General features: G+C 43.3%; 8 protein-coding genes across 8 annotated transcripts; 4 read left to right on the forward strand and 4 right to left on the reverse strand.

Annotated features, from left to right (window-relative positions):
* Positions 1 to 4,745: 4,745 nt before the first annotated feature.
* ankrd24 (ankyrin repeat domain 24) lies at positions 4,746 to 16,343 on the forward strand (the record flags this gene model as incomplete). Its single annotated transcript, XM_084547624.1, has 22 exons — positions 4,746 to 4,781; positions 6,352 to 6,482; positions 6,588 to 6,676; positions 6,772 to 6,836; positions 6,968 to 7,025; positions 7,221 to 7,291; positions 7,437 to 7,543; positions 8,111 to 8,283; positions 8,886 to 8,908; positions 9,151 to 9,243; positions 9,396 to 9,515; positions 9,609 to 9,728; positions 10,525 to 10,654; positions 10,820 to 10,998; positions 11,979 to 12,142; positions 12,757 to 13,538; positions 13,622 to 13,938; positions 14,025 to 14,258; positions 15,065 to 15,241; positions 15,321 to 15,485; positions 15,585 to 15,650; positions 15,968 to 16,343. 22 exons carry the CDS (start codon positions 4,746 to 4,748, stop codon positions 16,028 to 16,030), a joined length of 3,363 nt encoding a protein of 1,120 aa, XP_084403750.1. The 3' UTR covers positions 16,031 to 16,343.
* Positions 16,344 to 16,658: 315 nt separating this feature from the next.
* On the reverse strand, positions 16,659 to 30,715 carry shc2 (SHC (Src homology 2 domain containing) transforming protein 2). The gene is made up of 13 exons (XM_084548499.1): positions 29,725 to 30,715; positions 26,605 to 26,675; positions 23,643 to 23,703; positions 23,294 to 23,413; positions 22,883 to 22,936; positions 22,637 to 22,688; positions 22,220 to 22,346; positions 21,331 to 21,511; positions 20,008 to 20,101; positions 19,077 to 19,256; positions 18,641 to 18,987; positions 18,362 to 18,513; positions 16,659 to 18,264 (listed from the first exon to the last, which is right to left on the reverse strand). The coding sequence occupies exons 1-12, from the start codon at positions 30,493 to 30,495 to the stop codon at positions 18,385 to 18,387; spliced, it is 2,187 nt and encodes a 728-aa protein (XP_084404625.1). The 5' UTR covers positions 30,496 to 30,715; the 3' UTR covers positions 16,659 to 18,264; positions 18,362 to 18,384.
* A 3,229-nt stretch (positions 30,716 to 33,944) lies between these two features.
* On the forward strand, positions 33,945 to 36,349 carry cks2 (CDC28 protein kinase regulatory subunit 2). The gene is made up of 3 exons (XM_084547682.1): positions 33,945 to 34,273; positions 34,732 to 34,859; positions 35,765 to 36,349. Exons 1-3 carry the CDS (start codon positions 34,215 to 34,217, stop codon positions 35,806 to 35,808), a joined length of 231 nt encoding a protein of 76 aa, XP_084403808.1. The 5' UTR covers positions 33,945 to 34,214; the 3' UTR covers positions 35,809 to 36,349.
* A 37-nt stretch (positions 36,350 to 36,386) lies between these two features.
* Positions 36,387 to 38,396, reverse strand: cimap1d (CIMAP1 family member D; the record flags this gene model as incomplete). The annotated part of the gene is made up of 4 exons (XM_084547681.1): positions 36,387 to 36,881; positions 37,066 to 37,179; positions 37,523 to 37,633; positions 38,357 to 38,396. 4 exons carry the CDS (start codon positions 38,394 to 38,396, stop codon positions 36,394 to 36,396), a joined length of 753 nt encoding a protein of 250 aa, XP_084403807.1. The 3' UTR covers positions 36,387 to 36,393.
* Positions 38,397 to 40,131: 1,735 nt separating this feature from the next.
* On the reverse strand, positions 40,132 to 80,168 carry cpamd8 (C3 and PZP like alpha-2-macroglobulin domain containing 8). Its single transcript, XM_084548254.1, has 44 exons — positions 79,394 to 80,168; positions 77,293 to 77,444; positions 76,794 to 76,816; positions 76,036 to 76,201; positions 75,651 to 75,703; positions 75,190 to 75,207; positions 74,712 to 74,766; positions 74,407 to 74,520; positions 73,616 to 73,700; positions 73,368 to 73,476; positions 72,969 to 73,196; positions 72,698 to 72,868; positions 72,468 to 72,596; positions 72,117 to 72,315; positions 71,820 to 71,995; positions 70,159 to 70,308; positions 69,895 to 70,056; positions 69,651 to 69,793; positions 68,902 to 68,964; positions 67,767 to 67,998; positions 65,832 to 65,985; positions 63,608 to 63,738; positions 63,428 to 63,479; positions 62,980 to 63,278; positions 62,289 to 62,357; positions 62,036 to 62,192; positions 61,763 to 61,939; positions 60,520 to 60,601; positions 56,175 to 56,331; positions 55,546 to 55,620; positions 53,699 to 53,864; positions 52,792 to 52,878; positions 52,487 to 52,623; positions 52,181 to 52,336; positions 51,373 to 51,435; positions 49,925 to 50,199; positions 49,757 to 49,844; positions 47,287 to 47,361; positions 47,026 to 47,131; positions 46,722 to 46,832; positions 46,422 to 46,634; positions 44,312 to 44,383; positions 42,121 to 42,322; positions 40,132 to 41,170 (listed from the first exon to the last, which is right to left on the reverse strand). Coding segments are annotated over exons 1-44 (5,619 nt in total). The 5' UTR covers positions 79,480 to 80,168; the 3' UTR covers positions 40,132 to 41,169.
* A 137-nt stretch (positions 80,169 to 80,305) lies between these two features.
* sac3d1 (SAC3 domain containing 1) lies at positions 80,306 to 88,837 on the reverse strand. Its single transcript, XM_084549004.1, has 12 exons — positions 88,753 to 88,837; positions 88,322 to 88,371; positions 87,220 to 87,281; positions 86,872 to 86,998; positions 86,452 to 86,562; positions 86,251 to 86,354; positions 85,901 to 86,059; positions 85,165 to 85,306; positions 84,491 to 84,632; positions 82,170 to 82,644; positions 81,423 to 81,705; positions 80,306 to 81,268 (listed from the first exon to the last, which is right to left on the reverse strand). The coding sequence occupies exons 1-12, from the start codon at positions 88,815 to 88,817 to the stop codon at positions 80,802 to 80,804; spliced, it is 2,187 nt and encodes a 728-aa protein (XP_084405130.1). The 5' UTR covers positions 88,818 to 88,837; the 3' UTR covers positions 80,306 to 80,801.
* A 6,981-nt stretch (positions 88,838 to 95,818) lies between these two features.
* Positions 95,819 to 97,359, forward strand: foxe3 (forkhead box E3; the record flags this gene model as incomplete). The annotated part of the gene is made up of 1 exon (XM_084549065.1): positions 95,819 to 97,359. One exon carries the CDS (start codon positions 95,819 to 95,821, stop codon positions 97,070 to 97,072), a length of 1,254 nt encoding a protein of 417 aa, XP_084405191.1. The 3' UTR covers positions 97,073 to 97,359.
* A 4,693-nt stretch (positions 97,360 to 102,052) lies between these two features.
* Positions 102,053 to 104,542, forward strand: foxd2 (forkhead box D2). Its single transcript, XM_084547708.1, has one exon. The coding sequence runs from the start codon at positions 102,512 to 102,514 to the stop codon at positions 103,613 to 103,615; it is 1,104 nt and encodes a 367-aa protein (XP_084403834.1). The 5' UTR covers positions 102,053 to 102,511; the 3' UTR covers positions 103,616 to 104,542.
* Positions 104,543 to 143,682: the final 39,140 nt, after the last annotated feature.

Here is a 143,682-nt window from a genome sequence, read left to right on the forward strand (position 1 = left end):
CAAAATTCGTGTGCTTTTACATTCACTCATGTGTCATTAAACTGCACCGACAGCTGGGCTTTACGCACTCCCTTTTGTTTTACGCAGGGAGCAATAACGTCTGGCATCTGGACTTTGCCCAGAGGCTGCAATTACATTTCACACCCGTGCAATAAAGTCCAACCTTAACATGTTGATATAAAAGTACAGACAGAGACTGGAAGAGAAAATGAAATGGTAATCGAAATCTAAGAGTAGGCGAATTCAAATACCTTAAGAACTTCTCTTTAGCAATTCAGTCAACATAAAAAAAGGGTTACAACAAGTTTAGATTTGACACACAGTCCGTAATCCGTAAACGCAAGGCGAAAATAAACTTCTCCTGGTAATTATTACCAAAATACGCTGGGTTTAAATACCAGAGAGCGCTGCGCTCCGAAAGCACAAATCACTTACCAAGCCAGTTCAGTCCTTCAGCCACTTTGGATGCTTTATCCCGTGTTTCTTCATGTGACAATAATGACGATAAAACGCCGCAATTAAGTGACAAAACCATCCGCTTTTAGCGCTTTTTTTATTCCACAAAAGGACAAGAGAAACGAAAAAGGGCCGTCTCTCTACCGCAAAACAAGAGCGCTGAAATCCACCAGAGTAGTTCCTCCAACGACTGACGGCAAATGTGCGAGTGAAGAGAGCGACTCTCGCTCCGAGACAAACTCAACCGAGCGATTAAAGGGGAGGCGCTTCGTTCCCAGAGGACTATCCTCCCGTTCCCTTTCGCAGTCAGCCGACCGTTCATTCATCGAAATATCTGCACATCACACAGGCTGCTGCAACAAGAGATGCTTTCTCTTTCACGGTCCCAACAGATGTAATGTAAGGGGGGGGGAAGGAGAGAAGATCAGCTCGCACGAAAGAGGTACATTATTTATTCACATGACATCACTGGAGGATTTTCACGTTTTAGCTTCAGTTATGGTTTTTTTTTTAAAAAAAATGATTTTGCCTTCATGGGGAAACCCCTCAAAGAGCAGCTAACTGCAAGCGCCTGAAGAGTGAATAATCTGCTTCATTGCAAATGGTGGAATAGGGAAATCCCTTCATTATCTGGGCAGCATGAACATTGGTGTAGTTTCCACAAAACAAAAAAGTAGTCTTCTTATCACACAGACAAAATGAGAGAAGCACTGAGGCCTGTCCCATCTGACCCAAAAAAAGAAATCAAGCTCTTTGTTTTCAGTTTCATCCGCTTTGCTTGATCCATTTTTGTTCTCTCTGTGTTCCACCCTCCCACAGATGTCACATTATCTAACGTCCGGGCTGATAAATGGGATTGTGTGCCGCAGTTGATATAAGGCCCATCTAAGTCTGTGAAAAGACCGTAAAAGCTTCTTTTTTTTTACGACACTCATGAGCTCACTTTCTCCCAGGGGCGGGAGACTGGATGAGGTCATCAAGACAGAATCCACCCCCCACCACTAGCCCCACAACCATCAACAAGACCTTCAGGGTTTCCCCCCATCCCACCTGCCTGGTCTGTCTGCACTGGAGTTCCCCAAGCACTGGGTCAAGGCTTGAATGAACGCCAAGGGGTGGGAGGGGGCTGTATCTGATGTCTCATAGAATTAAAGTTCATATATGGTGAGGATCAATCATGTGGGAGCAAGATCAATATGTTGTGTGAACGGTCTATTCTTATGGGAATTAAATCCATTTCTTCATTAAACTGATAGAGATCTTGTTCAGACAACATGTAGTTTTTTTCCTCTAAAGAAGCTGTTCCCTATATCAAATAAGATGCAATCTTTTTCCCCACATGAGAAACTCATTTAAACCATCCTTCAGTGCTCGCTACCCTTCCTGTATTTTTCTATACTTTCCATTTTCCTCCCTCTACCCTTTCTCTGTCATTCTTTCCTACCTTTGCATTTTTATGTCTTGTCTCATCACCAGTAATCTTTCTTCTCTTTCCCCTCTCCTCCATCACACAGCCCCCCTTTTTCATCTGTACACCAGTCTTGTCTTCTATATGGAAGACAAGACTGAGCCTGCAAGACACACTGAGGCGGAAGAGGGACACTGTGACATGGAAATATCGGGATTAGATAATGAGACAGATCAACAGGCAGACAGACTGTCAGGTATAGAATCACTGAGTTTTCTTCATGGAAAACAAACACAGTTGCATAAAAGCCAAAGATTTAATTGAATTAAAAAAAGAAAAAAGACTAACAAGGCATTGTGGAATTTTCTCAGAAATTTAATAAGCCTGCCTCATTATAAAGAGCTAAATATGGATATGACATTTACTCTCGCCTTCACTCAGATGTTGCTCTATCATTGTCGCTTATGAAATCAGGATAGGTATAAAAAGAAGCTGTCTTTTTTTGTCTAGTGTGCCGTCAACGGCTGTGGACATTCACGTACGCATTGACACGCTTAAAGGAAGGTAATCATTCAAAGCCATGAATTTAATCAAGACCCTTTGGGTTGAATCAAGAGGCTGGAATAAAGACATGGCAGGCATGGATGTAGAATAATTGATTTCCAGTTTCCATTGTCTAGCTTGCATTGACTGCCCTCATTTGGTGGCTTGTGAGTATTGCAACAGATGGTGCATTGAACTTCAAGGTTGTTGAGAACGGCTTAACTGGCAGACATTCACTACCAAGAAGTTTGCAATGTAAATAAAACTTGAACAAATATTAGAGTTGTTAAGTCCGGGGCCCCACTGGAGACAAGTTATGGTTGTAATATGGAGAGACTTATAGCACCACCGGTACCACCTATAGGAGAAATGTGATCATTTCATTGTTTCCTATGTCTTCACCAATCTAACATGCTAGTTGCCAAGGTTGGAAATAGGAGCATGCACATTTTAAAAAGAAAAGGGTTTCGAGGCAATTAAGTAATTTTTTTTTAATTAAGAAAATGTTTTTGTAGTGCAATAAAATCATATTACATTATGTTTTTAGCTTAAACTGTAGTTTCCCTGGCAAAACATGATGCATCTTCCCTTGCTAATTTTAAAACAGTGCAGTTTTACAGAATGCCCAGTTAGATGGTGACAAGTTTGTGTTGAACATTTGTGTTGTCTGTGCGGAGTGAAGAAGTGTAGGTTACTTGTGCCCTGTGCCTCTGGGCCATCCAAGGCTGCACTTCAGGGGTACCAACAGTCATTTGCCATTATGAATCTGATTAAGGACACATAAGTGCTGCCTAGTACTGTACCGAGGGTTCACTAAGCGTGCATTGCCTCATCTTTAATGAAGTTTGTTCCAGTAGTCCTTATCTCTCACAAACATGCACACAAGTCAGACTGTGCATTTACGTCGCAAACAGTTATTGATGTCCTTTGTTGCAGTAACCCTTTTTGTTTTAAGGATATCACATAGTGTAACTTTCTTAGTTTGTGTAGATTCTTGACACTGACACTTGACATGAACTCACAGGGTCTTTGATATGTTTTCAGAGGTTTGATTTAGTGTCATTTGGGGTAAACAGTGTGGGTAGCCTACTTTATATCAAAGAATCTCAAACATTCAATGCTGAAGCAAAAAAGTGCTTCACCCATTCCCAGTCTAGGTCATTATTGGGGAAGTAACATTTAGGTGAACCTTGCATTTAACTATTTTCAATTTTCACTCACCTCACACTTTGTTTACAGGACAAAGGTGTGCACTTCCGGGTTGAGCTCTTCCGGCGATGTCATTGGTGAAAGTCAACCTTGACGTTTCTGTGATTGGCTAGAATGTCTAAACTAAGGAACTTTACCACCACGCGTTTGGAGTGTGGTCAAAGAGAAGAAAACAATTTCGACAAAATGACAATTTTAAATATTCTTCTACAGTTTACCACTGTCTCTTACTGTTAATCACAAAGTCACATCTTTACTCCTCGCCACGCATATGGCGTTTTTAAAAAAGCTCCTCGACATATCGAGCTGCACGCGACAGACACAGTATGTCGTCAATCATCGCCAATCAAACGCTGATCCGGCGTTTTGCGCATTGCTGATTGGTTGATTTACGATGAGGGCGGGCGCATTTTCGCGAGGGCAGCAGTGACTCCAGTATTTTGCCGTGAGCAGCAGATGGGACAGAAGAAACCCCCACCTGGGACGGGACAGTGCTCCACAGGTAGGCTGCATGTTTCTCCATCGGGTCATTGCACAGTTGTGTGTTAAATGCTACTACACCAGTGCTTATCATAGCTAGGTGTTGGTACATTCCTAAAATGTTAGTGCACCTGTACTACCATGTTGTTGTGACTAGGTTGCTCTATGCTCTGAATGCTGGTTCCATTCATATATCCACCCACATATCATGTGTTTGTTTCATGTGAATATGTTACATGTATGCTTTATCCAGACGCATATATGAACCCATCTGTTTGCCTCTGATTTTCTCTCCTCCCCCTCTCCCTTCCTTCCTTTCTGTATCACTTCCCTTTTTCTTCTGTCTCACTACCTGGTCAACCTCAGGCTGGGCCCCCCCATATGAGCTGGCTTCTGCTCAAGGTTTCTTCCTATTAAAAGGGAGTTATTTGTTGCCTCTGTTGCCTTAGTGCTTGGGCATTTCAGACTCTACATTCAGTATAACCTCCAGAGACATTTTTGATTGTTTTTCATGCTATGTAAATGAAATTTAATGAACCTACTGTTGATAAATCATCAAGTCATTTAAGGCCATTGATTAAGACTCTTAACTGTGTTTCTTGATTACCTTGTTTGTTGCAGTGCTCTTGTTGACACAGAGGTTACCATCATGAAAAGTCTGAAAGCAAAGTTTAAAAAGAATGAGGTAAGACCCATCTATCATTAGACATGCTGATCTTAACAGGTGGATGTAGTTTAAAGGAGTACACCTGAGTTATTTTGCCTTTAACCTAATATCACAGTGCCCGGCTGCTCTGAATTAAATAGTCATTAATGCAGGTCCCAGGCTGCTTTCTGTGTGTGTGAATGGGGGGAGCTGGGATTTAGTGTCACCAAGCAGCAGCAGGAGAGCAGGGCCGTCTACAGACTGCTGCTATAACAGAGATCTCAGGTAGCCTTCAATTATTCACACGTACACACACACATGCACACAGAGTCACACACAAAGAATTCCTACTTTCCTGCTGTCATCCAAAAGGATGCTGCTGTGAGTATAAACCTTTGTGTTTATAAGAACTGATACAGGGAAATATAGCAGTGTTGGTTTTTCACACTGATATAAACTAATAAACCAGCAAACTTTTGATCTCAAGGCAGCCTTCATGATGTGGTCTGTAGAAATATATAGATAGATAGATAGCTAGATAGATAGATAGATGGATTTGTTTTACTTAATTTGTATGTCTCAATGTATCCCTCCTGTCCCGTTCGTGACCATCCAAACCTGCAGAGCAGGGTGCAGCTTATCAAGCTTTTTTTTCTCCTCTTTGTGCTGAGTCCTCACTTCACACAGGCCTCGCTCAGTAGCTGCAGAGAAACAGATCTATGACGCTGCCGGGGGGGGGTACTGTACAGGACTTGACAAAAACTAATGGAGAGGAGAAGGGAGCCTCTATAGAGAATAAGTCCGCAGAGAAATTATTAGGTTAGAGAAAGGAGGACAGTGAGGATCGGAGGGAGGTGGTGGTGAGGTGCGGTGGACAGACCCGCTATGTCTCTGCTAGCAGCTGGAACAGGACGAGAGGATGCTGTTTTGATTGCAGAGAGGGGACACTGCGCTGAGGGATTTTGTGAGGACAGTGAATAGCTGTTTGACTGCGTGCGTGTGTGTTTATGTGTGACGAAGTGTTCCGCTTCACTGGAGGTATGGTTTGATGACTGCATAAATTCTCTGGTATGTATAGTTGCTCTGACCTTTAAATGATGTCTCACAGAAACTTATCTTACCCTTTAAATTAGCCCGGGTCTGCTTGGTATGTAGCCAGGCAGCAGTGTGTGTTGTCAGTCAGGACTTTGTACAGTATATTGTAGCTGTAGTTGAGTGTGATGCCCGGCTAGCCGAATGGATCCTCAGCAGCCTGTTTTTAGCCTGATGAAACGGTTCTGTCCGTGTCTCAGCCTGCTGCCTCTGCCAGTAGGTATCCTTTCTCCTATCCCATAATTATATAAGTAGGAAATAAACTAGAATATAATATGGATTCTGATATAATATGTTTTGCAAGTAATGTAATATCTGTATTAAAACTGGTTTGCCGTATGCTCTTAATGTTCAGGCAAGAAAATCATGTTTCATGGGGACAATCAATGATTTTTGTTCATTATATTGCTCAGCCGTCTGTTTCTTTATGTCAAGAGATATGCAGAGTGGTGTCAGTTTTCATGAGACAGTGGTGATCTGGTGGGTAGTGACCTGTTCTCTGGCTCGGCCCCCTCAGAGTCAGGACTGGAGCAAGAGCGATGAGAGGCTCCTGCAGGCTGTGGAGCAGAATGAACTGGACAAAGTCTCCGCCCTCGTTGTCAAAAAAGGTGTCTGCCCCACCAAGCTGGACGCTGAGGGCAAGTCGGCGTAAGTTGGGCACCTAATTTTAATTTTATACTGCTGGAAGAAATCAGGCATGTAAATATAAACCTGTTCTGCTTTCTCATTCTCTAACATCATGTCTTCTGGCAGGTTTCACCTCTGTGCAACCAGAGGTCGACTAGACTGCCTTGAGGTGATCATCTCTCACGGAGCAGACGTCAATATCACTGATGGGGCTGGTAAGGTATTTTAAAAATAAATTCTCCTGTAAGCCAAGAATTAGTGTCAAAGTGTCATGGCTTGTTTCTAAATGTTTATAACTGACTGACTCCAGGCTTCAGCGCTCTTCATCTTGCAGCCAAAAATGGCCAGCCGGAGTGTTTGAAGAGACTGCTACAGGTAAAACAGAGTAGCAGTTAATACATCAATTCTGTAAGCCATGAATAAAATTTGGAAAACATATATTTTTTTAAGAACGTACTAATTACAAATGGGATTTTTTTTGCTGTCATGTTGGTTTCCTTTATCAGGAGAGAATGGCTGTAGATTGCACCGACGGCATCGGTAGGACACCTCTTCACCATGCAGGTAACAGTTACAGCACAATAAAATGACAACAACAGTCTACATATAGCAAGCTCAGCAAATAGATGCCATTGAATATAATTTAGGCAGTAAACTAAGTAGACCAAAAGTATGTAAAAGTTTAAAAATTCAGTTGATTGAATGTGAGACACATGGCGTTTAAGTCCTGATAACCATGATTCTGATTACACCCCACAGCGGTCAGTGGCTGCTTGTCCTGCACTGAGACCTTGTGGGACTTCAAAGCTAATCTGGACATCCAGGACAGTGTAAGCTCGGGGACTGTAGCTATAAACAGCTTGTTGGTTTTCAGTGATTCATTTGTCCTTTGCTGCTGCAAGTACAATGGACAACATTATTAATTCAAGTGTACAACACATTGTCACCTCACCGTGTTTGGATGATTCGTATCAGGACGGGGCCACTCCTTTGATCCTAGCAGCACAGATGAGCAGAGTGGAGCTGTGTGTCTTTCTGATGGGTCGAGGTGCCAATGCAAACATACAGGACAACCAAGGAAGGTACTGAATTGTTGCTGGTAATCTCCAAGAGATGTTCTCTGCTGTCCTATGCCCATTTCATTGTGGAAGACAAGGAATGAAACAGACTTTTTAGCTAAAGTAAAACTAAATAAATCTCTTCCTAATTATTCTCACAGAAGTCTGGGTCAGGATTCTCATAGAAACACTCCTGTAGTTTGGAGTACTAAGGAGAGATTTAGAGGGATAGATGTCAGGACATCCAGTTGGGAGAATCAGCTTTCAGTTTGGCCTTAGAGAGATGCTTGGATGTGTTTACTGGAGAACTGTCCTCTAGTTAACATTCACAAGAGGAAAACACATACTTTCTTGTAGCTGCATCAGACATCATGCATTAAACATTTCACTGGGATCTTCTTCATTTTGTATAAAGTGTCCTGCAATTTATTCCAAAACACAAATTAAAAGTCCTGCATATACATTTTGTTTGTAATTACTGAGATGCCTAAGTGAGTTGTGTTTGCACACACCCATGTTGCTCTTACTTTCTTGTATAAGTAATCTGTGGCTGTGTAGTTGGCTGACTTTACATTGTGCCTGCCGTCACAGGTCTGCATTGATGGCGGCCTGTGAGAGCGACAGCGTTGAGACCGTAGCCGCCCTGCTGAGAGGCGGCGCCAACACACAGCTGGAGGACTCCCTTGGACACAAAGCTACCGACTACAGCGCAACCACCGGCAACCAGCGCATCATTCAGATGTTGCAGGATGGAGTACCTCCAGGTACAGCATGCAGTCTCTTTTTCTTGCCTTTGCTTTGAGATCTTTCTAACTGGCACAGCTCTGTTGACCTTTCTGTGTGATCAAATTATTATATATCCATAGTTAATTCTGTTAAATCCTGACTGAACCAGCTTTAGATGACACTATTTTTCATATTAGTATATGAAAGCATAGTGTATTTCTTCTGTGCCGCTCCCCCAGGAAGTGGCTGTAGCAGAAGGAAGTGGATCAGGAGGACAGCTGGGTGTGATTGTAAAGTGGGGTTTTAAAAAAAAAAAACTGAGCCAAAGGCTTGTTCTACTTTTATCTCCCAACAAAGACTTGATATATGAAAAACAGATGTGTGGCTGGTCACGAAAGATGAAGCAGAGGATTTGGTGTTCATGTGATGCCTGACCAGAAAAGTTTAGACTCTGTAATTATAAAGTTTGTTGAATTTGCAACAAGATACGTGAATGACTAAAAGCTCATTAAATAGCAAATGGGAAGGATATTGCATGTACTTTATGTCTACGTACTGTATTCAGAGCTTCAGGTTGTCTGCTGAACCTCTTTGCTGAAGAGGTGTTTTACGTTGTGCCTCTTTCTCTATGCGTACGCAGCGTCTGAGGGCACGGGCGAGGAGGTAATGCATAGCTGTGTGTTGCATCACTCCCTCCATCAATGAGCTCATGGTCCGCGTTGGCCGATCATATTGTGCATGTTTTCCAATATGAGGTCATTGTTTTTGTGTCCTGCTTTCTCTTTGTTGGCTTTCTTTCCCCTTTGTTGCTGACCCTCTGTCTTATCTTAGTTTCCTCCATTTTCCTTTTTAAGTTGAGCTTGATCTCTGCTTGTCTGTGACCCCCCCCTCCCATCCACATGTAGCCTGCACAAATCCCCTCTGGCGCCTCATCAGTGCAAGGGGGGACTACCCCCCGCAAAAGGAAAGCTCCTCCGCCGCCCCGCTCCCATCTTCAGGTACTGCAAGAAGCATGTACAGTATCTGTACCTCAAACATGAAGCAATATCTGAGCTGTGGAAATCTAAGAGTGATTTTATTGTATTGCATTGAAAGCTTAACATGACACTATCATCTCTTTAACGCCAATTTAATTTCTCTCATCTCAAAGATCCAGGGTTTGTCCGCCTCTCCACTGCCTCAAAGTCCAGCTCCTCCTGCCCAGTCCCCTGAGCCCCAGCAGTCCCAGTCTCCCTCTCCCCAGCCTCCAGAATCCCAACAATCCACCCAGGTTATCACTTTTAGTTCTGGTTTTTTGTTCAGTGGTAGTGGCTGTTTTCCCTTTACGTGACTTGAATGTATTTTTTGTGGTTATCCTTTTAAGGCAGAAGATGAGGAGGTGTTCGAGGAGATCCGACGACTGCGTCTGGAGAGAGGCCGTCTGCTCCAGAAGATCAAAACCTTGGAGCAGCAGCAGCAGAGTGCCCTGTCCGCTATGGAGGAGGTACTAAACTATTCTCACTACTGTGTCTGCCTGCATTGGGTTCATTTATTCAGATTTAACTCTATTGCTATAGTTCTGTGTGAATACTAGGGGTTGCACAATTTCAGAATGTTTTTCTAAGTCGACTGTTACGCGATGAAAGTCAAGTCAACACCGACCAGTTGCTGATGACGTCGCTAATAAAAACAAAGTAATGCTTAGCAACAATGAAATCCATATTCTTGACCTGAGTACATACGCTGAAAACAGACACCTCATGTGCTACATGTGTGCTGCTGATACGTATAGCCTGTATAAAAACAGGCTGCAAATCAGCACCATCAGTAGAATTTAATAGTACTCCACGGCGTGATGTAAGATGGGATAGTGTAGCTGAGTTAAAAAAAAAGAAATATTTCTCTGAAGCCTTCTCCATGTGCTGCAGTTAAATGTCTAATATCTTCCACCAAATTGTTGATTTGCAGCCTCCTTCTCTCTGTTAGCGCAGGACGTTTGGTGAAGTTGTTAGCATTAGCGGATGCTTTTGCAGATGAGTGTGTAATGCAGTAGTACTTTCACGGTAGTATGGGTTTCATCTTTAATGAAGTATTTCCACACACTTTATGAACCACTGCTAGTTTGCTGCAGTGATCCACTGGGCTCCTCACCTGTCTTCTCTGAGGCGTCCCTGTAAATTGTCACGTGATCTGTGACTAGTCAACATGATGCTTAAAGCGCATGGCTCTGCAGTGTTTTCTTTCTAAGACTAAGGTACTGCGACTTATAATCTATAGCTTAATGTGTGTCTGTGTACTAGTTGTCCAAATTAAAGCAGCGTCTAGAAGAAGCAGAGGCAGAGAGAGATAAGCTGCTTGAGGAGCTCAAGGGGGCCCATGGTATTGGAACCAGTGACTCTGACGACATGGACGAAATGTTTGACTTCCCAGGTATGCGAGCCATGTAATTGTGAACTTTCCCATTTTGCACAGAGCACGCTTGTACATCCATGCATATGTCCCCTGCGCTACCACTTTGACATTCCTTCCTCTGTCATGTCAGGGAGCGTGAGTGATTTATTTCCGTTCTGGTTTCTCCTGAACCTCTCCCTCTAGAAAAGCTGCTCTCCAAGCGCTCCAGAGCCTCCCCTGCTCAGGATGAAGCCACTTCTCAAACAGACACTGACGTAGCCAGCCCCTCTCCTGCCCATGCAGACCCAGGAACTGTTACTGAGCTGCGTAAACAAATAGAGGAACTTGCCTCACAGAATTCTGAACTGGTCCTTAAAGTGCAGGTAAGGTCAAACAACACAAATGCTCAAATATGCAGATAATGTATGAACTCCTACTCTCACACAGAACAGATACTCATTCATCAAATATGTGCCACATTAAAGCACACAGACTTCTACCTAGTCTCTCTCTCTCATACCCACACACAGTGTCCCAGGCTCCTTTAACAAGGTTATATTGATTGTGAAGTGATTATTAAATGGCTCCCCATCAGAGTAGGTCTGAGGGTCCCTGACGCAAGCGTTAGTCATGACCACTTAAACTTTAGGACTGTGCACTCTGGTGCACTAATGCACCGAGGCAGTTGTGTTCATACAGGTATAAATAGAACAGCATCAGATGCAGACACGAGGCATTTTGTAGACATTCCTGACTAACTGGGTCATGCCGGTTGAAGTAAGCAGGGCTCTTTAAAACTGAGGTTAGTTTGAAGTACTCTGTTTTGCTGTGTTTGTTCATTCACCACTCACTAGCACGGATCCGGGCCATGAGTTTCACATCTGCCCTGCTGTGTGTAAAGGGGTCAGACGGGGAAGAAGGAACTCTTAGGTCGAAATGAGAGCATAGAGATAGAGTCCATGATGTAGGACAGATGTAAGCTAGCAACAAAATCTCCTGCTGTTCTGTAACTCATAGTAGTAGTAGTTTTAAGCTTGTGAATACATTTATACATCATCTGATGTGTCTAGAGGAAATTGTCTTGTTTGCCAAATTAATCTGGGGTAATGTCACCAGTGTTATCTTTGTTTGTCATGTTACAAAAACAAAATACTAACTAGCAACAGGACATTCAGTCATTTATATTTGCACTTCACTCTACACTTGTCCACTCAGTCTGTCACCAAAATAGTTTGTTTACTCTGACGACATTACTCGGTGGTCACGTGAGATTTTATCAAATCTAGCAGAGTTGTCCGACAAACAGCACAAGGCACGTTACTGAAAAGCGTAGCCGCGATTATTTCACCTGCGTTGTGTGCAGATGCTGGAGATGTTTGAGAAGGACGACACAGACATGCAGGCCTCCAGTTCAGACTTTGTCCCCATAGTTCAGTATGAGACCCTGAGGAAGGAGTACGAAGCCCTGCAGGAGCGCTTCTCGCAAGCCCAAGCTTCGGACGAGGCCTCCAGCGTGGCAGAGGAGCCGTAAGATTCATTCCTTTTCAATTTAGTTGAGTAATCTGGAGTAACTGTTACAGTTCACCTACGAGTTGTGGATGGACGCAGTTGCTAAAATCAGTTCTACAACCTCTACTAGGGACATTTTTATTAGTGCTAAGTGTTACTGAGCATTACAAAAATCTGCAGCAATGCATCATGACTTTGCTGTTTATTGTTTTTCTTAAATAAATCACAAAATATGTGGTTATTAGGTTGCAATTTGGCAAACATATGCTGAATACTGTGAAGCTGAAGCTATTATCAAAGTGAAATGATGAATTATCTCCTGTTTTGGTAATTGATTATAATTATATTATAATGTGTATAATATGTTTATCAAACACAAACTCCTAAGAATAAGAAAATTGTTGTTTGGACGTAATTTAAAGACGTTATCTTTGGTTCTCCGGAGTCATGATTGTTCAGCTTTTTATGACGTCTTAGAACCTAATTACGATCATTAGGTGATGACATTTGTGTAATTTCATCCCTGCATAACATAATGAATGATCTGCCATGTATGGTGTTAGACATGCTTACTCTTACATAGGTTTCTTGAATTTTGTTGAGAAGTTTGCTTCATATTCCTTGTTTTGCAGAAGTGATGCCAAGTCTCAGGGAGGAGCTTCAGATGCAGAGAGTTCAGAAGCTGTGAAGGAGAAGCTGCGTGGGCTGGAGGAGCAGCTGGCCTCTGCCCAGTCTGAACTGGAGGAGCTAAAGGAGCAGATGCGCCTTGGGGTGCTTTCTGTGGAGTGTGGTGAAGGGGATATTGCTGCAGCAGGTGCTGGGGCTGGAGAGGAGGGTCCAAGCCAGGAGGCACGGCAGCTGAGAGCCAGGGTGACGGAGTTAGAGGAGGAGCTTGCTAAGAGGCAGGGCGAGGCTGGGGGTCAGAGCAGCCAGGACAGTGACACGATCAAACAGCTGACAGAGAAAGTAAAGGAACTTCAGGCTGCTCTGGCCCAGAAAGATTCCATGAACGAAGAAGGGGAGAAAGGAGACAAAAGAGGAGATTCGGAAACAGTGAAGAGCCTGCGTGAAAAAGTTGCTGAGTTGGAGGCAGCGCTGGCAGAGAGCAGGACATCCGGGAAAGAGGGAGGAGCAGCAGGAGATGGCGATCACGTCCGTCGCCTTCAGGAGCGTTTGGGTGAGCTAGAGGGAGAGCTGAGAAAGTGCGTGCCTCGATCTGAATTAGAGGAGGTACAGGTGGCTCTGGGCCTCCAGTGTGAGCAGCTTGCAAGGGAAAGGGCGGATGTGGCTAGAAGGCTCAACGATGCCCTCCTGGAGCTGGAGAGACTCAGGCCCCCTCTACGTGGTGATGATGAGGAGGAAGAAGAGGAGGAGGAAGAGCATTCTGAGAGCTCAGAGCCCTCAGTCATATCAGGTGTGCAGTTTTTCTGAGTATAAAAGCATTGTGTTTAGTTGACAGTTATCATGTTGTGATGGATCATGCCTCTGTCCAATCAGATCACTCCAGACGCACCTTGGCGGCAGTGAGAGAAGAACTGGAGGTGGCCAGGCAGGAAGCAGCCCAGGCTCTGGACTGCCTGTGTGCAGAGCGGGAGGGCCGAGCACAGGACGCCCTGGAGCTGAAAGACGCTGTGCCTCTTTCAAAACATAAGGAGGCACTGTCTGCAGTGTCAGAGCAGCTAGCTCAGACACTGCAGGAGCTCCAAGAGGAGAAGACCCTTCGGGGCCACGCTGAGGAGCAGGCTGCCAAACTAGAAGCCAAACTGCAGGACAAGCAGGACGCCATATCCAAAGAGGAACATGAGAAAATCAAGGTCTTTGTCATTTAGGAGCATGTTTTGTAGGTTTCCTTTAAACATTTGGCACTGAACCAAACTGATCTGAGCTCCTTGTCTCACAGGCAGAGCTCCAGGCCGCCCTGCAGGCCAGCAAGAGCAGTGCAGCAGCAGCTCAGGACGCTCTGACCGAGAAGGAGATGGAGCTGAGAGAGCTCAAGTCCCAGAAGGCCGCGGAACAGGGTCTGATCTCTAAGGAGGACCACGAGGCCCTGCGGCTGTCTTTGCAGGCTGAGATCAACGCCACCACGGCCCGTTTCAATGACCTCACTCGAAAACACGAGAAGACCTGCACTGAGGTGTGTGTGCGTCTTCACAAGTGGTGTGTGTGTGTGTGCGCGCGCGAGTTTGTTTGTCTGCCTTCAATCTTTTCTAATCCCATTAAAGCCAAATTAGATGTTATTGTGTCTGCCACAAAGTGAGCTGTGTTCCATGAAGGCCTCTTTCCTGCATCTACATTATTCATACAGTGTGTCTATTACTTTCCCTCATCAGTACCCCTTTCTGTTCCAGTGACTCCACTGTACATGTGCCTACTGATGTACCGAGGCAGTGTTGTATTTGAACTATAGTTTGTTGATGACACTCAAAATGTCATTTTCCTTCAGCCTGTGCTATGATATTCAGATGTAAAGTCAATACTCTGCACTTGATGAACTGGGTAACTGTATCTCCGATGCAGGATTGCAAACATAAAGGTCATTCAGGGGCCTTGTTTTCACGTGGAGAATGCTATCTTAAAATTGTCTCCTGCTGAGAGTAGAAGGTGTTTCAACATCACTAAATCAGAACATATGACGTGGTATAGCATACGCTGTTGCTTTGGAAATGCCGTGTCCATGAATGGAGGTACAGTGCTGTCATTAGTGTATTTGGCTGACTGACATTCAAAAGAAGGCGCCGACTGAATCCAAAACGAGTGAGGGATGTTTGCTTCTCCTGCTAGCGTGTATTTCTGTTTGTATGGACAACACCTTTACTGTGTGCCTTCAGTACTTGCCTTTGGTTCGACCTCCACTTCTGTAAAGCAGAAAGAATGTAAATTGGGGATATTGTGAAGCATAGACTGGATTTTTATAGTGCGGCACGTGGTTTTACTGTCTAGGTGTTCCAGGTGCAGAGGGAGGCGCTGTTTAACAAGAGCGAGCGGCAGGTCGCGGAGTCCCAGCTGGCCACGGTGCAGCAGCAGCTCGCGGAACTGAAGGCCCAGTCCAGCCACATCCAGGAGCTGCACAAGGGCATCCAGGAATCCCAGGGCCTGGTCAGGGAGAAGGACCGCAAGGTGAGAGAGCTCATGGACAGTTCTGACAATTGCCGATAAAGATTCACAAACTGATGCGTTGGGATGCTTGCGTGTACAGATAACAGAGCTGTCAAAGGAGGTGTTCCGGCTGAAAGAAGCCCTGGGAGCTCTCTCGCCTCCCCTCGGTATCACGTCCTCCTCCTCCTCATCCAGCCATCAAGGTAATCCTGGACAGCAAATGGCACTGCAGAACAGGATTGGAATACTCACCCAGCAGCTCCAGGTGAGGAAGAAACTGACAGTAGGGACATACGGCATGATGAGAGAAATCACTATAGATCCTGGATTTTAACATGATAGTAATATTGTCTTTTTTTTGCAGGATTGGGAGAGGAAGCACAAACAGGTGGTGACTGTATACCGTTCCCATTTACTGGCAGCTGTACAGGTCAGATGAAGCACACACAAATATACACATTAACGAAAATTAAAAATGGCTATAGGATATTCCCGTTTGCTCCAGGTCACACCACAGCAGTTACTGTAGAAGCAGACCACTATGGTTGACTATTTCCTGGGTTTTGTGAGTCAATGTTCCAGGTCAAGCCCCCCCGTTACTTAACTGATCACATCAATATGTCTGATTTATAGGTGCTCCTTTCATTTTTTGGAGCACTGTATGAAGTGGCATTAAGCAGTAAGGCTGCTTAGCTACATCCCACCGCTGCTTATGAGTGTTGCGCGTCTGTTCTTTTTTCCAAACAGGGTCGTATGGATGAGGAGGTGCAGCATTTGCTCCTTCAGATCCTGAGTATGACGGCGCAGTGACTCTTTACTACTCTGCAAGTCTCTCTCCACCTCCAGTCCAGCAGCCTGTGGGACCAGCATCATAAAGACTGCGTCTAGAAAGCCAAATAAAAATGGTCTGTGGTCAGACGCACAGCAGCTGCATGCTAACACAACATAGTAACCTAAACAAAAAGCCTTGAGGCTTGACCGATAACAGAGCAGTGAAAAACCAGAACGTGGAGTGCCTTCATTATCAGGGGTTTATGATAGCTGAGTGAATGTGGATAGGGCGTAGTTATTTAGACGGTAGAATCGGGTGCACTGACTGTGTGAAAAGCCTATTGATTTTATACAATATTGTCATAATAAAATAGAAAAACAACTGCCCTGCTGTTGAGCCTGTTCTTTTTAAACTTGATACGGCGGACTGAATACAACATGGAATAGGTTTCTAAATCCGCAGCCACTACAATGTCCCTCATCTATTTTTGGTTGATGGAAGCCTCAAGTCTTAAATTGGCTGTAGCATGTGAGCACGGGACGCCGGACAGCTGGGAATTACTGTGGACCTGCTACAGATATTAAGACTCACACACGACAAAACACCATCTGAACTGTAGCCTATTTTTGATTAATTTTATTGATAAAAAGCCATTACAGTTAATCACAGAAGATTCAAGAAATTCCTGAGAAAGCAAAGGGGGAGATGTTAAAAGAATCATTTGGACCTCACCAAAAGCATTTTTACCTCATTTATCTGTGCAGTTGTGAGGCTGATGCTAAGGTCAGTGGAGGGCCAGATCAGAGATATGTTGCAAAGAGCGTACAACTTGCAAGGGTTAAAGCACTGCAATTTTCCAGTGGGCGAAAAAGTGGGAGGACAAACACACGAGAATTGAAATGTATAAACGTTGATGTGGGATAAGGACAATCAATAATGTGATGCATTTCCCTGAGCCGGGACAAATAAAGGATTTATTTTCAAGTCTAAATCCCCTCTTTAACATCAATCACTGCAGAGGGGCGCCGACTATGGCTTACTTCTAAGAAAAAGAAAACATTTGAGGGCATTCTTCTGATGGACGCACACGAAGACAATCAAGACGGCTAGAAAACAGCATTAATCGGCATTCACCCCAAAGCAAGAGCAGCTTACGATACTGTTCACAAGTATAAGAGCTTAATCATCCTGAAGTTTGTTCATTTATTCATTGGCATAGCAAGAAAACTAGTCTTTCGCAATAGGAGCATAAATGCACATATATACACTCTGACACAAACGCCTGTCAGTGTAGTTATTAAGGCACTGAAGTTTGAGGGGCTGGGGGGGAAACAGGCATGGATATACTGAGTTGTTTGAATGCAGACGTGACAAGAGATGTCTTATTCACCGGAGTACAGTCCGACCAGTAGTGTTCGCAGGCTTATACACGTAACTTCATCAAATTATAAACAGCCCTTACAGACACAACACAAACCACCGATATCTATGGTAAACGTGATCACATTCAAGACAATGTATGTAATGTACGACTGTCTATATGAAGATATAGTGTGCCTGCGTGATTTTTGTTATTTCTTTTTTTTCAAATGAGTTTCGATGCTCGCAATGTCACGTAGAAGGCAAATCAGGCTCGTACTGATTTGTGTTCAGAGTGCATCCTTCTCAGATATGCAGACCTGTGAACAGGTAACAACAGTCTTTACATTCCAGTGAGACAGACATGGATATTCTTGCACTTTGTTGCACTCAATATGGGAGCTGACATCTCTTTTGTTTTTTCACCAGAAGCTCACTGGCAGCTTGTGTTCTGTGATGTCCATTACCGGATGGGTGAAGTACCCATGACTAACTGGTCGTGCAAGTCGCTGATTACTGGAAGCACTTTACTGTAACAGGGAGATTTCTTGACTGTGCATCACATCCTTTTGTGATTTCCTGAGGTCGGGTCCTCTTCCAAACAGTTTTGACCTTGGTTGGTGATCATCCAGCTCTGGAACAGGACACACCGTGCATTCTGGTTGGTTTGTTAGCTTAATAGCTGAATGCTGAGGAGTTTGTGACAGATGAGGGATGTTTTGGTTTTATCCAAGAAGCCGACGGGCTGAGACAGTACAAGGTGATGTCAGATACTTCACTTCCTTAGCAGAAATGTCAGTGGAAAGAAAGTGTCAACGATATATTCTCTCCTCCAGATGAAGCATCCTCTCAGAAAAAAATTATTTTGGATTCAATTTTTATGTGGGTTGCATGGGCACATATGATTTTGGCTCTGAAATATTGAAGAGAAAGACGTAATTAATGTATATTAATAGTGATGCTCACATTTGCAGCAAAATTCTTACGTACAACATACTTTGCGTGCTTACCTTCCCATGCAAGGCCGGGTGACTCACTGTTTCCTCCTGACTACCTGTTTGAGGTGGAGCTCACTTTCTGCTGCCACGATTGGCAACTCATTCTTCAGGTGGTATGAGATAAGGTGGCTTATGCTCTCAAATAACATGTCTTTGGTCCGGACCTTAATGGAGAGAAAACAAGTGTCCTGTCATGTGTGCTGATGTTTGAAAAGAAATAAAGAAATTATCTTAAAAGCTGAAGTCTGTTTTTGGCTTTATATCATCTAATGAGTGGTTAGACAGACTTACCACTCCCTCAGGGTCCACTAGCAGTAAGTGTTTGGGCAGGCCACAGTGCATGCCTGTTAGCACATACTGCCCTGGGTTGGTGGTGCTCTCTCGGACGAGGAAATCTCCGTCTCGGACCAGGAGTTTCTCTGCGTCTCGACGGCTCATCCGGCTGTGATACCACGCCTCCCTACGGAGCTGCTCCTCATTTGGGGCCACCGGAGCTCTGCGTCGCGGAGGGCTGGGCCATTGGTCCTCTAACACCCGAACACCTTCCCAACTGACCTGAGCCCCAGAGCCTCCGGATACGCCGGACCCACCAGCTCCACCACAGGCCTCATGGAGCTTCAGGGCATCCTCAAAGGGTCCTAAGGAAAAGTGTTTCACAAATACAAATGTAGTTATTCTAAATTCAGTACATCTATCAGAACATGTCACATTAAATCTCAAGACTTACTCATGTCAAAGAGGTCCTTTTTGGGACTGTCGGGCACCCTGGCCCCTCTGTGTCCATCAGGACCCTGCGCGAGTGATTCCAGGTTCTCCAGACTCTGGGTGTTGACGTACTGATGCTCCTCATAGTCCCTGCTGCCTGGTGGCTGACCGTCAGCACACAGGTAACCATCTGATGTCAGGCCTGAAGAAGACAGAGGTGCTTGTAACAAATCATTTTTGTGTCTTTATTGGTATAACTGGAGAGAGACGTGGGGTGAGAGGGAGGGGATGACTTGAGGACTATAGTCTCAGTATATGCCAGTATATGAGCACCCCAATAGCTCACCTGGTTGTGTGGGTGCCCCAGCATTGAAACAGTAAATGGTCATAGTGGTTACTTCATCAGTAAAGCATATGTGTCATGCATCATTTTTAGATAACTATGGCATCTAATTTCTATATAAAAATATTTTTTATACTGCAGAACCCAGAGGATACTCATATTAGAGATGAACCATGAAGGATATGTTTTTAATCTGAAAGTCTGTCCTCATTATACATCTCAAGAATCCTAAATCTATTAATGTGTTCATGAGAAGGGGCTAAACACAGAACTTCTGCCTGTGCTAGGGGGTAAATTCATCTCATTCAGGCTGCAAAGTGTACAGATAGCCAGACTTGTAACACAACAACATGGAAAACTCATCCAGGCACACTACCAACAAAAATCCTGTATATAATTATATAGATTTAATTAGTATAAATTATCTCCTTCTTTCATCTCAGCCTTTGCCTGAATTAAAGTAATGCAATCTCCTAAAGCAGCTTACTGGCATTTCAAACAATGAACAGCAAACAATTTCTCCATCAGATAAAGTTGTGTAAAAGGTTATTAGGCCTTTTTTTTTTTTTTTCTAGCTGTTATAGCTGTTTGCTGCCACAAGGTGTCTCACCTGAGCTGCAGGGCGCCTCGGTGTCCCAGTGGAGCTCATAACACAGCTGGCCAGGGGGGTAAGATGCTTGCTCCCTCCTTGCTGGTGAGCCTGTCTGCTAACACACAAACACACCAGAAGAACACACCGTAAATAGGTTTGCGTCTCTGTACCTGGATGGAGAACTCGCAAGCTCTCTCGAGCCTGCATAATGCAGTTTTGAAGCACTCTATTTGAAACATTAGCTACAGCATGTCACCATATTGTACACATGCTGCAAGGAAAGGACAAAGGGTTATTTTCGCCCAAGAAGCCAAAGCTCTTTATGAAATCATATCTGTCTTCGTCAATTATGGGGCAGGCGCATCAGGAGGACCGATATGGGGTATATTTTTGTGCGTTAATTCGATGTAAACAATATGGGGATCGAGCAGCAAAACATATCAGTCACCGGGTTTATGGGGGGAGATGTCAGAGAGCCTGAGTCTGGCTGTCATTCTGTGGTAAGCGTTAATCACACGGCACGTGATAATGGCCAGATGTAAGTTTAATTATATCTGAGATAACATCAGACTGTGATGGAGTACATCATGCTTACATATTAGGGAGCACTGGCTATGTGAAGGATGGTGCTGACAGAAAAGAAGAAGAACTATCAGTACAGCCAAGCGTAAATACAAACCCCAGCTGAAAGCATAGAACTAGCATCTGCAAAATATTCTTAAAAGATCAAATGCGCAATACCATATTGGGAATTACATTATTATCGTGTTAATGTTGATATACCGATAGGCCTACTGCTATAGCTTTTTCTACTTTGTGCAAAGTTTGTTTGTTTAGTTCCATGGTGCCAGTGTAGAAGTTGGGTACCTCCAGTTGATCACAAATCTAAGAGTTGGAAATTCATCCATTAATCTGTTTTAGGTTTTATGGAATTTACTCTAATTTGATCTCTGATTGCTTTGGGAAGTATTGAATACTTTCACCACCTCCTGCCCAGGTGACTGCTTCCTTGTAATGGGACACAGGACAAAAGGTAAGACATGTAATACTGTTGTGAGGTGAGTAAATAACAAAGTGAATGCAAAACTTAATAAAGCGCGCATTAATTCTAAAGCTGATGCAAGATCCAGGAATATCCAGGAGTCCGGTGTATGCAACCAATCCAAGAACTAAATAACATGCAACAAAAAGGCAAGGTACACACAAGAACTGATGAGTTGACTATCAGTACTCTGAGAACTGACTGGGAAACAACACACGGGTGAAACTAATGAGGAAGGAGCCCACAGTCACACAGGTGGGAAGCAAACAAAGACAGGAAGTGAAAAGAAGCGCACTTACCTGAGCTGATGTCTTGCTTTGTGGCTGGGTGTGAATGTGGCCCAGGAGGGCACTACTCTGCCTGAGTCTGGAGTCCACCACTCCCCCGACAGGAGGCTCCTTCCCTGGGATGCTGTTGTAGTAATCGTGCTCAGAGAAGTCCTCATCCTCTCCCCACATGGGCTCTTCTGTCCTCACTGACCTGGAGAGAGAAACAGCATCTGCGTAAGTGAAATGCAGATTATTCTGCAGATATTTATGTTGATAAGTCTCATTTCAATATTCATTTCATAATTATATTGATAATGTTATTAATCACAAGCAAAGGACAGATGGGTTCTCAAATAGATCTGGGCTGATCAAATGGCATCTCCACATCCTAACGGGATCTATATAAATCAAGGAAAGATGTATACAGATCTCTAGAGTTGCTGATGCTGGCAGGAAGAACATTTGAAACCAGAATAGAAAATATTAATAGTCTTGAAGTTCATCTGACATCGCTGAGACAACATCTGATGTTCAGTAATCTATTGGGAAGAAGATCTGTGTATTAACAATATGATGAGATAAAGACAAACTATTACATGTCCTGCCAATAAATAACAATGAAATCGGAGAATTGAGCACTAGATCATGTGCTCCTTCATGTAGGATGCTTATGCTTATACTGTCTGGAATTTGAATGTTCAACCCTAACCCTAACCCTGTGTGGGTTTTCTCCATTAACCGCAATCCAAAAACATGCATGTTAGGTTAATTGGAGAGTCTATCTCATGTATCAAGACATATAGTATAATATATGGCATATGTATGCTGTGAATTATTACGGTGGGGACTGTAACAAAAACTCCTGGGAGGTTTTTCAACTTTGCGAATAAGTTGTTATTTTGACGGGACGTCCTGTTACCTCTCCACAGGCGCCATGGTTTTAGGAGGACTGTGTAGATACTGTTTGAACTGCAGCTCAAAGGCTTGGCCGATGGTACTGATGACACTCTGGGCTAAACCGTCTGAGCACTCCAGGATATGACAAGCTGAAGGAAACAGAAAAGAGACGCAGAGAGTTAAAGACATTCTCACCAGCCGCCACGTTAAGGGTTCATTTTTTTATTGTCCATTAAACCTTGCACCAACATGTGTTAAAATAAAATCTGGCAGATTTTATAATGTCTACTGGTCTGCATGAGTATTTTGTTTCTAAATGGTATGTAGAATAGATATGCTTTTCATTACAAACATCGTTTACTTATGAACAACACATGGGAGCGATGTTTGATGCGGCTTTCGAATGCTAAGGCAGAAAGAGAAGTTTCTGAGTACATACCTCTCTGATTCACTGGGTCTTTGGCCACATACGCAACGTAATCAGGTGTGTCCTGTAGCACACGGGAGAGAAAATTTAATTTGACCAGACATTAGACGTATATAACTAAATCAAAGCCCTCGTTGATTTTTAGGTCATGAGATTGGAAACCAATAAAAGTCAATTGAGTTAGATGCGTGCAGATGGCCAGGATGTCCAATACAACAACAATTTAATGAAGAGTGGGGAGTAAAATGCTGAACTCACTGTGTCTCCCCCAGAGGCAAACGAGATGGACTGCATAGGATGGTGGGCTATCACCTGAAAAAGAGAAGTAGATTATTTTTACTTTATCAATTAATGTGTATATATATAATATGACGTAAATGTAAGAAAAAATGAGCCAAAATTTGATAAAGTAATATTAACCCCCATAATGTATTTTCAGATGAGGTGGATACTTCAGTAAAATTATTTCATAGGTAATTTAACAATTAATGATGCACTTTGATGATAAATCATAAATTCTTCACATATATTATAAATGAAATGTAACCAGATGACAACTTGAAATGCAAAACATTATTGTATACGAGCAGTAGGGATTAACATTTGATTGGGTTATTTCAAATTCACTCTAATCCTAAAGCCGCCTATGGTAATTAAACATCATCTGACCTGTCTCGTGGTAGGGATGAGTAGACCAAGGCCATCTATAGAAATATTGACCGCGATGCTCATGCCTGCAAATCGCAGGTTACTCTTCCCCATGACTGACTGGAGGGCTTTGTTCAGGGCCTGCATAAAAAAAAAAAAAAGATTACAATCATAGAGTTTTGACTTTGGAGAAGGACCTGCACAGAGCAATAGAGCGTTTGCTACATATACTGGCAGTCATAAATGCTGTACTTCCCTCATTTCTACCCATACAGTACTGGAGCAGAGTCCAAAATATTTCAGGTTAAAAATACTATTGATTACTTGTCAAAGGTATAATATATGATAGGATTGTAAATTTAGAACGAACCTTCTTCCTCCAAGCCCCCTTTCCACCTGGCACAGCTTCACACAGCCTGTTGATGGCTTCCCTAATTAGGAAAAAGAAGAAAGGTTACAGGTCAGACTAAAGAGGGACACTGGTCACCAGCTGTTTATTATCTAGAAATCACATGGATGGATCACGTCTGTGTAATGTTCACAAGTGTTTGGTGGCACACGAAACTGCTGATCACAGTAATGGAACAACCTGAGGTTATTCATCAACAGAAGCTTTTTGTTCCCTTCCCCTGGCAAAGGTCACAGGTCGCGGACGCATTAGAGTTCAAAGGTCAAGAAAAATGTTTCCAGCTGGTCTGTTCAAAGCGTACTACTAATCTAGCTTTGCCATTGATGTTCATGGAAGAAGACAACAATGCTGATCATAAGACAATGCTTATATAACTAATAATAAGAAAAACTGAGTATTTGTGAAGTTCCTTTAGGGCATTAGTATTCACATTTATTTTGCAAGGTGCAATTCTCTCCACAGATTTGTTACAACGTTGAAATGAAGCCGCTATAACTCCTGGGAATGGCCGCCTAATGGGCATTTAAAGCCTCCATCCCCTGTGTGTTTCTGATGGAGGGAGTGAGGCATAATGTGGATTTGAGGCTGCAGCTCTCTCTTTCTCTGCCAGGGGACGGTGGGGACAGCAATCAAGAACCCAGCTGCCCCTATCAAGTGGCTCGTAAATATTTAAAAAGCAGCGTCCCGGGCCCCATCTCGAGTAAAGGTCTTCTAAGGGATTTTTGAAAAACACAATGTTGGAATGACTCATGTCGATGAGAGGGCAGAGAAAGGAAGAGGAGGAGGAGGAGGAGGAGGAGGAGAGCGATGGGCTGTTGTTGTTTTTGTCTGCAGTCTTGGTATCTTCGCTGCGATAAAATGCCAGGCCCCATTATCACTAGTGTTGTTGATACTGCGCGACCTGGAGAGCACTGCTGCAGGAAGCACCTTCCTTGAATCCAGGAGCTGAAGTACATTTTTTAATATTCTGCTTAATGTTTTGTTGTGGTCTTCCAGAACTAAATTAAGTTGTGTACAAGTCAGGAAGCTGAAAGAAAGGCCCGTTGTGGGTGGAGGTATGAGCGCTGACTCGACATGCTGCTTTTGAATGCCCTCCAGCTACCGTTCACACAGAGTAAATATCACGTAAACTTTGCTAGACTAGGTCAAATTAAAGGAAGGAATAAAGAAACAAAGGCATCATGCTGTTAGCATCAGGGATAAACTGGCTGACCGCTTTGACCTTACGGCGAATAAACTGCCTCCTAAAAAAGGCCACAGTGAGTTTGACAGAGGGTGAGCGCGCCGAAAACTGACTGTAATGTCAACAACCGCAAGGACCCAAACACAAAAGACATTAATCATCGCTATAACAATCACGGCTAAAGTGATGCCATGCAATCAGCCAGAAGTAGCTTATTCTCTGCACGGTTCCTCCCTTTTCTAACGTCTTGTTTGTTTTGTTTTGAACACCCCTCCCTCCCCCCTCGGCCTCCTCCTCGAGAAGTTACAGCCGCAGACATTATCCAACAGGGCGCGTTCATGGGGGACCACTGCAGCTTTCCACAGTCATTAGCGAACATCATCAATAATAGATCTCCCTCTCTATCACTCCATCTCTTCTGCCTCCCCCCCTCCCGCACTTAAGCCCTGGATGCACGGTGGGCTCAGATTACTGCCGATCGATTGTGGACGAGAGAGAGAGAGGGGAGGGTGAGACACAGAAGAGAAAGAAGGGAGACAGGGAAGGAAGGAGGGAGTCTACGTCTCCCATGAGGTCAGAACCTTGGTGTTGTAGCAATAACATCACATGTTCGGCTTATAACACAAAGAAACTGACATAGTAAGACCCTGAGGTGTAGTTATATATATTGGGACAGTTCGTGCCACTGAACACAGTAGCTCTGTTTGTCTCTTAACAGACACACACACTATATTGTTGACTAATCCAAAACCTTTGGCTTCGACTAATACTTTGTACACCTGGCATTACCATTAGTTGACATTCCTCACTGCAAAATGTTAGATGGGTTTTGATGAAATAAACTACTAGATATCGTTGCTCTTTCTTCATGTTCCCAAAGTGTTTGCCACAGCTACGAGTGTAACTCTGTTTATTATCACCAATAGCTGCATTCACAGGGACCCTGTGTTAGCTTCAGCTTATAGTAGTATTTTGAGACTCATTTTTGGAAACTTTGGCTGAGCTAAATAAGGAAAAGCCTATTAGGTCCCGACATTGTACACTTCAAACATAGCTGTCACCATCTGATACACAACATTACAGCTCCAGGGCTCCCAGAAAAGAAACGACACGACAGCAAACAATAGCGGAAGCAGACGAGAGAAAGAGCAAACAAGGCACGCGGCACAAAAACCACACACATTAACACGTCACAAACGTACTGTATTCTTGTCAAATAAGTCACAATCACCATAAAACAAGTGATCGCAGAGCTGAGCGGCTTCTGGCAGACTGTTTAAGTACTGACAGAGCTGCCTCGCGTCGTCAGACAGGCTGTTCCATTGATTTGTGGCTGATACAGAGAAAGCTGATTGCCCAAATGCAGCAAATGGTATAGTCCAATCTCGTATAAAGCATATTCTGGAGGATCTAATAGAATTTACTGAACCAGTGTAAACAAAGTCACATAACGCCGGAAGCACCAGACCGTTCAAAATTGTATGAAGCTGCCATGATCGTGAAAGTAATCCAAAAATCTCATTAAAGCTCATAAAATTGTATCTCTCCAGTAAAGGAGCAACAGTGGATTTATGTCTAGAGTTTTTAGAGTTTGCTTGTATAGGTCTGGTGAAGCAGTTAAAAGATTTAAGACTTTAGGTCTGAAGGCTGAGTTGGTACGATAGTGCCTGATACTTCAGTTAATACTATGCATCTTGGATGGGATTCCCCTGACTCAACAACACCAGTAGGGATGCTTACCTCGTCACCTGAGTCCGCGTGTTGAAGTCCAGGGAGCGCATTGACTTCAACACCTCAATGCAGCCCATGTACTACAAAGAAAAGCAAATCAAAGAATCATTAAAAAGACCTAGTTCTGCAAAATAACTACAGACAGATAAAGTCAAGATTTTAGTCAGATTGTAGTTTTACAATAACCTTATGTGCAGTAAGAACCATGATTGACTTTCACTGTTTCAAGAACGAAAACAAATAAATGTGATCTTGCAAACTGTCTTTAAACAAAAAATTGTACAATATGTAATCTTCTATTGGTAAACACAACTATTTCCAACAATAATATAGATCAAATCCTCACACAGATCAGAGGTCCCAGCTGAGCAGCTTCCTAATGGCTGTCAGGTTGGGGTGCTAATGGCACCTTGACTAGATTAGCAGCACTAAGAGCTTCAAATCACGTACAAACTGCAGCATCTTAGCCCTTTGGGGGGATGCTAAGGGTGTGAGTGCGTTTGTGCATACAATCGATGCGTGCATGCATGTGAAGGATCGGCCTGTAGTGCTCATTTGCATATCTACAAGGTTTTCATGAAAAGATGTCGAGGTGAGTAATTGTGTTTACCTTCTGTAACGAGTCAGTCAGTCAATAATCGATCCAGGGACAACTACAAACTTGCTGTCATTTTCACATTTGTAGTGTGTAAATTGGTAATAATCTGGTCCCGGATCCGGGTCTATAAAAATCTGTATCTGCTTTTGTCTTCAGTGAGACTACCTTGTGTCTCATAAGACCTCATTTCAAATTCCATACGCTATTTTTATGTATAGTGCAATATTTAAATTAACCCATTAATTAAACGTTTTAGGTCCAACTTGATTTACATTCTATGTATCCCACAATAAGGCTGAGTCAATATCATGTTCAGTGTTGTTTACCAGAGAGAGAGAGAGAGAGAGAGAGAGAGAGAGGGACCTTTGAGTCTGAGAACTTAATAAGCTTTCTAACAAGATTTGGAGATGAGGGAAGTCTTCCATCAGGAAATTTGTCCCTCTTTTTTCCCCTTCCCTCTCTCTGCCAATGCTTCCATTGTCACACACTGATCCGTTGATGCAACCCATCCCCTTTTCTATCATAATATCTGCTCTCTTGTCCTTTTGGCCAAGCCTTGAGCACACAGTTCCTGTGACTACAGGAACTCTCACTTTCCAAGAAACATTCCCCGCAAATTGAATAACACTGGAATCCCTTTTCAAACTCCGTTGTGTCCTGGCTGTCGTCTTTGAGATTAAGCATTGCAGTTTCAGGGTTTATCACTAGAGAAAATGCCTGTGCGTCCATTCATCTATTTTATCCCTGAGGCTTGGACAAAACAAGAATCATGTTGTGTAAAGATGGATGGAGGATTTTTATTTTATTTTTTTCTATTTAAGAGCTGCATGTCCTGTCATGTTTGTCATTTATATTGGGAGTAATTGCCTCTTACTGCAGTTAACTCTGGATCAACAGCAACACACAATCACATTAAATATATTTATAATTCGATGGGAACATACTTTGTACAGTAAGGAAGGGTTATGATGGCTTTCTGGTTTTAATATAGCTCTAAAAATGATGGCTGCTTTGGCAGCTGCAGTGCTTTGGCAGATGGTTGCCGCACTGTCCAGGCGATGGCAGATGCAGACAGAGGGAAAGTGCAAAAGCATTAATAAGGATCATATCTGTGTCCTTCCCACCAGCAGAGGTGTGTGCATCACTGAGAGCAGAGCAGAAACAGAGGGAGAGCTGTTCACAACGGTGCTTAAAAACGGCACAGCGCAGCAGAAATCTACTGTCACTCTGACACTAACACATGCAGTAAGTACTCCTCCCTGCACAGATTCGCCACCAGAGTGCACGCGCAGTTCCTCTTCAGCAGCTGTGAAACGCATTTCAAACATTAGCTCGCACAGGTCATCTAAAATTAGAGCAGCGCGCTTTCAGATGACAACAATAAGCTGTTAAAAGCTTGGTCTGATCATTAACCGAGGTATCAATCACATATGAGAGGAGCACTTGTTCTTGAATCTTGGAAAGCCCTGCACGGCGTTGAGGGCTTATGTGTGCTCAACATTCGTATCCCTCTCGCACTGATCCAACCATCCTCTTCCACGTCACATGATTCCAATGACTGTGATTAAACTTAATTGAATATAGGAATGAATGGTGCCTCTGTAATGCCATTAGGAAGCGGGCTTGGGCCCCAGACTGCACTAATCAAGAGCCATGTCATTAGTTTGAGGAGGAGGAGGAGGAGGAGGAGGAGGAGGAGAGAACGGAGGGCCAGAGGGGAACAGTCATGGGGGATGTCTAAAGGGAGATCATTGACTTTGACGTCAAGCAGTCTGCTTCGGATGGTAACCCCTTGTAAACGCAAATGAAGATATCTCTTCAGATCACAGAATGTTCCATTTCACTGTTTAACCATTTTACTTTCTTTAAGTTCAATAAAAAACATGTTTGATAAACATTTAAAAGCTTAATTGGAGCATTCTTCAACAATGCTAACTATGATAAACATTTGTATTCATACGCAGAGTAACTGTACGTCACGACTGATCATTTGCTGCACACATGAATGTAAACAATCCCGAAACCATACAGCGAGCACCACTCCCTCATGCTTACAATCGCATAGGTTTCACGCTCTATAAATGCACTAGTATTTGTTTAAACTGTGGCACAGTGCATGCTACCCTCAGTAAACAGCGCCGCCGAACAACAATCCTTTGTACGTATAATTTCATTGTTTATCTCTCTCCGCCCTGACGCTTGTGTGTGTGCGATCCTGACGCAGTCCACCAACCAGCCACACCAAGCCACCTATCTGGATTAAATTATGTATTCCCCAGCCACAGCCACATGAGCTGCATAACAAACTGCCTGCTAGAGAGGTGTCCTTTTGTTTCACACCCAGATAGAGAAACCTTTAAATGCACTCATTAATATTCTGCGGTTCTCCGGTTCCTGTGTAAAGACACTTGGTAAATAATGAACAACAGAAAAAAGTTATTTCTTTTTGTGCAGAAAGGAATCTTGAATTAACTGCATGTTTTACGTCCTTTAACATTCATAAACAGAATGCATCACAGAAGGTGACTCACCCTGACAATATAAGAGGCTCCTTGTCCTGCAATCTTCTTGTCAGGGTGCAGCCAGCCTTGAGAGGGTTTGTGGATGAAGCTGCCCTTCTGGTTGAAGTCCTCTCCCCCCAGCCACATGACTTCACCCCTTGTTCTGCGGTTCATTCCTGATCTGGAGCCGCTGGAACCACCGGAGCTCATCATGACCTCTGTGGCCCCAAATCCGTGCAGCGCTGAACTGGAAGAATTTGCCGCTGCCACTGCTCGTTGCCCCCGAATAGCCTGCAGGGAACATGGGGTTACACACACAGGGTCACAGGAGTTAAGCACTGCTGCTAGGCTTGCCACCGGGCCACTGGCTGAGGTCGCACTGGGCCTGTGTGATGATGAAGAAGAGGAGACGGAGGCCTGGGAAGGAGCTGTTGCCGCCTTGCCCGAGTCCTTGCTAGAGCCGGAGCTGGAGCTGGAGCTGGAGTTGGACGGGCTCCGGCTGAGCAGAGAGTTGGAGAACTTCCACTGGGGCATCTTTGGGATGAGCATGCAGAAGGTTGTGGTGCCATCCTGCTCTCCATCCAAACAAGGGGAGTCAGCCAGGGCTGCAGCCCCAGCAGAGGAGGAGGACCTGGCATTGGGATCCAGAGGAGGCAAGGGAGGCAGAGGAAGGCTCGGGGTGGAGGAGGGGACCACTGAGGTGGCCACAACTTTGCCGGTCATGGCTAAACTCTGCATCAGGTCGTCAGAAGAGGTCACAGACTCGTTGCGAAAGCGGCCATACTTTGGCTTAAGGAGCATGCCCGGAGGAGCCGCCTGAAGCAGGAGCTGAGAGGGGGGATAACTGCCACAGGATGCAGGGGAGAGGGGAAAAGGGGAAGGGGAGGGGGAAAGGTGTAGTGGAAGTGGAGGAGAAAAATAGAGAGAAAATCTTCCGGGCGGAGTCCTATATCCTTGTCAAAGTCAACTGAACGCTGTCTGGTCCTCTCCCGTTCACACACAAGCACTGTCCCACGCTCATGCCGCTCCGCTCTCTGTCTGTGCCGGCCTGCTTCCTTTCACTGCCTTAGGCAAGCTCTCTCTCCCCCCTCTCTCTCTCTCTCTCTCTCTCCCTCTCCTCTCCTCTCCTCTCCTCTCCTCTCTCTCTCTCTCTCTCTCTCCTTGGATGATGTCATTGGACTATTAGCCCTGCCCTGCCCAGCTGCTCTCAGACTGTATTAGCTTAAATACATCTGCCTGAACCACCCAGAAACACACTCGCACTGCAGAGCACCTGTATTTCTGCATAAAGGAAATTCAGAACATCTGTGGCAGTGTACGATCATTTTGGCAAAATATAAAATGCTGCCAGTGCTGTTGGTAGATTAGGTTACATTGCATTTATAAGAATGTAAATATTGTATTTAAAATTACATCTTCTATTTTTTGTATACTGTTAACATAACAAAAAAGATAAAAACACGTAGAACACATGTAGAATATGAAATTACTATTTGGTTCCAACAAACACTGAACCTGACATAAAGTGGATGGCATGGATATGTATTTAGATCTCTGCTATCAGTGTATTTTGTGTTTTTATAAATCTGTTTTTGCATATTTGTCTAATTACATGAAGTACATTAATTAGAAATTGTACTAAAGCAAATACGATTCATCGCTATATGCTATATCGATGAACACTCACTTCCCTGTTCATTAGGTACACCGTTGAAAACAAATGTATTCTAATATAACAGTCCGGCACTAGATCTTACTTTCATGAAGCTTATGGTATTCAGCATTTGTTTTAAATCACTGAAAGAGCTACTGATTAACTTTTATTTTGGAGGCTGTAGTTTGTAATACTTTTGAATTGTATTGTGTTGTATCAACACATGTTTCTAGCTTTTTTAGTCACTGGGCTAAGATAAATAACAGAAATACTTTAGTCTTTCATTCAATTCAGTTTAACGGCACCACACACTACATCCTGTACATGTTTTAACATGAACTAAACAATACAGCAGTTATGAATGAAGATTTAGTGCAGGACTGCTATATTAGAGTGCATTCGTTTTCACTAGCATACCTAATGGTTTGGCCACCAGGTGCGCAAATTAGAATTATTAAGAAATTATTGTGAACGAACATGAGCAAATATCAGAATGAGGCTCATCCAATTAGCTAAAGTGAATTTTGGATCAGTCAATGAGTGTATGTATGTGTGTGTGTAATTCCATTTGTCCTGGTTAGACAACAACTTAACAAAGGAAACAATGCAGCCACACTCATCAGGGAGTACGTGTCTGAAAACATCCTCCCCGTCCCATCTGCCTGAATTCTCTTGCCATCTTCACTCCCACCCACTTCCCAAGAGAGCAATCAGCCATCTCAGCATGATCCTTTTAGCTCCTCACTTGCACCCTCCCTCGAGTATTTCCTTGTAACCCATCAAATTACGTCCACTGTCTTTTCTGTTTCTCTCCGGCTGTACAGTTGTGTCTTTCACAAAGGTAAAATCAGGTACAGGAAATAGGATTGTCATGGAAAGTGGATTAACTTTTTTTTGTTGTTGTTGTTATTTTGGGCAAAGCATGCACACAGGTAAGAGTAAAAAAAAAAAAAAAGACTTAAATTCAAAATAGACGGAAGAGTTAATGTCCAAAAACAAGCATCTGCAAATACGCATATTGTGAAATTACCCAGTAGTCTGTTAAGCAAACACTGCGGTAATGTACTGACTAAGTACTTTCACCTATACATAAAAAGAAAAGCTCATTGTGTTCCTGTCAAATAAGGCAAATTGTGCCATTTCAAACTAGTCATTAGTGCCATAATTAGTTAGGAAAGCCGTGTAATAGGTTTTCTTTGCAACAAAATGTGACTCTAGAACAGTAAGCAAAATATTACACAATTTATTCAGAATATACAATAGAATGTAATAGAATATAATAGAATATATATATATATATATACCGTACATACAAATCATCTACTACAGACACATTTGCAAGTTGAAAAAAGTGCATCAGTGACAGGAAACTTACCTAGGTCAGGCTCTGATGAATAAGGAGATGAAGGTAATATCCAGTGCAGGGAACTTTTAGTTACATTTGACAATGATAAAGCGACGCAGAAGCAGAACTATACTGTTCCACCAGTTTGCCAGATTACAATAAAACACTAAACCTCCATCAGAAATGCTTTGACAGCACCGCTGCCACCCCACCTTCCTCCTAACAGCCAATCCCTTCTTGTTTGTTTGCCTCAGAGTATAAAAAGTTACTGATAAACCAGATGTAATCGATGCATGTTGACAGATGCACCAGTAGCTGATCTTTCTCGGTATGCTCTGGCCCCCTTTCTCTGACAAAAGGCTGCACTGACACCATATGCAAAAGTAAAATAGATCATTTGATTTCTTCAAACTGAATTAATCAACAAATAAATGCAATGCCATCACTACAGCGTGGTCCAATAGTAACATTTGCATGACACCAGCAGATTATTTACAAACAACTGATGCTATGATGTAATTTTAATCACACAGTTATACACTGTATATGAAGAGTTAACACATTTACCTCCTGACTTTGGTACTTTGCATGTACAAGTGGAACAAATCGCGCTGTGAATACACCACCACTCATTAGCAGCTATTACCAGGACAACCGTGATTACAGTTTAGGACAACATATAGTAGCTGCTGCACAGGAAAATCTGACCATGGTTAAAATGTAGACAGATAGTTTATACTTAGAAATCATTGACTGAGAAAAGAAAGACGACATATGTAAAGCCCTGGAGAAAATATAACAGGTTGTGAAAGATGTATTTTTCTGTTTAAAGGCCTAGTGACTAAACACATTCACGTCAAATTACTGAAACGAAATATATATACAAATTTGTTTAATATGTTATTTATAAAAAAAATTCTCACACAATGTTGCAGTTATTATTAGAGATACTGTTTTGCCTTAGACATTTAGGTGAGATACTTTTCCATATTTTTTAAAATGTATTTTTTATTTCAGGAATAATTGCACCCAAACTCCAGCTCCCATGCTCCTAAGTGCGCACTACGTCACAAAGACAACAAAGAGTTCTCACTGAGTCCCTATTTTTGCCTTCACAAAACTCCTGGCGAGGGACGACAGACGTTTTGGGAAAAAAAAAAAAAACAACATCAAATAAATCTCTACTAATTATTTAAACTATATAAAAGAACTACAATGCGACATAATTGCTGAATGTGAGTGAAGAGTGAAATGCGCCCACTGTTGCAATCCGTGGTCGCTAACTGAAGAATTGTATTTTCGCTGCAGAGTGATCCATCTTCCCATACATAGACGATCCTGTTCAGTCCACGTGCTGCTGCATTGGCCAATCCCGTGCGTGCGGGTAGCCGTTGGGGTTTGAATCGTCGTCAGAAAACAGCGGCAGATGACAGCAGCAGCTTGTTGCGCTCGTAGATTTCGCTAGCTAACTGCACATTACCCAAAACACCTCTCAAGATTACCTGCTATCACCGTCAGAAAATGTCGAAAAAACAGATCTTCTACTCAGACAAGTACAACGACGACGAGTTCGAGTACAGGTATGTTGGATTTTGTCAACGTTTTCCGTTGTCCGTTATTTTGCGTTTAGTTGTTAGCCAACTCGGAAGAGTTTGACGTTTTCTCGCCGCGTTGCTAAACATAAAAATCTGCTGACAACTTCACCACGATACTGGTAGCGTTAATGATGGGGTTAATTTAATAAAATACAGCTGAGAGCATGTAATTTAACTTAGCTTTACATTAACGTAGCTTTAGTAACGATACTCAAGCAAAACAACCCCCGGCTAATAGCTACCCATGCTAACTGTTAAGATAACGCCAAGATGGGTGTGTTTAAACGTTGTGGGGATAACTTGTAACATTACTTTCAGCTAATATGGTTAACAACCTTCGTGCTTAGAAAATACATATAACATTTGTCATGTATGGTCGTACCTCTTTGTAGAGTATATTTCCTGGGTCATTCTTGACATGTCTGTGATTTACCTTCCCACAGACATGTTGTGCTTCCGAAGCAGCTGTCTAAACTGGTCCCCTCCTCCCACCTGATGACAGAAGATGAGTGGAGAGGACTCGGGGTGCAGCAGAGCCAGGGCTGGATTCACTACATGATCCACAAACCAGGTCAGTAACCACCATAGACCTGATGGACAGGTTCACACGCCCACATGTAGTAGAAACAGCCACTGGTTGCTCTCAATCATTCTTCCAATCCTTAGCTGTGAAGATGCCCTGTCTGGAAAAAAAATACACTAAATTGCCATTTTATTAGGTATACTAGTGAAAACAAATCCATTCTGAAATATGCACAAAAAGGTTGTGCAATTCAGTGTTTAAAAGCTGTCGATTCAACCGTGTTTTCACGCTGAAGGCTGTGGTTTGTAGTGTTCTCTCATATCTACACATGTTTCTGTTATTTTGACAACCCCGTTTTAGTCGGTGTTTAATTGAATCCAGTTTAACAGCACCACAAACTACATCCTCCAAAATGATCATACAGTTGACTCACTACATTTATAATGCTGTTTAAATGGAGTCGAGGACTAGGCTTTAGTGCAGGACTGATATATATACAAGAATGCGCTTGTTTTTACGAGCGTACCTAATGAACTGAACTGAAGTCTTCCAACTTACTTGCATCTAATTATTATTGTAGCTTCACTGTCACCAAATGCAACCCAGAAAGGAGGCAACATCCAGAGAAATCCAGCATTTTGAACTTAAAAAATAAAAAGACTGTTGAAGAATTTAGTTCAGCCCAACTATAGAGGGCATTTTTACACTGGAGGATTGTTTGCCATATCTTACATAGGAGTTCATTATGATAGGATCTCTTCAAGATCATCGTGGAGAATGACTTGTGACTGTGAATGTGAATAATTTATAGAGATAAACATAAAAACCGTCTGAGCCTATCCTTTAATGGCTGCTGGTGTGTAGATAGGCCACAGCTGCGTGGCTGACAGTATATACTGTATGGTATAACCAGATGATATTGACAGATACATCTTTCTTCTTTTACTCCCCAGAGCCACATATACTGCTTTTCAGAAGGCCTCTTCCAAAGGATTAAAGGGGAACCGTCTGTAAAATACCTGCTATTATCTTTACTGATTTGTGTTTATTGTCTTGACCTACATATATCTCTATGTATGTTATAAACTATTGTGTAGAAAACCTGTAGTTTATCTTTTTTTTTTTTTTTTTTTTTGCTGTTGTCGTTCTTTCATCCTCAATTTTTTAGAGGTAATGAGAGACAAAAGGCTTTGATTCCGCTGTGAATGATAACATAAATATGAAGGTGAACATTTGCCTGTCAGTTGTACACGTCTAACGCATTTTTTAAAAAATGTTTTAAGATCTTATTTTGTCAAGATTGGTTTATTTTGGTGGTCACATGAGCATATGGTTTTATTTTGCTCAAGCCCCCCATTTCCCTCAAGCTTTCTGTTTTTGAGCATTTCCTGTTCTTTAAACTTATATTTGTGTTAATGTGCATATATTATTTCTGTGTAACATACTTTTGCCACTGAGTTATAGTTGATTTTGACCAGTTCTTTGTTACTCAAAGAACAAATTAAAATACACTTCTAGATACATGTTTGTTTATGTGTTATTTCTCTCCCACATATGTTACGTTTCTTGGAGTGATTGATATTCAGTCGGAGACACTGACAACCAGTGGGGTGACAAATTCTGAGTGTCTGATCCCCAGGGAGTAGGATGGTGCCCGGGCCTTGTGAACTGTCACTTTCTCTGGATTGTAAGTTCCTGGACCTGGCTTCTGGGTGCCATCTCTGGGTAAGTTGTGACGCCCCAACATGGAAAACGCTGGTCGTCGGGGCAGATAAACACTAGGGTCTGTGCTATTGTAGCTGCAAGGCCCAGGCGTCTTGGCTAAATCCACAGATGGTCCCCCTGTGTTCAAACTGCCTGACATCGTGTAGCTTGCGCCGGCTGGCTTGTTTGGGACTTGAGGGCCTATGAGTGGAGGCAGACAGTACTTGTTTGGAGCAGGGACAGAGTCAGTGCTGCGGTAGTGTGTGCGTGAGCCCATGGTGTAGGACGGGGGTCTGCGCTGCAGGTTGCTTGGTGGGGCTTTCTCTGGGCTGTACGCACCAGGTCCAGGTGTGTGGTATAGCTCCTCTAGTGAAAAGAACATGACAACACCATATGGTGGAGTGTAATTTCAGTTGCAACAGCTGACTGGATTTACAGAAGGGTTTTCGAACATATCAGAGCCACAGGTTAGGCTGTTGTTTAACTCTACATTAAAAGAATGTGACTTGAAAATAAATATTTGCTTAAAATGAAGGAGGAATGAACGTACTCTGTGCTTTCATTCTACCCAATATTGAGTATGCAGGTGTGCCATCCCTTCCAAAGCGGGTGATTTTTGCGTCAATGTGATATTGAGGCCCTGGACTGGAGTCAGCGCAGTACACTGCAACAAAAGAAAACATTTATGATCACTTCTTCTGTATTTTCTTTGTCAGTTTGGTTCAATCATTTCCCAAAAAGACTGCAGAATTATGAAGTGGTGTCTCCCTCTAGTGGTTCTGTTTTGACATTACACCAGGCAGAATTAGCTGCTGTGATGGAAGATTAAAAAAAAAACAAAAAAAACACTGGAAACACGGTTTGCAATGTGTCTGCTTTAAGCAATGATCCACTTTATGTCTTTGAAATAAGAATTCTAACCAACACATGCAGTTACAAGAAGGATTATTGAAGTGTCGCTAATCCTCCTCATCTCGTAAGACAGTGGGAGAAAGAGACACGCTCACTATGATCACTCATGCGGCCATGGAAAGAGTAGGCCGGGCTAGCTGGCTTTGTGAAGTCATGACCAATAAATCCAATGGTGGGTGGAAGCCCATAGCGCCCAGGTCCTGGCCCTACAGAGACAAGAGAGAATGTTTCAAAGACGTAAGGCCTTACGTGCTCATTTACAACCTCTCATACACATTATGTGCCGTAAATTACTTTTACACAAATGTCATAAATATGCAGAATGGCGACTTTAAAGTGACAACTGTTTTCCTTCAACTCGTTGCTCTTGTGATTCATGAGGTTCTGAGCTATAGTAAGTATAATTTGCTACAGTCCCGCTGTATTTGTCAGCCAATCAACCTGGAGCTATTATCCTAAATGACAGCATCTGATTGCGGTCCACCAGGTCAGACAAACAACCACCAAGCAAAACAGGGCCGGAGGCAACAGCAAAACAGCATGAAAACACAGCACAGGGCAAAGGCATTACATCAGCGTACAAGTGTTCAGAGGCATGTGAACAAGCAGAGCGACCGGGAGCATTTTTTCACAGAGAGGAGCGAGTCCTGGCAGGTCTGCGCACCGAGAAAACCTCCACTCCTCAGCTCGTGTTAATGTTTTTTGAAATGTCAAATGACCAGCTGAAGCTTAATGTAAATGTAAGTCAACTTTATTGGGTCAGTATACACGCATTGAGCGGTGGGTAGTCATGCAAGGTGCCCAGGAGGCAGTTTCAGTGACACAGTAATAATAAACAGCTATATTTATGTCTTCACTCTGATTGTTTTATACAGACTTATACAACCATTATCATTTTGCAAAATTTCGTTGTCAGCTGATAGACTTACCTTTCTCTCTCCCTGCAATCGCTGGGTATTTTTTCTCCATTAGACTCTTTGCAGAAGTGATAGATACTTCAGGAATCCAACAGTGGACCCAGTAGCACAGGAATACATGCAGCATCATCAGTATTACCAAATGATAATTATGAATCATGAAGATAATAGCTTAGAATTCTTTTTTGCACCTTACCTAATGTAATCCACCTGTTCAGCTTGAAGGAAGACAAGGTTCATACTTGGAAATTCACTGATCACATGAGTGTGCAGCCCACTCCTTAATCCATGTCCATCTTGGAGGCCTTTCAGATGTCACAGTGCTTCATGTGGCTTCCAGTGAAACCCAGACCTGTATGATCCAGAATCAATCCCTATTTTCCACTGAAACAACCAGGAAACCTGAGACCTGCACACATCAAAGTGTCAACAGCAGAGCAGACTGTACCCTGCTGGGGTTTTACCTAGCTGCCCATTCGCCCCTTTGTCCAAAAGCCCCATCTGCGGACAGGTGAATAGCCCTTCCTCCACAGAGGCCGACGTATAGGTGCACTCAGCTGGCACTTAGGAACAATGTCATCACTCCAATTCGCCCTCGTGTAATGCTACCCCCACCCCCACAAACCATGAAACCAAGATCCCCCTCTCCCTCCTGACTCTTTTCACTCTTTCTGCTCATCACAGTGTGGAGACGTGATATCACTCCTCAGCTGCGCATGCAGTTGCCACAGAGACTGCTGTGGGTAGGTCCCCCGCGTTGCTGGCTTATTGTCACAACGGGAACAAAGTTTTTTTTCCATTTAAACTTGGATCACTGCTCAGAGCTCAGAGGCTGATGAGGATAACTTAGGACCACTTCTCCATACAGCACACTCTTGTCTACGTTTAACAAATGACAACACAGAAAGACTTCATATGATGAAATATGATGCACCACACTGCCTCGGCTCTGTTGTATAACATTTCCTCACGACGCATTCGTGCATGAAGCCCCAACACAGATGCAGGGAAGAACACCTGGAACGGACTGACAAGCTTCATACGGCCGGCCCTCATTGATCTAGCCATAAATCGTGAACATACAGCTGCAATATGCTGCTGGAAATGAGCAAGCCTCTGGCTTGTCATCTTCAACTTGAGGTCAAGCAGATTACTCATATGAGGTTACAGTTTAGCTCTCTTTGATCTTCTCTAATCCCAGTGATGATTTGTTGTTGGGATTTTAAAGGATTCATTTAAAGCCCAGAGCTGCCGGTCGCCGGGGGCCACAGTAACCGAGAGGGTCGACAAGTGACATGTGCAGTAAACAAACATTAAACTTTAACAGGCTCCCACTCTCTCCTCAGCTGCTGCTGCTGCTTTGGATACCTGAAGCTGTTGTCAGCAGTAACAGTAACACATGGTGCACATCCACATCCAAACATGCATATACTGTAGTTAAACACAAACTAGCGCACACATTCTAACATGCTTTGTGTTTCTAACACAGAGGCATGCCAGGGAGTCAGAGAGTCGGTTATCAAAGCAGAGGGCCCTCTGAAGCAGCAGGCTTATAATACAGCTCACCGCTGACAGGAAATGATCTCCAGACTTAACTAGCCTTTCAAAGGAAATGGAGCAACAACTGCTCTGCAGCTCCTCTGCTAGAGCAAGAGATACTGTGCTACATCTGTAGAGGTTGCACTGGAAACATGATCCAAAGTGTAAAAACAGTAGCACTCCACCTTTTTCTGCTTAATTTGCCACGGCATCGAAGCTTGACGCAACAAAACCAAAACTCTGGGTTGTATATAAATTTTATTCTCATTCATCTTGAAAGCCACAATATTTGAAATGAGTCTGGGTTACATTTAATCCAATTTGGTACATTTACACAAATTCAAAACTTCATTTTTTTTTTTTTTTTTGTTAACTTGATTGCTTCACAAATTAAAATTTAACAAAAAACAAAATAGCTTATGAACTGTACAATCAAATCTCAAGGTAAGGTAGGTAAGGTGAACCGTAGGTGATGTTGGTATCTTGGCAGAATAGTTTCAGAAACATTTGATCCGGGGCGTTCAGGTGGACCAGTGGTTGAAAGGCACACTTCCTGGAACAGTAAAGTCCTCAGTTTGAGTCAGCCAGAGGCCCCCTCACCCTCCTCATGTTTCCTGTCAATCTCTACTTTTTAATATAGACAAAAAAAAAAACTTAAAATGAAAAACATTTCAGCTTATGTTTCTGTAAAGCATGTGTTTAGCATGTGTCTTTTTCTTCCAGCATGATACCAGTAATGGAAATGCATCACACATTTCATTTCAATAATTGGGTTAAAGCTTGCTATGAGAGAAAAAAGAAGTAGACTGTAAGGGCGGGCGATGACTTAAAAAATAAAAATGATATGACCTCTAGCTACAAATAAATACCACAGATAGAAAATATAACAAAATATTTTGCTTAACGTCAGGTGTAATTACAAACATAAATACTTGATTATTTCTGCTAGTGATTATAAAGGCAGTACAGTGAATAACAAAGACGCTATGGTGCTTATGGCTGACTAGGAGTCTAGGGGAAGAAAAACCAAAGTCTGGAGGGGACTAGCTTAAAAACAATCACACACAGTCGCATCCAGGCCGCACGCAAACATATAAAGACATCCTTTACATTCATACCAGTCTAACACAAAGTCACACAAAGGCACGCACTCGTTCGTCCAGACCCCACCGACTCTTCCTTTCAGGTTGAGCTCAATTCCAAGTCTCTCTTTTCTTTCCATTCACTAGCATATTCACAAATAATGTACAATTTGGAGGAGGGCACGGCTTCTCTGTGAGAGTGTTTCTGTGGACGACAAGGAAACAGGACAGGATCATCTCAGACACCATCATAACACCTTTAAAGAGGAATTACCGTTTTTTACAACCTGGACCTTATTTCTGGCATAAGATACAATCGTTTACTCACCCATATAACTTTGGTGTCATTTGGAGTCATTCGGACGGTATTTAGATCCAGTGGAGCGCCGCGTATGTCCATATAGTGGGAGTGACTGGGGCACCGAAACAGAGCCTCTAAATAACGCATTATCTGCCGCGAAACTCGTTCATTTCACCAATATTTTGTTATGATACGCTAGTGCTATTCCCCGTTGAGTCCGGAGTTACCTGTAATCATCATCCGGGGTCTGTAGATTGACCTACTAACTTCTTACCTGGATGATGTCATCTCTGAGCGCCACGCACACCCGCGACGGTCGGCTTATTTACCTGTAATTTGAATATTTTTCCAAATCTGAGGCTGTGGACAACGACTTTGTTTATGATGGACATCCTTACTGTTTTGAGCCAGAGTATACGGATGAGGAGCTCGTTGAAAGGAGGATGCGGAGGCAGAGAGAGGAACAGCTGGCCAAAGAACAACAAACCGCTGCATGTCCGCGAATAGATAACAGGTAACTCCGGACTCAACAGAGTAGTGTATGATAACAAAATATTGGTAACATGGACGAGTTTCGCGGCAGATAACGCGTTATTTAGAGGCTGCGTTTCGGTGCCCCAGTCACTCCCATTACCCATTATATGGATATACACGGCGCTCCGCCGGATCTAAATATCTTCCGAACGACTCCAAATGACACCAAAGTTATATGGGTATACGATCGTATTTTATGCCAGAAATAAGGTCCAGGTTGTAAAAAACGGTAATTCCCCTTTAACTGAGCAATATAAACACGTTCTCAACAGTCAGATGTTCAAATAGACACAAAGAATCACCAGTGAAGCAGCTCATACCATCGCTCAGGGGTAGTTTTTGTGTCCAGCGTGGGTACTTGGGTTTCCACTGGTAGGAGCACCTTGTGCTCTACACCCCCGCCACCTCCAGGAAGGTCAGAACGGTCCCCTCCTTCTGCATCAGCCAGGAAAGGATCGGAATCTGGGTCGTATTCGTAGGAGTAGTAAGACACCTCCGCCATGGAGCCCTGCTCCTCTTCGCCTACGAAGATCGGGAAATAGAAATGGGCATGGGGAACAGTCAAACATGAATGCAGCACAGGCAACTGCAGTTTAAAGAAAAATACTGCAAACTAGTATTACACTGGTAATATATCAGCCAAGCAGACGACATCCCAGTGATGTGATACACATTCCTACCACTAGTTTTATTAGTATTAATAGCGCTACAGTGACATGCAGGTGGTAATGTGTCAACAAGCACAGCCATAATCCAACCAAGGCAGGGAAGAGGAGGACTGTTAGCAAGGAAGCAGGAAATGTAAGGATTCAGACTTTCAGAAATTGGTACAGGAAATATCTTATAAGAAAAAAAAGGAATTTAAAACCTCTTTAGAACTTGATATAGATGGTAGTTTTTGCTGAGCAACACAGAATGTAAAGAGAAGTTTTCTTTGTCTGTCAAGAAAGCTCCACATGGCACCTTTAATGCCTTGCAATAGCAGCTCACAGCCAGTAGGGGTCCCACCCTGCTTAAAAAGCGTTCTCGCACAACATGCTCCTTTACATTCACTCTTTTTTTTTTTTTTTTAAGCATGACGTTTTTATTAAATGCACATAAAAATAATATGTTAACATTCGACTCCTCAAGTGTGAAATTTAAAGATGACGTGACCAACGACCGTGCACACGCCGAGAAAAACACTGAACTCCACCGAAGCCTGCAGGCCTGCATGTATTCTCCACCATGTTGTCCTCTAAGTTCACTAATAAGACATGTCTGCACAGGGAAGCTAATTCCAGAGCTTCGGCTTCCTCCACTCTTCCAGTGGAAACTGCCAGTTCCTTGGCACAACTCACCTTCATCCATTACACTCGTGGTGCACTTAGAGGGCATGTCGTCAACATTCTAATGGTTTACAATGACAGTGTTTTTACAGTACTTATCCAATCTAATCACCTCGGGGGTTATCTTATGGCAGGTGAGTGTGCGTATGTGTGCGGGCACATATTTGCCTGTGTGAGCATGCATTAAGTGTGTGCGCATATATAGATATGTGTGTTGTGCGTGCGTGTGCGTAACAGCATTCCTGTGGTGAATGTGAAGCATTAGCTTTTGTACTAAGGAGTCCTTTGACTGAGAGCAGCCGCTACCGGGAGTTGAAGGCTGAGCAACAAGTCAGTGCAGGCTGTGCCACATCACACACAAACACACACACCTGTACGACACAGGTTCACATAGGTAGACTTTAATGTTAGAGCACGCGTGTAAAGCACACACGGCTCTGCGTGCTCGTGAATGACCGCAGAGCCTTTTTATGTTCTCATTGCCAAAAGTAACACAGCTATATCCTCCCTGCGCACACAGCCAAACATCCTATCAGGAATTCTCTGGCTCCCTCTCGGGAAGTGGCAGCTGATCTAGGCTCATGACAGAGCAACAATCAAGCCCGTAGTGTGAAACCTATCCGCCTATACATCACACCAACTGTAGACATGATGTGGTGGCGGGGGAATGTGCCGCCGACTACGTATCTGCTTTCTTCTTCTTATCCCTTTTACTTTTTGACCCTGCTTTCCCCGGCTTCTTTTTTTCTTCTTATACTACTGCTTTTTGCTTTTTTTCTTTCCATTTCCAGCTTCACAACCCCCGCCACAGCCTTTTCATCCCTTTGTCTTGCACTTTCTTCTGACGCACACTACCATCCTCCGCAAAAACCCCCCACAAATGCTCATTTTGCTTAAAATATCATTTGCAAATCACATCCGTTTGCACATGTTCATCAGGTGGCAATATGCCTTAATTCTTGACTATCTACATTCAGATTTAGAAAACACAGACGCACAGATTGACCTGTAATGGATGCAGAATCAAAAATGAAAGATGATGCATTCAGACAGAAGTAACCTGCTGCTGACTCTTGGAAATATGTGGTAAAAAGAAAAACCCGTCCAGATTAGATTAGATTAGATTGGAGATTGCAAAATTGTCTAAGGTATAAATCAGTAAAGGTGTGACAGATGTAGTTACCTGTGTGAACAGGCACTGAGGGTTGCTCAGTTTCCTGGCTCACTATTGGCTGCTTGTCCTGCGTGGTCCCCACTGGAAATACAAACACACACAGATCATTCACATGCATGTGGCTGCAATGGCAACAAAAAAAAAAAAATTGATTAGTGAATTCAACAGAGTTTCCGCGTTGCATAAACTAAATACTGCCCAGAAGCATTATCCACCCCACCGAGCAATGCTTCTTGGCAAACCAGTGATGTACGCTCCGTCTCAACAGAAGCCCGCACTCAAATTTATCTATTCAAAATTAGCAGCAGCCAAAGCAGGAGCCAGGAGGCCGTGTGTGGAAACAAATTATATCTTTTTCCTTTACAAAATGGGGAAACGGAGGAACAAATCTCCCCACCACCACCATACACAAACAAACAAGGTCTGCAGGCACTAAACAAAAATACAGTCCTTTTAATAATCTACTGCATTAACCACTTGGCACAAACTAAGGTCTTTTCCCACCAAAGTTTTGTCTATGCCTTTTCCCAATCTGCTCCACAACATGAAGGCTCCTTTGTTGTTGGGCTGTGCGTCGGAAAGGAATGTGACAAGGATTTCAAAGGCTGGACAAAAGCACTCTGTCATTTGGAGAGAGCCCTGTAATACAGCAGAGAGTGAGAGAGGGTGGGGGGGTTGCGATGGGGAGTTCTTCTCAGAAAACTCATCCAGTAATCAGCTCAACACCTGAACAGCTGTTTCCCCAGCTCAGATCATGGACACTTGCATGTGCACACAAACAGACCAACACACGCACAATGTACGATGATGCTCTCTTATTGAGTTACAACCAACTTGACTGTATGCGATAAGACACACCATGGCAACTGAGAACGCACGCACCTACACAGAGTAGGTTAAAAGGCATTTTATTGCTCTCAGTGACTGAGTATACATGAACATAATTTCTATGTTTTCTTCCCAACATTATTGACACCATTGAACTGAATGGATGAACATGACCAAGATCGTGACCACACCGATTCTTGGTTTGTTTTGAGCCTTTTGATCATCAAGGCATTCGAAAGTCAGCTGAACTTACAACGGGCTTGACCGATCAGGCATAACATTATATTATAATACTGTGTAGGTCTCCCTTGTGCGTCCAAAACAGTTCTGACTCGTTAAAGAATGGACTTCTAAGAGTGTCCTGTGGTGTCCTTTGGGTCCCATGGGTTGAGGGGAGGGGCCTCTGTGGATCATCCCAAAGATACTTGATCAGTTTGGGATCTAGGGAGTTTGGAGGCCAGGTCAACACCTTGTGCTGTTTTTCACGTTTTTTTGAATTGTTCCCAAACCGTTTTGTGTGTGTGCGTCTATGTCCTCCTGTCCATCCTGCTGGGGATGGCTGCTGCCATCAAGGAGTGTCATTGCTATGGGGTAGGGGTGCCTGGTCTGGTCTAGGTGGGTGGTACATGTCCAAGTAACATCCACAGGAATGCCAGGTCCAAAAGTTTCCCAGCAGAACATTGCATTGTTATTTATAATGTGATTTACTTCTCCTGGTCATAATGTTGTGGCATATCGGAGTATTTCCAAATGATCATGGGTTCAACACGGTTCAGAAATGCTTCACTGCCTTCAGAAGCCAAGGGAAACACTTTATTTTTGTAACTTTGTTGTCAGGTCTCCACTTTATGTTGCGGCCCTTGAGCCAGGTCATATCATGTGTTACAATTCCCTTACACCACTGCTCTAAATCACTATGAAATGTCTTTCCAGTCAAGGCAAATCTGGACGTTTATTCTGATATCTATTAGTAGCCATTACCGTCGATGTGAACGACCTCCCTAGTGGATGAAAAGATCATTTAAAGGATTATCTTATCTTATCTTATCTTGTTATTGAGCCTAAACTGCTATTGTGTTTCAGTCCATTGATTCAGCTCAACGTTGTTCTAATATTTGCCAATGTTTTATTTTATTTGCTTAACAAAGTTTTATGGAAGTCTGTTAAATTAAAGAGTTCAAATAAAAAACTAAAAAGAAACAGTTTTTTATGTGAGCTCTTCAATGCTTGTCTATATCCTGTTAAAGCTCTGACTGAACAACTGTGAGGTGTGTGATAAGAGAGCTCTTACATTGTGGGCACTGGGACAGTGGGACCTGCTTGATGCGTGTCCCGTTTCGACAAGCAAAGACCTCCATCTGACACTGGTTCTGGTAGAGCTGCCCGTCTGACCCACAGACAGGCTCCCCGTCGTAGCCGCAGTCCCTGTGGCACATGCAGCGCTCAAACTGCTCCTCCTCCAGACAGCCAAACACATTGTTGCACTGGTTCGCGTGCACAAAACCTGCAGACAAAAATGACCTTGTCAAGGGGAGCGGTGAGGTGCTGCAGGTGTCTGCAAAGCTTTAATGCCATTGCATGCATCTCTCACCTATCCACTGATTGGTTGAACTTTCCACCTCGTTGCAAGTAGGTCCATCACACAGCTCCCGGGCAAGCGGACTGCTCTCACTGACGTTGTAGAAGCGGGTGGCCTCAAAAGCTGCAGGACAAGTATAGACCCACACCGGCACGTTCACACATCCACACACACAAAACGATGATGACACTCAACATAACTAGATCATAAACTTTAAAAATTCCAATTTCCACAAAAAAAAAAAAAAAAAGAAGGCGCATCATAAATTGTAGAGCGTGGTTAAGAGCAGCACTTAAAATATTCATCAGAGGCACACCTGGTTCGTAGTAGTCATAGATTTTAACCGGAACAGGCGCTGTCTTGCCCACAATATATTCCCTGACAGCTTGGAAGGCCACACACGTCATACACTGGCTGGGAATCTAAGAAAGGACACCCAGAGACATGAACACAGATGAACAAATGCTTACAAACACACAGCACACGATGTGGAAGCAGTGCTGCAAGAAGGCATCCGTCCTTACTCCAGTATGCTTTCATACAAAACTGTGCAAAACTGAACTTGAATTAAGCTCACCTCATCAAAGTAAAACAGCACTTTCCTTCCGTCCACCTCATATCTCTTCAGACCCACTCTCTTGTCCATCAGCAGCTGTTGAGGAAGACAGTAATTAAGACAAAGACGCCACGGTTGTAACGATGCATAATCAATTCATAAAAACAGACTTTATTCACATGGCCCCCCTCACACATTTCACATACCTAGCAGAAGTAAAAGTTACGGTTGATGCTGATAAAAAAAATACAGTTCTTAAAACAGATGACTGGTATATTAAAATGCTAATTCAGGAACAAAAAAAACACACGGCTTGTTTAAAGCAGCGACACATCTGAATCCAGCCGTTGTAAATCACCACACATAGAAGTCATTAACATGAACATTAACAGTAATCAGCACCACAAAGGACTGGACAGCTCCACTTCACGCCAAGCAGGGCTCACTATTCAAAAAGAATTAAACATTATGAGATTGTTAAACATGTAAACAAAACCTAGGACTGGAATAACCCTGGGTTAATATGTCCTAATGTTCCTAAAAAGCCTTTTGAATGTGATATTTACTACAGGCAACCTCCTTTTTGCACGATCCTGGCCCTCAGCACATTAATGCTTTAACAGTTGTACTCCCATTTTCTGCTCGGACAGATCATGACTAATGTGTATTTAAAGGACTTATATTGTTCAGTGCCCTTAACACCCATTTGTCGGCCCACATGGTCTGCATTTCAATGTGCTCCGTGGGCAAGGACTGAAACGCAAACCATATGCACGCTACCGTGAAATGATGGCCCGCGTGTAAAATGTGCAAACACAGACGCGGCTGGGTTTGCGGAAACCAGCAAGCGTTCTTCTAGGAACTGCTATGATTTCGTGAACCTTGCACCACAAAGGATCACACGCACATGCATGACCATGCCTCATAAATAAGAGCGTACGAACGAGTAACAAGGACGCCGTTTACCGTGAATTTGTGGTGTGCATAGAAAGCCAGCAGTTAATTCCCCCCACCCCACGGGGGGATTTTTCATTCTGTCAAAGGTGGCAGCCTTTGGACAGCAGGGGTTTATGAGGTGCTCAGCCTGAGCTGGCGCCACCGAGACACGCGCACAGACACACAATACTCTCGCTCACACACACACACACCTAGTCTCTGTTTACAAAAAGCATTGTTTGTCTAAACTAAAAATTGCAATTGATTTCCCATAGCTCAAATGTTACACAGTGTTCTGGGTTGTTAAACAAAGCTCATTATATCGGGTGATAAGGGGCCATTGCTGTGGGAACTCCCAGTCGGTCACCGGACTAATCATTCATGACCACAGCATCCATGAAAGCAACTAGACATGACTGTAGAAGCCAAGCTTGCCACCATAAATTGAGGAATGTAAGTGGCAGTCGGGCAGCCAGCAGTAAAACTCCAAGGGAGGCCAGCAGGGGTGTAAACCGAGCTTGTTAGCCACCACAACTCGGGTCAGCCACAACTGATATACTCGCAGCAGTGTACGTGTATGTGTGCGTGTGCATGTTTAACGTCTCTCCAGGTAGCCGGTGAGGTGGCTCTTTTAGGGGTGGAAGCCTGCAGACTGAGGCCCTATAACTGCCTAGTAATGAGGGACAAGCTCCTGATGGCTGGCAGGGGAGCTGACCTGGATCCAGGCCTAAAACTTTGCCTCACTTTCTTTCACTCTGCATCCGTACAAACATTCCTCAATTCATCCACCCAACCAACCTCTGGTACTGCTTTAATCCAGTCCTCTCTGTCCTTTGTGAACTATCTAGGTTTTTTTTTTTTTTCTATGTGGTGTGCGACTAGTGGGCCCAGAGACGTCCTGGTGACCTCCAACCCTGAAGCACTTTAAGTCCACATGGCCTGAGCAGGATGGTGTTTCTCTCATCATACCCAAGAATACAAAACAAAAAAGGACCCCCGGCTTACGGTTTATTGCAACTACCATGACACAAACAAACACAAGGGGATACTTGAAATATTTTTCCAACCACACATGTGGACAACATGCAGCACTTAAAAGGCCTGCCTCCATTTTAAGTCGGGAGAACAGAACGTCAGGTAAACACTTGACTCCTTCCTGCGCCGACAAATATTTACATCAAAACACTTTCCACGGTAACACAGCAGTGCAATCCATGCTAAAAGAATGTGCGTGCGTGCTTGTGTTACTAGGCCGCATCCTGTGCGAGCGTGAATGTGTACATGCGAGCGCGGTGTTTGTAGAAGAGTCGGCAAAGGAAACAGGAGGAGTCAGATTAATTCCATGACATGCTGCGTTTTGTGAAATGGCCTCCAGATGTGCCTACATCTGTCTCTCTTTCCACCTGCTTTTCAGCTTAGCCACTTACCTGACTACTTGCATTCACTCACTGTGACCAACAACAATAGCCGATGAGTGCCTGGGTGCGTGCACTATTCTGAACAACACGCAAACTTCTGGCAAAGTGTGTGCACGCGCAATAGTGTGATTACATACCCTCTCTAGACTTTCAACGTCCGCTCGGAAACCAGAAATCATGGGAACTTCTATGACAGCCATGTTGGATGATCCTGAATGGAGCCACCTAGACAAACAGTTGGGGTCAGACAAATACTTGGTTTTGCTAGAAGCAGTTCTGCGCATATGCTCGCGGTTAAGGCCTACCTGGCGCAAACTTCTAGGGAGATGTGGACGTCCATTTTGTCCTGGTGGGCTGCCGGGTCGTCGTCATCGATGGGCGCCCGGCGCTTCCGGTTGAGCTCGGAGCGGTTGTCGGCCCGGCTACGGGAGCGCGAGGTAGAGTGGCGGGAGGAGGAGGAGGAGGAGGAGGAGGAAGAGGGGGACTGCAGGTGTCGCTCCTGAAAGGGCTCTTTCAGATCCACCTTGAGCTGGAAGGCTGGCTTGGATACCGGGTCAGGCACGTTATAAGACACATCAATCTGTAGACACATGAGCAGAAATTGGAGCCGTGAAAATCAGACCTGGAGTTGTCAAATTCAAGCGACCAAGTTAAGATCATGAGCAGGGTAAGACTTTAGGTTGTCATACATACATGCTAAATGCCTGCTAAATTGATTTGTGTTTTGTGATGTGGATTCCCTGAGTTGTAAGGTTATGTTAGTCATGCTCGCCACATAGTTCTAGCAATGGCACAGTCAGTCCTTTGGTTCAGTAGCTTCTGGATGGAAATCACACCAATTGAAATTCTGGTTTTAAGAGAATTGTCCAAATAGCTGGTAAAAGAAATATATACAACCTCCCACTCGCCTCTTCAGCCTGGGGACAACTCACCACTCTTTTTGATTTCTCAGAAGAACGCTACACATTTTGGATAAATCATGCGGTATGATTTGAGACCTTTGCATGTAACAATAATCCTGAGGCACAGGACATACACTCATCGCATACAGTACGCCTACAAACACCTACGCTGGCAGCACCCTTTGATTGCGCCGCTCTTGTATTTCATTAGAGCCCAGGTGCTGCTGGCCTGAGGGGCTGTCAGAGAGGCGTGTTGACGCACAAAGAGGTGTGGATGGAAGGAAAAGTAGAGAGGGAGAGAGAGTGAGAAGAAAGAAATTGTGTGTTTGTGTGAGTGAGCTGGAAGAGATCTCAGGCACCGGGCGGTTGACCGCAACATCCTCTGCTGCAGCTGGCTCTGCCTCACTCGAATCAACTCATATTTCACGTTCAGGTTTCCGAAAATGGGACTGTAAACATCTTTGATGGAACATGCTTCTTCATTTATACCTTGTTTGGTTTTAAAGCAGACAAATATTTAAACATGGGTGATAAGGAGAGAGGACAGAATATCATCCGTAAAGGATAAAAAGACTCCTATTGTTTACGAAAGGGGTTTTTCTTCGTGTGAGACGGGGTGGGGAGAGAAAACAGGAATCAACACAGTCCATAACAACTGGCTAAGTTGTAGCAGATTACTCCAAATTTCATGGTGGAATTTAAGCATTATGTCGTGAAGAATCTGCCAGCAATGGAGAGCTAGTTGCCGGCTGTGACCCACTAACGTTGGCATAACATTACAGTTCCATTTTCAAGCCATTTTTCCAGCCATTGCAAAGTGTGTTTGTGTGTGGTCGTGTGTGCTACAATACCTGCATGAGACAGCAGCCTTCTCCTTTAGCACTAACAAAAAGACCGGTGGGGATACTGGGGATCTGAAAAAGAGACAAGAGAAAGAAGAGAAACAAAGACATTCAGAGGGGGCAGGGAGAGGTGAATGAGTCATTTATCAAGTGAATGAATGCTGTAGACGGCTGCTCTGCCACTGGTGGTTCCCTGGCTACTAACCAGCCAGCCTTAATTGCCCCCAATTAAGCTGACACCACTAATCATAGCGGAGGAACATGCCGGGCTTGAGAGAACCTACTGCACTCTCACCTGAACCACTCTTTCTCAAATGCACAAAGCAGCGCTGACCTGACGCCACAGAGCCCTGGCCGAGGTAGTTCATGCCCGCGCTGTCAAGTTTGTGATGCACGGACAAACAGGCCAACAAAACACAGTTATGAAATCAAGAGGCCAAGAGGGCACTTTTGGGAAATCCAATCCAGTTAAGCCTGGTTTGGTTTGGCAGCATGAAAAGGTCCTGGCTACTATAGCTGAAAACGGAGACATAGAGATTAATGTCTGATGCCAGAGCGTGGCTCTGGTATGTAGTTGCTCATCAATCACAGCAATCAAGAAGGGCATGTCTTTAAATTGCATTAGGGGTTGAACGGGCTTCTCTGAAGTGAGATTACATATCTGAAGTGCTGGTAATAATTAGTGGAATTAATTTTGATAAAGCGCCGTCAAACCAAACAAACAACCTGAAAGCAGCAGCACGGCAAGTTAATGATCCCTCCAGATCTGAATGCAAAAAGACTACAAGTTTTCTATCATTCATTGTTTCCGGATTACCTTGGCGCTCTGCAGGAGCTTCTTGTTGTCCCTGTTGAGTTCAAAGGTCTCCTGGAAGTCGAGGTTGGTGGAGGCCAATGAGATGGTGAGGTTTACCCCTCCTACATAGGACAGGATGGCGTACTCTGAAAGGGCATGCAGAGCCACACATGTATCCTGGAACAGGGGTTTAAAAAGAAAAAAGTCAGTCTGAGTTTTGGGATGAATAAAACACACTTTCATTGTTCTTCATTTGGCAAATGTGTTTGACACTGCTCCATGCGTCTGGACCAAGACAGACAAAAACGCTGAAACACATGGGGCTACCTGTGTGGAAGAGAAGCCACCCAAAGCATTCCTTTGCTGGGAAAGCCATTTGACCACAGGCAGGGCAGAAGCCACGTCTCCCAGAAGTGTGTAGGTCAGAAGACCGTAGGCTGTCATCTCCACCTCTGCTGACACCACTGGGAACAAACAAGGACTGATTATGAAGAGTTATAATTGACTTCTAGCCAAAAGGATTCCTTTAATATATATATCTACCACTTTGAACCTGGTTTTCAGTGTGTCCATATCATTATTATAATGATATATAGTTTGGAGCTCTTAAATGTTGTAGCTGTACACTGTACCTGACTGAGAGAGGCCATCGCTGAAGCCCATGAAGGTGTCTTCATCTGTCATAGTGCTGCCAGTCAGACTCCAGTGGGTGAGCCCATCTACAGAGACAAACCATGTGAGATGTTACCCTGAGATCACACCATAATTCAGCAAAGAAGACCCAATCATTACACTTTGCTTGTTCACGCTGAATCAACAACACCTGTGCAATCTTTTCCCAGTAAAACCATGTTGGACTTCCAGAACCAGAGACGAGACATTTACTAAACAGTGTAGGTGTCCAGTGTTGACATGATTCATCTTTGTGACAACCTCCACTGCTGGTTTTAAGGTCAGACGACACTGTCATCCACACCTTTCACACAGAGTGGCATGAGCCGATAAAGACGCAGCAGTCCGTTCTTGAACACGCCGTGGGAAAGTGGCTAAAGGCAGGCAGTAGTGGACCGGCTCGCTGTGTGACTCACTGTACCAATATCCTGATTGAATCTTTCAGCAACTATGCAACCAAGCCCAGTGCCTTCATTGTACTTCGGGAATAAAATGATGGTGTTGTTTTCTCCTGCACCTCAGTCAAATCTGCCAAAACTTGCAGAAAGTTTTGATGGAGAGGAAGAGAAGGAAATGGCCAAAGGAAACCAACAGTAAGATAAGAAACAGAGGAGGAAAGGGAGGAGTGGATTGAACTGCTGCTGAGGACTAGAGCAACTCCTTTAGAAATAGTTTCTGTCCTATAGCTTGTCCCTGACTGTCTGTTGCTACAAACATCTGCACTTTGCAGTATGGTGTTTTTGGGTGGTGCATCTGGTCTTTGCTTGTCACCTGTTCATACATTCGCTGTCCAGGCTGCTAAGGTCTGAATGCATGAAAGTCCAATGTTTTGGCAGTCAAGTAGGTCACAGTCATGTGCAGTAGTACCTTGTGTGATGGCCATGTGGTTGAGGCGGCGCAAGGCCAGCGGGGCGTAAGGGCTGCGTAGCAGAGCCAAGGCGTATGCAGATAGAGCAGTGGTGTAGGGGTCGTCTGCAGAATATGTGTTGCTCTCCAGGAAGTCCTTGGCTTTGGCCACTGCCACCTTCTCCTCCTAGATCCGACGGGACAGGTCGTCAGACAAACACAGAAAAACATGTGGTGACTGTCATGATACACAGCATGAATGAAAGTGGGATTTTTATTTTCAAAATGTTAGGAATAGAGAGTAGTGACCAAACTTGGAGAAGTGGGCAACAATGCAAGGCACTCTGGGAGCAGTTAAGGATGTAGCAGGGGCTCACACCAGCAACCCTACAGTCCCTAGCCCTTATTTAGTATGTAATCTCTAGTCCACAGTGTGATTTATTCAAAGAAAATCTTCCATTGTCAATATATTGCCAAGATTTCACATTGTAAGTTTTATGTCCTGGCATTAATGTCAGATCAAGGTTCTTTGGGTTGTGCATGGGCTTGATTCTCTAAACACCTAATAATGTGTGGATGAAAAAGCTTGGAGCTTGCTGGTGAAGTTCACTTCGGAATTAAGTGAAGTTCTTATTTCACTAGCCATGTTTATTAAATCCATTGAAATAAACCCCATATTTTGGTAAACTCTGCAAACTGCTGTTTGGTGTCCACTTCACGTTGTAGCCCACAAGCCATTGCTGTAAGATTGTTTGCTACTGCAACAACAGATAAGTCATTTACATGATGTGACCTTTGATATACTTTAAGACTCGTTCAACAATTGTCACCATAATCTCTTTATTGAATGTTCAACAGTTTAGAGGCTGCCCTCTCCAAACACGCAACTGTCTCTCCTGTCCAGAAACAACCGTGTCGGCCATTAAAAAGTTGAGCGTTGACTTTCATCTCATGCAGATGTGACCTTCCCTCTCATCCACAAGATGACAGGCCTCCAGAGCCAGCTCACTGTAATTGCAGCAGTCATCTTTTAATTAAGTGAAATTTGAAGGGGGATGGAGTTGCTGCTTTGAAGTGAAGGATACCTTTTCAGTTTTTATCAGTTGCAAAAGGATAGATTCTCCGAAGAAATCTTTTGGGATAGATAGCGGAGGAAAGGGGGGAAGGGGGGTGCAGATGGATGGAGAGGAGCCAGGGAGAGAAAATCCTAAATAAAGAGTGAACTATTTGGATGACTGGGGAGCAAAGACAAAAACAGTCGGGAGTTTAGAGGCTTTTAGGTTGCAGGAATCTACAGTACAAGCTCAGGTTGATCATATCAAACTTGTCCAATTCTGTGAACACTAATGTTTAATTATTGAGGATCCATTAATGAGAGAGCAAAGAAAATAGAGCGTCATGTGAAAACACAGATGGCAGAAAGAGAGCAAAGCAACAGAGGTGTCTTTCATGTGACTCAACTGTCTCTGCACGTCAGGCTAAATCTTTTGAAGTATTCCAAACCGTGGAAATCGGACTTTACATTTACAGCACTGGGGCATAGCAAATTTAAATGGGCTGGCTGCCAGCACATCCATCTTCACAGCTATCAGGAATGCAGCGATATGTCCACACACGACCAGGGCTGGTAGGAAGTGCTACAAGTAAGTAAGTGGTTTAAGGAGGGACAGGTAGTGCTCTAGGCTGCTGGGACTGTTAAAAAAATCAAACCCAGTGAAATCAATAATCAGATTTTACAGTTTGGATGACAAATCGGGCAAAACGGTACGAAATTAGTAGTAGTACGAAATTAAACACCATGTGGTCCATCAAAAGCTCAAGTCAGAGGCGCGGTTTGCAGTGACATTGAGTGTTGTTGGACATCTTACCTCTGTGGTTATCCCTGTCTCCAACAGAGCTGCTACCACATAAGCTGTGAGCGAGATCTTCCCATGGATCCCTCCCTGTGAACAAAAACACACATTAGACTTCATTTCAAATCCTAGGCACTCTCAGCCCCCTTTCGTAAATATTGTAAAACTTACTGGTATCAACTTGTCCAGTTAACTCCCCAGCTAAGAATCTGATTGTTGGCTGTCAGCCCCTAACAAGTCTCAATCATACATTCATTAATTTTCTGTAACCGCTTGTCCTCTGGAGGGTCGCGGGGTCGGCTGAAGCCTATCCCAGCTGTCACTGGGTGAGAGGCAGGGTACACCCTGGACAGGTCGGCAGTCTATCACAGGGCTAACACAGAGAGACGGACAACCATTCACACTCACATGCACACCTACCGCCAATTTAGAATCACCAATTAACTTAACAAGCATGTCTTTGGACGGTGGGGGGAAGCCGGAGTACCCGGAGAGAACCCACGCAGACACAGGGAGAACATGCAAACTCCACACAGAGTCTCAATCCGTCCAAGTCTCAATCAGGTGTGCCGTTTTCCCCGTAAATAAAAACAACCCAAGGCTTTGTGCATGCAGAAAGTTGAACAACTTTAACCCAGGCCTACCTGCAGGTCTTTGTTGAGGATACGTCCCATGGCGGGGAAGGATCCATCATCTCGCTGATGTTTGATGAGCCAAGACTTGGCTGCACGAAGCTCCTCTGGGTCAATGAAGATGAAACCCCGAGACTGAGCAAAGGACTTCAGCACAAAGGCTGTCAACCTAAAAGAAAGGACACATGGAGTGGAGGGGTGAGAGATGGAAAAAAGATGGATGAGGGAAGGGAAAGGGAAGGAGGAAGGGAGGAAGATCATTTACAACATGTGCTGGCAAATCCCTGAAAAATACGTATCACACTTCACAAGATTTCAAATGCAATCAGTGTTTGAGCGCAGTGAATGGTTATTCAACAAGTCCCAGTCTTTCAATCTGTCATCAGAGAGGGAGGGGGGGGGCGGATGGAGGAGAACGTACATGGGGGGATGTTTTTGTCCAAGAGGGCTGGTATGTATAGATGAATCTGATGAAATGGAAAAAAGGAAGTGAGGAGGGGAGCAGATGGGTGCGGCAGGGTTTGATCAGCGTTACAGGATGCGGCAGCTGTGCTCTAGAGAATGTGAAATCGCACATGAGCCAGTCAAGTATGTTTCTGGTTGTGAGTCAAAGATTCCCCAAAAACATTCTGCAACTTATACAAATACGGATCCCAGGGATGAAGGTTGTGGATACGGCCGGCCTGGGAGTGCGAGTGAAAATTTATGAGCCACGGTTTTAGTGGGACACAGTGGAGAAGAACCAGGGGAGTAACGGAGAAAGGCCAAGGTCAGTCCTGGGGGACAGGGCTGAGCTAATAAACATACACTCATCCATAAACAACAGACCTCCCGGTAGTGGTTGAAAGCTGCAGTCTTTGGCCAACAACTGCTCAGTGACAGCAAGGCATTCCATTACACCACCCCTGGCCATAAGTGACTTATAGGATGAGGTAAGCTGTTTACCATAAAAGAAAGAAACACACACTGGAAATGAGGGAATAAACAAACAGGTCACACTGTAGTTTCTCAACGAGGCTCGCAAGTGAGATCACAATCCCAGAAAAGAGCACTGGGGGTATGAATGGGGAAGAAGGAACCTTTCTCTCATAAACCAAAACATTAAATCTTCTCTGGCTGGAACCTGGATTATTCGTCCCCGGGGACAAAGCTAGGGAAAAAGCCACAAGCAAGTTGGAATTTTTATTCTGTTAAGTAATATTGTGTGACTGGCTTTAAATGTTGGGCTTCGGGGGAAAGATACTGGAAAGTGTAAATATGACTTGGTTTGGGGAAGGAAGGAAGCACTAGACGAGCTCGCTTCCACCACTCAGCCACCGACTGCGCTCGTCGCCCGCTCATGATTCTCCCCCTCCTTTATCCTTGCCCCTGTTTTCTAACCTCCCCCTTTCAAATCCCCTCTCTGAGCTCCACACTTCAAAGGGTAGATCTGAAGGATTTCTTTTTTTTTTTTAAAGACAATAAATGGGTGTGCTCCTTGATAAAGCCTGGCTTGATAAGCTTTAAGGAGAATGTTATGAGCTGACTTGAAGAAAGTGTTTCCCACACCTTTTTAAGAGCAATATTCCTTACTGTCTGTGGATGTGTAATCACTATGTAGCATATAATAAACATCCAGACTAACCCTGTTTCTATGATAAACACCTCTACAAAGGTAGCCAAGCGACAACAAGCAGCCGCTAAAGGAAAAGAAAAAGGAACACTGGCTCGCAGGTTTGGCACAGGAATGGAAACAGATATGAGGTTAATACAGCAGCAGATATCAGTGTTTTCAATCTCTGGTATCCAGCCCCCTAACCCCGCTAACGCTGTCAGTTCAGTCTTTGGGCAGACACAGATGCCATGCCAGCCTCAACATGTAGAGCCAAGCACTAAGACTGACACTGTCTGAGCTAACAAAAAGCACTTTCCTATTCTTTAAAATAATTACATATGGGAGAGTAAGTTTGCTTTGGAGTAAATTTCTAGTTTGATCGCTAAATTGTTTTTCTCTCTTAGCTAGAATGAAAGCACACAGAGAGTCTAGGGATTTTTAACTAGGATTGTTAGCACCTCTAGCTACTGGAAGAAATACAGTGAGAGTGATGTTGTGTGTGCTGGTAAAACAACTCATGAGGTTTGTTCACGATAATGATTAAAAAGTTGGGTTTGGGTGAAGGGTATATTAGTAACCAGGAGAAATGAATGTGACCAGTGGAAAACAAACAATACAACCACGGTTTGAAATGGAAGCCAGTGAGGATGGCCTTTTGAGCGCTCCAAAATATCTATGGTAACAACAGTCATTCACTAAATTCACTCCTTCTGGTCAGTGTGCTGGTGGTCCTTTAGTAAATAATTAAGTGGCCATTGGCTGCAGAGAGAGCTACGTTCTCTGACATGACTCCTTTTGATGAGGTAGGCCAGGAAAGTCACTCACCAGTGAGCTAGACTCACATGCATGCTGTTTTGATTCCATTGTGATATAGTGACTCTTGTTTAGTCGTCATTTCTCTGTTAAATAGGAAATAGATTTTCCACTGCTAGTTTTGGCTTCAGTTAATATGAATAACAGACTTTCAAGGAATTTGCGACATCCAGTTTTGTCAGTGGGTAAATGTGTGTTTATCTTCTTAATGGTTTCCACTTTTAATGGGCTTTATCAGTAGCCTGTCATAGCCATATACCGCTTGGATTCCATTACGGGGCGTGTTTCAACCGATGCAGAGAAAATGCACACAACACTGGATATTCCTACAACCAAGCGGAGCCATTTTGCCGTAAACTAATTGAACTCCACGCCTCTCAGATGATGTGTATGACTGTGGTGCGGTTACTCTTCTGTCCATCACCTCATAAAGCCCACCCAAATCATTGCCGGGGAATAATTTGATAAATGGAGGGACCCTGCAATAATGCAAGTCAGGTGTTCCATGGAAGTGTCCCATGTGAGCCCCACTTCCTAGTCTCCTAGAAGGTCCTGGCTCCAGCTGGATACCACAAAGCCACTCTCAACACTTTGGTTAGCCTCCAATTCAAACCAATGTGTAAGAACGTCATGTGCAGCATCCATCTTTATATACAATCTATGACATGCTTAAATCCTCATGTTACCTAGATGTTCCTTGCAAAATAGCAGGTAATTCTTATTCAAAAAGAGCGGGGGGTGGGGAACATACCCTGTAATTTCTGGCCATTTTCTTCCTGCTTCTGAATAACATTAACTCATTGAACTTTCAGCCCAGTCTGTGTAGTGTTTACAGCTTTGGCATCAGAGATGACTAGCACTGCACAGCGACCCATTACTGCAAGCCCAGGTCATTTTGTTCAATCTTTTCATTAGATCCTGTCAATTTCCACTCTGATACATTTTTACACACTGGGATACATTAACACTGCACTGCAGCTGCTTTTAAGCGGGCAGTAAAAGCACTGCTCTGCTCGTGAACTCCGGAACTAAAACAAAAGCCGGGCTTGTTCTGGATGCAAAAGTGTTGTTGATGGATTCATAAAGTGTCTGATGCAGGTTTACGGAAGGTTCACCATCTGTCTTGTGCCCACAACCCACACTTGTTGCCCCGGGCGCCAAGGAAAACTCCAAACTACTGCTTGTTACATCCTCATATCCTCTCACAGTCATCAGGGGAAGAGTTCAAGCTTTCCGTAGTGGTTTAATGTTACCAATTACACCCGGGTAGTGAGTCATTAGGAGGAATGCATCAATTCTGTATTCTAGGCCATGCCAAAAAAAAAAGGTAAAGAGCCATTTGGTGAAGTGGCTCCAGACAACTTACAACACTGTCTCCAACAGTGGCATTAAGAGTTTGTCTATGGGGCCAAAGCAGCATGGGTCCACTCAGTGGCACGGATATGAACTCAGATTAACTGCAAATAAATCTTGACAACTTTGCCTACCTCAGGGATCCAATTATGCAGTTTGTTTATGATTCTTCGCCGTTTATGTAACTTGCTGTTTCACAGTGTTAGCTCTATTAAATATCATAATACCCTCTTGAGCTCATAAATCGACCGGAGGTATGCACATTGTGCGTGGGCCTCAATATACAAGCAGTGGAGCTCCCCATTGAGGGAAATGATTTCAGTTTTATAAATATTAAGATGGTTCTGTCTGAATGCCTGCCCCCATGGAGTGTAAACATGAAATAAACACCCAGAGGAAAAAAAAAAAAACTCACCGGAGATTTAAACACACCAACAGGAACAGATTCATTTGAGCACAGTGTACCAAGATTTTAATAACTACTTCACTGCCCTGGCCGGAAACCTATGTTCCAGTTAAACCTGAAGAATGTGGATACTGCAAAGCGTAGCTTGGATGGTATGAGTTGTGTAAACTTCAACACCTACAATGACTTACCACATGCTGCCAGAGGAATCCCTTTCTCCGAAGGCGCTGTAGGATCCATCCTGCCGTTTGTAAGTCAGCTGTCTCTGGTAGCCTGGATAAGAATAAGGTGCAGAGCAGGACTTTCAGCAAGTATACTTGGCGAGAAATTACCAACATTAATGTTTTCAGATTCGTCTGTAAGAACACCAGCTTCTCTATCCATCAGTGCAGATAACTTGTTAAAAACAGACTCTTACGATTGAATAATTGTACACTAACAACAACCAAGTGTGCTTGGGCATGCCCTTGTTGTTCTTCCATATATAATAAAGATATATATATATGAACCACTTGTCGTTGTGGTTATGCAGCTATAACAGACCAAACTGTGCAAAGATGTTCAGATGCTTCACACTGCGATCAAAGTAGGTGAATCCAGAACAGGCCAATTCATGAACATGTAAATAATGGTACTTTACAAAACTTGGTAGCAGAGTTCCTAATGTGCTCCATGTTTCTTACGTTTTTTGCCAGCTTAAGGCCAACTGCACTGTCAGGAATATCTTTGCTGTCTGTTTAAAGTTTGTGCACAGCTCTATTATATCCATCTGGTATAGTGAGCTAGAAAACTCTAGTGAGAGTTACTCCAGGTGAGGTCTTCCATCATAACAGTAGACCTTTGTGAGGGTGAGTGGTGAAAAGTCGAGGAAGCAGAGAAAAGGCTGGTCTGGGTAACTCTGAGGAACAACATCCAGCTTCATGTTCCAGTCCATGATCCAAAGAATTTAGTGCCAGCCAACCCAAGGCTCCTCTGTCAATGAATTTCTTAGTTCCACAAACAGAACCCATTGTCCAAGGTAAACTGTGCTCTCCAACAGTTTCCAGAAAACCCAACAACAGTACACAATTTGCTAACAATTGGAAAGCGTTCCTTAATTTCATCAGGAAACCATTTTGCACACTTCTGAGCCAGAAGGGATTGGGATTGTACACCAGAGAAGAAAAGAAGGATGTGAAGGCGATAATCATCTTACAGTATTGTCAAATATCAGATTGCTCGTTCAGGTTTGTTGGAAAGAAAACATTCAACACTACCAGTGTGTGTAGCTGTATAAAAGCTTTACTTTAGAACTTATTAGAAAAAGACACAGGACAAAGAGAGTAAGTAAGGGACGTTTTAAGGCTTAGTGTGGAGCTCATCTTTGGCAAATTGGGAATGAAACGGATGGAACTTGATGTGAAACTAAACCAACATTGGTGCCAGCTTGTTTACCTTGAAGGAGGTAGTCGGTAGCTTCATTCTCAACATCAGGGCTGAGCTGCCTGGTTTTCTGCAGGTACTTTAGAACAAAGACGTTGGGAGCAAAGTGGATCATGTTCTGCTCGCCGCACCCAAACGGCAGCCTCAACAGTTTGTCCAGGTTGTTTAGAGTTGGCCCCATGACATCCCCTGATACGCACCAACACATATTAGTTGGTGATGGCGACTTGGCTTGGTGGAGATAATAAGCAGTAGATATACGCATTCAATCATAAAATAGGTTACCGATCATAAATGCAGTGGCCCTTTCCGATCCAGGCACCATGTTGTGCGGGACCCCCAGTGTGAAGGCCTCGTTGTGGTTGTCATCAGAGTCTTCCTTCCTCCAGATCTTGAACTCCCCAACTGAGCCCCAGCCTGTTGAGAAGCCTATGTGTCGCACCTGGATGGACAAAATACATGTACTGTATATGTTTTCTTTAACTATCTGATAGAAACATTTCTGCAACTTGCACATATATGCCATAAAGAATCAAACCTGTCCTGAGAATTGGCCTGCCCACTGGAGAATCACTGATTCGTTGGATGGATGTAAACCATGTCCCACCTGGAGAAAACAATGTGGATAAGGTTTGCTTGTATTAGTCCATTATTTGGTGATAAAGCAGCTGCTTCAGTTCCCTGTCCTTCTGACAAGTGTTAGTGATGCCAGTTTGATTCAAGTGCTCACAAAAAAAAAAAAAAAAATTCATTCAGAAACATGTGGAGTACACTTCCCGGTACAAGACTATAATTTTGTAATCATATTAAACCAAGGACCATGCAAGGCCAAGCCCCGTAGCTCAACCACCCCCAAACGCCATAATTCCCCAAGAAAATAAATGAATCACTCCGGGCTGTAATATGCAAGCTTTTAATTGCTGCCCTTGGTGAATGATGCGAGGCTAATGCTGGGTTTGGGGGGTAGGAGGTGGGGTGGGGAGCAGGGAGCAGTGTGCCAGCCACTGACTGCCAATGCGAGCACCAGGCCACGGATCACAGAGTGTCCCCCGTCACAGGAGGGCGCACCAGTAAAAGTGGCGCCAGTTCTCCTAACACACAAACCCCATGGCCTGCTCAGTGTGTTCCTCTCACTTCTCTTTGTGCCAGAGCATGCACTCACGAGCTGAACACAAATCAGCTAAACTTGCTTTCGCAGAACATTTCAGTGCTATATTTAATCTTCTCACCTGCACCACGCCTCCCTTCCAGCTGATCCAGAAGCTGCGGAACTCATCCCAGGACAGGATACCTGGGGTAGGGACGCTGACAAGGGGGTCGCCCATCTTGCCTAGGGAAATCCAGGAGCGAGTGTTCTGCCTACCCCCGAGAACGATCTCTAGCATCTCTGCAGTGTCATGGGGACTTGCAGAGAGGGCGAAATGGGCATCGTTGTGGGTCTTCACTGCCACCTGGAACTGGTTCATCCGGGCTGGCTTTTTCACGTACTGATACTCATACTTATTAGGGGTGGAAATGTGGATCCTCTCTGACAATGAAAACATATAATACACTTGGGTTTTGTACACAGACATGCACAGGTATAGTCATAAAGCATAAAGCAAGCATTTGTATAACTATGATATCTTTAGGCTCCTGAAAAATTTAAATTGTGCGAATTGATAATAGAAAACTAACCATTGGGGCAGAAGAAGACGCTGTAGGTGTATTCTCTGGGAAGGCCTTCTGGCTGCAACCAACATAAGAGGGGTATGGTAAAATGCACAGCAAAACTCATTTCTAATGTCAAATATATACAAATATACAAAGAGAGCTTGCTCCGTCAAGTGGCAGTGATGAATAACTTAACTCTCTTACCTCGACCAAGACGGTCCTACGGACGTAGTCCAGGCCAGTTGGGATCCTTTTTTCCTCCACATCATTTGCCATCTTGGCTGTAGAGAATCCATCTGAACAGCAGCTTGGTTCACTGTAGGCAATGGCACGAGCTGTCAAGGTAGCACAGAACAGAATTAACTTACATTCTTTCACTACGGGCATAGGACCACTTGAGCTTATCTAGCATATCAGTGAAGAGTCACCCAAAGACAGTAAGAGGAAACTGGTATATATAGTATGTCTTAAAGGGGAATTACCATTTTGTACAACCTGGACCTTATTTTCTGGCATAAAATACGATCGTTTACTCATCCAAATAACTTTGGTGTCATTTGGAGTCGTTCGTACGATATTTAGATCCGCGTATATCCATATAGTGGGAGTGACTGGGGCACCGAAACGCAGCCTCTAAATAACACATTATCTGCCGTGAAACTCGTTCATTTCACCAATATTTTGTTATGATATGCTAGTGCTATTCCCCGTTGAGTCTGGAGTTACCTGTTATCATCATTTGGGGTCTGCAGATTGACCTATTAAGTTCTGACCTGGATGATGTCATCTCTGAGTGCCACGCACACCTGCGACGGTCGGCTTGTTTACCTGTAATTTGCTACTGCTAGTTTTTTGCAACATGGCTGAATATTTTTCCGATACAATTTGAGCCAGAGTATACGAATGAAGAGCTCGTTGAAAGGAGGATGCGGAGGCAGAGAGAGGAACAGCTGGCCAAAGAACAACAAATCGCTGCACGTCCGCGAATAGATGACAGGTAACTCCGGACTCAACAGGGAATAGCACTGGTGTATCATTACAAAATATTGGTGAAATGAATGAGTTTCACGGCAGATAATGCGTTATTTAGAGGCTGCATTTCGGTGCCCCAGTCACTCCCACTATATAGATATACGGGGCGCTCCGTTGGAGCTAAATATCTTCTGAACGACTCCAAATGACACCAAAGTTATATGGGTGAGTAAACGATCGTATTTAATGCCAGAAATAAGATCCAGGTTGTAAAAAACGGTAATTCCTCTTTAATACACAAAATGCCCATAGTGGGGATTGACAGTACTGGTCTAAGGGAGTTCAAGACTATTCTCGTTGGTTTGTAGTTGTAACTTCTGATTAAAGGCTGTCAGTACTGAGAGGTATACTGTTTGTACCTTCACCAGTGAAGATATCAAGGTTCATCCTGTTAAAGTATTAAGTCAGTCTTTATATGTATCATAATAATATTGGCAAATTAAGGGACTAGGGGAATACATCAAAAAGTGAAGTCAAAAATCACTCATTCCTGGAGAAGTGGATATCCGTGTTATTTGTGGACACAAGCATACATTACACAGGACAAACATGTTTGTAAAAGGACTCCCAGTTCTCTTGCTGGGGAGCACATTGGAAATGTGGCCCCGTGCCAATGGCGTCTCTTTGTGTGTGTGTAGTGAGAAGGAAATACAAGGGGCCAGGGGACTAGGAGTGGGGCCATGGGGGGCCCATTGACCGCCAGTGACCTGCAAACTCATCAACATGCCACTGAGTGTCACAGCACAGCTCTGGTTACTCCCCCATTGCTGGCCCGCTTTGTTTTCACATGCACTCTGGAGGGGACTATTTGTAACCTGGGTGGGTGACCAGATCACACACGGCTCAGCTCCGTGGCCAACAGAGCTCTTCTGAGTCAGAGGATGGCCTTTTTGGGAGGCACCACGCAGAGCGGGCCGACATCCCTGTGAAAAGCTGCTGTTGTTTTTAAGCACCACACCACTTAGGAATTCAAAGAACACTATTTCCATGATTCAGCATAATCTAATCTGTATTGTTTACATAAGCATCCAAACCCTGAATCCTTCCCTCACAACAAATGCAACAAATGCTGACGTGCTTCCTTCTTTCGGAGTGTTTGACAAGAATTTCAAGAAGCTTCATGGCATTGTGTAGTCAGTTCCACATGTTCAACGGGAATTCAATTGCTTGTTTTATTTCTTACAAGCTGACCAAAAAGGAACAAGTATGGCTGCAGAGAAGTGTTTTCTCAAAGGTTGTTAAGAAGACTAATTGACCAACTAACCTTACTTTGCCTCATGACTACAACTTACTTGACATCAACCCAAAAGGAGGAAGATGCCACAAGTTATACTCGATACAAAAAACCCTGATAAATTGATGAGAACGTGTTCGTGTTATTGTGCTCTGTGGGTACCTGTGATGTTAACAGATCCCAGTTCAGTGAAAGACAGCACAATGGATGTAGGAGTAGCCTCTCCAGGAGCAACACACTTCTTTCTGGTAAGGTGGTGCTTTCCAGGATGGCCCACAAACTTGACACCCTTTGGAACGGACACTTTTACATGAACCTGTAAAAGGAGAGGAGAACAGAGGACAGGAGGGGAACATCAGAGCCAATTGATCTCCTCTGACAGTCCGCGATGATATCATATCTACTAGGCACGCCCCTCCCTCATATAGCGTGTTTCCTCAAAGCTCTGAAAGCGAGGGAGAATTCTTAAATCGCATTGTGAATTTTCCATGCCGACTGACTCATGCTTCTCAGGCTCCCCAAAGGATTAAGTTCCACTCATTGTCCAATTTTCACAGGGCTCAGCGATGCAGAGGGATCTGTTAACTGGTCTTTATCCGCATGCCACAAGTCATAAATAACTGAGCAGAAAATATAAGAATCACATGTTGCTGGGGTGGACATCAAAGGGAGGGCTATTCTGGTTTGCATATTCACCTAACATGACATCAGGCCAGCTCACGCACAGGCCATTTAACGGGCTCATCAGCAAACATCATGATGTCATCTGCGTGGAGCGCAGGATGGACCTGTTTAAGGCCAGGACAGAGCTTGGAGGGCTCTTCAAAGAGAGTACATACTTCTGGGCTAATCTCATATCTTCATACTAAAACTTCTGCTTCTCTGCTTTTTTTTTTTGAGATTTCCATTCTGTTTGTAGCTATGGGCCTACATACTCACAGTTATTTCACAAGAGCCCTGGACTTGGTTATCACAATGATCCAGTTCTGCTGGTGAACATCACAGTGGTTTGCACGTTTCAGCCCATCACAAAGGGTTGACTCTCAGAGGTGCAGACTAATCAGCATCCTGTGAGGAACTATTAGCATCTATGGGTGTGTTTTAGAGTTCACTGCAGTTGATCGTCAGATTTTCCCTCCAAAAACAGTAGAAACGTCTACCAACATGCTAACTTCATACTGCAGCTAGCTACACCATCAATTTTCTAGATGATGGTTCATCAACTAACTTATATTATTTTGAAGATGGTTATCTGTAATAAACCACGTGGTGCATCTGGTTAATTAGAGACGAAGAAGTCCAGTCACACAGAGTGTCGTCGGTTGTTCAGAATGTAAAGCGTTACTGTGAAACTGAAATTGCTAAAACTTGATTTGTTTTGGGGATGTTTGCTGTTTGTTTGCAAGTTTTAGCCCCTCTTTATTCATATTCTAATTGGTCATTTTCCATTGTATTACATTTCCTGCTGCTAACGTCTACTCGAGGCTTAGAAAGGATTATCCACTGAATGTCTCTCTTCTGTAAGTGTGAAATTTGCAGGTTGCTTTTGTTCGCTTGTAGTGATTAATCTGCTTTCAGCTTGCTGAAATGATTTACAGTGGAGCATAAAATAGTTGTAAGTTAACTCTCTGTGGTCCATCTTTTGGTGATGTGTTCACCAAACCCTTTGGCTGGTTGTATGTTACACAGACACACTTTTAGGACCTGATTTAGGACCTCATGAAAAGCATAATGAGTCAAACTATCCAAACTATTCTCTGTATTGTAAAGCTGATTTGGTTGTTTCTCACACTGAAAGCTACACAGACAGTTTTAAAAACCTCACATCCACATGGAGAATCGTAATCGTACTTAAGCACTGATTTTAATTTTATTTTGAAACTGGAGGTTATACAATTTGTAGTATGGGCTGAACCCTACACCCTATAGGTGCACTGTAAACTAATGCTTCCACTCTTATCTTCAATAATGGGATTCTGTTGTCTATTAGCAAATTTGCACTAGAAGGAAACTTGTGTTGAGTTTTACTGTTTGACTTGCTGTGGATAAGCACCACGTTTAACTCCTGTCCGCCTGCCCTCTCATTCATCATCTTACCTCAGAGCAGGTAGGCAGGTAGTTGTAGACAGTGAGGGGAACTTTGGTCTGCTCCCCTCTGATTAAGCTGTACGGCAGAGTAAAGTCCACGAAGAAGTGCTTGAAGGTACGAAGCTCCGCTCTCTTCGCCAAACCCAGTCCCTTCTCTTCAGACAGGCCAACAGCCTCCGCCACCCATGTGGTGATCGAATCCGGCACATCCAGCTGCAGCTCAGCTTCACCGGTTTCAGAGCTGTCGGTGACACATTGAGGCACAATCTGAGTTTCAAACTAAGCTAACAAATACACTGTAGATTACTTTTATGCAGCACCTGTGTCAACACCAGCACCTGCACCAATAAAACTGCAGCACTCTAAAGTGGATAGGTGTGAGGGACAGTCAGGTTTCTTTGAATAAAATGGGCTGAAGTCATTATTGGCAGCACATACTTAATGTTGGTCTTGGCAAACTGTCCCAGGCCATAATAAACATGAAAAACTGCACTTACGCCCTTCCCTTTGATCAAAGTTGCCCAAAATCCATTTTAATAGACTTTTAAGGAAAATCAGAGCTTTGCAGAGCTTCATGGGAAATTATGGAGACCTGAAGTCCAATCCAAAGGAATCAGGCATTTGGAAATCTATGGGCATTTCATTTGTATTGGCCAAGGAGCTCTTGAGAAAGTAACAGCCTGTTCCAAGATTAAATGAGGCACTTTCACACCCAGAGGGGGAAATGCCGGATCCTGGTACATGATGGAACATCGGCCTTCTCACACACAGCGTTGCCTTGCACCTTTCCGCTCCTGAAGTTCTCCCGCCAGTGTCTCATCTTCACTTTTTTCCTTCCATTTCTCTCTTTTCACCATCCCACTACCACTTTTCTTCCACCTGTCTTCATCCATTTGCCTTGTCACACATTTTCTCACCATATGAATGCTTCATTGCTTCTGTCTGCAGGATCTCCTTTTATTGTTTTTGTGAATTTGCTCCTCTCGTCCACTCCAAACTCTCCTCTCTGCTCCCTTAAGTACTTTAGAAAGTGACTAAACCACATGAAAGGAAAGACAATCTGGTGCACCTGATATATGTAGCCACAGGCATGCAGCTTTCACACAGACACACACAAGAAATATTTATACAGCAATTTAAATACCTGACGTTGAGGCAGTGCCACACCCAGGTCTCTGGGAAAAATGTGCGCCTCCGCTTCTCTGCTCTGCAACCAAAACAAAAACTGACATCAGTAAAAAGCTTCAGCTGCTCTAATAAAACAACGCCATAATTGGAAAATGTATCATTCGACATTCCACGCTGATATTCTCTAAGTCACATCATGTGTTTCAGGAAAGGAGGAATGTAGGCCTAATATATGGATGAACCCGAGAATGTAATTTCTTTTGTCATGTTTTTCTCTGCTTGTCTATTACTCACTCTGGAGACCTTATTCAACCCAAGGATGACAAGTGCTCAGAAGTGTATAACTACAATATAATTTTTGGGATCTTGAAGTAATCATTGCTCTCTTATGGGCTTGCTTTCAAATTCATTGTTTTGAGTTAGGTTCATGCCCATGTTGCTGTGTGTGGTCCTGTAAATGATCACAGTAAATTTTCCTCAGTAATAATAACAACTTTCTTCTTCTTCCACTTCATTCCATTTTTCCTCCAAAGGTCATGAGATTTATCTGTGAAACAGCCACTGCTTGAGAATGACATGAAATCCCACCCAACTCAACCCCAGTTAAGTATTCATTACAAATAGTTGCTGAAATTTTGGAATTTACATTTCAGAGCTTTTATAATCGCTCCACATATTTGGAACAAGGCTAGTCTTTTTTAGGCATGTCAGAGTTCACAGTGGTTAGCTGATTCCCAAAGACGGTCTCTACAGCAGATCCGCTACCTGGTCGTGGGGCGGGGGTGCATGGCGGCTACTAAGGTGGAGCTGTGTGGCTGAAAGGCAGGAACGGCCTCATCTGTGTACATGCCTCCGGTCTGCCGGTGGTTTAAACTCACCATGTCTGTCATCACAACCAGCCCTGTTTCCTGTAATAAACACGCAGAGAAATAAAAACACAGACACACTTGGGTTATTACTTTATCCATGTAACGTCACTGTGGGCTCTGTAACTAATGTGTGTTCTCACTGTGAATGCGAAGCGTGCATCCTTAGTGATGTCCCAGTGCCACGGAAACACAGAGGAACGCCTCCGTCTCCTTGACGACAGCCCGGGCCACCAGAAGTGTCCATCGTCTTTAGGAATGCCAAAGGCATCCGAGACGTCAAAATCTGCCAGATCTTTAAACACCTGGACAGTGAAAACACATCCATGTAAAGATACAAACACAGTAGTTGGAGTCGCAGATATCTACTGAGGTAAAATCTATAGACTAATTTAAACATGACTGACCTTGTCAGGGCTCATCTGGAAGTCAGGCTTTAACAGGTAGAGACTCTTATCCACAGTGGCCACACAAACACAGGAGCCTCTCTCACCCCGGACATTCAGGGTAACTGGGTCCCCTGGCATGGACTCATTAGTTGACAGAGAAACAGACACCTGCAATCCAACCAACATAGAGTACACTACTCGTGTGAAAATAAAACAGCACTTTTCTACACACCACAGTTTCTCTCAATCACACAATTGCACCTTCATAAGACTGGACAACCCGTCTTTAAACAGCGGAGATGGACTGAGGCGTGACTTATCAGCAACTTACAACACAATCTTAACATCTCTATCCAAAAAGAGATGCCCATTCACACCTGGAGTCTGGAGGTTTTCACTAGTAGTAAGTCATTAGAGAACCACTAATTGTGAAAAAACAGGACACCAGCCAGATTAATCTGAACAAATTCCTCTAATTGCAGGTGGATTTTGGGTCATTACAGACCCTGGTCCTGTGACCTTTAAGTGGACACCGCCTCCAGATATACTTAATAAAAACCTAAACTCCCCAGAACTCATTTAGAACTGATGAAGCTATTTGGATAAATGGTAAACCACCTTCAATGAAACTCAAACAAGTCCAGTTGCCTTTGTTTTAGATTCATTTCTGGATACACAGTGACATGGGTCATTCAACAATCATTGAATGTCAGTCACTCAATGTTGAATATGTCAATTTTGGGGAGGATTCATCAGTTAATAGTTGACCAAGACATCACAGAAAATAGCTGCACACAGACCGCTTGAAATGGCAATTCTTTTTAAAATAACACTCTAATTCTGAAATTGGGAAATACTCACATTTAAAAACCTGGAACCAAATGCAAATTATATAAATGACATATAAATTCAACTAAATTTATATGTCAGTTAAACTATGAATGAATAAATCATGTCGGCACTAGTTGGCAGTGTTGCTTGAGAGATCTTCAGCAGTCATTTGGAAAAACATCAGTCCAATAGTTTGAGGTATGAAGAAGTGGCGCAAAACAACATGACACACAGTGGAAAACTACAGCCCTTGAAAGGGGGAAGGATGGCGAGAGTCGGCTATAAACTTTCACATATCCAAACTATTTTTCGACAGCACACGGTCACAAATTAGCCCCGTTAATCGGTTCCGCTGCCCTCCTTTCACCATTCTGTAACCTGTCATCCTCTCCTGTCATGACCCCACTTATCTGCCTGCGGCCTGCACGGCCGCTGTCTCATCCTGCCCTCACAACCCCCTCCTCCGACACACACGCACAGTGTTGTAAGGGCATACCAGAGAGCTGTAAATACTTCAGGGAGTTAACTCCACCTAATGCAGGCAGGAACTGGGGAGCTCTCCCAGGCCAACACAGCTGTTTGTTTACAGACATTACGCTGTGGTGTAATGGCTGGTGCATGGATACTTAGGCTCGGCTCCAAAATGTACACAGAGAGTGCAACCTCTTCTTCAGGTTTTAATAAAGAGTTATGTTGACGGGAACCATATTTTCTGTATACCCATCAAGATCAGACTTTATTAGAGAAATATATTCTACAGTAACAAGGTATAAAATCAAATCTAAATGTGTCTTTCGATGCCGTTCTCTGGATAAATTCAATGACAAAGATTAATGTTGTTATCAAACCTTGTTCTCAAACTCGGGCTGGATAGAGATTTGCAGACTGTCTGTGACGCCTTCGCCGTTTTCCCTCACATAGTAGACGAGCAGACGGCTGAGGGGTGCCATGCTGTGACTAACAGGAAAGTGTAGATAAGACACACAGCTGTCCATCTCGGCCTGGGAGGACGAGCCTGCGATACCTGGTAGAAAAGGAAGGTGACCGGAGTGTAGTAACGGTTATGATTATCCTGAGCAGACCGCTATCAGTCGAACTCATTCACTGTTTCGTGCTTTAAAAGTGAAAATGGATCCATGTACTACCGGAAGCTGAGGGAGGCAGCTGGGTGGTGTGAATGTTCTTGTCGAAGGTGACTGTAGCCCGTTTTCCCCTGTGTGAGGCTGTCAGGTTGGCTGGCTGTTGGCCCGAGAGGACGATGTTCCCCCTGGATGCCACCTCATAGTGCAGAGTGAAGTTACATGGACAAGTGGATTTAAGAGCCACCTCTGCCTCCTGACCAACCTATACACACAGAAAAACACAAATATAAGTACATATATCATCATATCAAGAATGATACTGTAACACTGGGATGTCTTAAGAGTATTTTTAAATTCACAATCAAACAGATAATGCGTTAGCTCAGATTTAGACATAGAAAGGGCAAAGCTCACCTTGAGCGGAGCGCTTGGGCTCTGGATCTGGATGTGACACCTGCTAGGAGAGTACCAGCTACTGATTGACAGGTAGCTGGGCAAGTACTGGTCTCCCACTGTCTTGCCGTCAATAGATATCACTTTGGTCTGCGCCAAGAAAATAAAACAACGTAACTCATAAGATTTAAAATGACTTTCTCATGTCGTCCTGTTTGCTTTACATAGCTCTATAACCGACTGCCACTGACCTCGAGCCAGACGTACTGGGCAGCAGTAGGGATCGAGGGGATCTCAAAGGTGGCCTGGCCATCCCTGGAGATCAGTTCACTGGTGTAGACATTGTCCTTGGGGGTCAGCTCTGCCTTAACCCGCACCCTCACCCCATCGGCTGGGCTCCCATCCGGATAGGTGACCTCAATCTGCAGGGCGGGGGCGACAAAGAGAGAGAAACTGCAGTGACAGTCAAAAGGGCTGATGTGAATCCTTAATGTGAATCAAGGACGGCCTGATTTATCTCACCTTCCCTTTGTAAGGCAGACCAGGCTTGAACTGTTTGCGCGTGTCTTTGGAGTACTTGATGTCGATGAGCTGTTTATGGACCGGCGTGGAATCATCAAATGTGGTTTGCCTGCTTCCGTCTATGCTGGTCACTGACGCCCAAATGCTAATTGTCCCTCTGAAGTGATCCGCAACATCCAAAGGCATCATGTCCTTCACGCACAGACTAAAATTTGCAGAGCCTTTAATCTGAAAACAGAAGCGATGTAATCAGACACGGAGGAGTAATTCTCATGAACAATGAATGTGGTATAATAATAACAAAATGAAGGCTTCCGCATGAGCTTAAACATTTCTTATATGTTCACATTTAATATGTAGCGTCAGGATGACAGGTGACCAGGCATGAAATAAACTGACCTCCATAGTTTTGATGACAGGATGGCCCATCTCGTGATGGTAGTAGCCGACTCCATTCACTGTCATATTCACCGTCAACTTCCCCGTCACTGGTTTCCCAAAGGTATACCTGCACGACATTAACACGATAGAGCTAAACATATATTTGTTTCTAATCTGGAGCTAAGATCAATGTAAGAAGACGTGATGAATGTACAGCTTTCCCAGTGACGTTCCTTTCTCTCAGAATGACGAACGTTAACACTCACCTGGCTCTGACAGTGGCCTGCTCGCAGGAGCTGAGATCACGTATGTAGCGTGGTGGATCAATCACCAACTCAAACTTGGGCATCACTGTGAGAGAGGCAGCAGAACATCTTTGTTGCACGTTTTGCTGCATTACGTCAGACAGTCAGTATCGCTGGCGTTCTACCATGTTATTTAACAGTCACGTTCACTGTACAATAGTGTCCTCTAAAAACAGTAATTAATGATACTTTAGCCACTCTCCTTGGATGGAAGATGTGTTTTAGAATCTAAGGTGGAGCAAGACACTCCAATCCAGTATGCTTTATGCCACCTTCAGTCAATACTCTCTTATGGTTCTGCATGTGTTATATTCACATTCTCTGTTTGGAAAAAACAGCTCGAACCGATCCACTCAGCTCTATTCTGACCACCTGACAGGAGAGTGAGTGGGTGAATATGATCGCCTGAATCTCATGGGCCGTTCTAGGAAAACAGCCTCTCTTGTCAGTGACTTGGAAATGAACGTCTATGAATTCAGTGTCAGATCACCTGAAGGAGAACTGAAGGGAGGGGCGGGTTTGCCTGGGGGCTGGGTTCAATTATTACACGCCTTTCTCAGAAATGGCTTACCCCACCTTTCATAGAAACGCTTACAATATACATGGAATATAAGCATAACACTTCTAGGAATGAGAAAGGAGAGAACCATAAATTAAATGCCCATAAACGTCAAAAACAAAGCACTCTCATCAAACAATGCTATCAACAGTTGTACCAAGAACTCTATCTCGCTCACTGTGGAGGATCTCACCATATTTCTGCACTTCAAACGACTTGTTATAGGTGTGGCCCTGCACCTCCACAAAGATAAACCACTCTCCAAATACAGGCTGGTCAGACAGAGGGAAACTCATGTTCACAACCCCTATGGGAAAGAAAAAAAACACATTTAGTGAGTGCTTGGTCCTGGTAAACCATATACAGTACACTCCAAATGTGACTGGATTTACCAAATTGAGTAGGTTTTATGTCCAAAACGCAATAACTCTTTTGGTATCGCTCACCATTTCACATGTGAGTGTTCAACATACACAATGATAGCGTAAATAGATTTACCACAGCAGACGGATTTGAGCCCTTTCCACTGGACCATCCTGGATCCTCTTGGATCCTGAAAGATCAAATTAGGACATCACAAACTACTGCAAGCATGAAGTTTTTCACATTGGAAATATGAGGAGCTAAATTAAATGCATGCTGTTATTAAACAGTAACTGCTGAACTGGGTCGAACGGTTCTTAAACTGGACTTGACCCAGAGACCTATGTATAAGCTTCCCTGAGCTTCTTGTGAAGTAGCGGCCTGTTACTTGACCTGCAAATGTCTCATGAGAAGAGAAGAGAAGAGAAGAGAAGAGAAGAGAAGAGAAGAGACTTTTTTTCATGTTGTTTATCCTTGCACTGTTCCAGAGAGCACCCTGTTATCTAGGTGAGCTGCCCTGACTTCTGCTCTGTAATCTCCCGACCAGGCTGGGAACTAAAATTGCCACCGTCCCCCGTGCCAGCCCTGGGTGGTCCCGCCAGCCTCCACTCACCAAAACATACGCCTCTATCTGAAAAAAAAAAAAGAAAAAGAGAAAGAGAAAGAGAACGCAAGATGGTATGAATTAGATAAAAAAACGTAAAGCATGCATCGTTTCAACACTATGGTCCACTCGTTCCATACCTAACAATCATCTGTCTGTGAAAGCACTGCCCTTTACCTGCGACGCAGCTTTATAGCTGCAAACATCAATAAACCGTCTGTCTGCACAGTATATTTGCAGCCATTACTAACATTCCAAGAAAAATGGCTTCTGCAAATAGGTGACTGTACATTTCTATGCGCACAGGGCAGACTAGGTTTCTCCTCATCACTGGACGAGTAAAAAGTGAAAAAGCATATTCATGTAACATTATGTCAAACTATCACTGTGAAGTGATATGGAAAAAATGTCTACTGTTCTATCTACTATTCATTTACTGTGTTGGAGATGCAACATGAATTTAAAGTTACCTTGTCATTCACTGGCCTCAAGTCGGGGGTGACTGTGTAAACATTGATGAGCACTAAAGACAAAATAGAAAGAATACCGTAAAAAAAATAAAATAAAATAAATACAGCAGACATGAATCTCTTGCATATGAATATCTTGTATTTCTGAACTGTCTGAATTCACTACGTGGTTTGAAATGTTAAACTTTTTAGAAAACACCTTGACATCTACCAGGATCACATAATCACAGCAGCTACTCCTATATGAGTTCTCCAACTAAAACCCAGGACTGGCATTAAAGTATTTACCGACTGATTACCACTAACGCAACACTAAAAACGTGCCTCTATTCTCTGCATTTCTGTGTGATTAACTGATTAACTACCAGGTGCACTATGAGGGAACCTTTATGTTTGGGTTTGTAGATGGGCTTGTCAGTCTGGATGAAGACGGCGGTGCCCTTGCTCTCCACTGTGACGGTGGTGTAGTTGTGGAAAATGTACCCTCCCTCTGTGAGGTGACGGTTCCCCCACACCTTCAGATGGGCCTGGCCTCTTAGCCCCGATGGGACCTTGTGGCATACACACACACACACATTACAAGCAAAGTCAATCGGGAATGAGATGAAAAAAGGAAAATTGAGGATTGAAATGTTTACTCAAGGCTGTTTCATGCTTCAAATTCTTCACCTTGATTTAATGCAGGGGAGCAACGGCTACAGAATCTCAATAGAAGCGCATTAAAAGAGCGGAGGGAGATGCCAGTCTATAGCGCAGTGCGCTGCACATGACAGTATTTCAAGAGAATGAGGGTGGAGGTTACAGGGAGGGAGGGAGAGAGGCGAAGAATCGAGTCGTGCATACTACATTGATCTATTCCAGCCTTCGGGGGCGGTGGACCGTACATGCACGTCAACAGCTGTTGCATATTACATTGAGGCTGTTACCTTATTCCCAATGAATGAGCGGAGACAGATGTTGCATTACAAATAATGTTAGTGTTGATTTGCATGTTGCCTGAGGAATGTGCACACAACGGACAAGGGGCTCTCACTACTGTGCAGCTGTCACCGCTAAACAGCACAGCGCATTTTAAGCGCGCCCGGAAGAGCTGCATGCTGGGAAAATAAAGGCAAAATAAGCTGCACACTGAGCTCCACTCACCTTTAATTTGATGGTGCCTTTATCTGAAACAGAAAGGAGATATTATAGTGAGATCTGTTTTCACGGCCTCGGTGCGTTCACAGCTGATTAATGATCAGTCTAATACTCCTAACGTGCAGCAAGTATGAGACTATTGAGTTTGCCTGGAGGTTTTCACCCTGAGTTAGCAGGAAATCCAGCTGCAACCTGTCTCCATGCCACTCTGTGCTGCGCTAGCACCATTTATTAATGGTGCTGTCAAACAAATCACACATTGTATACACCAAGTGGCTGGTGGGACGGGCTGAACTGATGCCTCTAATCAGAGATAATGTAGATGAAAAGCATAGCACACGGCCGTGGCCAATGCGGCTGCGTGTTTTTTACCAGCATTGTGAACCTGTGAGATCTCAGACCACACGAAGCAGGGTGTCTCTCGGCTCAACTTGACAGTGCAAGCTTTCTCTCCGAAAGTAACGCATTGTGCCAGCGTAACCTTAGCTCAAGAATTTGTCCTCACCGAGCACCGAGCCGTGGCTGTGGGCAACTGTCTGCCCCTTCACCGACAGCTGCACCTGGACGCGGGTGTCTGCTTTTGGGTTGAAGATGGTCACGCTCACGCTCTCCTCGACGCCGGCTCGAAACACAGAGGGCGCAGCGACCAAGTAGCCCCTGAGAGGAGAGCAGGAGAGCGAGGTGGAGAAAGGGAGGGAAAACGGGCAGATAAAAGAAGGGAGGTGAGATGGAAGGAGAGGGAGGAGAAACACAGGGAGGTGGCGGCAGGAGACAAAAGAGAGGTCAGGGGTCTAATAGAGAAAAGTGACAAGAAGAGGAAGGAGGTAAACATGTGATGCATATGAATTCTACCACTGCTTGAGTCTTAGGGGGCAACCAGCACAGGTATAACTTCCTATTCCTGATTTTGAGGGAGAGGGGAAATGGTGAACCCGCTTTCTGTCTGACTGGCATCCACATCCACATCGCATACGTACAAACGGTGACATTCCACGTGGATTTGCGCAGCCAGATCGGGTTTAATTGCAACGGTTACCAGCGGACACGGCACCTGTCGGCCAATGAGCTTTCTTCGCTCGGGTGTTTTCTTTGGGTGGTCTGGCACCTCTGACAGAACCTTGGCGTCTGTTTTGAAAAAAATAACGACTGAGATTCCACACAGTCCCTCTGACATTTAATTGAGGGAAGGAGGCTGTCACTGAGGTCGCGGAGCAAAGGTCGTTCTTTGATGCTTCTTAACAAAGTGGGGGGGGGGAGAGAGGACCAATTTAGGTTTTATTTGGATGTAAGAATATGCCATCTGGCACGGAGGGGCTGCATCCCTCAGGTAACAATAGTAGGATAATAGGTGGTCTTGTTAGCATGGCGCAACTGAATGAGAAGAGTGGCATCTGTGTAGATAATGCAGCCATCACATGATGATGATTTTGAGGGGCCCGTGATGATTTAAAATGCCAGTTACAGCCTTAGAGCAACACCAGTCCAAATACCTCCTTCTTCGACCAATGCAGTCCTGCCTTCTATTTTGTAAGGCAAACCGGCCAACTCGCCCCGAAGATCACACAAATTGGGAGTGAGCAAAGCCCTGTGCACAAACCCAATTGCATGCATGAGAGTCGGATCAGGTGGTTGGCATTACAGCACCGCGGCATTACAGCTGGAGGCAACTGCAGTTCCCGAGAGAGAAAGTCATGAGAAAATCCCCTGCAAAACAAGGCTTCAGGAGAGAGAAGATAATACGAGGAAATTGACTCGGCGCGTTTGATCTACAGTGAGTTTAACCAGCTTCTTGGATGAGCCCGGATCAGGTGGTGGAGACCACGCTCAGTTCAGTCACATGGCTCCGTGTACTCAAGCTCTCATTGTTTTTGCCCAACTTTTGTCCTCTGTGAGCCGTTCGGTGCCTGAGAAGGATTTGCGCTCTCCTTTGTAGGTGAAGCCTTTAAAAGTCTGTCACATGGGCAGGCCCGGATTAATACTCAAGCTCTTTTTTTTTTTTTCTTTTTCATATAAATCAAGACTGCACTTGACAGTAAATCAGTGTTTATTGTGCACACTGAGCTGCACAGCTTCCTCTTCCCTCCTGGACATCCTGGAACAGTTGCTTACAACTCTTTGCTTTTAACTGCCTAAGTCAGAATTAACCCCTCCAGCAGCTGATGGCATCAGTGTGCTTGGGTTTGGGGATGAACGTGGGCTACTGAGGAATCCAAGAGGTTGTTACGGCACAGATTCAAGTCGTGGGCTATCAAAAGAAAATCAAAAGTTCTGCAGGCTTTGTCTCCAAGTACTACTACTCACAAGTGAATGAAAAGTCTGGCAGCACACAAATGGCAAGGTAATAATAATGTCATTTTGTGGAATGGCTTAAATCAGCACATGCACACAAAAAAATATGTTTATATGGTAAGGACACTGTGTTTGTGGATTAATTATTACACATTAATTGCATCTAGTTTAATGAAAATCAAAGTAGTTGTGAACACAGTCGTTTAATTAACTCAATAATCATGTGTTCAGCTCATTTTTATATGAAACCAAGCCGTTGGAGCATCAGAAATACGTTATTCACCTCAAAGACACTGCATGCAGCTTTGACTACTTACTGTCTTTCTTGTGCACAGCTTCTGCTCACGCTGCACATGAACAAAGTCCAGGAAAGGCTTAAAGCTGTCAGAGACCACCGCAACATTTTGGCCTCTGTAACCGAGATACTTCAGGATATGGTCTCTCCCTCTCTTTCTCCCTCTCAATGAGGTACACACTGTTGCTGAAAACTTAAATGAAATTCAACAGCCGTGTTATCTACAGCTCCCTCGGTCTATCAGTATCCATTGAGGTTTGCTTGGAGCGATAGGTGCGCAAGAGCTTCGTCCGGAACCAAACGTCAACTTATCATCTCTCCTCTCCAAAAATCCAAGTAGGTCGTGTATTGTCTTCTTCTTCTTCTTTTAGATCCTAGAGTACACGGTCAGTCCTCTCCCATGTGCCGCGTTCGCCCGCCCCGGTTCCGTTCTCTCATATTTCAGCATTACAGTTTGGAAGTGTCCTCCCACCGCAGCGCGCAGAAACGATTCGTTTGGGTAGAAAATCCGTGCAGCCCTCGTTATTCCCTGATAGTTCCTGGCGATCCGAAGTCGCTCGCTGCGTTTTTCAGCTCCTTAACGGCAGCGAGCCAAGAGACGATCTGCGCTTCATTCACTTTTACAGCTACCTCCTCTCATTCTCTGCTGCGGGGTGAGAATGACTAAGACCAGTGTGAGGAGCCTGCAGCAAGTCGTTCACCGACACATTTCACACGCCAGTTATTCAGCTGGCAAGTCAGCTGGAGCTTGCAACTCGCTCCTTTCGTGGCATAATATTACCAGGCTGATAAACACTTAACACAAACTCAACACAAGCAGGATTTTCTCAATTTTAAGAACTTATTTTTGGACTTGCCCTGTACAGATATCTGCTGCCCTCCAGTGGCAAACGAGCGTAAATGCAAACACAGGAACAAGGCAGCAGTCTTAGACAACAAAATTTATTGAAATGTTTTCAAAGTACTGCATCGATGAGCATAAATGAACACTGTTGTAGATCTTCAATGAGGCTTTATGAAACACTGAGCAAAACATGGAATTGATGTAACATTTGAACAGCATCAATATAAAAGGAATTCACATCTTTAAAGTATCCGGACTCCAAGTACGACTCAGCTGAGGCTTACCCGGGTCTCGGAGTATGGCAGATCTGCAGCGAGCCTGGATTTGTTTCTTAAAAATGTAAAGTATTTAATAGGTAAAACGTATTTATTTGGGCATCACATAAAGAAGCCACGCCAGGGAGGCTCCGATAACAAACGTCTCCTTAACCGTTCACAGCTTTAAGGCAGCAAAATTGTGAAATGAGAGGAAGTGTGAGACTCCACAAACAAGATTTTGATTCCCTGATCTTGCTGTGGTGGAACAATTCTCCTCTGAACAGTAATGAAGCGTCACATTACTTGCATTTCTAGTTTACTCATTATTCTCAAGCACAGCCGTGAATGATGTTCTCCACAGTGAGGTCTCCCTGTTTCTCAGACACTATGCTGTGGTACAGTTTACAGTGCAGGTTCACCGGTTCTGGCTCGGTGAAAGCAGCTTTGGTGAACACCACTTGGTTCTCCTTGTTAACCTCAAGTCCATAAACCTGACAAAGTTGAGCTGTGAGCGCCGTGTCCAAGGACAAGAGCTGCGATAGTCTTACAAGAGGAAAGCGACAGTTGCGACTGCTGTATCCGTGGCTATATATCAGCAGCAGATCTCTACGGCATGACACCAGGTGACGGTGCAGAGCACAGGTCTGAAGGAAGTTCAGCCTGTCGGCCAACCGCAGCAAACGCACGGGGTTTCGCTCCAGAAACGCTCGGTTTATGGAAAGGGCGAGTGAGATGGAAGGAGTGCTGCGGAGACGCTCTGGGAGTTGCATGATGTGCTGTGCTGCACGAGCTGACCCTGGAAGAGCAAGCGTGAAGAAGGGATTATTGCATGAGCCTGCGCTCGAAGAGAACCTTACTTTTTTCTTTCTCTGTGTCTTTAACTGCATATTTGCATCTTTCCACATGCATACAAATAAACAAAAACTGCAAGTATTAAACATTTAACCAACCCAAGTTATACAGCAAGCCAAGAGCCTGGAACTCCTCCTGGTTAGGGTGTGGTTCTGTATCAGTTAAGTAGCAGTCCAGCAGCCAGCTCAGGTATTCTTGCAGGTGCGTATCGTTGATACGTGGGTCGTAGAGCCGCAGGGGCTCGCCGCAAAGCCGATAAGAGGCGTAGATGAGGAAACGCACAGTCCGTTCTAAAATGGCCACACAGTCCGACCCAGACACCCTCTGGATGATCATGTCCTGCTTCACACCCCGCAGCCGATCAAAGACAAAGCCATACACCTGGGAGACAAAAATGCATGTATGTTTATAAATGTAATATTGCAAAGCTATTGTTTTATACAAAATTAAGAATCACTAGTGCAAGCCCTGCCTGCTAGTCCCTGCAATTAATCAGAGCACATTTTACAGTCAGTGCAGGTTTTATTTCCTGGTGAACCTCAGCTGCAATACAGGCAAACTTTGCGTTCTGTTTATTTTGTTAATTTACAACATGAGCAGCATTGTCACCTTGTGGTATTTTACCAAACAGGAGGGATCACTATAAAACCAGCCTAACAGTTTGTAAAACAATGGTACACTGAATCCAAATATGAACTTGTGAGAAGTACATAACAGTTCTACAGTAAAATATGATTATATTACTGCTTACATTTTACTTTTACATTTCTTTGACACACAATTTTCATTTTTTTCTGATCAAATACTGAAGAGAACAAAGGCGGAGCTGTGTAAATACTACTTGCCTCAGTCCATGGATGCAGAGTAGGGGAGGCTGCGATATCATCAATAAGGTAACAAACAGTTTTCAGCAAAACCGCAGGCGGTCTGAGGTCCGACGGTCTTGTCGAGTCTTTCCCAGCTGCTGGTCTGGAATACTCCTTGACAGCGCGCAAGGGGTCTCCCCTCGGCCGTCGATCTTTCTCTGTGCCTAAAAGCATCTCAAAATGGTGAAGGCGATTCTGAGCCTCACGGTTCCGCAGCTCGTGAGCAGGACACATGGTCTGGCAGGTCCCCTTGGGGACTAGCTCTTTTCCTTTATGTCCAGTTGTCGTCTTCTTCTTCTTCTCCTCTTCCACCTCCCTGCCCTGTGCTCTCTCTTCGTCTCGCCATGGCTCTTTGTTGCTCTGTCTCCACTGTCCGTCTGATGGTGCACCCCTTCTCTGTGAGTGAGAACTGTTAGAGGAAAACAGTTTGAGTGGTGGTTCAATATAAACCACTCTATTTACAATATAAAAGCAAGCAGGTGATCAGCTTGTTCACTTTTATGATATTTTCAGACACAAAACAGCTCTATCTCTTGTGCAAACTGTTGGAAAATTAGTGATTACTAGCCACAAAGTCCATCAGCCCATGTATCCTGTTGCAATCATTGATCATTTTAATACTGAGTTTAGACTCAAATGCTCCACAGCCCTTACAGCAGCCGAGGCATCTCACATCTTTGTTCTTTCTACGTAATTTGAGGGCGGCCCTTGGTGTTATGAAGCATGTCATCTTCCAGCAGAATCTGAGGAACATAACTAGTCTCAAAGCACTAGTATGTTCTTTGTTCTACTCACATTTGTACATCCAGACAGAAATTGTTTATATAGATGCTGTATCCCCTGTATCTATGGATACGTACTCTGACCCCTTGTCCCAATGACCCCTTGTGCTACATAGCCAGGAGTCAAGTCCTTGCATATGCTTTTATTAAATCTAGAATTGATCATTGCAGTATACACATTTTCTCTTGACATTACTCCTATCCTGACGTCGTTTTGACACAATACATGGCGATTTCATAAACGCCTCAGATCTCATCCCCTTGTGCTGCCTGTCTAAATGCATGTCCCTAGATTTTCAAACGTTGTGTTTCAGAAATCGTTGAATTGAACTGAACTGGGTTCATGCTGCATTCACGCTCACACAACAAAACACAGTGACATGCATTCTATTAGTAGAGTTTAAGTAGCAAAAAATGACAGTTAGTTAGCTAGCTAGCTAGCTAGCAACAACTGACGAATGACACGGTTTTTATTTAATAATACGAAAGTTTCACAAGGTAAGCTATGAACATACTATTAAAGCACCGGTTATGAAGACCTTTTTTTCGAAACTCGTAGTTAATGTGAGGTAAATACTTTGGTTGTACTCACATGCGACGGGGAGCTCTCCTGCGGTTCATTGGTTCTTCAAAAAGTCTGTACGTCACTGTCTAGTATCAGCCAATAAAAACGCTCCAGTGTTGTTTTGCTTCAACGTCACTTCCGGGAACGAACGTAACGGTATGTTTACGCCTGAGGCAAAACTCTTGAATGAAAACATTGTCGGTATTGTTTTACCATCTCTAGATGCATTTAATATTACTTATATGTATTGTTTATTACATATTTAAACAGTTTCCATAATATATTTCCAAATTTATATCATTTGGAAATAAAACATTTATTTAAATGATAACTGTTGCAACTGTTCAACATTTTTTTCCCCAAAGTACTATGCCATAAAGAGTTAAGCACTTTTTGTAGCTCTATTAAATATTATAACACTGCTGATTCTTATTGAAATGCAAATAAAAACAATTCAACTGAACATTTTTGCTCTGTTTATTAGTGCAAATATGATTTGCTCTGTTTCAGTAATCAACATTACAATTTCTCATAATACAAATGCAAAGGTAATCTGGAAGTACCCAAGAAAAAAATTGGGGGGAGGAGAGGCGTCTCCAAAGTGCACTGTATACTGTGGATCTCATGCTGTGTGGTAGTCTTCACTGTTTGGGGCAGAAAAGCTCACGGGTTCTCGAATGGCCAAGCTCCTCTTCCTCCATGGCCAGCTGATCGTAAATGTTTTGACGACAGGCCAATGACGACAGCTCAAGGAGCTCTGAAGATGCACTGAAAAAAACAGAAAACACTAATGTCTGAGTACAACTGCAATCTGGTCAAAGTCAGGATACTTTTTACACACTGAATATATTGCCAGGGTTCAATGACAGTAACATCCTCTGATACAGAACAAAAAAAAGAAGCAGATACTGCAGATGTATACACAGCATTCTCTATACAGTAAATGTGCCTACCTTGAAATCTCCTTAATGATGTCCTTTGATGTCAATTTTATATTCCGAAGGCACTCTAGAGAGGCGTTGTTGTCCTTATAATCTCCTGCTGTGCACTCTGCCAGCAGTTTCTCACTCTCCTTCAGGCAAGCCACAGCTTTACCTAAACAGGAAAAGGATGCAAGTGATACAATGAGAATTATATGATAAAAATAACAATAAAGATGGTATAATTATTATCGGTTCCTGCAAAATACTGCAATTGAGGTAAATGATACTGAGTCGTATCAATCTTTTACTATATAAATTGCAAAACAAAGAATTTAGCTTGGTAGTAGAATAACAAAAACGATTTCTCTTTCAGTCCACAAGGTGGTGGTAGTGCACCATTTGATTTCTGACTTGACTGTCTTCAAATAAAACCAAAGTTGACCAAGTTTTCCTTTTGTAATATGCAGTTGAAAAAAAGGTAACATCCATCCAATGACAGAATTCTTAGATATTTTAAGATATTAAATTTGTTGTACCAATTAGAATTCACCAATCTAGGAATCAATCCAAAGATTACACATGTTTGAAGGATGTGGCCAAATCCAGTCTGATCAAATAATTTTCAGTATTGATGATGCATTTGTCAGTGTTGTGTTGTGCAACTTTAACTTATTCTTAGAACTTTAAAACAAAGTAACAACAACCTAGAAATTTCCTTCTGTCCCCTTCAATGTAGAAATTCTGGACAGGCAGCTCGTGTCGGGTGGTGTCAACAGCTGTTGCCAAAGACTTGTAGTCCTTTGTGAACTGACTGGCAGCCTCTGCCACAGGAGTCAGAGTAGCAATCTGATGGAAAACAATGTTGTTAAGGCGCAAATCATGTACTTATTTTTTAATCGCATATTATTATCAATAAGCACAGATGTGACCCAACAAACATGCGACAAAGGAAAGTGTTCCCAATGTGTCAGATTTTGAACTACAGAATAGAAATTATGTTTATTGCCATTGTTTATAACAACAAAAGACTGTTAAGTGGCACCTTAATATTGGCAGTATAAAAATAGGCGCATAACACACAATAAAGTCACACAATAGAAATAAAAATGTTAAATAAGAGTTATGGCATTTCTGCACTGGGTACACGTTTATCTGTTATTCAGAAAAATAAAAAAAAATAGAAATTCATGCTTTAATTGAATAAAAAACATCACACACATCGGCGGTCATGGTACATCCAAAGACGTTAAAGAAAGGCAACTGGACTTGTAGGGTTTCTTGAAGACGTTTCACCACTCATGCAAGTTTAGCAGAACTGAAGAACGTACTTGATGCGTGGTGAAACGTCTTCAAGAAACCCTACAAGTCCAGTTGCCTTTCTTTAACGTCTTTGGATACACACATCAAAAGAGCTTAACATAAAGGAGAAACATTTCTGACCTGCAAATCCAACTGCTCATTCACCAGTCTCTTCTTTTCCGCAAGAAGGTACCGGCGCTTCTTCTCCATGACCTCATTATGCAGCGAAGTCTCTTTCTCCATCTCTTGCAGAATCATGGCTTCTGCCTTAGCTTTGAATTTCGCGGTGTTGCTCTCCATCTCAAATAAAACATTAGGAAGTCACAACCACGTTATTCAGGGAATTGGAAAAAGACAACACTTCTATTACCACACAACAGACAAGTGACTAAAATCAACTTAGATTAGCATTTTTAATTTAAATTTGTATACTGACACTGACTGAACATATATTGGCAGTTTATCAGCATATATCTTTTAGACCCACTAACCTTAGCTGTGAGGTAGGCCAGAATAACCGTCTGCATCTCAATAACCCTCTTCTCAGTCTCTGGATTTTTCTCAGGCTCTGCTGCATTTTCAATCACTGTTTTATCTTAGAAATAAAGAGTACATCAATAAAGAATGTTACTGGACTATCACATTTGCAAATATGTGTATAAATAGTATTTTGTACATTTTATTCACTTTACCTTTAATGACTGAAATATCAAATTCTGGTCGGAAGCAGTGACCGTCTGAGAAAGTGGACTGCAGAATGCTTTTCCCAAGAAGTGATGGTTGAGTTTCATGTGACGGCATTGCTATAAAAAGATAAATGTTATTTATAGTTTTTATCTACATAATGTTATAAGCTTAATCTGAACTCATGTGAAATAAGTTAAGATCTTTGCACTACTGGGTTTTACTGCAGGATATTGACAACTAGCTCAACCAGATTCAACCTAAGCATCAACATCATAGTCTTTACAACTGAAAATAAAGACCTTCAGTTAATTTTGCAACATGGGTTTCACTAAAGTTACCACAGTCATTTGATTTATGTTCCAAATGAGAATGTATTCTTTTAAAAACAGTTTTAATTTACAACTATCACCATATGAAGTACCTACATGCTGCAAGAGCCTGTGGGGCCATTGATCGTCTCGGTGGAGTGCCCACATTTGGTCTGACGCCACTGGGTTTGGGTGAAGAAGGCCGCAGTGGCACAGCAAACGAGTCACCGGTCAACGAGTTACTCTGTTAATGGTCGAGGGGTGCAATGAAATATAAATGAGTCAAATACGTGACAGCAGCATAGTGAATGTTATCAAGACACATGATCTGAATACACACAAGAGAACTAAAAGAAAACAATAGTTAATGATTAAAAATTTTCTCAGAATAGCTTATATCTACGTCTTAAGTAATAATACCCAATGGACTGCCACAAGTGAAACTCACACAGAAAATAGCATTACCTTTGAAAGAGATGTCTTCTCAGCAGACTGTAGATATCGAGACTTAACTATAGTCCCACTTGCTAAAGATCAATGAAGAAAGATTGAAATATAAATAAAGAAAAAAATAAAGAAACTGATACAGCTTTGTTTTATTTCAGCATATTGTATCTGTGCATGACTCATTGCAAACGATTTTGTACTGCAATAGAAACTTTACCCAAATATAACCTGTCAAAAGGTGATTATACATGGACACCCATTAACTGTCTTTGTAACATTAAATATTAAAATGTATGCAGGAGAATCACACATCACTATTTAGTCTTTCATGCACCAATTAGTCATGACACTGTGACCTCTGATGGGTGAAGTGAATAACACCGATTAGCTCATTATCATGGCAGCCGTTGGTGGGTTGTCCTCAGAGTTGACGTGTTAGAAGAAGGACAAATGGAAAAGTGGAAGGATCTGAGCAACTTTCAAAAAGGGACAAATTGTGCTGGCTGGATTACTGGATCAAAACATCTCCAAAACTGCAGCTCTTGTGGTGTGTTCCCAGTCTGCAGTGGTAAATACCCATCTAAAGTGGTCCAAGGAAGGATGACTCATGGGCTGCCACGGCTCATTGATGCATGTGGGAAGCGAAGTCTGGCCGGTGTGGTCTGATACAACAGACAAGCTAGGAGCAATGGAAAAAGGTGGCCTGCTCTGATGAATCACATTTTTATTTTTATTTTTATTTATTTTTTTACATCACGTGGATGGTCTGGTGTGTGTGCGCATTATTGATCTGGGGAACATGTGGCACCAGGATTGCAGGATCACCGCCTTGCTGTTACCATGGGGATGTGACTGGTCTGCAACAATGTTCAGGCGGTTGTACGGATCAAAGTAACTTCCTGGTGGCTTGACCAAGGCCTCCCAGAAGAACTTACATCATCAATGTTATTCACTTCACAAGACGGTTTAAATGTTGTAACAGATCGGTGTAGAACTTGTGTGATGAAGTCTGACACTTGCAGCATGTCCTAACCACAGACTTGTACTTTATACAGTCTCTGGTCTTAACTATGAGGATCTGACATCTGTGTACCCAACGCAATGTGAGCATAATACTTACGTTTGACAGTTTTCTTCCCAGTTCCACTGTTGTTGGACTTATTAGCACTGCTATCAATAAAAACAGAAACAGTAGCTGTCAAATTCAGTCAGATTTGACGTAATACGTTGCGTCCTCACTTATGTCCAACTTTAAAAATCTAGTTTAGCTACGCCACAGGCTAAGTTATTAGCTTAGCTATCGTCTACTTAGTTTGTTAAACTTCACAATAGCATGAAGGCATTAATATTTACGGGCTTTCATAGTCCACTTATTAACCATATGTGTAGGCCTGTGGAGTTACAGCTAAATAAAATAATATGCATAGAACAAGAGAGTTGAAATAGCCGGAAGAGCCCGACTGTTTTCTCTACATCAAATTCCCCGAGAATTAACTTAGACACAAATTATTCAACACACGTTTAGAGAACAGAAGAAAATATTGGCGTTACCTTTTTGAATCAGTGGAAGCATTTTTAAAACTACTTGGCGCTATGGTCGTTCTTCTCGACGCCATAATGTTTTTGAAGCGAAGCGCCTGTACGCCGGCTATGAGAAACGGGTGAAACAAGGACTGATATTTTGTTCCGCCCGTCTTCTTCCTCTTGGTAGCTGGGTCTGTAGCGGATTGAATGGCGACACTGGATGTGCAAACTCACACTCGTCACTCAACCAAAAAAAAAAAGAAAGAAAAAAAAGGTTTAATTACATAAATATTAATATCCAAAAAAAAGGTTAAAAAAAAAAGGCAACTGGACTTGTAGAGTTTTTTGAGAAGACGTTTCTTAGCCGGCGTACTCATTCCGTTCAACTTCACGGTCAACCTGGGGTTTAGTAAATATTGTACAACTTTTATCATCCGTGGCTGCAGCAATGATGTTTACAAATGGTCAGAACAAAACCTTTCCCATAATGACTTTACTAGGATCTCTTCATATATATCTACATGACCACTAAAGTACAATTCTGACTTTTAAAATACATTAACTTTTAACACTATGTACACTACAAGTTTTTCTCATGCGACCCTCAGTCACAGTTTCAGTGCTTACAATAGATCTGTTTTTTGATGAGGCTCTAACTGCAGGGCTATTGAATTATATACACACAGACATGACTACAAATTGAGATGTCCAAGCTCTGTGAATGAAAGAATCAATGAATGCTTATAGTCCTTATGATATGTCAAAGACCACAGCTTAACCACTGTGGGTGTAAGGGTCTGCATTCACTGTCAGTGTAAGCACATATTTTGTGACATCAGACTGCACTGAAGTCTATATATGTTGCACGTTTACTGAAAATATAATATGAATTAGTGTATTGTGTTTATATATAGTATTTTGCTTATTTAGAGTTCCGTTCAGGGTCAGGTTGTGGATAGAGCATGTCCCTTGTTGTGATGAGTTTGTAGGAAACACATTAAACAGCAGCACCCAGGAGTAATCCACACAGACGATGAGGAGGCGAACATGTGAACTCAAGCCACAATGCGTGTGCCTGCATTTGTACATTCACCCTATATGTGGGTATCTGCTTAGTGAGTAAGTACTAGTTTGTGTGCATGAGTCTTAAAGAGCAGAATGGGTGCAGATCCCACCTGTCTAAGCTAGTCTTGGACAACAGCTGGGACAATAGGAATAGAGTGGGTGTGGTGTTGGATTGTAAACACCGGTCTGCAACTTCTATCCTAAGTCACAAACAGATAAACCACTGGGGGTAGAGAGTCAGAGAATACGCGGATGCCTCAGAAGTCGGCAAAAACCTTTTTATTATAATAAAAGAGCAAAAGCATTCTACAAACACTGTGCCCTCTATCCAATTTGTTATTGGTTTTAGTCTCTCATTTGCATGTGAATATTTTAGATTTGTACAGTGTATGTGCTGGGTAACACCCAGGCTTTGAAATTAGTTTATTCTGACCTTTCTACTTTAATGAATTTTCACGATAAAGGTTGAACATTCGGGCTTGGCACTAAAACAAATCTGTATGCTGTGTGTGTGTGTGTGTGACACCCAAATCCTACATTATCAGTCTGTGTAAAAGGCCGGGTCTTATCGTGGCTCTCCCCTCTCTCTCAGTGTAATAAAGCCGTGAGGCTGGCTGCCGTGTGTCCGCATGCTTGCTGTCCATCTCTCACCACCAGGTAATGCCAGTGACTGCTTTGTGACACAAACCAAGTGCTATTGGTGACATGGGCAGCGTTTTGGATTTAGAAATTATTACTTGTGATCAAATAATATATGATTTACTGGTAAAGTGACTTCCTTTTGCTGTTTTTCTGTGGTAAACCCGCTCCTGGAGGGGCCGAAGTGAAAGAGTGAGAAGTGCATGTTGAAAGACGGCGTTATAAGGAGACATGGAGTCACTGAATGAAAGCCCTTGTCTCTCCTTAGAGCCCACCTCTCATGCCTTTCTCTCTGCTCCGAAACTCTGACGTCCAGTGAAGTGTTTTCCTATGTCACTGTGACCTCACTGATACTCTGCTCTGCCGCTCCAAGACAGCTGAGGGTGATAGAAATGTACGATGAAACAGGTTTAAATCGTTTTCTTCCCTCCTAATGCACGTGTGCACATATGATCATATGCACACACACACACACACACACACATAGACACACAGCCATGCCCCTCTTCCCTTTGCGGTAAGCTGTTACTCATCACCCAGTCTGCCAGTCTGGTCCACATAGCCTTCCAGGAATGCCTCAAATACACAGCGTCTCATACAGTAAAGCCAACAAGCAGCATTCTTTTGGATGATCTGAACTTATCAAAGTACTTTGGCATCTCATAATAAAACTTTTTAATTCCAAGTGTATATATTAATTTATACTGCATAATGTTCTTTCACTAACCAACGTTTTTGTCAATAAATCATTTTCCTTTCACATGCAGATTTAGTTTCTCCGATTCTTGGACAGACGTGGTCTTTTTGGTTTTTGGCCACCTCAGCTTTCCACGGAGAGACGGGTGTACGATTTCCTCCGTTTGCTCTTGTCTCATGTGGCTCTTACTGTAGAGAGCAGCTAAAGAAGGGCTAAGCAGTCAGCCAGGGCCATTAGGCTTTTCTCTGTTGGCTAACCATGGTAAGCTGTGGTGCATTAGAACAGCGTTTACTTCTTCCCTTGAGAGTATCTGTTTTTCGGCTGTGCTGCTCATTTAGTAATTTCCGGGCAACAAGTCTAAAAAAGTTTGGGTATATTATAATATGTTGGGATGCAGCTATTCTAAGCTGTTTTGTGGCCAAGTGCTATGAGAAGATAGATGTCATTCTCTAAAGCAAAGACACTGCCTGCTTAGTTTAGTACAAAGACTTACAACATATATAACATTTAACATGTAACATGTTAAAATAGTGAGCATTTGAGGTGCTGATTCTTTAATCCCATGTGGGCCACCTTGTTGCTAAGCTAGACCTCTTCCCGTTTTTCATTCAGCAGCTTTACCCTTGCCGAAAGAAGCGTGTATAATCTGGACCCCCGTTTTCCACCTTCTGCACGTGTGGCTCGCTTCCTAATTGTTTAATTGCTGCGCTTATCTTCACTGGCTGTGACCTCAGTCTTGTGGATGGACCTTGCAGCATCCTTGGCTGCAGTGCTGGAGGCTGGGGGATTTCCTGGGCGTCTTGGGGGCAGAGGGGTACTTATCCAGGGTAACGCTAAAGGAGCGCATCTTTAATCACATTCCAGCAGGTCAAAGACCTCAGTGGAGGAAGTATTGCAGAATAAACTGTATTTTATGCACCAAGTAGAGCCCATTTCTCAGCTGTCAAATTTAAACATAACACATATCAATAAGTGAAGAAGAAACTGTACAGCAGTTGGATATTTATAAGCTTACTGGTATTTATGTAAGATGGGTATACTTGCAGACGAATTCATTGACTGTGTCTTTATACGTCTATGTTAAACATCCATGTGAATTTTTGCCAACGACCACACCACATAGTCCAGCGTGACTGGTTTATGTGTGAGAACCATGTGCAGCGCTTTAGCAGGGCAGTGTAGCGTGCAGTGCAGGAGCGAGCAGAGGCGGCCCAGGCCAGGCCAGCCCCAGCACCCTGGTAATCCCTGCGTTTTCAGGAGCCCTGGCCCGTACTTGATGAGCTTGAGCAAGAAAAAGGTTGCGCTCTCTGGTGCGTTTCTCTCTCTCTCTGTCTCTGACTCTTTCATTCCCCCTCTTTTTCTCATGAAGCCCCCCTCCTCCTCGTCCCCTGGAGCCACTTTGCGAATGAATGGATTCCAAGTGTTTACTCAGCAACTTCATTTGTCCCTCTCAGCCTCTGTACTTCTGGGGATTTCATCAAAAAGTGGAAGTGAACCGGCAGACCATCGGAGATGAAAGAAATCTGGCAGCAAACTGGGGACCGTTGCACCTGTTAGTGCCTCAAATACAAGCACTGTATTTTTATATTTTTAGAAGCTGAGATGTAGTAAAACCCATCTACTGATTTTTGGTTTTGTGACCAACAGTAAAAAAAAAAAAAAAAAAAAAAAAAAAAAACCCAAAAAACAAAACATGTGGAGTTTCATAAAGAAAAAATCTATTAGCCAGAAGCAAAATTTCACACAGGAGGCTAGTATGGGGCATTCGCATCAGCAACCATGGTCATTTAATTAATTTTATTTTAGAAAGAGAAATTTCAGCTCTAGAGTACGGTTTGGTTTAGCTGCGCTAAAAAAATATTCCACACAAAATTAAGTCTGGAGCGTGTTCAGGTTTACATACAAAACATATGAAAGTGTAATTTAGGAAAGTTTTAGCAAATGATAACTAGTGACAGGGATGAATGCAAATAACACTACTTTAATTCAGGTTGTCGTGATATAAGGTACAGTATTTACTATTAAGAACCTCTTTAGCTGACTGCCAGAAGACCTAGAGGTGTTATTTATCATGTCCAACTAATTAGTATCTCTCCATATTATGAACTAAACCCAATTAATCACTCATTGCGACAGAGAGGAAATCGAAACAGAAACATGTGCATTTTGGTGTATGATTATGTACAGCGCAGTGTGTGGTTTATGTAAGTGACAGAGACAGAGGTGAAGAGAGGTGTAGGGATGCTCTGATGGGGTGGTGGGGTGGTTCGGGAGGGGATTAGCAAGAGGCCGCAGCCCCCGAGGCAGAGGGCCTCGTTTCCTGGCCTGAGCCGCTGTTTGTCCTGCCTGACCTGGCAGCTCTGGGGGCAGATCCTGCTTGGATACATCCCCGCTCCCACGCCTGTCTGAAGCTGTTAGCCACTGGCTGTGAGTAGCTAGCTGGGCTTAGTGTTGTCTGAGCTGCGGCTGGGTGGGGAGGGCTCCAGTCATCTGTGGGAGGAGGGGGGGAGAGGGGGTGGGGGGCTGATTCCAGCTATCGTGTGTTGGCGGAGAGATGGCGGCGGGGGAAACGGGCAGCTAGCACGACAGTGGGCGGCGATGATTAATAACTAACTTTGGTTTGGCTGTTATCAACACACACTGGCGTTCACTTAAAGCGCTTCACCTGGGGATTTCGGGTTTTCGTTCTCTTCTTCTTCTTGTACCCTAGAAATGAGATGAATGCTGAGTTAATAACTAGCATCATAAAAGGAATATAAACAGAAGACATTCAGTATAAGTTACGACAACAGCAAATGAAACTTTTACAGGTGCTTTCAAAATATCCCAAACTTAACCCCTATACTTAGTCGATGGCAGTGGAAACAGTCTGGTTCAAAGTATCTCTGACTCACACCATCAAACCTTTTAGTGACCCCCCCTGTGCCCTATGTGCATTGATGGAAGGTAACTGAGTACAACTATTCTCGTACTGTGCTTTGGTTTAAATTTGAGGTACTTCTACTTCATTTGAGTATTTCCATTTTGTACCGTATGTGCCGTCATATCAGAGGATGACACTGTACTTCTTACTCCGCAGCCAGACAGCTTTAGTAACTCGCTACTCGTCTGATCACAAACGCTCGCAGCCTTCCTATCCAGTGGAAAGCATGTGCCCCCGTGCTCCTGTGCTGAAGGGTTGATTTAGAATTGTCGCGATACACTGAACAATTTGAAATACTCCTTCGCGGGCTGAAGAAATATCTGACCTTTAAAGTTAAATAAACGGTTTAAAACCTACAAAGCTGCAAGATGCATTGAAGCAAAGATGGAAACCATTGTTCTGAATCCGTGAACGTTGACCTTTTAAAGATATTAGTCACGCAACACTACAAACATAATAATATTGCTGGAGAGCACACTACAATTAATATATTAGGCGGTCAAAACAAGGCCAACCTTACACAACTAAAATGCAACGTTTAAATTAATGCAGCAGTCATATTAATGCACAGATATTATGTATCTGGAGTACAACATTGACAGGAACCATTCAAAATGACTACATTTACTTTTGATACTTTAATTTTTCTGATGACACTAAGATGGTACTAGTATACTTTTTAGTTTTTGGATGTAGGGCTTTTACTCGCAATTGTTGCTTTCATAGTGAGATATTACTTTCATTGCTGCCTGAGTATATTAATCTGCATTTATACTTCTTTTAATGTGTCACCTGTATGAGCTCCGTTTATCAGATGCTCCGTCCCCTCCGCGCTGTTAAAAGTGATGGCAGCCCCCTGTGTATCTTGCACATCCCTGTGTATCTTACCTTTTGTAATTAGCTTCAGCCCCTCTGTTTGCCTAAATAATCAATCAAAAGCACTATCACATCCTGGTGTTTAAAGGGTGTTGTCCGCACACCAACTGTGTGCACAACACTGTTTTCACTTCGCAATCCATAAGATAACAGTCCCACTCTCCGCCAAGGCGACTGTTTGATTATCACTCTCCAAAAATGAAAATGAAATGAAGGGGATATTTACTTTTCTTGCCCAAAAGCTTTGATAGCTCAATTGCTTGTTTTCAGTGGCTTGTTATTATCTTTCAATTGGTGGATTGGCCGTTGGGTTTGGAGCGGCGTGGAGCAGCTCTGCGAGTGTTGTTTCTGCCCTGGATATACAGGCAGCTATCAGTGAAAGCACAGAGAGACAGAGAGAGAGAGCAGCAGAGAAGCAGGCACACAGAGGGGGGGATCAGCTGTGTGGGATGGAGCACATCTAAAGCCATTATAGACCATGTGTGGGTGTTTGTTGGTCAAATGGTAGTGTCTGGTGAAAATACAACACTGCTGCTTGCTGTTAAAGTTAAGGAATTAATGTTCTTCTCATCTGTCTGTTGCAGAAATACTATTTCTGGGTAGGTAGGTGGGTGGGTGGGTGAGTGAGTAGGTGGGTGGTGGTTCTTCATGCCTGCATCGTCACTGGCGACCCAGTGGCGTCATTCCAGCCCTATCTTATAAAACTGTCAACGCCTTTCTCTCACCTGGACTGACACACACACACCACCACCCCAAACTCCAGCACGGGACATTTGGCCAGAGCAAAAGACCAGGTGGCGGACTAAAATACGGCACCGACTTCTTGCATTCACTGGCTTTCTCCTCCAGCTTATCATTTCCGCAAAAAACAAGATCGTCACACTGCTTCTTTTATGAATCTAGCAAATGATTCTTACTATTCGGGCATGTGCAACAGGACCGCTGAGCACTCACCTGCCGAGGCAAGTCCCGTTGTCATGTCTCCAAACGTGAGCTTGGACTCGCCGTTTCCTCCGCCGCCCCTGATGCTGCAGGCCCGGTCCAAGGACAACGTTCCGATCAAGTCCGAGCCCAGGGGAGCCAGTCCCAACACGGAGGATGGAGCCGCCCTGGGCCAGACTGAGGAGCACCTGCCCACGGGCAGCCGCCGGAGGAAGAGGCCCGTCCAGAGGGGGAAGCCTCCCTACAGCTACATCGCTCTCATCGCCATGGCCATAGCCAACTCCCCGGAGAGGAAGCTCACCTTGGGGGGCATTTATAAGTTCATCATGGAGCGCTTTCCTTTCTACAGGGAGAACTCGAAGAAGTGGCAGAACTCAATCCGCCACAACCTCACTCTGAACGACTGCTTCGTGAAGATCCCCAGGGAGCCCGGCAGACCAGGTAAAGGCAACTACTGGACGTTAGACCCTGCGGCTGAGGACATGTTTGACAACGGGAGCTTTTTGAGGAGGAGGAAGAGATTCAAGCGCACGGATGTGAGCACCTACCCCGGCTACATGCAGAGCTCCAGCGCCTTTACCCCAACACCAATGGGCAGGCCGCCGTACCCCAACAGCCTGTACGCAGGGATAGGCTCGGGTTATGGATCCCAGCTGACGGCCACGTCCCCGCATCCGGCCATGCTGCATCACTACCAGGCCTCCGTAGGGGTCGGCCAAGGACAGCCGCGCATGTTCAGCATCGACAACATCATCAGTCAGCAGGCGGTGGTGCAGAGCGGCCCCGGCGGAGAGCTCAACTCCCAGGCGCTGGGTCTGGGCGGCGGTGACCTGGGGACCATGACCTCCAGCTGCTCGGTGGCCGGCACCGACCCGTCTGCGTGCTTCCAGACCCAAATTGTCAACCCGTCAGCGAACATGCTGAGCAGAAACAGCGGGAACCTCTCATCCAACCTGAGCGCCGGGTACCCGTACTCCTCTTCGGCCTCTCCTCCAAACCTGCCCGCCATGAGCCAGTCCGGGTTCTCCCCGGGGAGTTCTCAGATGTACTGCTCGGGCAACCGGCTCTCCCTGCCGGAGCTGCGCCCGAGCTCCTGCGCAGAGCACACGGAGCAGCTGCTGGGCCTCTCCAGCTCCATGAACTCCTACAACAACACCTACATGAGACAGGCCAACTTTGCGTCAGGACTGGAGCGGTATATGTGAGATGTTATTTGCCCCAAAAATGCAAATTAACTGGAAAGAATGGCAGTCCCAGATTAAAGAATTAATGCGAACATTAATGTGTATATTATGTCACCATGGATAGAAAACAATATGACACAACATGACCGAGCCTCATTATAAAACATTCCTATTTAACAGGTGTAAAGCCATTTAGATCGACTAATTTTATGACTGTATCTCAGAGTTACGTGTGTTTTATGTTTCGCCAGGCTGCGCTTTCAGTTCCTGCGTTTTAGACTTTGTTTTACATGTTTTTATAGACCTGTTATTTTTTTTCCCTGTGTGTAAATAGTTTATTGTTGTAAAATCTTTATTAAAAGAAGTGTTAAAATAAATTGACTTTTTACAGTAAAATGAATGTGGGTTTTATTCGTGAAAATTAATTCATATCATTGTGTTTGTGCCAGGGTCATTGTGCACCACCAGTCAGTTATATTAAATAAGAAAATTAGTGTCCTTACTTAAAAATATAATCAATAAAACGAATGTAGAATCTACATAGGAAAGTATTACAGATTAAAACACAAATATCCTTCTCTCAGGCAGTTTTTTATTATAAATCTTCAAAATTCATACCTGAGTTATTTTAATATTCTACATTTCCATTAATAACATTGCATAAAAAAAATGAGAGTTTTATGATCAGGTGGTGGACACATCATCATTCCTTATTCTCCCCTAAATGGGAAAATTAGCAGCATTGATGTGGTTGTAAGTGAAGCCTAAATGTCTTTTTCAGAGAACAACATTTGCTTCAATTGAGTAGAATAAAAAAAAGGCAATTTGTTAAAAACCAAACTCCAAAATAGAAAATTAATGATGAAAATCCAGTTAGTTATCAGTCATATATCTGAGTAACGTGCAAATATCTTTAACATCTGTATTAAAAAAACAAAACAAAACAAAACAAAACAAAAAACTAAATAAAATCTTATCAGAAATAATAGACTACCTCCAACGAGGAAGCAGTGACTATAAACAGAAGCTGTCTAAATGTGTATTCACTCTTGCTGTTCCGTCTTTGGAGCTGACGTCTTGCATTGCTCTACAGAAATACTCTTTATGTTTGAAGGCTTCCACAATTCATTTGATCTTTTCAGGATAATTCTAAAGAAAATTTGAAAAACTGATACATTCATCACCACCTCATGAATACAGATAGATAGATAGACAGAAGTACAAGTACAGTTTTCATCCCGTCAGTGACACAACTTGAGGTGACAAGTTTCTCATTTAATTGTTAATAAAAATTGCAGCACAATGAAATCCCACAAAGAGCAGATGTAGAGGGCTGGAAATATCTAAACTTACTTTTATTTAACAATAGGCCTGGAGGTCACAGTGGGTCACAGCTACCAAGCACCCAATCAGACACCGGGGTGAAGCGGTCAGCTTTTGTTGGTGTGAACTGTCTGATGGTTGTTTGGTTTGAAGACAGTGTTGGATTGTCGTATTTCAAAACAACTACTTCTATATATTTCATTGAAGTAGTTATGCTCAAACTCAACGTGTATGCATGCTCACAACCAGACAGTCCATCCTCATTACTCCAGTGACACTGTTGTTCATAATGAAAGAACAAACTGCTGTTGCATTAGGCAGCTGTCCGCCTGCTGGAGGACCTGTAAGAGTGAGAGCGTTACACCAGGATAAATGTTTCTACCACTAGATGGAAGCAACAGCAGGATGTTGAACCTGTGGGTTAGTTGCAACTCTTTTTTCAAGGACTTCTAATTGTGGTTGGATTATGGTTTAAATACACTCTTTTTAATAATTCAATTCAATAATTTGGTGTAAAGTTTTCTTTGTGTCACACGGCTTTCTTCCAATATTTTTAGAAATTGTTCGACCACTAGCTGGGATAGGCTCCAGCCCCCCCGCGGCCCTTCACAGGACAAGCGGTTACAGAAGATGAATGAATGAATGAATTTTGACTACCGACAAAAGATCAAAAGCTTGGCTCAGAATAGTTTTTCTTTCTCATACAACAGTCATTGTTTTAATGTGTGCAAACCTCTGAGCTCAAGTCAAGATAAGTACATGAAGGCCTGTCATGTTGCAGCACCATTAGAAAGTCTAACTTCTGGAAATCAACAAACTTCATAATCAAATACAGAACATTCCTGTTGACCACTGATGAAAGCAGGATTGTGTTTTCCTCTGTTTCTTCTGCAACTTAACAGTAAAAACCTGGCAGACTGTTTAGTGTAGCATACAGTATAGTACTCAGACCCTCCCATAGTCTACTTCCTTAACTTGTTGCCATGAGCACTAATCTATTTTCGAGCAGGTGATTTGTTTTTAAATCCATCTGCTAGTGTTGCAGTATGCAAAAATAATGGTTATCTAATCTGTCCGAGAGCAAAATTCCTGTTATACAAATATAATTTTTTTCATGTCAAGCCTTCATTATTCGTCACCAAGGACAGAAACAACATGACATTATAAAACATTCCTATTTAAAGGTGTAAAGCCATTTGGATGGACTCATTCTATGACTGCATCTCTGTAAAGGGTTTCATGTGTTTTACATTTTGCCAAACTGCGCTCACAGTTCCTGTGAGTTTCTTTTACCTGTTTTTATAGGCCTCTTACTTATATCCGTCTTTTTTTTTCTGTGTAAATAGTTTACTGTTCGTAAAAACTTAATAAATAGTTAATGGAAATAAACAGACAGTAAAATGAATGTGGTTTTTATTTGTGTAAATTAATATATATGTGAGACTCTCCGATATTTTGCTTTAGTGTAGAGTCATGTTTCCTTGATTTGGCTTTGATTTAGCACTTTTGTAATAATGTCAAACTGTCTGTCAAACAGCTCTGCTATTTGTAAAGGGTTTATCAGCTCATTTTAACAGCTTCACCTCAAATCAGGAGAATTTAATTTGTATCACGTTGTTAACAGTAGGGGGCGCTGTAACACCACAAACTGCAGCCACTGAGAAACCCCACTGTAATCTGGATAACCCACTGAACCTCTGGAAACTTGAAGAAGCTTACTTGTCTGCTGACGTTTCACCTGTATATGTATATGCTTGAATTTAAAATTTGGGGGGAAAGAATAAAGATTGAATGGATTTTCTTTTTTTTTTTTCTATTTTTTTCCTTAACGCAGCCAGGGGTCTTCCTGATATAAAGCGCAAAAAAACAGAAAAAAAAAATAATAAATTGTAAAGTGTTAGCCCCAAGTATCAGGCCATTTATCGATTGTCAAAAAATATTTTTAGAAGATATTGTATATCTTTAATGATAATATGGCATAAATCAACAAGTCAGGGCATAAAAATGACTCTTTACAATCCAAGAAAGTCATGTATATCACATCAGTGGGTGCATAGAATAGAATATTGTAAAAATGAAGTGAATGGATTAATTAATGAATTAATTAATTAAGAGCAGTTTTTTTTTTGTCGCTTGGCATTAAAGCTTCTTCTTTTTTTTTTTTTGGAAATCTGTAAATTAAAATATGAGGCGTACATACTTCTAGTCCTGCGTGGAGAAAGTATTGTGTCATGTCTGTCTGGCAGCTGTCAGGCAGGTCTCAGGGCGTCTATTTCAGATTTTTATAAGAGCTTGTGACAGGCAGGTCAGAGAACAGGACACAGGGATCAGACAGGGCTTCTGTACTTAAGGTGCTGCATGCTTGACTTGAACTTGATTCCTCTGCGCAGAAACCGCGTCTCTGTCAAGAAAGAAAAAAGCACAAATCCAGACAAGAGAAACCCACATGAGTCTGTTTACCTGACAAGCCAACTGTAAACAAATTAATTAATTGTTTCATTTAAAAAATCTCATAATATGTGTGCCGTTTGACCTGTGGCTGGGATTAAAGAGGCGCTGATGTAATGACTCGGCGCCTCAGCAGCGTAACGAACCGGAGCGTCCTCCTGCTCCAGACGAGCCCTCACGCACACAGACACGCGGCACATTGTGCATCTGCTGGCCTTAAGCTCCTGACGAAGACGAGTCGGAGCAGGTTTGCATCTGCCCCAGTGTAGTCTGATGCAGAAATGATGCAGAAAATGCAAGTGGATAATGAAAACACAAAACCCATGAGAATTATTTAGGGAACAATTCAGTTCCCCCAAATCAGACAGTTTATTAGGATGCAGAAAAGCTCAATTATTATTATTATTATTATTATTATTATTATTATTGGACAAAAATAAAATATGGGCCTTTAAATATTTAGAATCGAAAAAAAAAAAAAAAAAAAAAAAAAAAGGTAAAATATTCTAATGGACGTAGTTATTTTAGCGAAATATGTATATTTTTCTTCCAGGCTGTATGGTGCATTTTATAACGAATTGATTTAATTCGAAAAGATACTAATAATAATAATAATAATAACAATAATAATTATAATAGGGATTTCTCTGATGTTTTATGTTAATATGTGCTCTACTTGTGTTTATGGGCTGCTTCATAAAGATCAGTCACCATCAACAATGTGACCTTACACTGCAAAAATATTTTTAAAAAAAATACATATATTAAGTCTCTTTTACTGACTCAAATGCTTTATATTTGGACGTAAAATCATTTTTTAACAACTGATGAGAAATGTCATCAACAGGCTGCCCACTGAGATCACCTTTCTTCCTCTTACTGCCTACATTCCTGCATTTCCTTCGTAAATTGTCAAGATTTTGTCAAAGCAGCAGAGAATAAGGGAGATCTCCACTTGAACGAAGTCGATTAAAACTTGAAACTTGCCTTTAAACATGTTAACACGCGTGGGATCATCTGCTGTTACTGTATCGCCCCGTCCGATCTCTACATTTTAGCCTATAATTATTTTTAACGGTGCATGATATGAGATCTAAAAGTAAATCTAAATATTACTTTTTGCAGAGTGATTCCGTCCAGTTCCTGGTAACAGTGACTCAAGGACCACGTGATCAGCGTGGTCCTATAAATACCTTTTGAGAGCTAAGGAGGATAGTGTGACAGTCTGGCTGGATACCTACCGAATCCTGTGCGTAAAAGCTATTTTGGAAAGACATCTGGATATCCAGAAGTAGCCCTTTTAAGTGATCGACAGGGGAAAAGCGATCGCAGACGAAAAGAATAGCGTTTGGAGAAAGCACAGCTTCAAGCCAGATCGCTTATTTGTGACTGTCTATTTACGGCTGACAATCAGAAGTTTTCTCCATGAGAACCTGACGCGGCCCTGCTTGACGAGCCTCGGACGCCAAGGAGTCGCCAAATAAACAGGTCCACAGTTTTCTTTTTTTTTCTCTCCAATAGCTTCTAGCCATGTGTGCATTCAGTTGTTGGAGATAAAGCTGCAGATAAAGTCTGGTGTGGTTGTGAGGGAGAAGGGAGGGTGTGTGCGCGCTCTCGCTCAGTAACCTTGCCGGACGAGAGGAGGAGGAAATCTGGGAGAGAGGGGGAAGAGAAGCGGCGTCTCCAAGGATGACTTTAGGGACGGATATGTCCGACAGCTCTGCATTGTCCGAAGATGTGGACATCGACGTGGTTGGTGGCGACATATCTGTTGGAAAGGACGGCAAGTACATTCACCACGAGTTCAACTTGGACAATGACTCGGACGATAATTACTCGCAGAACGCGGCAGAGAGGGTTTCCTCTCCCGGGCTCAGCAGCTCCGACTGTCCGTCGGACCAGATGGGGTCCAGCGCAGAGTCCGGCGCCGGGATTGGAGACAAACCCAGAAAAAGCGCACTCGTGAAGCCACCCTACTCTTACATCGCCCTGATCACCATGGCCATCCTGCAGAGCCCCAAGAAACGCCTCACTCTCAGTGAGATCTGTGAGTTCATCAGCAATAGATTCCCTTACTACCGGGAAAAATTCCCCGCGTGGCAAAACTCTATTCGCCACAACCTTTCCCTAAACGACTGCTTCGTGAAAATACCACGGGAGCCGGGCAACCCCGGAAAGGGCAACTACTGGACTCTCGACCCGGATTCCGCAGACATGTTCGACAACGGGAGCTTCTTGCGCAGGAGGAAGCGCTTCAAGCGGCACCAGACTAACGAAATCCTCAGGGACTCCGGCGGCTTTCTGCCCGGGTTTGGATACGGCCCATACGGATACAACTACGGACTGCAGCTGCAGAACTTCCACGCAGCCCACAACCCTTACCACCCACACCACACAGGTGGTTCATTCCCGTTCCCAAACGCCCCCTGCACCTTGCCCTCATCAGCCTCCATATTCCCCGCGCCTCATCACCTGCCCTCCCTTTTAGGGGCCGACTTAAGAAAGCCTTTTTATCCTCAACTCAGCCCGTCTCTGCCCCCCCTCAAGACGGACTCCAGCACCCCGAGTCGGCCTTCGTTCTCCATTGACAACATCATCGGGGCGGCCAACTCCACCGCCTCTCCCTACAGCGCGCAGCCGGGCAGCCAGGCTCAGATCCTGGCCATGCTGACCCCAGCACTGGCCTCTGCTTCCAGTCACTTGAACTTAACGCAGGACAGCATATTACAACCTGGGCCACAAGGTCAGACTTTTTCCAGCAAAACCCCGAGCATGAACACTTGTCACTTCTAGAAAAGAAAAGAAACAAAAAAAAAATCTAAAAGACGCTGAAAATCTGCCAACTGTGGCCTCGTCCTATTAGAAGGTAGGGCGTGCATTCTTGCTGAAGTAAAGGGGTTTTGGGCTCTCCCAGTTTCCAGTGTAAGGAGAGAGATGAGTTTATTTATGGTTTGTAAATATGTGTATAATATTAAGAAACAATAGCAAGAGAAACTCGGAGAGTGATCTTTTTTTAAAAAAAAAAAACAAACAAAAAAACAAAGCTGACCTGCAATCTGGCCTTCATTTGTCAGAGCTGGGGAAAGAAAGTGATTCTGTTGTTTTAAGTTAAAGATGCCACCAATGGGAGATTATTTCCGATTTTTTTAAAAAAAGTATATAATTGGGAATTTTATTATGATTTATATTGTTTTTATTTTGTGCGTCGTGAGAAAGTGGCACTGTTGTTGATACATAGGCTGACACGAGACGGCAAACTCAGGTTTTACTTAGAAAGCACACGGGAGACAAAGAGGGGAGGGCATCCTGACATGTATGAGAAAGAACCGTTTCCCCACTATCACTCCCCTTCGACCTCATCTACACGGTGAACTTGTGCCAATATCATTTCATGTTGTCAGTGGACACGTAGGCTGTGTGATTTTTTGGTATTAAAGAGCGCAATACAAATTTCTCTCTCTCTCTCTCTAAACCTTTTAAATGTTCGTTCCTACCTATTCACAATTTAATCTGTGAAACATACAGTTATGTGTTGCCAATAGATAAATGCCTAAATGTTCATAGGTCATTTTTTTTTTTTTTTTTTTGTTGTAATGACGAGAATAATAAATGTTTGTGAATTTAAACAAATATATCGTTATTTTTATTGCGTGGGAAGATGAGCCCCAGCACACGAGCTGAATTCAACTGAATCCAGATTCTTTTTTTTTTTAAATAGTCTTTTAATTTCTTTTGCATAAAACGATTTGTTTTTAAAGGTGTCCTCCATATTAATATATTGTTTAATTTTAAACTAGTTTAATTAAATGTTTGAAGATGCAGAAAATGCTTTTTTTAATGTATTTGTATTTGCACCTTAGACCCAAAACTTGCTCCAAATTCAAACCTTTCACAGCTGTACCTGAACAATTACAACCATTTCAGCCTCGTGCAGTAAATTAGGACTATTTAGGCGTGAAAAAAAAACGCACAGATTTTAGATTAAACGTCTCAAACGCAACTTGTCGTACATAACATTCATGAATATCACGCCACACTGGGCAAGTATTCCTCTTGTGTGGCTCTCGCTTGCTTGTAAAGGACCATTTTTTCCTGCGAGTTACAAAGGCCCTAAATGAATGGGGACGTTAGCAGGCCTCGGCGGTCTGTAATTGAAAGTGAACAAGGATATACCCACGGTCTTTTGGGCTTTCGTTGCTAATTTGTAGCAGCATTTTTCATCAGGCTCCTAATCCACCATAATGCGGCTTTCTGGCCGTTTGTTGATGTTGTCAGTGTGGACCCCTGTCCCAGGGGAGTGAATGTGCGCACAGCGAGCGGTCCCCTGTGAGACCAGCCACACACATTTAGACCCTGAAAAGCAATCTTCTCAAAAGGCCCTCGGTTTGCTCCGCTTTCATGTCGCCTGTGTTGTCTCGGGATACATATAAAAGAAGCAGTGGGACTCGTCCGGCTACAGAAAACAGGCCCATTGGTCTTTTTCAGAGTTGTTGGAGCACATGTTTCCAGACAGAAGGGGGTGTAAAGCCTCCTTTATTTACCAGATCTGTGCGCAAATGGTTAAATTAGTTTGTGGGTGTTTTGACAGATGATTATTAAGGATGAAGGGTGGGAGGGCTGACTCCTCTGTTTTCCTCACAGCACAGCTCACTGAAAGTCTTTGAAACGAAAACCAACACATGACTACTTTCTTTATCCTGACCCAGCCTTTATTTCCTTTCTATCTCCCTCTCTCCCTCTCCCTCTCCTTGTTAGTGGAAATTGGACAGCCGATAAGGATTTGGGAAACGATTCTGATCAGCGCCTGCATCCACCGCGTTAACTGATCTCCTCCTATATATATAATTTGCAGAGTAAATGAGGCAGAAAAAAACATTAGCAGACTACTGAAGTTTTCTCTGCACCCCAGCCCTGACAGGGAGTCATTACGCACCGCATCAGACCATTAAAATCCACATCAAGCGTTTGTAGAGGTGATTAAAAAAACATTTAAATAACGGCAGGAAAGAAAGCTAAGCCAATAAAAAACACTATAGACACATAACATACGGCGTTCACATGCATTGGATCCGCTTTGGAGAGGCTCAGACTAACGAACCGGCTTTGATAAATTTCAGCTCAAACGCGCACTGGTCATCTCTGCTGTAATATTGTGATCAGAAAAGACCTGAAATGACCACGAACACGGAAACATACATCCAGGGCCATCTTTCAAACTTCCCTTTAACATTTCACGTAAGTCCAAATAGGATATCATCACCGCAATTGACAAGTTAATGCGTCGTAAAGATCTCGGTTTCCGCGCTGTTGTCACTTGGAGACCACCCTCAGTTTCAGCACCACAGCGCGTCTTTATTTAGGCACCACAGCGACGTTTGTCATCTTTTTTTTTTTTTTTTTTCCCTCCAACGAAACGAGGACTGAGTGATATGTGAAGTGACAGCCAAATGACTCAACAGTCACCATAAACACGTTTATAAATTTCAAGGCAATTCCCATTTCTTTCTAAGCGCTTCCATATGCCCCGTTAGGGCGTAAGCAGCTTTAAACCCCTTTTTCTTCGTGCAGCTTTAATTTATTTATAGAGCGTGGGTGTCAACAAAACGTTTAGCTTTATTTCTAGTTTTATTTCCACTCTAAATACTTTTTTTCTTCTTTCACTAGTCGCGAGGGATCACCAGAACAGAAAGACCATATTATTATTATAATTATTATTTTTATTACTACCACCTACTACATTTCCGTCAGGATTTCAACGTGCAAAGCGAAGGACAGCCGAGGATTAAATGAAATCGTTTTGTTTAAATCTTCCACTGCCTTGTCAATAACGGTATTCGTCCCCGATCGATGCATCTTTTGCGTCTCGAAGGACGCAAGGACAGAAGGTGTGCTGTGTGTGTGTGTGTGTGTGGGTCGGTTTTCTGCAACATGTGTACGTGGGGTAACAGAGATGTCAGACCTTCAAGGTAACGTACTTCCAATCAAACAGAGAATAGAACCGATATAATAGCAGCCTACGTGACCCCCAATATAATATAATATAATATAATATAATATAATATGTACACCTGGAATTACACCTTTTAATGGGAAGATGTATTATTCAGAATAGGAATATCTGCAAACTAAGCGCACATTTCTAAAGGACACCACATTAGTTTAAGGCGCAGAAGCCCGTTTTGAAAATTTCTAAACAAAACGAAACGTCTCAATCTTTGCTCCACACAATAAACGCGATCAAATGACGAGACCACACCTGCAGGTTCCTCATTGACCGGTTGACTGAATGCAGTCCAGATCTGACTGGACACACGGTTATTTAAAAAAAAAAACTGCTACTGCACAGTTGGGATCAACTTTGCAGCGTGGTAATAATGAAAACAAGCCGTCTCGTTTTACACCGTTTTCCCGACTTGCGGAGATAGACTGAGGCTCTCCCCTAACTTGGTACACCTTCCTTTCACTCTCATACAGGACCGTGTGCCATTTCCCCCACACACTGCTCTCTCTTACTCCTGAATGTGTGTGTGTGTGTGTGCGTGCACATATCAGATGAGCTTCCCTCCTCGACCCGCGGAGGAATGTTGGCTGTTGGAGAAGAGGAGAGGAGAGAGGAGAGAGGAGAGGAGAGAATAGCCACGGCCCTGTATCTGCACCACCGCTATAAATCACAGCCTCCCCTCGCTGCTCCCCGTCTCCCTCCAGCCTCCGTGTTTTTGCAACAGACAGAGGAATCCTTCGCTTAATTAATTTAGGATGTGTAAATAAAGCGAGGACAGTGAACTCCCCATCATCTCTGGAAACACAATATTAACTTTGGAAGATCTTCGCCCTGTCGACTCCGACACACTAAACGAGCACCTGCTGCAGAAAATAAAGACGGGGGCTGGCGGGGGCGCGTACACACGCGCGCACAGTCACACACACACACACACTTAATCGAGGCGGGAGTATTAATGACTGCAGATATTAGCCTGCACGGATCACCATAATATGATAGCAGGTGATGCTACTCCCGTCGTTCAGGCCGGTTTAAGAAAAGTATGGATGTGTGTTTACTGTAAAGTCTGGCCGGTGTTGGTTTACGGGATTCACATTTATTTTTGCAATCACAGCCAAGTAGGTTACCCACTTTTCAGTTTTCGTATTTGTTTAAAATTAGTTAAGGAGTCTGTCTTTACTTTCCACTGAGCCCACTGGAGCGGAAATTTGGCTACAGCCTACCTTACTGACAAATATTACACTCGGCGTGCTTTCATTTCAGATACACAACTGCCGAAGCTGCACCTTATTTGCAAGCCAATGCGCGTGCAGACATTCGCATGCACGCGATCGTAACTGTTCACGGAAGTTGTGCAGGGTGATTACAGCTGATGACGTTCCTCAAAATTACGTACCAGCTGTAACTCAGTAAAGAAAAAAAAGAAAAAAAAAAGGCGCAATATGATACAAATACACCTGATTATAAAGAGGTCGGCTATGTTTTTACGCTCAACAATGAGATTCTGAAACGATAAACAGCGCAGACCACACACAAAGAAATACTTGTAAAGAAAAATATATATATATTTAGAGCGAACCAAGATGACACAATTCCCACTTTGCGGTTTGTCTGAACAATTTTTGACCTTCACAGGTGCAGGCCTATTCACATTTTGGAAAAATAAATGTATTTTTTTTTTTTTGTTTTTTTTTTTTTTAAAAATCAGTTTTTGTGACCCAAGCACTTGAACTACATTCACGGGAGCTGAGGTGGCGCCATGTGCCACACTCTCAATCACCCTATTTTCGGAACTGGCGTAAAATCAGCAAGCATTCAAAAAAAAAAAAAAAACATCACACATTCCCTTTCTGGTCTATACCTAATTTACTGTGGACCTGTTGGGGTGCCTAAAACCGCCCCTCGGTGGCCCTCGAACCTTATATTGCGCACATAGGTGTCTCGTGTCATTTCGTCTCCTCTGAGTGTTTGTCTTCACTGCAGTAAAGGAAAGGCGACTGTGCAGCACTTTTCTCTATTGCTTTGATAGAGAGGCGCAGCTGTGGCTGGCCGCTCTCACACAGCACTATCATACGGGCGCTTTTACGGGCTTCTTCCATTTGACCTTTGATGCCAGCGCGTTAGACTCGCAGCGAGGATCCAGTGCGATTAATGGCAGCCGTCCTGCCCATTCATTAAACCCTATAATTATTGATTTAGGATTTTCCCCGTGTACAGTCTCTAATGCGCACAAAGAAACAGCTTCATTTTCTCTTCACGGGCGAGGCAAACTGAAACAGGCATTAACAAACATGTCGATATTGATTAAATTAAATTGAGGTCCCGCGCTGAATGAAGTGTTGTGAAGTTTCTGAGCTGAACGACCTCAATAAACCTTTGGATTTTTCGTTTAAACTTGTAGCTATGTGACAAGCCATTTAAACAGAAAACAAATGCTTAGAGTAAACACTTATTTCGTCTGGCACAGTTCAGCCTATAAGCTGTAAAGGAATTAAATCTTGCATACAATCACTCTGAGACACTTGATGAGGATTTAAATTCGTCTGCTTTTAAAACTATGATAGGAATTCACCTAATGGGTTTTGAGTCAGTGTAAAGATTAGTGGAAAGACTAAAAGTTAGCTCTGGCGTGGAAAAAAAAAAAGAAGAAATACCTGGGAACTCTGCAGCCTCCCATGTCCCCTAAGAAAGGTGAAAATGAAACTTTGTTTAAGCTGACATCTAATCTTTTTCAGCGTGAAAGTGTGTTTTCCAAAAGCAAGGGGGAAAACCTCGCGATAAAATTGAAGTTTACTATCCAGAGTGAAATGCGATCACGCTGAGGTCGTGGGGCCAAACTTTTTAAGACTAATGTTTATTTAGAGAAGTGAGCGCTGTCTATGGGACTCCCCGTTCTCCCAGAATGCTGCACTAATGTCTTTACCAGGCCTCGCCAGACCACCGGCAGGAGCGCACGCAGCTCCGCGCGGTCTGCAGCCTCTTGTGGCCTTTTCAAACAACCAGGACAAGACACTGTGCAAGCATACATGTGTCCCACAGGCCTAACATTAAGCTTGATATTAGCAACAAAAGATAATCCTTCGGAGGAGGTCCCATTTTAATAAACATTTAAAGCTGGACACTAAAATAATAATATAATCTCCAGCAACCATCTTTCCTGTTGAGTCTTAAACTGCTATTTATGATTTATAAAATGTAAATAATAATATTGAATTTGATTTTTGACATATTTCTAGACCAACCATCTTTTTTAAAATAAATAAATAAATAAAATAAAATCTATTCACCCAAAAATATTGTCAAAAAACCACATCATTCTTTGTTAAATTAACTTAACAAGTGAAACAATGAGCACCTTATCTCACCCACTGTTGGGACTAATCGGAAGGATAGTTTGATTATGAACTGGAAAAACTTGCAGCGTCTTCTCTGTGGTTGGAGAGCAGCATGCGTGTTTTCTTACAGTTTGTAAAATTGAATTAGATATGGTGGGGAATCTGACCTCTAGCCAGACCGGCATATTTTTCACCCCTCAGTTTTTAGTGTTCCTCTGGTATTTTTGTTTTCTCAGCTGGAATTGCCATTAGACAGTGTGTTCGTGCCGTCCATTTCTATCTTTACCATCTCCCCTCGCTGAACGCCCCACACAAACGCCACCCTCGCGCCTCGGGCCCCCCACCCCCTCCTCAACACCTCACTTTCTCCTCCTCTGCGCGGCTCCATACGCACTCACCACCAACGTTGATCTGAGAAGCAGACTGGACAAGAAGACTGCAACACAAGGGAGCCCCGCAGGCCGCGAGCATGCGCACTGTGTACACACAGCGCACCCGGAGGAAAACACACGAATACGCAGAGGAAATCGCATGTAGACACAGGAGCGTCTGTCAAGTGACAGCGTTAATCACCACTTTGTTTCTTCGCGCACGCGATCTGAGGGACACGCGGGGGATATTTTCTTGTCTGGAAAAAATGTGACTTCCACACAAAACGTGCTCTGTGGGTGAATTTGCTCATTCATTCATTCATTCATTCATTCATTTTCTGTAACCGCTTGTTACAAAACCACCACAGCACTGGTGCGTTATGCACATGATCGAATTTACATTCACAAGATCTGTGGGGTTCTGATTAAATAAGCAGTGCTGTGCAAAACATTAAAAAGTAAGCTTTTCCAGAGCCTTATTTTTTTAATTTGTCACCATCGTTAATCAAATCAATAACTCTACTTCCTTTAACACAGCGCCAGTCCTCCTCAGTACACTTGCACACAAGTATTTTTTAAAGGTTCTTAAGTTGTTCCAAGCAGCTAGGAGAACTTACTACACTTCTTCTGTTGATTTAGGGCAGGGGTGACGAACTCATTTTAGTTCAGGGGCCACATACAGCCCAGTTTGAGGTCAAGGGGGCCAGACCAATAACACGATGTTTACCTATAAATAACAACAACTCCAAATGTTTCCCTTTGTTTTAGTGCAAAGAAGAACATTATGAAAATGTTTACGTTTAATGACTGGACATTTCTTAAGAAAAATAAGTGCAATTTCTGTTTAGTTCTAGGTCTCAGTGTTGTGTTATGTCCACAGCTCTTACTAAATCTGTGTGAACCCTAGGAATAGCAATTACTTTTAATGGAAAAATTGCAGTTAATCTCTTCAATGTAATTTTTGAAATTCGCAAATTCATCCTGCGGGCCAGATTAGACCCTCTTGCGGGCCGGTTTTGGCCCCCGGGCCGTATGTTTGACACGTATGATTTAGGGTGTTTCGGTTCCTTTTGCCTATTCATGTAATTCCAAGCTAACTCCATATCATCTGTTCTTTTGTCCCTTGGAATGAATTTGGGTCGAATCATCAGACCCTGCTGCTGCTGGTGTCGTTTGACTGACAAGAGGGTAAACTTTTGCACAGTACTGAAAACGACAGACTGTTTCAAAGTATCCGACACCTGCGCTTTTAAAAGACGGAAAACACGCGGTGCCACGTGATTCTAAAAAACTACACATTTCACTCGACACTGAAGGATATTCTTTTCTTTTTGCTCGTTTTGGTAAGTGCCGATATGGGATTGTCAAAGATGAATGCCTTTTCCATGCGAGTTATTGACCGAGAGTGCCTGTGCAATTGCACACAATATAGCCCCATATGATTCTTCAGCACATTAAGAGCCCTGTGGAGCCACAACAGCAGTTACAGAGTCAGCAGCACCATAGGCTGTGAGCGGCCACTTCACTGGAGAGGCAGAGTGTACAGGAGGCGTCGACGGACAGAGATATAGGTTAGACGATAAAAAAAAGAACATTTTGTGCTGAAATATTCTTTTTATTTTGTGCATTTTGTGTATTTTTGGTACAGCAGAGGTTTATTTAATGTTTTGCACAAGGATATTTATTGTATTTATCTGAATGGACACAAGATCTAATTTGTTGGGGGGTAGCAGCTAGTTTGCCTGAGCATAAACACTCAATAAGAGCAAGGCCGTAAAGAAATACACACACACACACACAAACACACACATTCCTCCCTATAACATGTATGATGTACTAAAGTATCAGATGGTTTAATCTCTTTTCATATCAGCTCGTGTTTGACTTTCTCAGCTTTTAGTGGTTAAGTGTAACCATGAATACTTACAGGTAGACAAAACATAATATAAGTCTCATAAAGGGCAGACTGTAAATTCCCTCTACAAAGCTGCTCTTTAAACACAGCACACATGTAGATCCTTATTTATCAAACTGCAAAGCACCAACCCGTGCATGGCCTTTCATTACATTTCCCTTTTATTTTCTCTTTTCATGTTATTAATCCAGTCAGTTCATAAAAAAAAAATAAAGTGATGTGTGTGTGTGCGTGTACAGTATATGTGTTCTCTGCACTGAGCCTGGGACGCTGAAATCTAATTAGCGCAGATGTATCGCAAATGGGAGCGTATTTTTCCATCTGTGTGTGTGTGGGTCTGTGTGCGATTGCAAGCGAGTTCACAAAAAGCCCAGGTTCAAAGGCGAGCCAAATGAAAAGGGCCAAAGATGATAAGGCCACTCTGAGGCCCCTTACGGAGGAGCAATGTCACACATAAAGAAGGGAAAGCAGAGCAGAGAAACAACAGCCTCCACAGTGAGAGGCTGATGCAGGGGTGAAGTAGCTTGAGATTGCACTCTAAGTATAGGTAAAGGGGCATCTGATCACATGTGTGTGCATATATGTGTGTGTGCGTGTGTGTGTGCATTTGGATGGGAGGAGGTTAATGTTGCTCATGACTAGTAGAGTCATTTCACAGGGCTAGAGGCACGGCTGGATGATGGATTGGAAGCTGAAGGGGCGAGCAGATGGGTAAGTAGAGAAAGTGAGGTTAAGTGGCAGTTAGATGTTGCAGATCTAAGTAGATCAAGAGTGGGGGAGTGTGTGTGTGTGTGTGTGAGGGAGAGAGAGAGAGAGAGAGAAAGAGAGAGAGAGAGAGAGAGAGAGAGAGAGAGAGAGAGAGAGAGAGAGAGAGAGAGAGAGAGAGAGAGAGAGAGAAATCAGATAGACCGGTAAGCACAAGCTCAGAAAGTATCACCATGACATAAGTGTGCCCTGAATATTGCATTTGTGACACGTTATATATTTGACATTAGAGTCTGATGGTGGAGCCACACTTTCGGTCCTCATTCCCTCTAATGGTGTGTATTGAAAACGAGAAACACAACTGACAACTGATTCACCTTTTCAGTGCGAGTGAGTGAACAGGATGAGGATAATAAACAAGTTTGCTATGGTTAAAATGTTCCCGGTCATTGGCCATAAAAACATAAAAAAATAAAATAAAATGTCATTTGGAGTCTGTTTGATGAACAATTTTGCCAGTCCGGGTCATGTTTGCAGTGGTTAATGCAAAGTCTGGGGTCACTTTCATTTGGTAAATACAGCCTAATTCGCAAAAATATCCATAAAATTTAAGTCATTTGAGAAAAGGTTCAGAAATGAAGATTACATGTTAGGCGTTCAGAACCTGACGGACATGATGTTCCTCCAACACAAATTACATTTCATCAGTCCAACATTATAAAATGTAATGATTTTTGCAGTAAAAGGCCATAAACTCAGATTAAAAACTGAAGTTAAAAGGTTAACCAAGAGGACAAAGCCTTGTGGTACAACTTTTGAAATAAAGCCGTTGGAGATGGAGACAATTCATACATCATTCAGCAGAAAATAGTCTTAATAATCGCTTGTCATGTAGCTCATATAACTTGTTGGAACAATGCAATGTTACTGTAACAGTAGTCAAAAACTTGGGCAGGTCCACTACAATGAAACAGTTGCTACCCTAATAGTCTGCTGCCATCTGTGAGGCTGTACCTAGACACAGTCCGTGGTACAAACAACTTAAGCTGAATGACCATGCTACAATGCTAAAATGCTTAGGTGGTAATGTTTACCGTATTCGTCATCTTAAGGCATTGTACCGTGTCGTCTGTTTGCGTAACTCTAGATATACACAGAGTTTACGGATATTCAATCAACATAGGTGTGCTTTCATGCAGTCCTCTATTAAGCAAACAGTGCATTGCTTCTGGGCGCTGATGTATAGGTGAGAAAAACAAACAAGAGAGTTGAACTGACAGGGGTTATGTATTAAAACTTGATTTTACTCCACTACACTGCTGTGGTTTCCATGGCAAGGTGAAAGCTTAAAGGGGAACTACTGTTTTTTTACAACCTGGACCTTATTTCTGGCATAAAATATGATCGTTTACTCACCCATATAACTTTTGTGTAATTTGTAGTCCTTCGGGAGATATTAAGACCTGCGTATATCCATATAGTGGGAGTGACTGGGGCACCGAAACGCAGCCTCTAAATAACGCATTATCTGCCGTGAAACTCGTTCATTTCACCAATATATTAGTGCTATACCCCGTTGAGTCTGGAGTTACCGGTTATCATCATCCGGGGTTAGTAGTAGAGTTTCGCAGCAGATAATGCGTTATTTAGAGGCTGCGTTTCGGTGCCCCAGTCACTCCCACTATATGGATATACGCAAATCTAAATATCTCCCGAACGACTACAAATTACACAGAAGTTATATGGGTGAGTAAACGACCTTATTTTATGCCAGAAATAAGGTCAAGGTTGTAAAAACAAAAAAACAAAAAAAAAAAACAAAAAAAACAAACAAAAAAAAACAGCAGTTCCCCTTTAAGCACCCACAACATTTATCAAGAGTAATATAAAGGTATCAGGAATACCATGACAAAAATTTATTGTGATCTAGCCAAAAGCTGCGGAGGTATTTGGGCATAGATCTGGGTGGTGGACGGGCTGACAGCTCTACATCGCCATCCCTAAATCAACGCTGTCGTAATTGTACATTACAATGAGGAGGATTTGCTCCAGGCCTAACGGCAGGCGGTGGTTCTGCCTTAGAGAAAGAGGCTGTATTGACAGAGGCAGACAGGCCACACAGGCGCCAACCAGCTTTGGGGAGGAGGGAAGTGAGTTGTTCGTTTTCATGTCTGTTAGTCTTCTCCTATACTGTGGGCTGGCTGGGTGGGACAGGCTGCCCGGGTGGCAGGCCTGTCACAGGGCCGTCATTGCGCTGTCACACACTATTGTGGCTCCGTGGGATTGATGGGGAGCAGCAACAGGAAGACTAAAGGTTGCTGGGAAACAGGAACAGGAAGAGGAACACATGAGAAGCGGAAGGTAAGGAGGAAGAGAGCTCAAGTTGGCTTACGCTTGAAGAGGACAGATGTAAAGCAAAACAAGAGAAGTGAAGCTTTGCTGTGAATCAAAATGAAGACTTGACAGACTGACAGTTACCATTTCACACAGGTGGTGGAAGACGTTTGATGCCTCACGTGTAGTCTGGCAGCATATATGAAATGCTTAGCCTTTTTAATTTTTATTTATTATTTTTTTTCAATAGAGGGCAATCCCTGGATTGTTCTTCAAGCACTCTGTCCAGCTACAGAGCTCGTAAAATCACTCAACACCCCCAAGAAGTGCTCCTGATGTCACCCAAAAAGCTACTAAGGTTAAAATAAACAACATTAGAAAATAAAGTCTGGTCTTAACCTCTCTTTCCGCTCCCCGTCTTACTCCCCTTCAATTATCCTAATCCCATCGTCCATTCTATAATGTTTTCTCTCCTTTATGCCCCCCACAACAGTCGTCAAGGGATGTAACGGCTGATGTACGAAGGGTAATGGTCCTCCTCTTCCTCCTTGCACCCCTACTTTCCTCTCCTCTTGGTTTGCTCGGTGGCTCTCCCTCCCCTAATTCAATTCTACATGCTTGTCTTGGCTTGACCAGCTCCCGTCTTCATTCAACATTTTTTTTTCTCTTCCTCTGCCTGTTGCATGACTTCTTTGACTGCCTCCCTTCCCTCTTTTATAAACCTATTTTCTTTGGTCTGTTCTCCCACTCTTCTGTGACTTCCAGCATTCCCTGTCTCTATTCTCTCCCAGCTTTCTCTCTCCCTCGCTCCCAGTTGCTTTCAGTGCTGCATCTGATTTGCAACCTCTGGATGTTCCCCACCTTGCGCTCCTTCTCCGGGCCGTCTGCCTCCCACAGAGGGAACAGCTTACTGGGGCTGGGACGGGTCACGCCAGGGTGAGGGATATCACTTCACACCTATCTCCTTGGGACAGGGAGAGGGCTGTTGATCCTTTCTTTATTCGCCCTTCAACTCCGTCTCTCTTTTCTTTATTCTTTGCCTTCCAGTCTCCCCTTCTCCTCCTTAGTCTTTCCTCCTCTTTCTCTTCTTCCACCTTTTCCCTCATATCCCCTGAAATGATGGATTCGCTGAATACTTCCAGAAGCGCATCAGTATCAATGCCAAGTGTGTCTTAAAAATGTCCCTTTTCTATTAGAGGTATGTATGTTGAAATAAAATAATATTTATGATTTCAACATCTCCCCAATACAGTTGGGGAGACACAGGACATATTTAAAGCATGCACGTGTGTGTCTCTTTTGTGCCAACACGTGAACGATTTAGGAAAGAAAGTGTAGGAGTGTGTGAGAGCGCTGATGAATGATCGTGTATGTGCGAAGGAGATGCCGTTGAAGAGCTGTGTCGGCACAGATGCCGAAAGACACAGAACCACAAAAAGAAAGCGAGGAGGAAAGAGACAAAAGAGAGAAGATGGCGATCGAAGAGGAAAAAAAAGAGAGACTGGCCAGTGTGTGTTCATGTGGGGGGCAACTAAGGGGATCGTCTTCCCCTCTTGGCCCCTCCCTGGCCCCAGCCAGAAGCCTCCAGGGGTCCCTGGGTTCCTGAGGAAAAACATCTCAGCCCCCATCACCCCTGAACCCAGTGCTGGGCTGTTTACCTTGGCCTGGCTGCCTGACAGCTTTACTGATGTTACATACAGGCACACAGGGACCCTGAGTCAGAGAGGGAGCAGGAGCGCAAGAAGAGAGGAGGAGGAGGAGGAGAGTGTGATAGATGACAAATGGAGCAGTGAGGAGGATGGAGGATGAGTGACGAGGACAGAGGATGCAGGGGAGCAAGCATAGACAAGGGGCGAGGTGAACAAGAGAAGAATAGAGACGAGGAGGCAAGAGAGCGAGAGGTGTGAGGGAGCGAGAGAGTTAGCTTACTCTGATCTTAATCACCACGATCAGACCCATTTTGGGAGATCTCCAGAGGAGGAGAGAGCTGTTCAGAGGGCAACAGAGTGCACGCTGAGTACACACGGAGAAGAAATATTGCCGGCAAGAAGTCGGCACTAAAAACACAGGCATTCATTTTCATCAGCTAAGTCGATCACTGTGTATATAAAGCGATATTTTGTTTTTAGGGTGATTGCTCAGAGTAGTATGTGAGATTTAAAAAGCAAATGTGGAACGGAGACTCAATATTTTGACAGGAGGTAACGTTACGCATTACACTGTGCTGTAGAAATATATAGGCACTGTTCATGTGGAGAGAATGGGACAGGGAGGGGGGCTGTTGACCCTCACTATACAAATGTTGACATAAGTATTCCATATCTGCTTTAGATAAATAAACATGGCCAATTTGGAAACAAAGTTTTGCATCATTGAAACTCTTTTATTCGTTTAACAGGAACAAACAGGGTATATGAGTAATGGAGGCTGCTTGTGAAATAGGGAGACGAATTTGCTATAAATTCAGCAGAAACGTCCCAGATGCACAATTTTTTCATAGTCAGTCAGAGCGCACAAAAACACAGAAACGTATTCCTTTTGATGATGGTTTGAATTTGCATTCATTCTTCACTGCTCGCGGACAAAACTTCCCTTCATGCCTGGCAGTTTGTCTATTTGTAGGCGTTTGTTTGTCCATTTCTGAGCCACAATGCTGGGTTGGGCTGGACCACAGGGGTTTTTGCAATGGGGTAGGAGGTCTGTGTTTTGTAGCTCAGGGCCCAAAGTCTTGTTTGTCTGTCCTGAGCAGCTGGACAAGCTGTAATAATACAAACAGGCCTTTGAACAGGCTGCTGTGTTGTGCCGCTCCGGCTTGGGTTACATCCCACACACTTGCTCTCTCGGAAACACACACTCATGACGGGCAGACTGGCAATAACACACACGCATAAATTCAAAAACATGTGTTCACACACTCGTGAACGCCGGCCGGTGTGCAGACGCACGCTCACAAGCATGAACACAGACACTCTCAATGGCGCACCTTTAATCATTGAACGCAACCAACTAAACTCCCACTGATCTCTGCCTGTCGAATGGTGATTGATCATTTTAAACTCAGCCATCAATCTGCCTGACGGCCTGTTTGTCTGCCTCCTCTGTTTGTTTGTTAGTTTGTTTGTGTGGACAGGCGGGTGGCTTGCTTGTTGTTTGTTTATGGCTGATCATTTGTCACAATAAATCATTAGGGAGGGACACACATACATGCACCTCTGAGCCCCCTGAATTGCTTCCCCAGACTTCTTGAGCCGATTTAGGCTTACACAAACACTTGACTCATTGCTGCTGTCATCCTCACATACTGGAAGCTGCAGCTTCATCGGAGAGAGAGGGAGAGAGAAAGAGGAAAAAGGGGACATAGTTGAGCTCCATCCACTGCACTGATGGATGACTTCCTCTGTTGTGTAATGGAGTTCAGAGGTTCACCTGCAGTGGATGGGCCAGTGGCCTCTGTGTACACTCTAGGATATGAGAGGACAGGGAATTGGTCTGTAGGTTGCTCGGTCACTACTCTGGGGATCTACATCACGACCAGCAGGGGACGTATAGAAGGGGGGAGTTTCGGGTGTCCACATGCACAGTATGTCAGCATGGATTTAATCTGACATGCTAAACCACTGATATGAACATTTTTTCAACTGTGTATTTGTGTCTGTTATTGTTTTCAGTAAGTATGCCCTCTGCAGTAAAGGTGTGATATATACATGTTCAGTTACAGTTAAGTTCACGGCCACTAGTATACCTCAAGACAACATGTTAATCCTAGTCAATGGATTGCTTTAACATACAGTGTGTATGTTAAAGCAATCCATTGACTACCAACTCAAAGTAGAGTTGCTCATGGTTGCCAGAATGATGAAGTACTGTCCATAACTAATAAGATGTATGGTCAGTTCCGCTAATACATGCTCAGTTCCTTAAAAACAGTTTTCATTTCATTTCTACCTCACTCTTTACCTATATTTACCATAGCACCAGGCAAAATTAGCTAAATCGTTCAAGAGAAAGTTCAAGAGCTTCATGCACTAGTGACCTGATTGTGAAGGTGATAGTGTCAAGTGACAGACGAAGTGCGACTCAGGCTGTGATCTGCCCGGATTATCCAGCCATAGGTTATACAGAGTTGAACATCTGATTACGAGGACAGTCGAGATAGAGTTACTCGTCCCCGACAGCAAGACAGGGGCATGTGAGGAGAGAGATCAACAGAGAGAGACACAGAATGCTCGACTGGCCAATTATTTGCGTTCCAAAAAGGACGTTCAGTAGTTTAAGGGGTGCTATTATTGTCAGTCCCTCTGAGAGTCAACATGTGAGCATCTTCAGTCAAAGAGCCACATTTATCTCTGAGTAATTGTTTGAGCAATATGGCACAAAACACCGAATATTTCAGCACATTCGGAGTCTGCTGAATGTGTACTGTTAGTCTTAGTTTTGGCCATATGCACTTAATGAGCTAAAATCTCTGGTGGAGACACAAAGTTCATCATTTTCGTTTTGAAAAGACTTCCTGTGCTTACAGTGTCTAACCGTGTCTAACAATGACATACGGATCGGCAGATATGGACTATCGTTTAGTAGTTTTGAGACTATTTGAGACCATTTTCACGCTAAATCTTTACTGATATAACTCGCTTCTCGTATAGTTATTGTAACACAGAACTCGACAGAGAATCACCAAGATATTTGTATATATTTTTAAATATACTGCTGCATTGTATTTGTAAATAATACAAACTAACACTTTGCCATTATTAAGTAGACACTGTGTAATTTAATAAAATGAAAAAATAAAACTTCAGCGGTTTCTGGTTGGTTGCTACAAAGCTCTCAAGTCTCGACACATACAGTTCACACACTACGCATGACATTTCTCAAGCTGAGAAGTGATAAAACTTAACGCACATCAGTAACATAGACTGTATATAAAAGAGATTAGTAATTTATGAGTGGATGAGGGGAAGGCAGGCTGCTCTGTTTAAATCAGCGATGGTATTTCTCGTTGCCAGGCGAAACAGAGCTCCAGGCGTCACGTGACCTTTTTGTTGACAACGCCATATTGGCAGGAAAACTTTTTTTCGAGCACTGAAACAGACTACCTCATTATCTTTCCTTCATCCTACTCCAGAGAATCACTGAAAGCACACAAGAGGCTGGAGCCTCCAACTTTGGAATTTGTCGGCTAAAAAACAGTGTCGTCATCACCGGAAGGGTAAGTGTCTCTTCGTCACAGATAAGCTGTCATAACGGCTGCATAATGTAACTAGCTAATCACCGTGCTAAATGACCTACATTGAAGAATTCTTCTGAGGTTAATGACAGTAACGTAACTACAAAACTGTTTAATCCTGAATTTCTTTCTCATTGTGATTTAAGTGCTGAATGAGCAACACCCCTTTGTAATCCACGTTATAAACATTAAGCTAACTTGCCTTCATGAAAAGAAATCTGTTGGACATCGCGTTAAAACATGCTAAATAAACAAGTCATTACACTTGGAAAACGCTGGATTCTCTACCTGATACGAGTTGATCGCTACACAAGCGAAATCCATTTCTTGAGGGATCCCACCGCTCCGTTTTCTCGTGCCTGCTTCTTGTGGGTTTTATTGCAGTAATCCACATCTGCCGTCTTGCGGGATCTTTGCGAATCCTATAAAACGATTTCTCCTTTGCTTGCCCCCGACTATTCTGGCATCCTGGGCCACAACAGCTGTCGAATATTTTTGGATGTAACCGGTACAAGGACAAGTTGGTTGCTCGCTGTTGTCAAACATTTCCGAAAGCGCGCTGCCCTGCCATTAAGTCGGTGTTGTGATTTCCGGTGCAGTGTGACGTCAGCTACCGGGGCTAAAACCGGTTTTAATTGTAAATAATACAAACTAACACTTTGTCATCATTAAGCAGACATTGTGTAAGTTAATGAAATGAAAAAAATAAATAAATAAATGAAAATAAAAATTAAATGGTTTCTGGTTGGTTGCTTAAGCTAGCATTAGCGTTGATAGTCGTCACATCACCCCGCCGTCACCGGTGCTCTCTGCTGTTGCTAGGTCACTTTTTTGTAAAGTTTTTAACTCTTTTTATAAAGTGAAGGTATAGAGCTCTGGTCGCTGACGTCACCCTGCACCTGCAATCACAACACCGCCATATTGGCTTTTTGAATTACTACTCGTTTGACAACTACGAGCAACCAACTAACTTGTCGTTGTACCAATTACATCCCAAAATGGTCGACAGCTGTTGTGCCCCAGGATGCCAGAATAGTCGGGGACGAGCAAAGGGTAAAGTCGTTTTATGGGATTCCCAAAGATCCCGCAAGACAGATGTGGATTACTGCAGTAATAAAACGGAGCGGTGGGATCCCTCAAGAAACGGATTCCGCTTGTGCAGCGATCACTTCGTATCAGGTAAAGAATCCAGCGTTTTCCAAATGTAATGTCTTGTTTATTTATCGTGTTTTTAACACTTTTCATAAAGGCAATTTAGGCTAATGTTTATTACGTGGATAACAAAGCCGTGTTGCTCATTCAGCACTAACTCACAATGAGAAAGAAATTCGGGATTGAACAGTTACTTGTTAGTGTAGTTATGTTATTGTCATGGACCTCCTTAGAAAAATTCTTCAATGTATGCTTTCAGTGACTCTCCGGAGTGGGACGAAGAAAAGTTAATGAGGTAGTTATATATATTAGGGATGCACCGAAAATTTTCGGCCGAAAACCGAAAATGCACTTTCTGGCCATTTTCGGCCAAAAATTGCTGCAGTTGTTGCTTGCATCATCACAACATCCTGTTTCGGCCGTGTTGTTTCGGCGATAAATTTTCTGCTGAAAAATGGCTCGAAAGTGCATTTTCAGTTTTCGGTGCATCCCTAGTAATATGTATATCTACTGCAGGTTAGGAACATTGTCCATGCTGACTATTTTAATGCTCGAAAAAAGCACACCTGGGGCATGATAAGGGTCCGTGATATATAATCTGTCGAGTTTTGCCTTGTACTGGTCAATTTCTATCTGTTTAAAGTGTGCAGTAAACTCTGACGGCCTGAAATCAGCGCTGGCGCCATTCAGTTTTCCTCAGAGTTTTCCTGCCAATATGGCGGTGTCAACAAAAAAGTGATACATACAGTGATGTAGTGCCAGACTAATGATTTATAGGTTTTCTACCTACAATAACACACAGTGGCACTTAAGAAGCAAGCCAGTCACATCAGTAAAAACCAACGAGTGGGTCCACATTGTGGTTTTAAGCAGAGAAACCGTTTTCATAACACAGCTTATGTATGTTATCACACTGTTCATTTGTCTTCCTCCCTTGGTACTTCCTCAGTTTTATGTTAAATTAATGTTGTGTGAAGATCTGTGTTTTGGTTCGTGCGTGGCAGGCCTGTTTGTATCTGGGTGTACATAGGCAAGTACTCGCTCTGCATGAACTGCTGCATATGACACGTTCAGTGTTTTTTTTTTCCTCTCTCGCTCTCTCAGGCTTTCTCACCACTTTTTGTTTTGAAATGGCATGCTGAGATTTGTTGTTTTGTTTGGTTTTCAACTCCTTAGCCGCAGTCTTCATTATGTTTTGGAGGGGAACAGTATTTGTGGTGGGACGGTAAAGGTCAAAACTGTGTTTGGAGTACACACGCATGACTGGTCAGTGAAACGTGGTGAGTTATGGAGGCTGATGAGTCAGCAAAACAACTGCTATAGGTTTTTTTTTTTTTAAGAGAACAAGCTGTGTTTGAGATATTTTGATATCCGCTTAAAAGATGTGGTTTTGTTTACATTTAACAATTTTTGCAGGTTTCATGGGAATTTGGAAATTAGTACAAAATGTGTGATTTAAAGTTTGTATCAGTTATATGGGAACAAAGTTTAATGGTCAATAAATTATTAGTCCGCGGATACATCATTGTATACATTTAATTTATAAAAACAGTGATCTAGCAAAGTATGACATCAGCTATGACCTTTCAAATCAGGAGTGCAGTTGGCTACCTTTCATTCTCTGGAAATAAGACATGCTAGCTTACTGGAAGCATCCACCTATGTACATGCCAGTTGTGCTCGACATACCAGATCATTGATGTGGAAGTCGTGTATTTGTGACATGTAATAACATTTGAATGCTTGTGTAAAGCCTACGGATGCACACTTTGTGCAAACTGTCACATCCGTGGCAGAAAGTGTGTCCTTTGCCATTAATCACAAGCTTACATCATGAAATGTAGCATCTTTTGCTAGCTTACAAAGTATTGAATAAGTGGTACATCATGGCATTGTATCATGAAAATGGCTCTTCTTTATGAGGGAAAAGATATGATTGCATTGGTTCTTGAGTAGTCATTCAAAATCTAGTGCAATGAAGGTTTAATGCCTTGTGCAGAATAATAAAGGCTGTTGTGTTGCTTTGCTGCACCTAGAAAAACTAGTGTAGCAGAGTCAGTTCAGTGACATAGTTCCTGTCAGGGACATTTTGGCACGACACCCCCTTATTAAACACATTTGGTAGCTGCACCAGTCCCACTTAGAAATGCTGGGCTGTGAAGTTACAGGAATGACCAAAAGCAGATTTACCAAAATACTGTGTGATAGCATCCTGTGTGAGTCTCATCATAATTCCTTCATTACAAAAAAATAAAAATAGGTTTTGCTTCCGTGTTGTGCAGCCCATTGGCAATTTGCCATTGCACATGAGCATTAGTTTTTCCACCTGACCCGCTCCCGCGTTTCCGCTCAGTTCGTGGAGTTGTGCTGGCGTCACAAAAACTCTTTTGAAATGTAATATTATAAACCTATGTGAAATAAAAAATTATAAGAGAGTAATCAAATACAAACATATATTACGTTATTAGCAGAGCACAACGCTGGCATAAATGGCCGAGGTGAAGGAGGGAGAAAGATACAAGGCTAGTCCGAAAGCAAAGAAAGAATAGATTATGATAAGCACTTCTGCCCAACTAGTCATGTCAGTTAATTGCGTTTAACTTTTCTACTTCTGTGACTTTGGAAGACAGGAGTCTGTGAACAAATGACAATGTATATTTAGAAACTGTTTGAATTATTTGTGCTATTTAAGTTTTGTTTTGAATCCATGGGCCGACTGGGCCTTTCTGTGTGGAGTTTGCATTCTTCTGCCTGTGTCTGCGTGGGTTCTCTCCAGGTTCTCCGGCTTCCTCCCACTGTCCAAAGACATGCTAGTTAGGTCAATTGGTGATTCTAAATTGGCCGTAGGTGTGAATGTGAGTGTGAATGGTTGTCTGTCTCTCTGTGTTAGTCCTGTGATAGACTGGAGACCTGTCCAGGGTGTACCCTGCCTCTCGCCCGATGACAGCTGGGATAGGCTCCAGCCCTCCCGAGACCCTTTACAGGACAAGTGGTTACAGACGATGAATGAATGAATGAATGAATGAATGATATTTTGGTTACATTTCAGTCATTAGGACAAAATAATATTGTCAAATTATATGCAAAACTCATAATAATAAATACTGAACGATAATTACTTTCTTTTGTATTGTTCTCTGGAATCCTTTATTTACAAGGGAAAATCAGTCTTAGTCACAAGCCCTATATTTCAGCTGAACAGTTATTTTTGATGAGTAATAATAATATTTTAAAATAGCTTGACATTCAAATCTTAAAGTTTGTCAAAAAATGTACTTCATTCAAACTCAGTTCATGGCATCTCAGTAGACATAGTGAGGATTCTTGGGGTGCTGCACACAACACTTTATATCCTTACTTTTTGGGGCATCTGGAAATGGAAGGATTATATGTATGCTTTATCTACGCCAGAAGATGCTTGAACCAGCAGTGAGTCTATCTGAAATGTTCAGGTCAGTCATTGTCAAATCTTTTTCTGGATGTAAAAGCCTGTATGAACACATTCAAAATGTGCTCTAAGGTCGATAGGTTAAAACTGACATTATGTGTCTGGGAGCTCACATTAGGGTTGAATGTGTGTTTTTGAATATTTCATATCTTATGGACTCTTGTGGAACTTTACTAACTTGTGTTGGGGTGGCATAAGTAGACGCTTGCATGATGTAGAAACACATTTTATGTCACACAAACACACACACCTTTTGTTGGCCTCTACTAATCCCACTGACCACTCCTGCTGTTTGTATCATGTTTGTCTAGTTTACGGTTGTCATAGTTAATGCTAACATATGTGCATGATAACATATGTGTTTCACGTTAAAACATGGAGGGGTCACCTTGGAGAACGGCAGGGAGGTAAATAATAAGAAATAGACAGACAGAAAGAACAACAGAGAGTGAGGAGGTTTTCCAAAGGAATGCTGAACTCAGGTCTTGTAGCGGACCAACCAATGATAGAGTGGAGAAAGAGCAGGTCAAGAAGAAATAAAATGGGGGAATGACTTTGAAATAAGGACAAAGGGGAGACAAATAAACTGCAAAAAAAAATAAGTAAATAAAACCCTGGTGTCTAGCCTGGGCCAGATCGAGTGTACTGGATGGTAAAGAGAAGCGGGGATCGGGCTTTGGAGAGGCTATCGGGAGCAACACATCTGCAAAAGCCATTACGGAGTGTGTATGTATGCGGCGTGACGCTGTGTTTTCTCTGCCAGGCCTGGCTTGGGCCTGCGCGGCAAAACTGGGATCGGGTTTCGTCAGCGTGCAGTGGGGGGCCGTCTCCAGTTGACGCGTGATGATTTAGTCAGGTGTGAGCGTGCACTTTCCAATTTGGAGGGAAATAAATTAGAAGTGATTTTTTATGAGGCCTCCGTCCCAGGCTGTCTCCAGGCTCTCTCCCCCTCCCGCTGTGCACTGTCAGCCCAACTGATGTGTTTATAAAGAGTGCTGCGGTGGCTCATAAACACACACATATACACATGTGTGCGACCAGACATGAGCAATGCAAACAATAGCGCGCGTGAAAAATACGCGTACGTAAGAATACATGAAAACATTCTTGACTGTGTCTGTGCACGGAAGATCTGTTTTGCAAGCTGCTTGAAATGTCACACACGCGCTTTTCATTCTTGTCTGATGTTCACCATGCACAGAAAAAAAAAGGAACAAGCTGGATATGAATCCCCTTACTATCAGCCTCATTATAAACAGTTCCTCTGGCTAAAATCCTTCCATGTGCTGTAGCCGCTTCATTCAGTATTTAAATAAAACACAGAAACACAGGTGTGTTAACAGTGGGATGCAGAGCAGAACAAATCCGGGCAGGGATGATGATGATGATGATGGTTTTCTGAGGTGAGAGACACATGTTTGAGCTCCACTGGGGTCTAGAGGCAGGAAACTCAAATCCCACCTGACCCCTGACCCCAGTTTGGTTCCCCTGCTACTGCTTCAACACATGGCTCTGGCTGACTTTACTAAATGACTGCCTGACTTGTCTTGTCCGTCTGACTCTCATCATGCACGTTTCTTGTCCACCGCCGTCTCTCTGCCCGCCTGTTTCGCAAACTGCGCTGCTGTCTGGCGTGACTGTCTGTCGAGCAGGCAGACCGAATGAATGTAGGTCCCTGTCAGCCCTTTTACCGGCCTTCCAGAGGTTAAATTAACAGCTCAGCCCACACATCATGGGCACATGAGTATCAAACTAATGACTCCGGCTAACTTTGAATTGGAGTTATGAAACGTCATTGTCTGTCCGTGCGGGGTCTCCGCGTACGAAACATCTGTTCGGTGCGTTGCCAAAACACAATGTCATGGCATCTTTAGTCGCGGAAAATCCGTACAACGTAGGCCTTGTGCTTTTGAAGCGTGCTAAAATAGAGATGCAAATTGTTCTTTAAATCAATTTGAATGCACCCTGTAACTGTCCACTTCGAGGAAAAACTGCATGGGCAAAGCTTAGGGAAGTTCTGCAAGGCAAAGCTGAAAAACGAGTAGGAATTATTGATTAAAAACGGCAGAAATTACAGCTAAACTTAAAGTCGTCACACGAAGAAGAGCCAACAAAAACAGTCAGTGTCAACTCTAGGACCAGGGTGTGTTAGGATATGTATTTACCATTGCCTGTTCTCTATGAACAACATCCACTTCCTTGCCAGTTCATCAGGTACACTAGTGAAAACAAATGCATTTTATTGTAACAGCCCCGCACTAAAGCTTAACTTCATGACTGTTTTAATGTTCAGTTTATGTTGCAACAGCGTCAGAAAGGTCAACACATTTACTATCTCAACAGTTAGCACCCTTGAAAAGATAGCGGGGGTAATTACTTGCTCCCTCCGGAGCGATGCACGGCTGAATTTGCATGCTCGCAGTAATATTTTTTTCTCTTCGTGTGCAACCCGCGGCGGGCATTTTGGGTTTGGCATTTCTTTCACTCCCGGCCTGAGAATGAAATATCACCTCATCAGCACACCACAATGAAGTAAACTGAAAACGCAGACGGCCTCATCCAATACCTCCATTGAAAAAACATCTGAATCATGCCGCAGTCTCTGTTAGTAGCTAAGGTCAACAGCATGATAGTAGGGCTGTGATCTGAAAGTGGCCTTGTTACAAATCCCATGACTCACCAGTTTGTTTTATTTGCATTATGACAATGCTAGTTTAGTAAAATGTGAAGCCCTTTCACCTTTCTTCAATATGAAATTAAAGTGTATGTGTCTCTCTGTTATCTTATATTTACCAGGTGTAGTTTACAGTAGTATATTAGTTTTCCACTAATCATATCAATAAATGCTTCTAAGTTTCACACAGTTACTTAGAAAGGCAGTGTAACCCATTTTGAACATCGTGCCCTCATCTTAGGGTCAATGGAAGATAACCGTGCTCATACAGTTATTGCGTGAAAGCAGTCCTGTTCTGAGAAAATGGCGCATTGCTTTCCTATTTATTTTAGAGTAATGATTTCCATATGGAAATTTTGTTTCTACAGATTGGTGTAACCTTGCAGCACAATTGGTTTCCCTTGCCTCCATGGGATTGTCCTACGCGCACGTCAGTAGTTTATTTAATCAAATCCCTTTTAGCAGCTTGGACGTTTACGACGGGACTTTGAACTGGACGTCAGAATGCGGCGCCCGCGTCGGGAATAGTTCGTTTGAATTCGCCCCGCGCACTCCTTCACGCAGCAGATGAACGACTGAGATTGGGAACTTTTTTACTGAGGAGGTCAAAGTCTCCTTCCTTTACGAGTTGTTACAACATGAATGGGAGCACTGAGAGAGGGAGGGACGGGGGGACAAGGTAGGGAGGGAGGGAAAGGAAGTGAATGGTGTAGTTTTTCTCAGCTATGGCTCCTCTGAGCGAGGTGAGAGGTGGGGCCCAGGGGGCACTGGCTGGGTGGTCAGCATGATCACTGACCTGTGTATGTGTGTTTATGTGTGCGTTAATGGCTGTGTGTTCATAGAAGAAAGTCAGAAAGAGAAAGGAGTTCCGTATGCTAAGCATCAACCGTGGGAATTATGAAAAAGCATCTCATATTTCACCTAAAGCTGTTTGATCCTTTTTTTTTCTGTCCTTGTTTTTCAATCAATTTTCTTTCCCTCCAAGTACTGCTTCTATTCTAGTGTCATTGTTTTCGTTCACGAAGCTTACACATGCACATTCTCTGAGGTTTTTCTCTTTATGGCCTGCAGAATGAGGTGTAGACCAAAATGACTGCTCTAATCGAGTAGCCGCACGAGTCCTAAAACAACAGACTGCATTTAGCCAATGTAACTCATTCCTCTTGACCATGAAAAATATCCAGGCTTAATAAAAAAAGACATCAAGCAGTGAAAGCTGAAGTGTTTCGCTGCATACCGACTTGCGCTTATGAAAACACAGCAAACATAGAGCTATTTGCAGTTTATGGATGTGGGATGATGCTGAAGAAATAATTTGACATTTCGGATTTACGGTGCCTTCGCTTGGGTTCGTGTTTATGAAGAGTCCGTGTGGACGCCCGCCTCTTGTGGTGTTCAGAACCTCGAGAGTGGAAATCTTGTGAAAACTCCCAAATTGATAAGTCGACATTTTCAGGAATGGTTGAAGGCCATGGAAATTCATTTTAGGTAGTAAAGAGTTTTATGATATGTCTGAGAAAATTCTTGACGTTACTCTGGACTTCATCTTTTCACTTTGCGTTTTCCACACAAAGTTACCCGCTTCTTAGCTTGCCAAAGCCCCAGTGACTCCCAAGATGCCGGCAGTTCCCGAGCAGTGGTGCTGTCATGATCACGAGCGCGCAAGTGGCATTTGAAGGAAGCATTAGAAGAGAAGATCAATACCACTGCCATATCTGTATAGCAAGTATGAAGCTAGCTCAAACCCTGCAACCAGGGAAAGAGGTAGCACGGCTCAGTCAGCTTACGCTTGAGCTTAATGATAGATCAGACAGAGGAGGATGTAGTTTGCAAGAATAAATCAGACCTTAACAAAATTCTGTGTTTCAGGTTGTACCAGATTAAATCCACCCACACTTCCTACTGTGATACTGCTCTGCTAGGTATCCACTAAGGACAGAGGAAAGTGTGGTGTTCGGCTTAAAAAACCCAGGATTAATATTTGGAAATGTCATTTATCGTCTCACTGTGACTTCATACACCCATGCATCATGCTGCATATATACATATCTCCCTGGTGTATGCATGGATACTAGGGATGCACTGAATATTCGGCCACCGAAAATTTCCGACCGAAAATGGCCCAAAAAGTGCATTTTCGGCCGAAAGACTTTTATCGCCGAAACAACACGGCCGAAACAACACGGCCGAAACAGGATGTTGTGATGACGCAAGCAACAACCGCAGCCAGCACGGACATGTCTGCCGTGTGGACGTATTATTTCTTCATTTTCGGTTTCAGCCAAGAATTTTCATTTCGGTGCATCCCTAACGAATACACAGCATATAAATATACCTGTTTCTCTGTTTTTATTAGAAGCTTTCTTGCTTCCCCTATTTTTGCAGCGTATAATGCCTTCACAGAGTTAACCTATGGGAATTACAGCTGCACTCCATTCAGTTTTATAGAACAAGCCAACCCCAACATTTCTGAAGTAATGGAGTATTACTATAAGTGATGTGACAATTAATCTGTACAAAAAAAACAAGTACACAGTTTCCAGTATACATGCTGTGCAACTGACTGCTGGGTGTAGGTTCATAATTACACACAGACATAAGAATGGTATTAATCTTCTCTTTTAAACTCTTGGCAAAAGCTAAATAAGCTCAAACTGCTCCTTTAATAACATCAGCCCACATCCCCAAACTGAAAATAGCTCCATGTTTGCCAAGCATTGCCTCACCTTTTTAAAATCTTTCATTTGTTTTCACATTCACCCAGTCATGCTCGGCATTCGCCCATCAAGCTAGTCAGTTGTCAGTCATGCTGCAGCGTGCACTGCTCCTGCAGCCTTTTGCCTTTGTAATTTCTACTGCTGTAGCAGCTATGTGGGCAGCTCGTAGCCACATTCAAGAACAGCTAGCTGTCATCAGACACTGCTAAACCTAAACACTTGAAGCCACAGAACCCTATTCCCTCTTACCCTGTTACTACACTCCTATCGCTTTCCCGCACCAGCATTAAACAAGCACACATGTTTTTGCTCCTTTGGTATTAGTTAAATATTTTTTCATATCTTCCCACCCAGATCTGTCTCCCATGCCGTCCACACCCCTCTTTGATCTCTTGATTCTTTTGTTCCACGTGTTGTCTCTCAAGCGGCCATTTCTTGTCAAGCGCCTACATGGTGAGGAGGCCTGCGTACATACACATCAGAAGTCAGAAGCGTTGTAAAATTATTAGGCTTTGATCCGGTGGGTTCATGTGTGGCACACCGTGTTTGGGCGAAAGGAAATCCAAACCTGGCAGGAGTAAGGGAATGGATCAACAAGATCAAGCGATGTGGGGCGAGAACATTCATTTCAGATGGCCCGGGCCGTGACAGAATTGGTCCTGCATGCTGTTTTCCACCGAGCGCCGGTGTCATGTTCGCAGGTTCCATGTGTTGTAAAGTCAGAGTGGTTTTGGCACGGGTGGTGACGCCAGCTCCTGCTCCGAGGGCGGACCCCATCCTGCCCGACACATGGTGGGCCGCAGAATGACGCAGAGCCGGGAGAAGGAGTGAGAGTGTTGACAACGCTGAAGCTGGAACCCTAACCTAGCCCTGACACCTAATACTCGGTCTGCCACTTCATGTTCCCCTTCACAAACATCAACACCCCTTGTAAATGTCTGTCTTTAACTGTCTTTTTGTCTCAGTCTGTCTTAATTTTATTTCACCGTGCCTCTTGGCTCGGGTTTCCAGTTCTCACAGACAGTTAGATGAAGATTTTCTTTTATTTATTTCTGACTGACTGTCTTGTTTATTTGCTTCTTTCATTGTCTCTTGGTTATTGTCGGTGGTTCACTCAGCAGCTTGAGAGCACAACGATCCGTATACCCTTGCATCACTGAATCATAAAAACTCCATAATATCATAAAAAGTGCCATAATATTTACACTTGGAATAAAACTGCTTTTAAGTGGTAGATACATGTTTGTGGATCCACCAAGTTGGTGGCCGTCCTGATTTTAGTTTGCTTGCTAGTTATTAACAATTGATCCAAGTCACCATAGGCTAGAAAGATAGGAAGACAGACACACAAATGGATGGATGTGAGGTTGCAGTGTGGGTAGAAAGGGAAAGATGACTCCAGAGTCATCCTCTCAGACGCTCCTCCTCCCTGTCCGCACAGAATTATTCTCCCTCAGAGGGAAAGGAGACAGGTGGCCGCGTGGATATGACACCTCCAGAAATTTATGTCGGGGACACGCAGCCAGATGACCTTACAGTGTAGTAAAGGGACAGCAGGAACGCGGGCCAGAAGATAATCCTTAAAGTGGAAGACACCGAAGAAGACAGTGCCTCCCAGTCAGCTGCAGTGGGCGCTGTTCTGTCGCTGGCTCTCAGCTCAGACCTCCCCATCTGACACCTGCACACCTTTCGCTGTGACTGTGGGGTTCTGATGGTGATGACCATGATAGTGGCTGCGGAGGCAGATGTAGTGGCAAGGATTTATGTTTACTGGCACTGTAAAGAGCTGATAAGGGAAGCCGGGCTTGGCATCTTATTCCGCAGTAGCTGCAGATTGTCGCTGTATCAGCATCGGAATCTGATAAGGTGTGAAATATAGCACTTGGTATGATGGCTGGGTGCATTTGTGTGCATTTCTGCCTTGTTTAGTGAGCTGGAGGTGAAGTAGCATTGCAAAAGAAGAGGAGTGTGACAGGGAGAAACAGTGAGGAGTTTAAAGAAATGCTAAGTAGGATAATGAGAAAATGTGAGAAGGAGAGTGGATTGAGGAAATTACAGAGCAGAGGCAGTTAAAAGGAATTCCGTGCATTTAAAGCTGGGTGGTGATCGCAAAGAGCGGGGGCATGAGTTAATGTTTAACTAAAATGACTTGCTTGCCTCATCATTACAACACCTGCAGACAATGAAGCTATGATACACAGCAAAATCCTCCTTTATACGATTATCTGTAACTCAGCTCTCACCTGGTCTGTTACAACATAATCATTACTACTGGCTGTGTCCCAAAATAGCTCCCTTCTCCTAGATGCTCTTCCGTCCACTTTCTGAACTAGAAAGAAAAAACTGTCATCCGCATGTGTAATACCCAAATCCCTGACACAAACACTTGAGTCCGTCCATTATGTGATTCTACTTCTATGCTTTCTCACACAAGTGGATAAAACATTGGTCATTAACGTGCACCAGCCCTCTCAAATCCATACCCATAACAAAGCCGACCCCTGACATGCTCCATTAACCCGTCCCTGCTTTTCCGTTCTTGCAACCTTGCTTAACGATAAGTTGTTTCTATATTATTCTTCATTGTGTAAAACCATTTACATAACCTAAGAAAATCTTTATTATTGTCTTATTGTCTGTGAGTTTGATCTGCTTTTGCGTGTAGCAGCGATCTTTTTAAAACAAGGTCGACAGCTTTCTTTACCGAAAAAAAAAATTCCCAGCCACTGATTTAGACATTAGTGCTTCCATAAATCACTTAAGAATCAGAATTTTGACCTTGACCAAATCTGTGCACGAGAGACTTTTATAAACGAGGATCCTGATCACTTGTTGAGTTCGAGTTCCCGTTTTAGCACTCGGGGGAAGACGTAACTGCTTAACAGTTTAAGATAATCCCCGAGATGGCTCTTCTCTCATCTCGGCGACTCCTCTCCTGCTTTAATGAGACGTCTTACCTCATGTGTCTTGAGACCCTCGTTTGATTAGCTAATAAAGCGGCGTTACACATGCACTTGTGGCTAATGATTCAGTGTCGTGTATAAATACTCGGAGGCAACCTGAGGACAAGCTAGTCCTTTTGCTCAGGAGAAATTCAGTTAATGTGGTGACACTGAGATCTTCTCCAGAAATATAGCATTTTTCTAACATCATTTGCTCTTTTTACTGTGTCCAATCTTTATTGTACCTCTTGAAATCAGGTGGTCAGCTAAAGCTGCGCTGTTATGAAAAGAATACACACTTAATGGTCAGGGGTGAGTGTCAAAGAAGTAACAAGGCTTAGCAGTTGTCATTCAACTCAGTCGCGTCTTGCTCAAAATCATAATCTCTGGTAGAAGGTAGAACTGTAGAAGTCAGCTTTCACTTTATCATTGGACGTCCACTCTTCTTTACTAAGTTACTCTTCTTCAATTATATAAAAAAACGAAGGTAAAACAAAGGTAATCGGCCTTGCTTGAGTTTTCCTGAAGACATTTCACCACTCACCCAAGCGTCTTCTTCAGTTGTAAATAACTGGTTGGTAGTTTTTATTAGAACCATCTGAAGGTGAAACTCCCCCAACTAGGGTCTGTTAACGCAAACCTCACCTGCACCTAGAAGATGTAGTTAATAGTAACTTGGGTGGTGTTATGTTTTTTCCACAATTAATGATTTTCTAACCACCCATCAATGGCTAGAAACTCCAGACTCAAGGTACTCAAAGGTGTTGACAGAAACAACATTGGTTTGCTTTTGTCTGGGTGTTTTGAGGTGAACAAGTTCGGGCTTTCTTCAACTAAACATCATAAATCTCCTTAAGGTCTGTGACGAGAAAAAAGCCAACACCATTTAAAAAAAGAATTCAGTGGTGTCAGATTTAGGACGTCTCCATACATTAAAGGGGAACTACTGTTTTTTTACAACCTGGACCTTATTTCTAGCATAAAATACGATCGTTTACTCACCCATATGACTTTTGTGTCATTTGCACTCGTTCAGGAGATGGTTCGTCCACAACCTCAGAATCGGAAAAAAAAAATTCAGCCATGTTGCAAAAAACTAGCAGTAGCAAATTACAATTAAACAAGCCGACCGTCGCGGGTCAGAAGACATCATCCGGGGTCTGTAGGTCAATCTACAGACCCTGGATGATGATAACAGGTAACTCCGGACGCAACAGGGAATAGCACTAGCGTATCATAACAAAATATTGGCGAAATTAATGCGTTTCGTGGCAGATAATGTGTTATTTAGCGGCTGCGTCTCGATGCCCCAGTCACTCCCGCTATATGGATACACACTGATCTAATTATCTCCTGAACGAGTGCAAATGACACAAAAGTTATATGGGTGAGTAAATGATCGTATTTTATGCTAGAAATAAGGTCCAGGTTGTAAAAAAACAGTAGTTCCCCTTTAAATGATGGGATGCGCCATCATGCATACGATTTTAGTAGCTAAAGTTCTCAAATACTATTTATGAGTCGCTGTTCAGTTTTCAACACCAATCAGTACACGGGGAGCCCTTTTACCAGGTTCTGGAGCCCCTCTATTATTTCCCAAGTTGAAGTCTCAAGGAGGCAGAGCATTAAATTTGCAGAATAAAATGTCAAAAGATGCCGGTGATGGACTTGACCAATTTGTACAAACGCCCAGTCCCTTTTTCTCTGTCAAAGTGCTAATCTCAGCTGCGCGTTTGGCTGCGAGCGGGTCAAGCCTCCTGTACTCCAGTGGCGTACTTCACTGCTGGTTTAGTGCCACTTCCTCTGATCAACAACATACGTCAGCTTCAGCCCAGCCGCATTCTTTCTCAGCGCTGCTGCTTTTTTTTTTTTTTTTTTTTTTTTTAATGGATTAAATGATGCGCAAACTGACTGTAAACATGTCACATTTTATTACCACATAAATAGGGGTTATAAGTCATTTAACTGCATAGTTAAAAGTGATCTGCTTACTTACAAAGTCACTGAAATCAGGAATGTGTGAGGAAAAAAAAAAAAACATCCAACTAGAATTGAGTTTCATTCACATGCATAGACATGCATACACAATTCACTTAAAACTAAACTTGATGTGTCAGATTACAAGAGGTACGGGCTGGCTCTGTGTCAATTATGTATTTGCAGAAGGGTGTTCAGCACCTGCATGAGCCGTGTTGCCCACTTAACCTGCACGGGCTTTTTCAAAACCAGAAACTCTCATGAAGCCCCAAACTGAAGTTTCCCGTCAGTTGTTTCTCAAACCATTGTTAGGATATTCAGAAATGTAATTATATATAATTGTGCAAAGTAACACTTTTGACTGTACTGGTGTCAAAAAATGTGAAATGAGGAATCAGTTCATTAATGTGGTAGCAGTTTCATTTCATATGTTTCAGTTCAATGCATGATCTCCTCTCCTCTCCTCTCCTCTCCTCTCCTCTCCTCTCCTCCCTAACCACAGACATTTGGGGAAATAAAGAATACAAAGCGCTCAAAATCTGGAGCAGCCTTGACCTCCACCTTGGATTTCTGTGCTTCCTCTTGTGGAATCACACGCACGCACACACACGCACACACACACACCCTTGTACTGTTACAGAACAAGAACAACAGCTTATGGTGGAAGTAGGTTGGCAGGGGGAAGAACGAAGTTTTACTGCTCTGACTAAAATAAAACACGAGGACTTTGTGGTCCACAGTGCAGTTGGAAAGACAAATATTATTTTCTTTACGAGCGAGAGAGGTCTAGGGACACACTGTATAAAAGGCCTTAATGATTGAATGGCTGAAGTATTGAGCCTTGTAACGTGGGCTGCGGGGTCCTGACCTGGATTGGGGGGGGGGGGGGGCGGTGAAGAGACACATCCTTTTAGAGAAGCGTGGTCGGGTGAAATGCTCACACTGTCTGAGAGCACACACACAAATCAAATACAGTGACAGGCGCATCACTTACACTTACTTTGGCAGACGGATTGCTACAGTAAATGTTTTTGTTGGAGTGGAGCTTAATCATTAATTCTCAATAAAAAAACTTCAGTTCCCTTTAAAACAACAAACTATCCATGTTCCTTTTGAGATTTTGACCCTTTGTGTTTGACTTTTTGATTATTCTGGATAATATCAAAATCACTTATCTGACAGATTTTAAAAAAAGAAACTTTAAAAAAAGTTGGAAAAGCTTTTTTTTAATTTGCTTTGACATTTATATCTGCCATCCGTTATTTAATTTATCCTTAGTCATCATTATGATCATTTTTGGTCTTATCGATGCTGTCATGTGTAGCTTTAGTGTATATTTATCTACTTTATAGCAACGGACAAGCAGAGCTTTTAAGTGCAGCCACTGTGGGGCACCATCAGGTTCTGTGAATCCATTACACATACAGTCAATCTGAGACTTCCTCCGCCTCCCGGGCACTTTGAACTCAGTATGCTAATGTTAACATACCAGACCAGGCAGCTCTCCGTCATAAGACTAATTATCCGTCTGCTACTCTGTCGGATGATCGTTGTCACTGCTCCGACAAAGCCGGCACATCCATTCATGATGCTGCTCAGGATTTTAAGAAGGGTTCAGATTCCAGGCGGACATTTCTCACACGTCCCCTCCCCTCCCTGGGGGGCAGTGGAGGGGCACAGGGATGGATAGGTGGATGGATCGTATGAAAGCAGGGGGCAGATGAGCCTGCAGGAATGTCGGATACGCCAGGATTGTGAAATGTAAGCGCATACACAAATAAAGGCACCCAAATGTATGCATGCAAACAGTCTCTGTCTGCCTGTTCTGTCGGTCTCTCACGCAGCCTCAGACGTCTGCACCTATCTAAACCACGGGCCTGAGAGACCCACATGTGGTCATGGCAGGCAGACACACACACACATTCTCATAAACATTAGCATAAATGCAAATGTCACAGTAATGTCCCCTTAGAATTTAGGGCTCACCTTCTTAAGTAAAACACATGAAATTAAAGAAATAAACTGTCACATGTGTGTCTGACATTTGAATGAAAGACTCAACTGTCCACGTATCACTTTTCCTGCACATGCACCCCACTTCAGTGTGTGTAGTTTGTGTCATTCGTGTGTGTGTGTGTGTAAATGTGTGTCTGTGAATGTCCCTCTCCTTTTCCAGCTGCAGCTCTCATGCTGGGGCCTCCTCCTGGTAGCCATTATGGGTGTGTGTGTGTGTGTGTGTGTGTGTATATGTGTGTCTGGGTGGTCTAGTCCCGTCTCCCTCCTTCTAATAGTTTTATACTGTTGTGCCCTGGCTGTGCCCGAGGGCAGAGGAGTGTTTGGAGGAGGGGGGTAAGGTAAGGGTGCGGGTGTTGCAGGGGGGCGTGAGCGGCCCTGTTGAGAAGAGCAGACGACAGGCCTAATAAAGCTTCACAGGGTCTAGGCCCATCGCTCTCAGCACTTCCTCCCCGCTGCCCTCTCTGCTCCCTCCTGCCCCCTTGGTTCGCCACCCCCACCCCCCGAACACATGTGGTCCAGCCCTAATGGGACCCAGCTGGACTCCCACCTTCCCTCTCTTGCGGACCCCAGCTCCGGCTCTCCTCTCTCTCTGTTCTTCTCTCTTCCTTTCAGTGTTCAGCCCCAGATGGCTCTCCTTTAAGCAGGATATTCGCTGCTGGGATGTGTTTATCCTTTTCTTTTTCTTTTCCTCTATTTTTTTTTCACCCCCCTTTTTTTTTTGTTTATTCTTTTGTTTTAAATTCAGTCCTTTTCTGCCGTTTTCACTTCCACCTCTCTTGTCACAGTGATTTGGGGTTCTTCCCCACTTCCTGCATGGCGGCTGAGTGATGTGGCAAAAGTGATGATTGAGCCGGGACAGATGATGAGAGATGATGTTGTCTTGTCATGCAGCTGACCCGCGCTGATTCCTGCCATCTCTTCCCCACTGCTGCCTTAATCACTACCCCTCTGCGGCGAGTTAGCGTGGGGAAACATTTGCTCCCTAGACCAGACTGCGCTTCATTTCTCTAGAGTCCCTGCCTTGGGACGTACAGTAAACAGGGCGGTGCCAATGGCCCATACTTGAGTTTTTATGGAACCAAGGCAGAGCAAACAAACAAACTGGAGAATTTTACGCAACAGCCTGCGAAACATTCTCACAGTGCTAGAGGGGACACGTGTTGCCAAGTCCTTTCAGCTGTACACATAGAAGCATGCTGACACAAAAGCATATGCAGGTTTAAGAATTTACACACCCACATATCATAGGCTGTGCTCCTTGCAACACATGTGACCTGACTGTCATACACGCAGATTAATGACAGAAGTTTCTTGTTGTGCTTGACATAATCAACCCAATTTATTTTCAACAGTAAATATTTGAAACTTCAGAAGAGCAAAACTGTGACACTCAGGGCGGAATGTTTCTGCGGTTGCGTTGCAAATGATGACAGGATGGCAAACACTAAATTTTAAGCACACTTCCTCTTTGCAGCAGTACGTGCAGTAAGAGTTGGACTATTATCGTGATCTCACTGGGGACAGACAGCCCATAGTGTGCAGTTACCATAACATCTTATCATTCCCAGACCATAACTAGATGTTCACACTGATGAATGACGGAGCTCCTGCGTGTGGTCCCCCTGTGTCCCCCACAGATGGTGTCATAGTGGTTCCCCGCCATGTTAGAGATGAGAAGGATTTGGGTGTGGTAACAGCGCGTTTGTGCTCTTGAATTCATTATCTGTGACCAAATCCGTCCCTGTGATCAGCAGTTAGAATGGTAGCGGGACAGGACAGGGAAGTCGTTTTTCCTCTTCAGCTTTTTAAACTACGTCTGTGCTGCCCTCATGCATGCACACATATGCACATGCCCCGTCTGGAGGAGGAGGAAGGAGCAATTGCTCCCCTTTTTTTAACTTGTGTACCAGTGATTCCTCCAGTCCATCACACAATCTTCAAACACCCAAACAACACGAACATCTGTTTGCTGATTGATCTGAATACATCACAGTAGCAAACAACCTAAAAGCAGAGAGACAACCAAGGCACCATTACTAAAAATGAAAAGCTGAGCTGACATGTACCCTATTTTTTATTGCTATTGCTGCTTCGATTAGTGGATTACTTCATTGTATGTATCTTTAGCTTTAGGCTGGGCTGGCTTGGGTTCTGTGAAGGATCTTGAGACAATTTGGCTTATTATTGAGACTACTTCCCAACCCTGACTGATGCAAGACCAGTACGAGTCTTCCCTATAATGAGAGTCAGAGATGTACACTAATCTTAAAGAAAAAGTTGGACATTGAAGTTTTAATGCATCCAGGATAAAATTGTGTACTTTTTACTTTGATGGTATTCACCTGCACATTTGGGTGTGTGCTCAGTATTTACAGCAGAAGTGATTGTTTCAAAGTAAACCATACACTGGCTGCATTTATCATGATGAACTGGCAATGATGTGGCTCATTGTTGGACAACAGTAGTAGCACAGAATTGCATGAATACTAACAGAGAAGAAATTAGAGGACAGGAGCTCAGTGCCAGAGAAAAGAGATGAGAGGATAGGAGCTCTTTGCGAGAGAGAAGAGATAAGAGGTGCTCAGTGCATCGTCCCCCAGCAGCCTAGGCCTATAGCAGCATAACTAAGGGATGGTTCAGTCCAGCCCTAACTATAAGCTTGATCAAAAAGGAAAGTCTTAAGCCTGACCTTAAAAGTAGAGAGGGTGTCTGCCTCCCGAACCCAAACTGGGAGGTGGTTCCACAGGAGAGGAGCCTGATAGCTGAAGGCTCTAACCCCATTCTATTTTTTGAAATTATAGGAACCGCAAGTAGGGCTGCACCTTGAGATGAAAGTGATCTGTTGGGATGATATGGTACAATGAGGTCTTTCAGATATGATGGAGCTAGGCCTTTAAGGGCCGAGGAGGTTTTTAAATTCTATTCTAGATTTTAAAGGGAGCCAATGGAAAGCTGGAGAGAAACTGGAGTAATATGATCTTTCTTGCTAATTCCTGTCAATGCTCTTGCTGCAGCATTATGAATCAATTGGAGGCTTTTTTAAAGAGCTGTTTGGACAGCCAGACAGTAATGAATTATAGTAATCCAGCCTGGCAGACACAAATGCATGAACTAGTTTTTCAGCATCACTCTGAGACGGGATGTTCCTAATTTTGACAATATTGCGCAGGTGAAAGAAGGCAGTCCTGGTTACTTGCTTTATGTGCGAATTAAAGGACATATCCTTGTCAAATATAACACCAAGGTTTTTCACAGTAGTACTGAAGGCCCAGGTAATGCCATCCAAAGAACCCACCCATTAGATAATGAATCTCCGAGATGTTCAGGGCCAAATACAATGACTTCTGTTTTGTCTTCTGTTGAGTTTGAAAGTAGAAAACTACGGGTCATCCAAGCCTTTATGTCTTTAAGGCATGCTTGGAGCTTGACCAGCTGATTCGTTTCATCTGGTTTCATGGATAAATATAGGTGGGTGTCATCTGCATAGCAGTGGAAGTTTATGCCGTGTTTCCTAATAAAATTGCCTAAGGGAAACATATATAATGTGAAGAGTACTGGTCCTAGCACAGAACCCTGGGGAATTCCATAACTTACTTTAGTATAAATAGAAGAATCATTTATTGACATGAACAAACTGGAATCTGTCTGACAGAGGCACATATCCTGTTAATAAAGATAGATTTATCTGGTTTAATATGGAGGTGTTAATTTAGTTGGAATGGGATCTAGAAGACAAGTTGATGGTTTAGATGCTGTAATTGTTGAAGTGAGCTTGGAACGATCTGTTGGAGAGAAGGATTCCAGATATTGATTGATATTGAGTCCTACAGAAGTTTCTAACGCCACTGTACTTAAATCTTTGACAGCTGTCGAAAAAAAATGCCTTGAAATTTTTCTCTAATGCCTACAATTTTATTTATAAAGAAGCTCATGAAGTCAGTACTGCTGAGGGCTAACGGAATAGATGGCTCTACACATTTGGTTGTGTAGTCAGTACACAACCGTTTGTTTGTATACGAAACTGAGATCGGATGTTTAATGCCAGGTCTGAAAACACGTACCTAAAGCTGATGACATGTGATCAGACTGTCCAGATCGGATCTTAATGCAAGGTCTGAACAGGCGCATATTCGTCCCGTATAAGTGGGATGTGGATAATTATTGCTGATCGTCATAAAATATCACTAGAGTAATCCTTTGAGTATCAAGGATGCCCACAGTATATTTGGGTGAGAAATGCTGAGCATAAACACACTGCAAGTCTGTTTGTTTATAAGAAAATTCCATCTTTAAGCACAGAGGAAAAGGTGAGTTTAGTTTTGGGGTAAGTTTAGGTTGAGGATCATTGCTCGACAATGGCCCACTCTGTCCTTCCTCGAGTCAGTCTGTACACTGACCTTCTCTGAGGTGGCTTTCTAGCGGGATTGAAACCATGACTCTTGCCCCTTGCCTTCATGTGTCCACATATCCTGGAGCAGACCAGGCCCCAGAGTGTTTATGTGCGGCAGACGCCCAGGCTAAACAGGAAGGGACAGGAGACCGTCACTTGGGATTTAGAATGCAGACCCACATCCACTGGCCCTATCGGGGTGCATTAAGTGTGCCATCAGTCTTTTAAATGAATATCCCATATGTGGCCATAGCCCAAACACCTGTAAGTGACCACATATGGGCCAGAAAACTGCGCTAAATGTACTGTAAATGAATTTGTGTTCACACCTGCAGTATATAATCTGCGTTCGTGTTTGCGAGCCAATGTGTACTTGGACCTGGTGTGTAGTAATACTCGTGACAGGCCAGGCAGAAAGCAGACGATACACTGTCCATGCAGAGCGTTATGTGAGCTATTCAGACAGAAAAATAAATACTGTCAGAGAAGGAGCGGAGAGGAAAGCAAGTCTGTTTGAAGTCAGCTGCAGAGTGGAGCTGAGAGACAGATGAATCATCCTGTTTCAGAAACCTGAACGCACCCTTGTTAAGGAGCAGTAATATGTGTTTGTGTGTGGCAGCAATAACACAGTTCCAAGACTTGGCTCTGTGTGTACACATAAGCCAGTGTAACCCTACACACTTCTCTGATGATGTCAGATTAGCATTAAGCGTGAGTGTGGACCTGTGTTTATATATGTGTGAATGTGTGTGTATTCAGTGCGGTGAACAAGATGTCTGGTATTGTTTTTTGGGTAGTACGAGAAATGTAAACAGAGGAAGGTAGTGGCCAAGGGAGAGTGGAAGAGCAGAGGTGTTCCATTCGCGGGTTTGTGTGTGTGTGTGGTGGAGGGATAATGACATCAGCGGCTGGGCAGGTAGTGGGTGAAGGGGCTCTGGTCAGTGTGAAAGTCGGGTCTGTCACACAGACGTCCTCCGACTGCACGCCACGCTCGCAGCAGAGCACTCAGCCACTGGCACGGGCTTGAGGACTGGCTGACGGTGGTCTGCCAAAAGCTGTCAGCTCTGTGGCAGCTTAAATGTTTCAGTGCAGCAATCTGGATTGAGAAAAGTAACAGTCACAGCAAATGTTGGCATTGCGTTTCTACATTAAAAGGTTTCCATCTCAACTTCATAGCCGCACTGAAAGTAAATGGTGTGTACTTCTCTATGGTAAATTTAACTTTATAAGCTCAATTAGAATAAAGCTGATTGGAATTTTCTCTTCTAGGCGGATTTTTAAACGACTAGAATTTCATTTAAGTCGACCCCACTCGCAAAATAAACACAAGAAAAACAAAGTTGAGCAGCGGACCCGTGTAATCTGCGATGTAGTCCTGTCTCTGGATCAGCGGTCAACATTTGGGTCTGTGCCAGCTTAGCGTGGATGCTGCCAATTCCAGCAGTGAGACAGCGTGCAGAAATCCCCACCTGTTTCCTTTCCTTCAGTTTTTCCGTTCATTCATGCTGGACACCATAGTGATGAGTGGTCATTTTGCATGGCTATCAATTTTTGAGAATATAAGCCTTCATTTAAATTGTAGTCCTGAGTCCAGAAAGTCAATCGTTGCTCTTCAGTGCCAGCTCCGCTTCTGCACAAGCCGTCTGCACATAC

Source organism: Chelon labrosus, assembly GCF_963514085.1.
Source record: "Chelon labrosus genome assembly, chromosome: 7".
Taxonomy (NCBI): domain Eukaryota; kingdom Metazoa; phylum Chordata; class Actinopteri; order Mugiliformes; family Mugilidae; genus Chelon; species Chelon labrosus.

Excerpts from the sequence above, each read along its gene's own strand:
- cpamd8 (XM_084548254.1), bottom strand. The coding sequence starts at position 79,479 with ATGTTGCGGTGGTCTCTGACAGCTTTAAGCCTTTCCTGGACTTTGTTC. Across the intron at positions 53,865-55,545 it reads AGACAGGGATAACCACAGAG|GAGGAGAAGGTGGCAGTGGC; the intron begins GTAAGATGTCCA and ends CGTCGGATCTAG. Across the intron at positions 49,845-49,924 it reads TCCCTAGAAGTTTGCGCCAG|GTGGCTCCATTCAGGATCAT; the intron begins GTAGGCCTTAAC and ends CTGTTTGTCTAG.
- foxd2 (XM_084547708.1), top strand. The coding sequence starts at position 102,512 with ATGACTTTAGGGACGGATATGTCCGACAGCTCTGCATTGTCCGAAGAT.
- cks2 (XM_084547682.1), top strand. The coding sequence starts at position 34,215 with ATGTCGAAAAAACAGATCTTCTACTCAGACAAGTACAACGACGACGAG. Across the intron at positions 34,274-34,731 it reads GACGACGAGTTCGAGTACAG|ACATGTTGTGCTTCCGAAGC; the intron begins GTATGTTGGATT and ends ACCTTCCCACAG. Across the intron at positions 34,860-35,764 it reads CTACATGATCCACAAACCAG|AGCCACATATACTGCTTTTC; the intron begins GTCAGTAACCAC and ends TTTACTCCCCAG.
- shc2 (XM_084548499.1), bottom strand. The coding sequence starts at position 30,495 with ATGCTCCTTAAGCCAAAGTATGGCCGCTTTCGCAACGAGTCTGTGACC. Across the intron at positions 20,102-21,330 it reads AAAGCAAGACATCAGCTCAG|ACAGGCTCACCAGCAAGGAG; the intron begins GTAAGTGCGCTT and ends GTGTGTTAGCAG. Across the intron at positions 18,514-18,640 it reads TAGTGGACCCTGAGGGAGTG|GTCCGGACCAAAGACATGTT; the intron begins GTAAGTCTGTCT and ends CTCTCCATTAAG.
- sac3d1 (XM_084549004.1), bottom strand. The coding sequence starts at position 88,817 with ATGGCGTCGAGAAGAACGACCATAGCGCCAAGTAGTTTTAAAAATGCT. Across the intron at positions 85,307-85,900 it reads ATGAGCAGTTGGATTTGCAG|ATTGCTACTCTGACTCCTGT; the intron begins GTCAGAAATGTT and ends GTTTTCCATCAG. Across the intron at positions 81,269-81,422 it reads TGGCTTGCTGTATAACTTGG|GGTCAGCTCGTGCAGCACAG; the intron begins GTTGGTTAAATG and ends TTGCTCTTCCAG.